At 40.2% G+C, this 144,179-nt stretch overlaps 1 protein-coding gene and 1 pseudogene across 1 annotated transcript; both read right to left on the bottom strand.

Moving 5' to 3' along the window:
* Nucleotides 1-51,787: 51,787 nt before the first annotated feature.
* Nucleotides 51,788-125,006, bottom strand: Ntan1 (N-terminal amidohydrolase 1). The gene is made up of 7 exons (XM_065225399.1): nt 124,618-125,006; nt 85,913-86,079; nt 85,709-85,838; nt 71,910-72,092; nt 52,665-52,873; nt 52,432-52,593; nt 51,788-52,334 (listed from the first exon to the last, which is right to left on the bottom strand). Exons 2-7 carry the CDS (start codon nt 86,033-86,035, stop codon nt 52,209-52,211), a joined length of 933 nt encoding a protein of 310 aa, XP_065081471.1. The 5' UTR covers nt 86,036-86,079; nt 124,618-125,006; the 3' UTR covers nt 51,788-52,208.
* LOC135704150 (uncharacterized) lies at nt 112,448-113,664 on the bottom strand (annotated as a pseudogene).
* Nucleotides 125,007-144,179: the final 19,173 nt, after the last annotated feature.

The following is a 144,179-nucleotide window of genomic DNA, read 5'->3' as shown; positions in this document are numbered from 1 at the left end:
CCACTGCTGTTGGAACCGTTTAGGTCTGAGTTCCACGAGCGTTTTGATAAATCCGCCGATGTCTGTGGTGTTTGAGCCAAGCGGAAAGCTTCTTCTCGACTATGCCCACTCTCCACAAGACGCTTGAAGCGTTTTTGACCCGCTCCACTTAACTTTCCCCTTTTTCCCCTTCTCTTCCTTTGATGGGGTTTTTGGTTGTTCCAGTAATCTTCCTTGGAACTGTTTCGGTGGTAGTAGTGTTGGTGGTGGTGATGATATCAACGTTACATTAATGCCGTCTTCGTAATCGTCGTCATCATCGTAGTCGTCATCATTACCGTCACCATTCCTTTCTGGAGTGTTTAAGATGGATGAAGAACAGGAAGGTACATCATCGACGGATTTGCTTTGCAGCTGTAACTCCTCTTACTCCCTTTCTCTATCAATTTCCATCTTCGATCCACTTATGATACCGAGAAAATTTATTAGATTTTAATAATTGTATACCTTGTTTCAAATATTTATATGATATTAATAGTTGTATTTTTATTAATAATACTAATAACTAAAAATTATACTAAAAAATTAGTTATGTACAAGAAAATAATTTGGAAAAAATATTGAATTATTAATATATTTTACGGCTTTCCACCTTGTATGTAATGTAAAGGAAGCCTGAATCCCCCAGTCTCCCCTAATTTCCACATTCTTTAGTGATGATAAACAATCAAACACTTGTGAGTATAGTTGCCTCGCTCACTCATCAAAGCAATTATCCATGAGAAGGACAACAAGTAAAATCAATTTCAATGTTGATATTGTATTACACTGCCACTATCACACACTTTTATTGTTGTTATGCAGCATGCGTATGCTGATAATTGAATAACATTTTGGCGAAAATGGCCCGTTTAGGTTGCAGACACGGTACACACTGCAATAAGTATGTGGGATTTAATATTATTATTATTTATAGTTATCACCACTCAATATTATTACAAACAACATTTCATATGTGACCGTAGATATGTCAACAGATTAACCTCGCTCTTGAATTCAGCATAAACTTGCATGCAAGGCGGGATTTTGCAATTCAATTGATTGCATACGCCGCATGTCATTATTATTATTTTCATATATACTCCGTGATTGATCGCAGATCACTTGGAGTTTAAAACTGCTTATTTCACTAAATATTTGCACCTCCTGACCTACTTACGTACAAATAATGATCCTTGGCACTAGAGTACTGTGTGCACTAATCACTCGCAAATAAATTCTCACTTAAACAGCGAAAATAAACTATCAATTTGTGAGCCGTATAGAACCGCACTTGTGTAGTAGGTCAACAGAGTTGCCAATCTTACAGAACATGTTTAATAGGAAAGCAACTAAGCTTGTGAATCATTATTGGATACCAATGCTTCACTTAACTCATGTTGAGCCTGCAAATACAAGGACCAGGACTCCAGAACCGTTTTAACATCCTATTACATCATAATTAAATCTCATGGAATATTATATTGTAACGCGCCAGCCCGTCGAGCTTCCTTTATTAAAGAAGGATGGCTTAAGCGCCACTCCTAAAGGAGACCATCCAACAGTTGGTAGCCTGCCCGGCTTTGAGACCTTCCTAGGGAGAGGATCAAGTTTCCCGAATTTCGGGTAGAAAGCCGACTGGCTGACTAACACGCGTTCGGTGTACTTCACGTAAGACACGCAAGACATCCCTAATTCATATAAGACTTACGCAAATCAAACTCCGACAAAGACTAGGAACACGTGAACGGAGGTTATCATCACCGGCCTAGCCCTAATCGTCCCCGTTTGTACTGAAACGCTTCCAATCCCAGAGTCGCCAGAAAATTAGTCAGATTCGGGCTGACTACCTAATAAACATCAAATACCAAAAACTACAAAACGAACGCGAAGTAACATGAAACGTCAAAAGACATCAACCAAACTATCTCTCATTGGTACACAACAGAAAACATTCAGTGTATTCTACTCTAATCTACCATAAAGCTCAAAGCACAGAAATTCAAACATATACAAAGACTTTATTTCTCGTAGCTTTGTTCCCCTTTTCATTGCCTAGGCCTAGTTGTTTGTCATCCTTTCCCCTTGCGTACTACCTATCTTTCCTAGCGTGTGAGTTTATTGTATCCGTCCCATGTATTCCTCCTGTGTGCACTCTGCGGTAACTCAGCTATCGATTGCTTCAATGGTCGTCTTCACATTTCTTTAATTGTTTATACTCCCGTTCATTGACGGTTTGCGGGATAACTATATTTGAGTGTGCCTCCAACGAGTCACATGGCCATGGACGACACAAACAAACATGCATGCATACTCACGACCTAGGTTTTACGTGGTGTCCTTTGGTGGGGAGACTGTCGGTGGTACCGAAGCTGCTTGGTGCACTACTCCGGCCCAGAAACTATCGCGGATGCGACAAGGGCTGATGATGTGTCTCCCTCACCGATTCGCGGGCTTACGCGACAGCGTGGTACAAACGCTCGTGTGTACGTTGGCTGAACGTACTCTCCTCGACGAAGGGCCTGCCTGCCCAGGGCGCTACTTGACGATGTACCCCGGGTATCTTTGCAACGGATAGGTGGGGTCAAAGAATGGTTCCAACGAAATGGTGGTGTGTCGGCAAACGACCTTTGCTGCCTCGAATCTATGGAAATAACGACGCATATTTCCGCTCTTAGTTTACGCACAATCTACAAACTTTGCACTTTACCTTTTGCTCTAAGTCACACGCTAACCACTAACCGCCAAATAGCTAATCTATCTTCGCTCACTACTGCTAACTAGGGGAAGGAAAATCTAGTTTAAGTTAACACCTTCTCGAGACCACATGTTACTATTCACCTTTTTAACACACACCACGGCACGGATCAAAAACTGACCACTCTTGCCTCTTCCACGTATCAGTACAAAGTGGACGAGTTAAGGCTAAGTGTGTCCTCAGATACCGCGCTTGATGACCTTTGTCCCCGGTAATCGCGATTTCAGACGAAGGCCAAAATCACGAAACCGATTCTCAAAATTGAGCATGCGACAATTCTTAAAGAAATAGTGACATCTCATTCCACCGAACGAATTTTAATCGTCCAGCCAAATTCCTCTCCCGAGTTCGGGAAAGTGCAAAGCCGAACAGGAAAGGTCAATGCGAATCGACGCGGTAATGTGAACAAGAAGCCACGCTCAACAGGCTATTGGGACATGTGCTTTGCGCTTGTAGCTAACGTATACGGGAACTCATTTGAACAGTTTTATGGCTAGTGTAACTCTTTTACCAATTCTAATAATGGGTGTTCCTTTGCGGTGAACACATTTAAGATTTATTTGGAAAAACGATGTTTCATATTTTATATGTTATTTATAACAGAATAAATAATTTATAGAAAACATAACTATGATTGTAGTTTGTAGATGTTCATTGATAATGTGCTAATCATGAAACGTACTTGCTACAATATCTGTGTTGTTTCATAGCCAAATTGTAACAACAATTAGCAATGTTCCTTGTTATAAACCTAAGCGAAAAAATGGTACCGAAAGGGTTCAAATTATGAGCGAAAATACGATGGATGCCGAATTTGCCGTCCTTAATATGTAAAGTTTGATTTTAGCCTGTTGCTCTTGCTGCCGAAACTTGTTCGGGGTTTTATGGAAGAAAGCGGAGGATAAAAGATTTTATATTTGTTGTCTAACATTCGTAAATGAGAATCTACCATTGGAGTACGAAGAGATTTAGAGATTATGTCAACACCAATTGGGCACTCGACGCTTTCGCCTGCTTCTAACTCTTCTAGTTAGACTTTACACTCTGATTTGTTAAATAATTCTTTCCAACATCAATTCGTTAGCTATTCAAGCGCTTTGATGAGATTTTTAAGTCATACTCTCTATTCTCAACAAAGGTCGTAAAAAGTGACTTTAGTGACTAAATTCATCATGTCCGACAAAGCAAAGTCGGCAAACAAAATGAAAGCAAATCGATATTAAAGTTTGCAGTTCATATCATAATGAAAACTCATTTTGATTTCAATTATCGCGACAGAAGTCTGATATCATATTGTGCTTTCTTGAAGTTTTGCTGTTACCGTCTTGTTTAAAATTTAATTTAAGTTCGTCTGTCGTTGAACTAACGATTCTTGTTTATTTGTTTTGTTTAACACATTTTAGGTCATTCATGACTTGCCCGGGGTGAAATTTGAGCTCAACTTTTTCAGCGTGAGAAGCATGGATACTAACCATTTACGCCACGCCCTTATTCAGTTCAACATTATAAATGCAAAATCAGTTATCAAATTGATTTCATTGAAAGTTTAGTTTAGAAAGTTTATAAAGATTAGTTTTCCGTTTGATTCAACAGTGTAAAATTTTGCTCTCATTTTTGTTGTGTTAACCGTTAAGTCAACCAAAATGAGATCAACTGGAGTATTCAAAATAAGTTACATCATAACAGAACATTTTGATTTCAATTTGATCTCCAGCTTTGCTCGGGTACCGAGTATGGCCGGGTTCTGTTTGGCGTCCAACAACGATGTCTTCTCGGTCGCGGATAACTGTGGCTTTGGTTAGAAGCATGGACTAATGAAATCTGTAGCTACAATTGCCGCTAACAAGCGCGAGTCATTGACAGCTCAACATCGCTTACTTTTAAGCAAATGCTAACCCGATGTGTTCACTCCTAATCATGTTGGCCAATGGTTTTTCATTATACAAAAGAAGTGCAGATAACAACGAAAACGACATAATGACATGCTGTTTGACAACAGGATCTCCGTTAGATTAAAAGAGATAACAGGTGGTACCCCAATAGAGTGTTACCGTGAGGTACACTCGAAAATTTCAAATGTAAGTGCGTCAAATCAAATTTTGAACCGTCTGTCACTTCGTTTGTGCTTCAACTTTGCACGTTGTGATTAGTCTCACTATATCAAAGGAGCTTGTAAAATCAATATCAAGCATTATATTTTGCTCCAATATCACACGCCCAAGGCTCCTGTATAAGAGCCACGGTTATATTTTCCTTCGCGAATCGTGGGCAAAGAACTCCGGCTGCTCCTTTGGTGGAGATTTATTTGAGTAAATTTTAAGTTAACACTCATTTCTTTTGCTTTTACTGGTCCTTTGACGACCCAGAGAATTTACGGTCCTGAAGAGGCCCAGAATTAGTCCAGCTCTTTGGATGCCCAGATATGTTCCGGTCCTTTAGAGACTCAGAGTATTTGCGGTCTTTTGAAAGCCCAGGTGACTTACGGTTTTGTGGAGGCCCAGAAATATTCTGGTCATTTGGAGGCCCTCATGCGTTCCTATCCATGGAATGCCCAGAGTGATTCAAGTCCTTAGACATGGAGAGTTTGGCCCATATTCATTTGGCCTTTTCATTTGACCGAATACCAAATTCACGCTCAGTGCATTATTCGGCCTTGTAGGTATTTGTAATGAAAATGTTTCAAAGTACTAGAAATTTTGTGAATGAATGAAGACTTTTTAATTTCTTTGTTAAAAGGAGCACAAAGAAAATCAAATGCTTATCGATATAATTTCAAATAGAAGGTAGGTTGGAACATTATTTTCACTTAAATAAATGTCACATACGTTACTGTGCTAAATAAATTATTTGCACAGCCAACTTCAAGCAGGACCTAACTCTTTCTGCTTAGGGAGGAAAACATATGGTGACGTCGGTGTCCTCGTTCCCATAATGCAGCTTTGTTGTGTAAATATGACGCACACCATAATTTAAAATCCATGCACAGAACGTGTCATCCAGCATTGTATAATTCACAAATGGAATAAAATACATTCAGTCATGGGGTTCGCTTTCGTCAAGATGGTCAACTGCAGCCATCCACTTGTGAAAATGAAAAATCTTTGGAACGATCTCCATCGATCGGTGCAACCATATCTAAACTACAATTACGACCGATGCTTGGATCTAATCTTAATTGGTGCCGGGATACGTCCGTTGGCTGGCGCCGAGCCTTGGAAGCGCAACTGCCTGATTCTGTACCGGTTGCTGGGATTCTACCAGTGCATCATAGCTATTGCCAAGTTTGGATTCAACATCCGGAACCAAGGCGACCCGGATGAACTTTTCTCGTCCTTCTCGATACTAGAGGCAGTGGTAACAATATACGCCAAAGTATTCATCCTTGTGCACTACGGTGAAGTTGTTCGGCAATCCAAGATTTTCATCAACAGCCACCATAGCCAATCGGGTGACCCCGCTTACGATGAAATGGTTCGGCGAGACTCGATGAGGATGCCCGGAAAAGTAACATTGACGATTTTTGTTCTGATTTGTTTTGATCAAATGATGATCGTGGTTCCGACCCATGCTCGTGATCATATATTTGGTATACCAGAGCAATTTCACGTGCTGGGTCCTTGGACAGCTTGTTTACTACAGCAATTGTTCGTTTTTATGTCACCCTTCATCTGGGGCTGTGGATCGTTCTGCAATTCACTTTCGGTCATACCTCTGCTCATGGGATTAAAAAGAGAACTTACAATTGTTGTTCATGGTTATGAAATGATCGAGAGGCAGTGGGAAGGTACTGGCGGTCAACAAAATATGGCGGGAACGTCCCGGGAATTGCATCGCAGTATTTTGGACAGGAAGCATTTAAAGCAGATCTTAGGAACCACCTTGGAACAGCATATGGAAGTGATGAGGTAAGTGATTCCGTTGGTTCTCTCTAATTGATGATAATTTCTTGCATTTGTATTTAGAAATATACATCTGATGCAGCCCCTCGTAAGCCACTCGTACGCCATTACCTACTACAGTATCATGTGTACCGCTTCGGTAATAGTGTTTCTGGTTATTCGAAATGGGCTAACATTGGTCTCGATAATGCTAACATTGACTGGTAGTGTCTTACTGTTGGAGTGCTATTTGTGGTGTCATGTGATAAGTTCGATTGAAGAAACCGTGAGTTTCCTTCGATATTGGTCTGACTTCTCAAGTGTCCCTTTTTTTTCTCTCATACTACAGATAGAGATGATTGCTGGTACTGTTGCTTCGCTAGGTTCCAAATTGCCACATTCGAAGGAAAATCATTCCGAGTACGTCGAGATGAGAACTTCGCTCATGATAATCCAACTCAATGCGTCCCAAAGCGAATGGTTCAGCTGTGGAGGGGTCTTTCCCGTCACCGTGGAATCGTTTGGAGATCTGTGCATGATTATATACCGGTTCACTACGTTCCTGTTGAATTTTGAATGAAATCGTCTTTGGTTTTGGATTTGCAGTTTTATGTAAAACTAAACGAAATATTCATCTCATGAGATAAATATTTCGTTTGATTTTCAATTAGGCCAGCCACAAGAAGAACACTAAGGACATAGAAGCAGTAGTCGTTCAGTTGATATGGAGTACTTCAATCGAATTCAATTCACCCAAGCCTTTGTTTACGCGGGTACATTTTTTCAATTTTATGTTTCTATGGTGAAGTTAGAAAATGTCTGTCGGCACCATTTTTTCTTTGGTTTTTTTCTGATTATTGAACACCAGTTGCATCCAGCGTGGTTTAAGTTGAGTATAGGAAAAACGAAAATAAGATCGCGTAAAAAAGAGTTACACAGCAAAAAAATAATTTTGATATCACGTCAAAGTGGATGCACTACAATCATGTTGAAAATATGGTGTAATATTACTTGCTAAAAAGGACAAAATTATCATTAATACAATGCATGAACTGACATTACGCTGCTTTTACTCCATTTGTTTATTTATGTGGTCATAAAAATTACATGAAATTTTCGACATGATTGTAGTGCATCCACTTTGATGTGATATCAAAATTATTTTTTTGCTGTGTAGGTGCAATTGAGTATTTTCACGTCAACTGATGGTCAGATGTTGAACAATGTATTGGTGTTGTTGCAGTAGGCTTAGAACAATAGCGCGTTAATTTTTAAGTATTTTTGTCGTACTAAACTGCAGTTGTGTTATTGTTTGAGATTATGCATAATCGTAGTGAATAGAAAATGTTCCTTGAAGCTTTTAATGTGTACAATAAATCAATGTTGCAATACAAATTGATATTTTTCAATCTAAGGCCTAAGATCTAAGGACCCTCCACAGTGTCATATGCAAATTGACTTAGCTCGATGAGATCGGAAAATGTTTGTGTGTGTGTGAATTGGGGTGGTTCATAATATTGATTTTGCTCCACCCAGTTCAATCGATTCCAAATCAGTTCCTGATCATTTCTTACGGTCACCGGGGAGTTCGACATCCGTTGTTTCTAGGAACCGAATACACCTCGGCATATTCACGGCTGTCATAAGATGGACGTTTTGTGTTAGTAGAAATAGTAAATTACACACCAAATTTAATTATCTCTTGATAGAGCTGGAATTAGGGCGTAACAGCTTTTGTAAACAATGACTTCTCTAGATGATTTCTCGAAACTCAAGGCACGCCCACGCAAACCAACATAGCCAACGGGAAGGGGAATTCTTCCCCTACCCGATGGCGACGTTGATTTGAGTGAGCGAGTCTTGGCTAATGGTGCGATAATTTATTAACTAGAGAAAGTTCTGAAGAGGATAGGTTGTTCCGGTAGACTACGGCATTGTGAAAATTGAATGGAAGTTGAAACACACGCTCCTTTACCTAACCCAATTTAAACTTCTATTCAACTTTGACACTACCGTACTCTAGCAGAACTATTTATTTATTTATTACACCATCTTCGACTTAGTCGTACAGACTGAATAACTTATAATTAAACTTAAACCTTATCTTTAATCCTATTACTAAACACATTTTTAGACAAATTCAAATCGAACTCATCGCTAACACCATTGAATGCTCGAAGACACGAGTCGAATGGATTATTATGGCCGTAGTTTGTCCTACACAGAAAAAAATTCTGAATTTTAATTATCGCGTAAAATCTCCCTTCGTTTAATTTTGTGGTACACTTGGCATAAACAGGGAAATCGTTTACAAGCTTGCATACAATATTGCTAATTTATGCGATATTGCGCTTAAATTTACACGAAATATCGCGTAAATTTAAGCCAAATCTAGCGTTATTTTTATGTGCGCTATATCTCGCAGAAATTTACATGAATTTTTCGAACGGTGTGGTTCGAGTTTAATCAGCTGGCATCGATCGACATAGGGAGGATGATTTTCTGGATCGTTCCAAGGAAGTTGACGAAGAGCGAATCTTATGAACCTTTTCTGCACACGTTCGATCGTCAGAGTCTGTGTTACGTAATACGGCGACCAAACTGGTGCAGCGTACTCTAGGATACTGCGCACCAACGAACAGTAGAGTGTTTTTAGAGCATATACATCGGTGAAGTCAGAAGCGTGTCGACGGATGAATCCTAATACCGAAAAAGCTTTGGCAGATATAATCCCTACATGATCGTTAAACCTCAGTTTTGAATCGATGGTGACTCCCAGATCGCAGATCGAATTTACCCGTTCAAGTGTCTCTGCGTCCATATAGTAATGATGGTGAGTTTGACCGATACAGCGAGTGAAAGATATTATCTTGCACTTCTTGCTGTTAACGCGCAACACGTTTATATCCTCCTGCAATGGTGCGATACACTTTGAGATCATCGGCAAAGGAAAGTTTGAAGGATGAAAGTAGTATGCACAGGTCATTAATAAAAATGTTGAAGATTAGAGGACCGAGAACGCTACCTTTTTTTTGTGATCAATTTATTTGTAAAGGCTCAAATACGGTAGCTTTGCGGAGCCAAATTAATTTAAATGTATTTTTTATAATTTGTTTTACAACTAAAGTTAGTAGAATGGCGGCCGAATACTCGCGGTTTACTCGAGATTAATAAATACATTTATTTAGAGGATTGGAAGGGGGCAAAGGGAAAAGGATATTGGTAAATCTTCTTTCTGCTTCATTCGACGGATGAGTGTCACTGCACTGTATTGGCGGGCATGTGCTGTGGATATCGAAGCATTGAAAGCACAGCTAAAATGATACAAGAGGGGACTTGGGTTGGGATAGTGATGAAAGAATGAAAGAATTAAAACACAAAACACTACTATTTACATACACAAATCAGCACTTTTTAAAAATACGTAAATTAATCTCATAACATCGAGATCACGGCAAGCCAGAACGTCTCTAATTGGTGTATAAGGTTGTTTCCTTCGGGCCCTGAGGGAATCAATTAGTTCGGATCTCGCCACATGATGTGAGGTACAGGACCAGACAACATGCTCGATGTCGTGATAGCCGTTTCCACAGGTACACAAACTGCTGTCTATAAGCCCTATGCGGTAGAGGTGTGTGTTTAACGAGTAGTGATTGGACATGTGCCTGGGTATTACCCGGATAAAATCGCGATCCACGTCCAATCTCTTGAACCAGGGTTTGATCGACACCTGTGGGAGGATCGAATGTAACCATCTTCCCAGTTCACCATCATTCTACTTTTGTTGCCAGTTGATGAGGACTTGCTGACGAGCAACTGTGAAAAATTCATTGTAGGCGATTTGTCGCTCGTAAATGTCACCTTCCATAGCGCCAGCCTTAGCCAGCGAGTCTGCTTTCTCATTGCCCGGATAGAGCAATGAGAAGGGACCCATACTAAGGTGATGATATGTGAGCTGTTTGATAAAGCACTCAGTGCACTCGAGTGCTTCATCGGCCTCATAGAACGCATAGCCTCCAGAGAACTTAGACTTTCCGAAAAAATGAAATAGTGATCAGGGGGACGTGAGGAGATCTGCTCTAACGCATACAATATAGCTGCTTGTTCTACAACGTATACCGAACATATTTTTTTAAGCTGATATGAGGCACTATGAAGATCATTGTATACACCAAAACCAGTGGACGTATTTATTGTGGACCCATCAGTGAAACATCTCTTCTCGGCATTGACGTGGCGGTATTTGTTCGCGAAGATGGATAGTACAATCAGGGGGCGATGGGGCTCTGGTATTCCTTGAATTTTCTCCCTGATTGAGAAATCGAATCTTACGGAATAACAACTGAAATCGTGGGATACTTCATTGGTATTGAACGGGGAGGGTCGAGAACGCTACCTTGCGGTACACCAGACATGATGTTGAATGAATGGGATCGTGCAGAGTTAACAACCACATAAGCATTTCGATTCGTTAAGTACGACAAAAGCCACTCTGTTATCCAATCGGGGAATCCTATGTGCCTCATTTTATCAGTGACTAGAATGTGCGGTACAGTATCGAACGCTTTAGTAAAATCAATATACACTGCGTCTACTTACCTTCTTTGTTCAATTTCACGAGACAGTTTGGTGACGTAACCCATCCGATTTGTTGTTGTAGACCGATGTTTCGTGAACCCGTGCTGGCTCTCCGAGATAATCGAGGATGAGGCATTATACAAGACCTTGTGGACCAACTTTTCCAAAACCTTGCTTATGCAGCAAAGTTTAGACACCCCACGATAATTATCCACGCGATTACAGCTGCCAGATTTATGGATTGGTACTATCGATGTCGTTTTCCACGCAGTTGGAAAAGTCCTGTCCTGCAGCGAACGGTTGAACAATCGAGCGATTGGAGATGTTAGTGTGGACGAACATTTTTTCAATAACAGTGGAGGAATGCCGTCTGTCCCAGGCCCTTTGTTCGTTTCTACATCTTCAAGAGATTTTTGAATTTCCTCTGAAGAAAACTGGAGAACAGGAAGCGTGATGTTATGTGTAGTAATATGGGCAAAGCTGTCATGTCGAAGTACAGGTGACACATTAGTGAACACACTCTCGAAGAACGTCGCAAACAGGTCAGCAGCTTCAGCGTTGGTGCAAGCATGAGTTCCGTCGTAATGAACGTTACATGGTATCCGGGTGGAAGATTTCTGTTTCCTAACAAAATCCCAGAAAGAAGCAGGGTTTTGTTTCACACAAGATTCAATTCCCGATACATAGTTTCTATAAGACGAGAAAAGAAGTTCCTTGTACGACGTTTCCACTTCGCGGAGGTTAACTTTGTCGCTATCAGTCCTTGTTAAGAAGAACCGTTTGCGTGATTTCCTGAGATTATTCCGGAGATGTCTCAGCTCGGTAGTCCACCATGGTTTACTGAAAACTGAGGTAATGGGTCGCCTTTTCCGAGGTACATGCTCGATAAAAACTTCGTACAGCTTTTCATACAAAACTGCAAGTGTTTCGTCCACTGTTTTGTTCTGCAGTAGAAGATTCCAGTCGATACCAGCAAACGCGTTGTTAAGGAGATCGTAGTCTTGGTCGTCTATTGCAGCCAGATCGTCGCTGCTCTCGTCGAGTAGTAAAATGAATGGCTCGTGATGATTGTCAACGGGTAACAGTGGAGTAGAGGGTGCGATGACGTCTAGATGCTCAGGTAGGTTCGTGTTCCGAAGAAACGTTTGAGGGAATGTAACCATTTATATCACCATGCAAATGCCAGCGCAAATTCGACAGGTTAAAGTCACCCAGTGATAGAATAATGTCACCTTTTGCATGAGCTGAATATAAGTCGGAGCATGAATTCGGCGGAAGGTAAATGGTGACGATGTAAAGCGAACGATGCCCCAACCTTACGCAAACTGTCACTTGTTCCAGTTGGTCACAGTTCGGCAAAGTGACAGGTTCACAAACGATGTTGTTTTTGACCGCGACGAGCACTCCTCCTCCACGCAAGTACTGACTGGTCAATTCCCTGCGGTTGCATCTGAATAAGGTGTAATCCGAAGAGATTTCAGCGCTGCCGATGTCTTCTCGTAGCCAAGTCTCTGTGAAAACTAGCACGTCATAATCACAGCCAGACAGTAGTAAGCGTAGCTGAACAATTTTGGTCCGTGAGCCTCTGACGTTCTGATAATAAATAGAGATGTACTGTTCAGACGGATTTGGTTTTTTATTTGATTCCAAGCAATGCAATTTGTTGATCGGGTTGACTCCGAAGGGTGTTAGTTTGGGTATAAATTTCCGTAATGCTTCCATCACTTGAGCCGGTCAAACTTGATGGAATGTTAGTGGCGTTGCTGTTTAGAAACGTTCCAACGCCATCCGCGAATGTAGAACCACGATGCGAGCTGGAAACGAATGGAAGTTCAGGGAAAGAAATTGTTCTGCAGTCTATGTACTCACCTGGAAGTGTAGGCTGGAAGACCTCTAATCTTACTTCAGGCACAGGAACGGGTCGGCTTTGATGGCAGGAACGTGATGTTGAGAAGACTCTGGAAACGACGACGTGCTCGACTGTGCCTAGAGGCTTCCAAAATGCTTTGCTGCATGCGCCCCGTTGTTATAAGTTCGATAGGAATAGCAGATGGCTTATCGGCTGGATTGGATGGTTGAATAACGCTGGCAATATTGTTTTCCACACGAAAACGTGGTGGTATGAAGCAACTGGAAGCAATAGACGATTCAGTATGTGCAGAGTTCGTAACGTGAGCATACTTGCCTGTGGTAGCTGGTTGAAAGACCACCTCTCCATACTCATACACAGGACCGGGATGACTGCAGGGCGCTGGCCGGAGAGACACGACTGTGATGGGGGGATAAGGGGCTTCCAAATGGCTTGGGTTGTTGCATCCCGGGATGGAACTGTTTATTTTAAATCCACTATGAGGGGCTGGCTGATTGATGATTGTTTTGTTCACGGCAGGTTCGGACGTGATGCAGCAGAACCGTTTTTTTGAACATGTTCAAACACATGGACAGTGACTCCTTCTGGCCAGTACCAAGGATACTATCAACCTATCTTCTTCAGAACTATCTCTAGTTAAGGGGTGGTGGTTGGTTCATGGCCTTCGGTACGAAAGTGACCCCGTTGATTTCGTACCACTCCACGACAACATTTGAATGCTGGCACGAAGCTAGATCCGGTCAGAAAATCGTAGGGCCCTCGTGTTGCTTCGTCAGAGGAAGCAGACGCTTCTGTAGGCAGTCCTTGAGGTAGATCTCCCCGTTTACAGTCCCGGTAGTCACGAACGGCGCACTCCGTTTGACACATGAGCAGATTGCTTGCCAAATCATGTATTTCTTGGCAAACATTGGAAGTTTCTGCTTCCTTACTTCCTCCGGAACATCAAACTTGTGCTGGGCGGTGAAGAACTGTAGCTGCTGCCGGAAGTCCGCCTTTACGTAAGTCTCATCATCCATGATGAGACAATGAGGCTTCGTCAGCATCTGGGTGTACAGTTTCCGAACTCGTGACTTTCCCACCGTATTTTGCCGTTCGTCACGATTTGGAGCCTTCAAAAGTTACAAAATAATGAAAGTCGATCAGGATCGTCGTGCTGCCGATTGAAGCTCTCTGTAATGGGGATCAAAAGTTACAAAATAATGTACCTTGTTAGATATACCGTAAAACGGGGCATCTTTGATAGTATAATGTAAAGATTAAATTTACTCGCTGCACTTTTTTCCAAATTAGAAACATTGGTTCCATATTGTAGCTTAAGGTATTTCCGTTGATATGGAATGTAGTTTTTATATAGTAGGTGCTACATATTTTGCAAACATATAAAAAAAAATAATTTTCGTGTTTTTCGCCTGTTTGAAAAAGCACTCAAACCATCACTTATGAAATTTATTTACGATATAGCCAACACAAATTCAATGTTGTATTATTATTGCTTATGATGTTTTCTGATTATATGCTCATTCAAAGTTTCATATATACATTCATCGAGCATTATCAAAACCTCAAATCAATAAAACTGAAGTCCGGTCACAAAACTAAAAACAATAGTGCACATGCTTTAGTTTCTGTTAAACATTTTATACTTATTATTTTATACTTTTTAAATATACTTTAAAAGACTATCAATGTTACCCCGTTTTACGGTACTTACTATAAGCATCGGTCATCTCCTTGGCCTGATCCCACACGGCAACAACATGTTCCAGTCAGCATGTCCAGCAATATATCATCGGAAGCCAACCGTAACGGACAACGCTTTTAACAGCTGAATCTGCAGCTCACTAGCTCCTCTGAAAAAAAAGATAAAGTTCACACCGCTCGCTGGAAATAACACTAGTTTACAGCATTTTTGAACTCGGTAAGGTGATGATCATTTCCAATGCAAAATCCTACGCTGAATTCAATGCCGTGGTCAGAAAAAATTAAAGTAGATCCATTTTTGAGGTATACAAAAATTTTGATTTTTTGAATTTTGGACAAAAGTATGATTACTAAAATGTCAATATCTTTGGAACTAGTGCACCAATTTTAAATCTTTTTTTTATGAAAGTTAAGCTAAATAAATTTGCTATCGTTCTTTAGAATACTATGTCTTAATTAAAAATTCAATTTTGAAGTCATTTAAAAATTTACAGCATTTTTTTTTTTATTTTTCCTGCGAATTTTCCATAAAAATCTTGTTTTAATCAACATTTTTAATGGGATAAAAAGATTCAAAAAATCATTCCATAATTTATTCTTAAAGTCCATTCAAAACCGGAGAAAATTAGCCTTTAATGGATGAAATCGGTTGGAAATTGTCGAAGTTATGAGCATTTTTGTAAAATACTTAAAAATGTTGCTGAAATACAACAGCTTTAGAGTTCCTTTTCTAGGTGTCGTTGTAAGCATCCAAATCGCGTGTAAAGTTTTCATGGGAGATTCTTTTCTCTACATATCAATTTGATTAAGGCATATCAGGATTTAAAACCGAGTTGATACAAAAGAAATTTATTTAGGTTTTATTAAAAATGAATGAGACTTTGTCTTCGATGTTTTGAACTTGTTTCTCGAATCAGAAACCAACAATAGTCACCCATCATTGCTTCATCCCAAAACCCTTGGTAACGACGTTCCATCATCTTTATTTGTTGGTGAAAACGTTCGCCGTGCTCATCACTCTCGTCACCAAGATTTTTCGGGAAAAAATCCATGTGAGAATGTAGGAAATGTATCTTCAAAGACATATTCACACCTGTGTTCAGTGAAATAAAAGGATTTGAAATACGTAATATAACAAACACAATATTTTTGATTTATACCTATTTTCTCATAATTTTTGAGCAATTCATCGACGGCTTCCTCATAATCTGGGCTTCTGAAATTTCCTAAAAAGGTTGTGACAACACGCTGGAACGATTTCCACGCTTCTTCCTCATCTGGTGTCAAAACTGTATTGAATGCGGAATCATTGAGCAGTTTTTTGATCTGTGGGCCAACAAATACACCTTCCTTTATCTTTGCGTCAGATAAATTTGGAAATACTGATTTCAAGTACTGGAATGCCGGCCCTTCTTTTTGCGACGCTTTGACGAAATTTTTGAATAGCCCAAGTTTTATATGTAGTGGTGGAAGTATTATGCGTTCTTTTACCACAAGCTCCTTACGAGCTCGACTGTCCCATTTACACAAAAAACACATATATTTTGTGTATCCCTGTTGCAATCCAGTCAACATGGCAACCACTTTAAGATCGGAACAAATTTTCCAATTGTGTTGATTGTAATTTATCAAATTGAGCAATAGAGCCATTGATTCATACGTTTCCTTCATATTAACGGCATGAGCTAATGGAATAGAAGGTTTCTCATTCCCTTGATGCAGTAAAATGGCTTTCAAGCTCAACTTGCTGCTATCGATGAATAAACGCCATTCAGCTGGATCATATGGCTCACCAAACTCTTCAAACAAGCCGTTTACGTCATGGCAAAAACATGCCTTGTCCTTTGTAGAATAATATTTGTCAAATTTCTTGTGACGATTCCTGTGACAAGAAATTTTGACCTCCTTGCTCAGCATGTTGTGTTCTTTCAAGCGTGATGCCAGCAATTCGGATTTCTCCTTCGATAAGTCGAGATCTCGCACCAAATAATTAAATTCGGATTGTGTAAACAGTTTTGGGTTTCTTTCCAATTCCACCTCGAAGTCTTCCTCGCATTCCTCCTTGAATTCCTCCTCACTTTTTGTAACGGTCGATTCAACAGAGGGCGCTCGTTTCCGCTTTGGATAAACAGGATACGGGACCGAACTTGAATGTGGAACAGGTTAATGTCGATCAGGAAAGAACAAAGCACTACCATGCTGTACATAAATTGTTTATATGAAAGTTATTCAAAAAATCAATTTACCTTGCGCCTGACATCCACCTAGCCAAGCACGTTTTGCACGAACTACATAATACTTTTGGAATCCACGGTTCGTCAAAGTCTCCAGGATCAATTTTAAAATAAAGCCTGTATGCAGTTTGCAACGAAGCAGTGAAATTGACCGATTTTGTAAATATATAGTTGCCACACGCGTAACAAAACTTTTGAGGATCATTTTTACACTTGAATTCACGTTTTGTCGTTTACATCGTTAAGCAATGTTAAAGAAAGAAAGCTGTCAAATTGAGTTGGTTGCGTTAGGTTCTCGCCGAGCGGTCTAACAAACACTAGCGTAAATTATATTGTTGAAAATATCCCATTTAATTTTGCGTGACAGCTGGTAGTGTTAGTGAAATGCACCGTATGCGTACACGTCCGCAGAAAGGCTTACTGGAAGTGGTGCATGAACCTAGGAGCGGGACAACGGCCAATCTTGGAACATTCAATTTCCATGATTTTACAAAAAATTTCATAACTTCGACAATTTCCAACCGATTTCATCCATTAAAGGCTCATTTTCTCCAGTTTTTAATGAACTTTAAGAATAAATTATGGAATGATTTTTTGAATCTTTTTATCCCATAAAAATTGTTGATTAAAACAAGATTTTTATTGAAAATTCGCAGGAAAAAAAAAATGCTGTAACTTTTTAAATGACTTCAAAATTGAATTTTTAATTAAGACATAATGTTCTAGTGAACGATAGCAAATTTATTTAGCTTCACTTTCATAAAAAAGATTTAAAATTGGTGCACTAGTTCCAAAGATATTGACATTTTAGTAATCGTACTTTTGTCCAAAATTCAAAAAATCAAAATTTTTGTATATCTCACAAATGGCTCTACTTTTATTTTTTCTGACCACGGCATTGAATTCAGCGTAGAATTTTGCATTAGAAACGTTGGTCAGCCACTAAAGTTCACACTTTTTATGTTGTTTTGTAAACTAGTGTAATAAGAAAATTATAAATTATTATTAAATTGTATTAAGATTTTAAATAATACTAAAAACAATCTATCTACCTGCGAAAAAGTTGACCAATGAGGGCCTCTGCTTTTAGCAAAATAACTGTTCCCAAGTTTTTTTTTCAGCCACCAGTGAATAAAATTTAGACACTTCTGTTGAAAGATGTTTTTTCTGGAAATGTCTAAATGGTATGCACTTTTTTGCTATAAATTTGAACCACTCTATGACAGCTCGAACAAGCTCCCAAAAATGGTTGAAAAATAGTCATTAATGCATAGAGACTCGTTTTTCCGTGTATTCCAAGAACATGGTTTTTATAAGCCCAAGGCTCCTGTATAAGAGCCACGGTTATATTTTCCTAAACGAATCTTGGGCAAAGGAACCAAGTTGCTCCTTTAGAATGGTGAAGATTTACTTGAAAAAAAAGAAAAATTAAGCTAACATTAATTTATTTTACTTAAACTGGTCCATATAAGTGACCCAGATAATTATTCCAGCTCTTTGGATGCCCAGATATTTTCCGGTTCTTTAGAGACTCAGAGTAATTGCGGTATTTTGAAAGCCCAGATGACTGGTGTAGGTCCCGAAAGATTCTGATCTTTTGGAGGCCCACAAATTATCTAGTCATTTGGAGGCCCTCATGCGGTCCTGTCCATCGCATGCCCAGAGTGATTCAAGTCCTTGGAGAGTTTGGCCCATATTAATTTAGCCTTTTCAAGCGAAACAGAAGTAGAGCTGCCCTGAACGGCCATTGCCCGAATACCAAATTCAAGCCCAGTGCATTATTCGGCCTTGTAGGTATTTGTATTAAATATGTTACAAAGTACAAGAACAATTTTGTGAATTAATGAAGACTTTTTAATTTCTTTGTTAAATGGAGGAAAAAGAAAATGAAATGCTCATTGCTATAATTTCAAATAGAATGTACGTTGGAATATTATTTTCATTTGAATAAATGTCACATACGTTACTGTGCTGAATAAATTATTTGCACAGCCAACTTCAAGCAGGACCTAACTCTTTCTGCTTAGGGAGGAAAACATATGGTGACGTCGGTGTCCTCGTTCCCATAATGCAACTTTGTTGTGTAAATATGACGCACACCATAATTTAAAAATCCATGCACAGAACGTGTCATCCAGCATTGTATAATTCACAAATGGAATAAAATACATTCAGTCATGGGGTTCACTTTCGTCAAGATGGTCAACTGCAGCCATCCACTTGTGAAAATGAAAAATTTTTGGAACGATCTCCGTCGATCGGTGCAACCATATCTAAACTACAATTACGACCGATGCTTGGATCTAATCTTAATTGGTGCCGGGATACGTCCGTTGGCTGGTGGCGAGCATTGGAAGCGCAACTGCCTGATTTTGTACCGGCTGCTAGGATTCTACCAGTTCATCATGGCTATTGCCAAGTTCGGACTCAACATCCGGAACCAAGGCGACCCGGATGAACTTTTCTCGTCCTTCTCGATACTAGTGGCAATGGCAACAATATACGCCAAAGTATTTATCCTTGTGCACTACGGTGAAGTTGTTCGGCAATCCAAGATTTTCATCAACAGCCACCATAGCCAATCGGGTAACCCCGCTTACGATTAAATGGTTCGGCGAGACTCGATGAGAATGCCCGGAAAAGTAACATTGACCATTTTTGTTCTTATTTGTTGTGATCAAGTGATGATCTCGATTCCAACCCATGCTCGGGATCATATATTTGGTATACCAGAGCAATTTCACGTGCTGGGTCCTTGGACAGCTTGTTTACTACAGCAATTGTTCGTTTTAATGTCAGCCTTCATCTGGGGCTGTGGATCGTTCTGCAATTCACTTTCGGTCATACCTCTGCTCATGGGATTAAAAAGAGAGCTTACAATTGTTGTTCGTGGTTATGAAATGATCGAGGGGCAGTGGGAAGGTACTGGCGGTCAACAAAATATGGCGGGAACGTCCCGGGAATTGCATCGCAGTATTTTTGACAGGAAGCATTTGAAGCAGATCTTAGGAACCTCCTTGGAACAACATATGGAAGTGATTAGGTAGGTGATTCCGTTGGTTCTCTCTAATTGATGATAATTTCTTGCATTTGAATTTAGAAATATACATCTGATGCAGCCCCTCGTAAGCCACTTGTACGCCATTACCTACTACAGTATCATGTGCACCGCTTCGTTAATAGTGTTTCTGGTTATTAGAAATGGGCTAACGTTGGTCTCGATAATGCTAACATTGACTGGTAGTGTCTTACTGTTGGAGTGCTATTTGTGGTGTCATGTGATAAGTTCGATTGAAGAAACCGTGAGTTTCCTTCGATATTGGTCTGATTTTTCACGTGTCCCATTTTTTTTCTCTCATACTACAGATAGAGATGATTGCTGGTACTGTTGCTTCGCTAGGTTCCAAATTGCCACATTCCATGGGAACTCATTCCGAGTACGTCGAGATGAGAACCTCGCTCATGATAATCCAACTCAATGCGTCCCAAAGCGAATGGTTCAGCTGTGGAGGGGTCTTTCCCGTCTCCGTGGAATCGTTTGGAGATCTGTGCATGATTATATACCGGTTCACTACGTTCCTGTTGAATTTTGAATGAAATCGTCTTTTGTTTTGGATTTGCAGTTTTATGTAAAACTAAACGAAATATTCATCTCATGAGATAAATATTCCGTTTTATTTTCAATAAGGCCAGCCACAAGAAGAACACTAAGGAAATAGAAGCAGTAGTCGTTCAGTTGCACCAAATATGGAGTACTTCAATCGAATTCAATTCAAATAACCCTTTGTTTACGCGGGTACATTTTTCCAATTTTATGTTTCTTTGGTGAAGTTAGAAAATGCATTATTGGACACCAGTTGCATGAAGCGTGGTTTAAGTTGAATATAGTAAAAAGAAAAATAAGACCGCGTAAAAAAGGGTTGGGTGCAATTGAGTATTTTCACGCCAATTGATGCTCAGATGTTGAACAATGTATTGGTGTTGTTGCAGTAGGCTTAGAAAAATAGCGCGTTAATTTTTACATATTTTTGTCGTACTAAACTGCAGTTGTGTTATTGTTTGAGATTATGCATAATCGTAGTGAATAGTAAATGTTGCTGGAAGCTTTTAATGTGAACAATAAATAAATGTTGCAATACAATTTGATATTTTTTAATCTAAGATCTAAGATCTAAGGACCCTCCACAGTGTCATATGCAAGTTGACTTAGCTCGATGAGATCGGAAAATGTTTGTGTGTTTGAATTTGGGTGGTTCATAATATTGATTTTCCTCCACCCAGTTCAATCGATTCCAAATCAGTTCCTGATCATTTCTTATGGTCACTGGGGGGTTCGACATCCGTTGTTTCTAGGAACCGAATACACCTCGGCATATTCACGGCTGTCATAAGATGAACGTTTGTGTTAGTAGAAATAGTAAATTACACACCAAATTTAATTATCTCTTGATAGAGCTGCAATTAGGGCGAAACAGCTTTTGTAAACAATGACTTCTCTAGATGATTTCTCGAAACTCAAGGCACGCCCACCCAAACCAACATAGCCAACAGGAAGGGGAAGTCTTCCCCTACCCGATGGACGTTGATTTGAGTGAGCGAGTCTTGGCTTTCTAGAAATCATCGAGAGAAGTCATTGTTTACAAAAGCTGTTTCGTCCTAATTCCAGCTCTATCTATTTTAGCAAAACTTTGTTGGTTTTGAACTTGATGAAAGATCTGCAAAATTAAGTTTTTCAGAGTTCGTTGGAAATTCTATACTAATGTCAACATGAAGCTTTAGTGCGATAATTTATTAACTAGAGAAAGTTCTGAAGACGATAGGTTGATAGTTCCGGTAGAGTACGGCATTGTGAAAATTGAATTGAAGTTGAAACACACACTCCTTTACCTAACCCAATTTAAACTTCTATTCAACTTTGACACTGCCGTTCCCTAGCAGAACTATCAAACTATCTTCTTCAGAACTATCTCTAGATAAGGGGTGGGGGTTGGTTCATGGCCTTGGGTACGAAAGTGGCTTAGTTCCACTCCAGGAAAACATTTGAATACTGGCACGAAGCTAGATCCGGTCAGAAAATCGTAGGGCCCTCGTGTTGCTTCATAAGAGGAAGCAGACGCTTCTGTAGACAGTCCTTGCGTTTACAGTCTCGGTAGTCACGAACTGCGCACTCCGTTCGGCACATGAGCAGATCGCTTGCCAAATCATGTATTTCTTGGCAAAAATTGAAAGTTTCTGCTTCCTTACTTCCTCCGGAACATCAAACTTGTGCTGGGCGGTGAAGAACAGTAGCTGCTGCCGGAAGTCCGCCTTGACGTAAGTCTCATCATCTTCAGGCTTCGTCAGCATCTGGGTGTACAGTTTCCGGACCCATGACTTTCCCACCGTATTTTGCCGTTCGTCACGGTTTGGAGCCTTCCCTTGGTCCCTCCCGGTCCTTGGCTCTCTAAGCGAAAGACTTGGACAGATTAAAATTTTTGGCCACATCCCTGACCGAAGTATTGGGATTCTGCTTCAGCGCTTTCACAACACGCTTGTGATCCTGATCACTAATACAACATCCATTCTGACCACATTTCTCCTTCCGTTCGATGCTCAGAGTTTCGTAGTAGCGTTTAATCACATGACTCACCGTTGACTGCACGATTCCGAGTTGCTTTCCGATGTCCCGATGAGAGAGTTGAGGATTTTCCAGGTGCTTGCGCAAAATCAATTCGCATAATACAGTGTAAACAATACACTCTTAACTATTTCTACCCAAATTTTCAAGAGAAAATACCCAATGGGTAATTTTCTACAGCGTTTTTACGTGATGAAATTTAATGTGGGACACCCTTTATTATAATAAAATAAAATCAAATTATTTTTAAATCATGGGGTTGGCCGAGTTGAAACGCCTCAGTCAAACGATCTGATTGACATTATGAAACAGATTGTTTGGGTGATCGTCGCCACTATCTTTACCTAATGGCGCCGTTAAAAACCTTTTTTTAGGTATAGATAGATATGTATGTGATATTACACCTGATTTGAATAAAGAGAGCTGCTAAATCTCGTTGAAGTAACAGTCTGTAACTGTTGGTTATAGGGATTGATCATCAGATTCATCAAATAGTGTGTTAAAAATCGAACGCAAGTGTATTCACCTTGTTCATTCTGCAGGAAGCCAAATTGCCGTAAGTTCTTAATTACTCAAACATTTCAATTAATCTCTTCCAAGACCTTTTGATGCTTTTCATACAACAGCTTGTTTTTCAAATTGTAACACGGAAAAGATTTGAAAATACTATTTGGGGAACAAATTAGTATGTGTAAACAGTACAGAGGATTTCTTTTTGCGATCTAATGATCAGTGCAACTCAAGCTACATGATTGATTTTAGTGGACAATATTTAGACTTACAGAAAAATGATAAAATTAAGTATAATTTCTGTACAATAAAACAGCAAAAAAGATTACCTTCCATTTAATTCCACTTAATTAAATTTGGTATCCATGACCGATACGTATTTCGACTATAATGTGGTTTTATTTAAGCATTCCGCTAACAACCCAATTTCATTACTTAATTTTAATTTCTGGACAAACTCTCCTCGATGCAAAATAATGAGCAAAGAAGATTATTTGAGCAAATTTTTAGAAAGCTCAGAAAATCAAATTTAAAAGTTCATTATTTACCAATTTGAAGTTGAAAAGCAAATTAAGTTTATAAAGAGGAAAAAAGAAGCTTTGGTTGCAGGAAAAGAAATAATGTCTTCATTCCTTTATTTAACGTCGGTCTCTGTTCCGCAATGTAATGCCAATCACCGACGGACGTCAATTGCCATCCATTGACAGCAACCGAATGTGCAGGAAGGCAGCTTCCACACCTGCGTAGGATATCGCACCCATTCAAACACACATGGGTTGGGATCAACGGCTTTACTTCCCTTCCGAAGGAAAACGTGACCAGAGATTTTATGCCTCAGAAAAATCCCACCGACCTCGGCTGGATTGAACCCAGACCCATTGAGGTGAGAAACAAGTCACACTTACCACTACACCACCGGTGCCAGCGAGAAAGAAATCGTCATGGACTGCACCCAGCCATTTACGCGGATCGTCATGTCGTATGATGTCGTTGTAGCTCATGGGAACATCTGAGGAAATCAAATCGCCAGAAGTTGATCTATAATTTACGAAAAAATCGAACAACTTACCAGGAAGCCTGCGCTCCCGTTCGCTACGCCTCGACACCGGGTTTCGTGTCTTTCTATTTGCAAAGGGATGGTGTTTGCTGGCTCTGCTGCAGAATCTTCAAAGTGGTCCTCGTTTTCGGTCGAGCAGCCAGCTGTCTCCTTGCTACCCGAGCAGTTTTCACTTCGCGCGCTTGCATGTCCCACAGCCGATAGCCAATCACGGCTCTTTGGAACCTACTTCTTCCGCTGCTGACTTGGGACCCACGCAAAGCATCTGCAATCGAACACACGCAGCTTGTCCAGATTAGGCTTCGAACCATACCATCTTTCAGCAGGTGAAATTCCAGCAGGCAGGGCGACTGTGGGGCTTCGGTTTAACAGGTACACGCACGCCAACGCTGCCTCGGACCAAAGATTTTTCGGCTCTCTCGAATCAATCAGCACAGCACGAATCTTCTCCTCCAAAGTCCTGTTGAATCTCTCAGCGACTTCGTTCTGCTGCGGCGTGTAAGCAACGGTTACTTCCGGCTGGATGCCTTTCTGCTTCTAGAACTGATTCTGGGCGTTAGAGCAGTATTCTCTTCCTTGGTCAACGGTCATCTTCGAAATCGACAGCCCGAATGCTGCCGTCACTGTGGCTTCATACTAACGGAACACCTCAAACACGCCAGATTTCTTCTTCAACAGGTAGATCATTGCAAAGTGGCTGTAGTCGTCGATGAACGAAACGGTGTACCTGGAACCATCCCAGGCCGGAGGGTCGATCGGGCCGCAGATATCGGAATGGATACGTTCCAAGGGCCGACTAGCACGACAACGCGTTCCGTTGAAGGGCCCCCGGCACTGCTTCCCTTGAACACAAACTTCACAAAAACCGACTGGAGTCGATTTCTTGATTCCATTCAGCATTCCTTCACGGATCATAACGTTCATCCCGTGCTGGCTAATATGCCCCAACCGCCTATGCCACAACTTACTTGGTTCCGCATCACAGACATTGGCACAAGCTTTTTCCAACGTCAGCACGATTTCGTACAAGCTGTCAATCATCTTGCCGGTTGCCAAAAGTTTTCTATCTCTCTTCAAGAGCGTCGTGTGGCCAGAGAACACAACATCAATACCGGCTGCTGTCAACTTCTTCACGGACATCAAATTCTCCCTCAGGTCCGGAACGAGAAGGATATCTTTCATGTGGAACAGGACATTTTTGTTGCTGGTCGCATCAATCGTCCCAATTGCCTTGGCAATCATCGCTTTGCCTTCTTTTGCCACCTTGATCTCGATAGGATTCACCAGTGCTTGAATAGAGGAAAATATTGATTTATCGCTTACCAAGTTATCACTGCAGCCAGAATCCAACTTGAACACCACTTTGTTGGGGATTTCATGTGTCAATTTTGCAGCGTCTGCCATGAACGTTATTGCGTTCCTCTTGACAGTTAGCTTCTCCATTTCCACGCTGGTTGTTATACCCGTTGCTACGTTGGTTGCTATGCCCGCTGCCACGCCCATTTCCGTTACTACGCCTGTTGCCACGTCCGTTGTTTGGTCCGTTGTTATGGCAATCTTTTGCCATGTGCCCACGAATGCCACATTTGTGACACTTTCCGTTGAATTGCTTTTGGCTGCTTCCAGAAAATGCAGCCGAATTATACCCGCCGGTGTTCTCTTGAAGATCCGTCCGTTTAGATTCCTCCGCCAGTAACCTCTGCTTCACCAGATCGAGGGTCAAATCTTCCTCGCTCACGTTCTCCAGTGCCGGTTCTAACGGGTCGAATGAATCTGACAGAGTCAGAAAAAGTTGAGACACCAGATCACCTTCCGCCAGGGTTGCACCGGCCGTTTTGAGCTTCCTGACCAGGCTATCGAACTCGACCAAATGACCTCGCATGTTACTTCCTTCCTTCATCCGGAGTCGTGCCAGTTGCTTCCGTATCAGTGTCTGGCTTGCCACGGACTTTTTCGCGTACGTAGCTTCGAGACTCTCCCATATCTCCTTGGTGGTCGTTTCTTCGCGCACGACTTCCAGGCAGTCGTCCGAAATGCAACTCACCAGTATCGCTTTTCCTTTCCGGTCCAATTCAACGAACTTCGCTTGCTCAGCTGCTATTATTAGAACACGTCTTGTTTGTACGGTTTACACGTGAGGAATGATGAAAAATTAGTCCTCAAACAAATTCGTTGCTAGGAAAAACACGTTGCTAGGCAGGGTGGTCTGAGCAACCAGAATAGCCGATTGTTACTTCGATAACAAAAATGAACCTGAGTTGCCTGTTAGCTTTCGCAACGATGCCCGAATAATGAAGCTTGAATGTTAAGGCGCAGTAGAACGATCGGCAACCAGTTGGGAGGATCAGTTCGGCCTCATTCACAAAAATCGAGAATAGCAATGGTCCCAAGTTGCTACCTTGCGGAACACCGGAGCTGTTTGTAAAATAGTCTGATTGCTCTGATCCGATTCTAACACAAAGTTCCCGATTGGTCAGATAGGACTTGAACCATAGCTAGCAGTATGGAGTGGTCAACCCGGTCGAATACAGCCTTAGATCAACGTCCACCTGCGCGCCAGCTTCCATACTCCGAAGACATAAAGAAATGAACGGAGCTAGATTTGTTGAAACTGATCTCTTGGGATAAAAACCGTGTTGGTCAGGAGAAATGTAATTTCTGCAGCTAGAGAATAATGCGTCGTTGATGATGATTTCGAAAACTTTAGAGCAGGCACTGAGTGATGTGATCTCTCGGTAATTTTCGACGTTTCTCTTGTCTCCTTTCTAGTAGATCGGGAACATGAATGACGATTTCCAACGCGTAGGGAACTCCCCCTGCTGTAATGAAATATTGAACAGCTTCGAAAGCGGTGTTGTAAGCTCTGAACAGCATCGCTTCAGGATGCTTGAGGGGATCCCGTCAGGGCCAGCAGCATTAGAAAATTTCAGCTTCTTGATGGCGGATTCGACGATCTCTACTGTAACCGAAAAATTGAAAGCATCACTGGGAGTGTCCCTCACTGCTTCAGCAACTTGGGACAACGAAGCCGTAGTGTCATTGAAAATGCTTTTGAATTTTCTGCCAGAAGATTACATTTCTTAAAGGAATTGCTGGCGATTCTATCACCCAGGTGAATTTCGACTGGTAGCCCCTCCTCGTTTCGTTTGGTATTCACGAATGACCAGAACTGCTTTGGATTAAGCCGTAAATTAGCCTGCACATTAGAGTGATGAAAAAATTTGAAATTTTCGCTCCACAATACTTAAACGATTCCAAATCTGATCCTGACTAACCTCTCAAAATTTGAACCCATTTGGTGAGAAACTGAGATGGCACAAACCATTTGAAGTTTGTATGGGCATTACTATGGTAAAACCAAGATTTTTGTTCATGTCTATCTAATAATTCACCATATCGGTTTGCTTCAAAAACTTTCAACTGTACTTGTAGGAAATTTTCTCAGCTACAACTTTGCTGAAGATCATTTTTTGATTAAATGCAAGGATCGAAAGTTATCAATTGTTCAATGCGCTGATGTCTTACGATCATGCTCAATCAACTGATCAGCAGGCAACATTGGTGTTTCTGGGGTGTTGAATAGGACACAAAAATCATGGCTACTATGTCACACTGCAAAATACAGTGTTGCCTACAGAGCAGCTGCTTGATCATGTCATAAGTTTACCAATCTCTTATATAATTAATAACTTTTTTCTGTCTCGTTTTACATAGATACGAATTTCAGCAAAGTTGTAGCTGAGAAAATTTTCTGTAAGAATTGCTATCGAACTGTCTCGCAGCTCAATATGGAAAAAGACTAGAAGGCAATGAACAAAAAGTTAAGATTTCCCATAGTAATTTACATGTAAACTTCAAATGGTTTGTGCGAAGTCTGTTTCTAACCAAATGAGTTGTAACTTTTGAAGGCTAATCAGGACCCGATTTGAAACCATTTAAGCACTGTGGAGCGAAAAAGTCAAATTTTGCATCAGTCTACTGCACATGCCTTGTGCAGCTCTTGTAAAGAATGCGGTTATATGTGCGATATAATCGTTTGGTAAATGGGTTACGAGTACGACAATATTGACGGAGGGCCTTCGATCTCAGACGCTTCAAATTTCGTAGTCGAGCATTCGACCATACGGGTTTGGGAGAGGGTCTCCTCAATGGGACAGAATCTGTTATTGCCCGGCCAACGACCTCAGCGAAGTAGTTTACAGCTTCATCAATAGATGAACACCAATCTGAACTGGCAAGCGAGTGACTCAGCGCGACGAAATCTGCTCTACGAAAGTCGAGCTTATGTACATCAACAGGGGGATTATCGTAGCGAACAGGAACAGATAGGTTGATGGAAACTTCCAACGCAGGATGATTGGTGTCGATGCCAATCAAAGGCTCTGGGGCTTCTAGGATAGAACATTCCAGTCCTGCAGCTTCGTTCGCCAGAACGAGATCAAGCAGCCGAGAGTTGCTATTCAGTATCGAGTTGATTTGCAGGTTGAAACCATCAAGGAGAGCACAGCAGGACGCGGGTATGTTCGAGTGAAGAACATCAATGCTAGGAAGATCGTTTGCAGGAACATTCCATGAGAGCCCAGACTGATTGTAGTCACCAAATACCAGAGCTAGGTCGTTTTGTTCTAGTCGAGAGAACACGGTACCAATCGAACTGATGTGGTTTGCAATGCTGCTCGAATCAGATATCCGGTCTGGAGGTAGATAAATAGCGCCAATACTTATTGATCTACGAGGCGTCGTTATTTTGACCCACAGCTGCTCTAGAGAAGTGCAAACTGGACCAGGATCGATGCAGGAGCTTAGGCGTTTGTCTATACGTAAGCGTCAGTGCCTATACGTAAGCGTACTACTACGCGGCTCTCAAACAAAGGAGTAACAAGTGTGACACATTAGAACTGCTAGACTAGATCTTTGGTTTTTTCATGCAGTGGTTCATCAAAGAGGGTAAACTTAGTAATCCCCATTGCCCGCCCATGACGACATTCTATCGTGGCATGAGCCAGCAATGCCGGTCATAAACCTACCGTCTCCAACACTCCACTATAAAGCATGAAATTAAGCCCGCCCACTAGCAGCAAGGTGCAACAACTAGCCAACGGGAGGGACTAATTTAACATAGCATAATGAACGTAGAATTATTCGTGATTGTGGTTTTCCGGATGACAGGTTTATTCGTTATAAGTCAGGAAACACAGTAGTGGGAAGTTAATCGATTATTTAATCATTGCCTGACGTTTCGGCCCATATTTATTTGGCCTTTTCGGCAGTGAACAGCCATTGACCGAATACCAAACTCACTTTCAGTGCATTATTCGATCTTGTAGGTATTTATATTAAAAATACTACAAACTACAAGAACAATTTTGTGGACAAGTGGATAAGGAGGACAAAGAAAATTAAACGCTTATTGATATAATTTAAAAAAGAACGTCCGTTAGAACATTATTTTCACTTAATTAAATGTCACATACGTTACTGTACTGAATAAATTATTCGCACAGCCAGCTTCAAGCAACACCTTAACTCTTTCTGCTTAGGGAGGAAAATGACGAAGGTGACGTCGGTGTCTTTGTTCCCATAATGCAACTTTGTTGAGTAAATATGATGCACACCATAATTAAAAAAATCCATGCACAGAACGTGTCATCCAGCACTGTATCATTCACCAATGGAGTAAATTACATTCAGTCATGGGGTTCGCTTTCGCCAAGATGGTCAACTGCAGCCATCCACTTGTGAAAATGAAAAACCTTTGGAACGATTTTCGTCGATCGGTGCAACCATATCTAAACTACGATTACGACCGATGCTTGGATCTAATAATAATTGGTGCCGGAATACGTCCGTTGGCTGGCGCCGAGACTTGGAAGCGCAACTGCCTGATTCTGTACCGGCTGCTGGGATTCTACCAGTTCATCGTGGCTATTGCCAAGTCCACACTCAACATCCGGAACCAAGGTGACCCGAATGAACTTTTCGCGTCCTTCACGATACTAGTGACAATGGCAACAATATACGCCAAAGTATTTATCCTTGTGCACTACGGTGAAGTTGTTCGGCAATCCAAGGCTTTCATCAACAGCCACCATAGCCAATCGGGTGACCCCGCTTACGATGAAATGGTTCGGCGAGACTCGATGAGGATGCCCGGAAAAGTAACATTGACCATTTTTGTTCTTATTTGTTGTGATCAAGTGATGATCTTGGTTCCAACCCACGCTCGGGATCATATATTTGGTATACCAGAGCAATTTCACGTGCTGGGTCCTTGGACAGCTTGTTTACTACAGCAATTGTTCGTTTTAATGTCAGCCTTCATCTGGGGCTGTGGATCGTTCTGCAATTCACTTGCGGTCATACCTCTGCTCATGGGATTAAAAAGAGAGCTTACAATTGTTGTTCGTGGTTATGAAATGATCGAGGGGCAATGGGAAGGTACTGGCGGTCAACAAAATATGGCGGGAACGTCCCGGGAATTGCATCACAGTATTTTGGACAGGAAGCATTTGAAGCAGATCTTAGGAACCACCTTGCAACAACATATGGAAGTGATGAGGTAGGTGATTCCGTTGGTTCTCTCTAATTGATGATAATTTCTTGCATTTGTATTTAGAAATATACATCTGATGCAGCCCCTCGTAAGCCACTTGTACGCCATTACCTACTACAGTATCATGTGCACCGCTTCGTTAATAGTGTTTCTGATTATTCGAAATGGGCTAACATTGGTCTCGATAATGCTAACAATGACTGGTAGTGTCTTACTGGTGGAGTGCTATTTGTGGTGTCATGTGATAAGTTCGATTGAAGAAACCGTGAGTTTCCTTCGATATTGGTCTGATTTTCACGTGTCCCATTTTTTTTCTCTCATACTACAGATAGAGATGATTGCTGGTACTGTTGCTTCGCTAGGTTCCAAATTGCCACATTCCATGGGAACTCATTCCGAGTACGTCGAGATGAGAACCTCGCTCATGATAATCCAACTCAATGCGTCCCAAAGCGAATGGTTCAGCTGTGGAGGGGTCTTTCCCGTCTCCGTGGAATCGTTTGGAGATCTGTGCATGATTATATACCGGTTCACTACATTTCTGTTGAATTTTGAATGAAATCGTCTTTTGTTTTGGATTTGCAGTTTCATTTAAAACTAAACGAAATATTCATCTCATGAGATAAATATTCCGTTTTATTTTCAATAAGGCCAGCCACAAGAAGAACACTAAGGAAATAGAAGCAGTAGTCGTTCAGTTGCACTAGATATGGAGTACTTCAATCGATTTTACTACACTCAACTCTTCTATGGTGAAGTTAGAAATGTCTGTCGGTACCATTTTTTTCTTCTGATTATTGGAAACTAGTTGCATCAAGCGTGGTTTAAGTTGAGAATAGGAAAAACGAAAATAAGATCGCGTAAAAAAGGGTTCGGTGCAATTGAGTATTTTCACACCAACTGATGGTCAGATGTTGAACAATGTATTGGTGTTGTTGCAGTAGGCTTAGAGCAATACCGCACTACTTTTTCACATTTTTGTCGTACAAATTTTCAGTTGTATAAACGTTTGAGATTATGCAGAATCGTAGTGAATAGTAAATGTTACTGGAAGCTTTTAATGCGTACAATAAATAAATGTTGCAATTCAATTTGAAAATTTTCAATTTATCACTCCGAATACGGTGGGTAAAAGCCCCGTAACGTGGGTAGATCACCTTTTCGAGGTACGTTACGGGATGTAAGATCTACCACCGACTTCTAATTCTGACTTCTTCATACTATGGGCACAGGATTTTTCAGTCATCAAAGGAACACATCTTAGTCCTTGTTACTTTTATACCTTGTTGATAGTGACAATACTCGGCTTTAAGAACCGAGGATTATCTTGAAAAAAGGAAACAATGAGTTGGGTAGTTCTGTTTCAGCTACATGATTCCTAATCTTTTACTCGTGTTCTCTAGTTTTAAGTAGTTAAGACTAGGATTCTGATGCATGGACATTATCGGTGTTATCGCTTGATTTTGTTTCAAAGGTATCCATTTTTGACTGACAAAGGGGCACGCCTTTGGAGGGTGTTCCAACACTCCGAAGGGTATACCGAAGGGGACCTTTCAATTAGAGTCGGATCCTTGCTATACAGGCAAGAATGACAACTGTTTCAAAACCCATTTTCGAGATCAAATTCTCTGCTTGAACGTCAAGCAATACTGTTCGGTTTTTGCTCGCTCTGTCGAGTTGTTCGAAAGTTTCTAGTTTGTTCCAAATGTAGGATCGTACACACGCCTGTGAACTGATTGCTGCCAACCTTTCGACCTGACGATGACACGAGCTGATAAAGGGGAAGGTGAGCTGTCAACGAGAGAGAGAGAACCAAGACTGGCTAATGGAGTTAGTAAGTGCTACTGGAAAAGCAAGTGGTGATAAATAAATGCGTTAAAAAAGTAAAAGTGATTGTGTTCTTTCTTTTCGGAAAAGGAATATTTTACAATCTGGTGACGAGAATAAAGTAAGGTAAGCGTAATTTAGGTTTGGCTGCTTGATTGTGGTTTTCTTAAAAAGAACAAGGTCAAAGTAAAAAGATGGCGAATTCTATGATGAACAGGCATTTCCACTCATCGGATGGAGAGCATTTGCCTGGATTTAAGAAGAGTAAATGAAGCTGTAGTACGTGAGCGTTTTACTATGCCGGTCGTGGAAGAATACTTAGCTCGGTTGGGCAAAGGCAGAGTTTGGAGCAAGCTGGATATACGGGAAGCGTTCCACCAGGTGGAGCTGGCAGAGGACTCAAGGGATGTTATAACTTTCATCACGAGCCGTGGCCTTTTCCGTTTTAAGCGGATGCCGTTTGGACTGGTGACAGCGCCTGAAATCTTCCAACGTGTTATGGAGGAACTATTGTCTGGATGTAACGGTACATTTTGGTATCTGGATGACGTGATTGTTGAAGGAGAAACACAAGAGACCCATGATATAAAGATATAAAGAAACAAATAAAATTATATGGCTTATTTTGTTTGGTTTATTCTGCTTCTTTGATTTAGGTTCTGGAAAGGTTGAAAACAAGAAAGGTTGAGTTAAACTGGAAATAATGTGAATTCAGTGTTACCGAACTCGAATTTTTGGGTCATCATATATCAACAAATGGTATCAGTCCTTCTCAAACTAAAATTGAAGCAGTTCTGTTGTTTCGAGAACCTTCGACCTAGGCAGAAGTATGAAGCTTTCTGGGTTTGAAATTATATGAACAAGTACATTCCAAATCTAGCAACTTTTGCAGAACCACTGCGGAAACTTACTCAAAAGTATACAAAATTCGAATGGGAGTCAACTCAAAATAAAGCTTTTGAGGCAGTCAAACAAGCAGTGCTGAGTTGCATCACGGTACTGACAGCCTTTAGATTGACAAAAGAGATTCCTAAGGTTAATAATCAAAACAACTGAGAACCCTCTCTCCGTAAAACTTCTCACCTGTATGATACAACAACCGTGAGATATCGTTTTTTGCTTATCTCGCTCATTCGCAATATCACTAATATCTATCATGTGGTACCATCATATCACGGAGGAAAAATAAAAAGACATATAAATTGACCGTCATCTCATTTCGAGCATGAATACGGTTATGACGGTCATTCCTCTTCCAAAATCACGAATTAGGCGATAGTTGTATCAAGGAAAAAGTCTTACCAGAAATTTTTATTGTGAGAATTCATATCTGCATGAACACGTACTACCTATAGTCAAGAATGCTTTTTCATGGATAGAGATTTTGCAGCTATTTATTTTTCCGGATACCGTGACGCTTGAGCTCGAATAATAAGGATGCTGACCGCATATCGTATCCACATTACCGAAGCCCAAGTATCAAGGGATCCGTAAAAAAAAAATCCTTGCGTAAATAGGAAGTCCCCTCTAATGAATTGTGAATTGTAGCTAGAGGTGTTATTGCTTAGTAATCAAACGTTGAACTGTTGAACAAATCATTGTATATCTTTAGGTTAAACACAATACAATATTTGCTTGGTTTACCACAGTTCAGGATTATTTCAGAAAAAAAAGTTGACAAGCATCAAATTCAAGGGTCATGCAATAACGTTAGCAGTTTTTCGGAATTTTTCAACTCGCCATCTCCCAATGTAAGACCTTGTAAAATCATACCAATTGCTTCTCCACTCTTATTAATATCCTACAGCATTCTGCATTTGATTTCTTCATCCTTAAATAAGATATGTCCCTCGCTAGTAAAGATATCGTTAGAAAATTGCAAGCACCCCATCCCTCTTTAATGATTACACAATTCAAGACCAACAATTGAAAAAGCCTCAACTCCATTTTCTAAACAAACCTTGTAAGGCCATTTTCTAGCGAAACAAAACCTACCTTCACAAACCTAAAACACAATTGGGAAGAGGAGAATTTCCCCTACATGTTAATTTTGTTCGTTTGCGTTGGCGGACTTCGATAAAATGGCTTTGCAAGTTGTTCAATTGCTGGTCTTGAATTATTGCACGGTGAATTATAAATACACATTTTCTTCACTTGAGGTTTCAACAATCAAAGCAACCATTGGAATCCATCAACAAAGAAATCTGCTAAAATTAATAGCGAATTCGTTTATTATTCAGTCCCAACCAAGATCGGGTATCAAGATTGGATGTGCTTATTTTCTGACAAACGTCAGTTTGTTCGTTTGCTTTTAAAACCCAGCTCAGGTTGAGGTTCGCACTGACAAAAAGTTCGGTTTCGCACTAATTTTGTCGAAGGTCCAGCTGTTGGTTCAATGATGGTCCTTGTAATTTTTCGGAGCAATTTAAAAATCTAAAAATTTTCGCTTCACTTTTCGCACGAAACGTAACCATGTTGAAAAGTTATTTGTTTTGACATTATTTAATTCTCGTGAGCTTGTCAATTGTGAGTTGTCAGTTTTGAGATTTATTAAGCATCGTACACAATGACGCGTACGTAAGACAGAATTAATATTGCCGATGGAACATAAAAAAGTGATAGTGGCAAGTTAAGAAATGGCATTTTTGAAGATAAAAGGATATTTTTCTACATTGCAACGTAACAGCATATTTATTTGTTACAAGGAAATGAAAATCCAACGTTTTCTTCAAAATGTTTCGTATGTTCTGAACTTAACAACTTTTAACAAGAACAGGAAAATGAGGAAGCATTATTCTCACTTCCCACTTATAAATGTTCAACAGAGATGATCAGTGATGATTTTGCTACTCTCTCCTTGTCATTAATTCTAACTGTCATGGATGGCTTTGATGAAGACGGTCTAGTGAGGTGAAGGTGTTTCCAAGTGATATACTAGTTGACCGTCATTTTTTATATGTGACGGTTATATGAGGATGACCGTCAAGGTACAATAACCGTTATGATAATGCACAGTACTGCAAACAAGCTCTTGCTACCGCAACAATGCTGGCGTTCTTTGATCCAAAAGATCGAACAGCTGTGATGGCAGATGCCAGTCTTTCGGGCTTAGGTGCCGGTTTAATACAGACGAATGTTCTGGGCGACTCACGGATCATTTGCCATGCATCAAAGTCATTGACGGACACGGAACGAAGATACTGTCAAACTGAAAAAGAAGCTTTAGCTCTTGTGTGGAGTGTTGAACGGTTTCGCATGTAGGCCATTTGATCTGATTACAGATTGCAAAGTCTTGCAATTCTTGTTCACTCCACGATCAAAGCCCTGCGCGCGTATTGAACGATGGGTGCTTAGGCTTCAAGCTTTTGATTATCAAGTAATCCATATCCCAGGCCATCCAAATATTGCAGATGCTCTTTCTCGATTAGTATCATCGAATCCTGTTCCATTCGATGTTGAGGACGAGTTGTTCATTCGAGAAGTAGCTGCTGTCTCGGCGGCATCTTTTGCATTAAAGTGGGAACAAGTAGACGAGGAATGCAGGAAGGATCTTGAGGTCATTGAAATTATCGAAATGCTCCGAAGCGACGACGAAGAAAGTTTGCCTGTACCATACAAAGTAATAGCGAATGAGCTTTGTATTGCGGGTCACGTTGTTTTAAGAGTGGATAGAATAATCATTCCCAAGAACCTAGGAGAGCAAGTATTGATGCTGGCACACGAAGGGCACCCTGGTATGCGAATGATGAAAAGCCACTTTGGTGGCCACAAATGGATCAACAGGTCGAGAAGTTTGTTAAGCAATGCAGAGGTTGCGTACTGGTTGCTGCTCCAAATCTTCCAGAACCATTGGTACGCAAAGAACTTCCTGATCAACCGTGGATCGACGTTGCAGCTTACTTTCTGGGACCTTTGCCGGAGGGGCAATATTTACTGGTTGTAGTTGATTAGTACAGTCATTTCATGGAGGTCTGCGAAATGGGCTCAATTACTGCTGCTGATACTATAAGTGAGTTAGCCATTATTTTTAAAAAAAAACAGCAAAAGGGTTTATCTTCCATTTAATTCCACTTAATTAATTTTGGTATCCATGACAGATACGTATTTCGACTACAATGTGCAGTCTTCATCAGTATCATTCCCACTAAAGAACTTATCAAAATCTAACCCCCTTAAGTACTCATCCCCTAGGTAAAAAAGTCAAGATCATAGGTATAAAAATGAAACTACAATGTGTTGAATCGGAACCTACCTAACTAATAAAAACCAAAGATTTAAGTAAGCTAAAGGAGAAAAATCTATACAAATCTCTTATAAGGAAAATCCCCAAAGGCTTAGTAGCCATCATAATGAAGTAATGAAATTGGGTTGTTAGCGGAATGCTAAATAAAACAGCAAAAGGGTTTATCTTCCATTTAATTCCACTTAATTAATTTTGGTATCCATGACAGATACGTATTTCGACTACAATGTGCAGTCTTCATCAGTATCATTCCCACTAAAGAACTTATCAAAATCTAACCCCCTTAAGTACTCATCCCCTAGGTAAAAAAGTCAAGATCATAGGTATAAAAATGAAACTACAATGTGTTGAATCGGAACCTACCTAATAAAAACCAAAGATTTAAGTAAGCTAAAGGAGAAAAATCTATACAAATCTCTAATATTAGAGATTAGAGGGGGGATTTTCCTTATTAGAGATTTGTATAGATTTTTCTCCTTTAGCTTGCTTAAATCTTTGGTTTTTATTAGTTAGGTAGGTTCCGATTCAACACATTGTAGTTTCATTTTTATACCTATGATCTTGACTTTTTTACCTAGGGGATGAGTACTTAAGGGGGTTAGATTTTGATAAGTTCTTTAGTGGGAATGATACTGATGAAGACTGCACATTGTAGTCGAAATACGTATCTGTCATGGATACCAAAATTAATTAAGTGGAATTAAATGGAAGATAAACCCTTTTGCTGTTTTATTTAGCATTCCGCTAACAACCCAATTTCATTACTTCATTATTTTTAGTCGATATGGTTTGCCAATGATATTACGAGTAGACAATTAAATGAGAAATGCCAAGAGTTCCGAAGATTTTGCCAAGAAAATGGCATCAATCTAGTAAACACTAAACCTTTCTGGCCAGCAATGAATGGCGAGGTGGAGCGCCAGAATAGATCTCTGCTGAAAAGACGCCCATTCGCTGACAGTTATTGGTGTGATGATTTGCTGTTGTTCTAATTGATCTAAATGAGATATAACCTTATCCCTCAGTTTGAACATCATATGCCTTCTTGAAGATCGGTTGACCTATTTTTAGCGTCAAATCTGCTTCATGGCCTACAATTGGTTTTGTTAAATTTCTTTCAAAAACATTTGGAAATTGTGGTTCTAGTTTACCTATATCATCATACGCTAAGCTATCCTCCACATTATTCACCAACAAGGAACTAGAAAACGTTTTTCTCCAACCAGGGTAAAAGGAATCCAGTTTTGCCCAAAAAGTGGAGTAAAATTGTGCTTGCTCTCTAAAACTATGAGCGTAACTTCGTGCTGCCATTTGTTTACTCACTCTTTAACCAAAACTTTCATTTTACCATAAATATCAAGTGGCGCTCCATTTACTACGACTAACTTGCTTTGGCATTCAGTCACGCCAATATGAGAAAACAGGTTCAAAAAAGTTGCTTTGCTGATTACGGAAACTGCTGCACCACAGTCAATTTCCATTCTGACTTTCACATTATCAATAATAGCCTGAACTATGCAAGGCTCACTAAAGTGGTTAATGGTGGAAATCATCATGCAAGGATACATTTCATCATCGTCACTATCACTGGGACTTTGAATACTCAAACGTATGAAGTTATAAGTTTCATCGGGAAGTTGCTATTTAAGTTTGAAGTTGTTGTTCAACCAAGTTTACCGATTGTCTTCTGTTTAACACACGACAATTTTGCTTGATATGACCCTTGCGCCTGCAGTGTTTGCATACAAGGTGAGCTTGATCATAGGTTCGATTATCTCTGTATTTATTCTGCGAAAAATTGTTGCCATTAGATCCACTGCGCTGATACCTGTCCCAGCTAGGGCTACTGCTTCGACTGCGACTTCTAAATCTAACCAAATGTCTTCCTCCTCTACTCTCACCTCTGCTGGGTTCTCCATATTCATCAGATCGCCTTCTACCCAAACGATGTTTGACAGAGAGTACTCTACCGCCATCGTCCCCCAAAAACCTTGCACGAAGATTTATCAATTCAGTACGAACCACCATCTTCTCTACTTCTTCTAAACTCAGCCCATCTTGCATCAAAAGCTTTTTCTTTAATTCCTCATCTCTCAATCCCTTCGGCTAACAACTTCACCCCCAAAATGTAATTTTCAGCAGATTCCTCAATGCCTTATATCTTATTATGAAATTTATAGCGGCACATCATATTGGGTTCTTCTTTGTCAAATTCTCTCGTAATTTAGTAATAATTTCATTATATTCAATATTATTCAAATTCTCCCCAGAAAAATCAATTTAAGTTCATCAAAGATCACGGGACCGCTAAGGGTTATGAAAAGACATCTTTTCATATCATCCTGAACCCTGTTAAGCTGGTACAATAGGTTCAGTTTCTCCATGTATGGAGAGAAACTCGAACCCTGAATATATTCTTCTATTGTTGCAATTAGAGACATCGTGAAGCTTAAAAAAATAGAAACACAAACAATAGTAAAATGGAACGATTTTCGTGACCTCTGGTATCATACTCGGATGTTCTAGCTGGCAGTTGCAATCGTCTGTATCAATCCGTTTGTTTGCTCCTACTGACTCCGTTTATTCTTGCTGACTCTGTTTAATATCGGTTCACTATTTTTTTATACTCTCTCTTTAGGTGGTATACTCACCTCTGTCGCAACTACAGAGAAATTCTAAGTTTGTGAATGATATAGCACTTTTATCTTCTCGTTCTTAGCACCGTCAGCATACAATGCTCATCATAGACTTCTCACCGATAGATAGATTACTCGTGTACTCTAAGATTTTCCAAAGTGGCTGTTTTTAAACACGTTATCCGATTTCTTTTGATGTTCTATTCAAAATGGTGAAATGATAATTATAGATTAGACACAAGACGGCGACCCATGCTTCCAAAATTGCACCTTCGGAATTACACAAAAAAAAATCACACATTTGGACTTATATGCTTAACAAATTTATGCAACGTTCTAAGCCACTTGTACAGTCCTTTTTCGCAGTTTCATTTATCACCATGTGGTCAACTTCTGCTTTTATTTTCAACCACAAAAGGTCTGGTTCAGCAACCTTTGTTTAAAGATCACAATCGCGCAGCGTACTGAACTTTATCTAGGCACCACGATTCAGGAGGAATTATAACTCTCTAAACGCAGCTTCGTTTGCCTTTTCCTATATCCACTATCTAGTTTTCACTAGCTCCACTAATTACCAACTTTTTCTTGGCGTCACTGTAATAAATTCTTATCTTACTGTATTAACACCCGTTTACACTTGAAGTTAAGAGTATACTGAACCACATTCGTTTATTAAGTTCCACTTTTATAGTCTTTCTACCACTCACTTATACAATGCATGTTCATTTCTTATATACTAATATAATGGGTCTTTATCATGACTCTTGTCGTGGTATCCGACATTAAGTCGAATGATCTTCAATATATAACAAATCCAGTGTTCACTCGGCTGTCGACAAAAGCAGGCCACTCTCGATGTGTGCTACGCGATCGTCTGTTTTCTCGGCAGCAACCATTGTGTGGTCCTCTTCATTGTTCTTCATCAGCAGTTCTTTCGGTCGATGCGTCGTCGACTTTGGAAAGCAACCGTTTTGTGATGAGTGTATGAGTGCTGACCACGTTTTGCGTCCATTGCTGCAATGGACGCGCTCTGACCCTCGTTGGCGTACAACAATTTGCCATACAATGAAACTACTGGAAGCGGCTCCAGTTCTGATGGAGGAGGCTTTTTGGATAGCGGAAGATAAAGTGTTTATTGTGTTGTACCTTTTGACTATAGTTTTAAGATTTATTGTATAGTGACCAAGAATCCTTGGCTCTGTTAAGTTAATTCGGTTGAGCCTTATCAAATAAATTAATAAACAAAAAAAAATATAACAAATCCGACAGCCGCGAAAAGTTAAACATGTATCAATACCACATCGATTTTACAGTCACATAGGGTTTAGTTCATAGATTAACATCGACTGCTGTTTACAAATGTAAGTACTTGAACAAAAAGAAATAAGTTAACTCAAATGCTTTTAACCGCATATATAAGAGATTTTGCGTATTGAGAGAATAATATATAGTATTTAATCGAGTACAATAAACTCAGGGGAAAACAATACCTACAAAAGATTAAAAGTTATTAATTGTCACATACCTCTACTTTTACTTATTTCCTAAACTATTCGTCTCCTTGTTAATCTGCTTAATACTATTGGTCTGTTTGCGTTTTCTTATTAAACTAAATAAAAAGATTTATTCTACAACTTTAAAGCTTCGCATCCTTGCTCTTTTGTTAATATATTTAATGTTATAAGGCTGTCTGAATTTTTTAATTAAAGTTCATTTGATGATTATGATATCTCATTAACCTAATTGAATGAATAATTGAAATATCTAATTTACCTAATCAATCATAACCAATGCTTTATTAAGTACCTGCACTTGTTGTGTGTGCACTTATGATTTTGATCTATATTTATTATATCTTAGTTCGACCCAGGTGACACCTTCAAGTGACTAAAATGCTTCACTTTGTAGTTAGTTTCCTAGCTGATTTTTAAATTATATTGAGCATATGCTTCAACTATGCTCACACGCTTCCACTATGTCGCACCACAGAAATACGTATGGGTATGTCACAATAGAAGCACGCCACAGTGGAAATCCCGAGCCTCAGTTCAAACCCTTATCCCAAATCAAAATGAAGCACATATATAGTTGCAATACCATGCACACAAATGGTGTTTAACATTGTTCCCTGAGTAATACTTGTGAAGCTTGTTACGCAAATATTTGGACACTTTCTGAAATATTTCAATATTACAATTCCCTTGCAAACGCAAATAAATCTATGTGCATAAAAATAAATAAAATAAGAGTGATTTGCGGCAAAACCCGCCAGTATCGCACCCTACGTCAGTGCCTATACGTAAGCGTACTACTACGCGGCTCTCAATCAAAGATGTAACAAGTGTGACATTAGAACTGCTAGGCTAGATCTTTGGTTTTTTCATGCAGTGGTTCATCAAAGAGGGTAAACTTAGTAATCCCTCTCGCCTGCCCATGGCGCTATTTTATCGCGGCATGAGCCAGTAACGCCTGCCATAAACCTACCATCTCCAACACTCCACTATAAAGCATGAAATTAAGCCCGCCCAGCAGCAGCAAGGTGCAACAACTAGCCAAAGGGAGGGACAAATTTAACATAGCATAATGAACGTAAAACTATTCGTGGTTGTGGTTTTCCGGATGACAGGTTTATTCGTTATAAGTCAGGAAACACAGTAGTGGGAAGTTAATCGATTATTTTCTCACTGCCTGACGTTTCAGCCCATATTTATTTGGCCTTTTCGGCACTGAACAGCCATTGACCGAATACCAAACTCACTTTCAGTGCATTATTCGGTTCTGTAGGTATTTGTATTAAAAATGTTACAAACTACAAGAACAATTTTGTGAATGACTGAAGACTATTTTAGTTATTTGTTATAAGGAGGACAAAGAAAATGAAATGCTTATTGATATAATTTAGAATAGAATGTCCGTTGGAACATTATTTTCACTTAAATAAATGTCACATACGTTACTGTGCTGAATAAATTATTCGCACTGCCAGCTTCAAGCAACACTTAACTCTTTCTGCTTAGGAAGGAAAACGACGAATGTGACGTCGGTGTTTTTGTTCCCATTATGCAACTTTGTTGTGTAAATATGACGCACACCATAATTAAAAAAATCCATGCACAGAACGTGTCATCCAGCACTGTATAATTCACCAATGGAGTAAATTACATTCAGTCATGGGGTTCGCTTTCGCCAAGATGGTCAACTGCAGCCATCCACTTGTGAAAATGAAAAACCTTTGGAACGATCTTCGTCGATCGGTGCAACCATATCTAAACTACAATTACGACCGATGCTTGGATCTAATCATAATTGGAGCCGGAATACGTCCGTTGGCTGGCGCCGAGCCTTGGAAGCGTAACTGCCTGATTCTGTACCGGCTGCTGGGATTCTACCAGTTCATCATGGCTATTGCCAGGTCCACACTCAACATCCGGAACCAAGGCGACCCGGATGAACTTTTCGCGTCCTTCACGATACTAGTGGGAATGGCAACAATATACGGCAAAGTATTCATCCTTGTGCACTACGGTGAAGTTGTTCGGCAATCCAAGATTTTCATCAACAGCCACTATAGCCAATCGGGTGACCCCGCTTACGATGAAGTAGTTCGGCGAGACTCGACGAAGATGCCCGGAAAAGTAACATTGACCATTTTTGTTCTTATTTGTTGTGATCAAGTGATGATCTCGATTCCGACCCATGCTCGGGATCATATATTTGGTATACCAGAGCAATTTCACGTGCTGGGTCCTTGGACAGCTTGTTTACTACAACAATTGTTCGTTTTAATGTCAGCCTTCATCTGGGGCTGTGGATCGTTCTGCAATTCACTTACGATCATACCTCTGCTCATGGGATTAAAAAGAGAGCTTACAATTGTTGTTCGTGGTTATGAAATGATCGAGGGGCAATGGGAAGGTACTGGCGGTCAACAAAATATGGCGGGAACGTCCCGGGAATTGCATCACAGTATTTTAGACAGGAAGCATTTGAAGCAGGTCTTAGGAACCACCTTGGAGCAACATATGGAAGTGATGAGGTAGGTGATTCCGTTGGTTCTCTCTAATTGATGATAATTTCTTGCATTTGTATTTAGAAATATACATCTGATGCAGCCCCTCGTAAGCCACTTGTACGCCATTACCTACTACAGTATCATGTGCACCACTTCGTTACTAGTGTTTCTGATTATTAGAAATGGTCTAACATTAATCTCGATAATGCTAACAATGACTGGTAGTGTCTTACTGTTGGAGTGCTATTTGTGGTGTCATATGATAAATTCGATTGAAGAAACCGTGAGTTTCCTTCAATATTGGTCTGACTTCTCAAGTGTCCCATTTTATTTCTCTCATACTACAGATAGAGATGATTGCTAGTACTGTTGCTTCGCTAGGTTCCAAATTGCCACATTCCATGGGAACTCATTCCGAGTACGTCGAGATGAGAACCTCGCTCATGATAATCCAACTCAATGCGTCCCAAAGCGAATGGTTCAGCTGTGGAGGGGTCTTTCCCGTCTCCGTGGAATCGTTTGGAGATCTGTGCATGATTATATACCGGTTCACTACGTTCCTATTGAGTTTTGAATGAAATCGTCTTTGGTTTTGGATTTGCAGTTTCATTTTAAACTAATCGAAATATTCATCTCATGAGATACATATTTCGTTTGATTTTCAATAAGGCCATCCACAAGAAGAACACTTAGGAAATAGAAGCAATAGTCGTTCAGTTGCACCAAATATGGAGTACTTCAATCGAATTCAATTCACCCAACCCTTTGTTTACGCGGGTACATTTTTCCAATTTTATGTTTCTATGGTGAAGTTAGAAAATGTCTGTCGGCACCATTTTTTCTTTGGTTTTTTTCTGATTATTGAACACCAGTTGCATCCAGCGTGGTTTAAGTTGAGTATAGGAAAAACGAAAATAAGATCGCGTAAAAAAGAGTTCGGTGCAATTGAGTATTTTCACGCCAACTGATGCTCAGATGTTGAACAATGTATTGGTGTTGTTGCAGTAGGCTTAGAACAATAGCGCGCTAATTTTTACTCATTTTTGTCGTACTAAACTGCAGTTGTTTTATTGTTTGAGATTATGCATAATCATAGTGAATAGTTAATGTTGCTGGAAGATTTTAATGTGTACAATAAATAAATGTTGCAATTCAATTTGAAAACTTTCAATTTAACACTCCAAATACGGTGAGTAAAAGCCCCGTTACGTGGGTAGATCACCTTTTCGGGGTACGTTACGGGATGTAAGATCTATCCCCGAATGCTAATCCTGACATCTTCAAACTATGGGCCCAGGTTTTTTTTTTCAATAATCAAAGCAACACATCTTAGTCCTTGTTACTTCTTATGCCTTGTTGATAGTGACAAGACTCGGCTTTGTCCACCGAGGATGATCTTGAAACAAGGAAACAATGAGTTAGGTAGTTCTGTTTTAGCTACGTGATTCCTAATCTTTTACTCGCTGTTCTCTAGTTTGAAGTGGTTAAGACTAGGATTCTGATGCATGGACATTATCGGTGTTATCGCTTGATTTTGTTGCAAAGGAATCCATTTTTGACTGACAAAGGGGCACGCCTTTGGAGGGTGTTCCAACACTCCGAAGGGTATACAGAGGGGTACCTTTCAATTAGAGTCGGATCCTTGCTATAAAGGCAAGAATGGCAACTGTATCAAAACCGAATACTTCATAATTTCTCAATAGTGATGGAGTAATACGACATGCACTAAACTAAGGACACGGGATATACATCAATAGATCAAATTACTGGTAACAGTATTTTTTTGTCCCGAACAGAGGAAAACAAAAACGGGTGGTAAAAAAATTTACGCCGACTACGAAGACTGTGAAAAACATGTAAAGGCAAGTTTGCAATGACACCACTTAGCCATTTCTTGGTTAATTTAAAAAAATTAAAGAGTTGTGTCCTAGACACGGCCGCAGTATGACGTAGAACTACGCAAAATTGATGTTTGTCATGCATTTTTGATTATTATACTTTATCTTAAATTTTTAAAGTATTTCAATGTTTCAGTTATGGTTCAAAACTCGCGACAATTCATGTTAACATAATTAGACCACGCGTTTCGTATTGGGGGCTGTTCATTAACTACGTAGACAATTTTTTTGGGATTCTTGCACAAACCCCCCCCCCCCCTTCATGTAGTTAATGAACAGCCCCTTAATTGAACGGGACCCAAGTCACCTTTAACCATTGACTTGCTCCTGCTTACTGCAGGACCAAGCGCCACGCCGTTCGAAGCGGTAATGAGCAGAAGCGCGACAGAGTCCGCATCGTGCTCTCTTGCCGTGCGGATCTATTTGCTTTTTGCTGAAGGAAGTGTTACTACTACCTAAAGCTACAACAAATTTAAACAGCACTTTTCAGTGCTCAACCTGTAAAAATTTTCTACCTTGTTCAACTCCTCTTATTCCTCTTCGATCCTTGTTTGGACCCTACCCGAGGTAATCCTTCTTGGATATCGATTTGGAAATTTCCTCTTCGATCCTTCAGATTCTTATAGTAATCTGCTTGGAAGTCGATTTGGATAAAAATTTACTGCCGCCATGGCGCCCAAACGCAAAAGAAAGGGGCAAACTCTTGACCCCCCTTCTGAAGAAATTAATTTGAGTAATCAATTTGATTTGCTCACGGATGATGAGAATGATCCATCATCCAAGAAAAATTCTAGTAAACTTTCCCGGCTTAATGCCAAGAAGGAAAAGATTCCCCCTATTGTGATAACCACTTCCGATTTCCATACTCTTCGCATGGAACTTTTGAAGTTCGTGAATGTTAAGTTTTCTCTACAAATTGGATGTCGGGGTGAATGCCGTTTATTGGCTGAAACCTTGGATGGATTTAAATGTCTTCTCAAGTATCTTACTGAGAAGAAGCACAAATTTTTTACTTACGACACCAAAACTGAACGTGTGTTCAAGGTTGTCATGAAAGGACTGCCCAGTGGTGAATCCCTGGATCAGATCAAAGATGAACTGGCAAAATTACTTGGAGTTGTGCCGCTCCAAGTAATCAAAATGAAAATGAAATCCCGTCCTGGCGATTCGCGCAACGGGATTTCTAATGATTTTTATTTAGTTCACTTCAAGTCTAGTGAACTAAACAACCTTAAGGCCTTAGAAAAAGCTAGCCTTATGCTCCATGTCCGAGTGAAGTGGGAACACTTCAGGAAGACTGGAGGAAATTTCCAAAACCTCACTCAGTGCCGTAAGTGCCAGGGATGGGGTCACGGAACTAAAAATTGCTACATGCCAGCTAAATGCATGAATTGTGGTGATTCCTCTCACGCAAATGACGACTGTCCTGTGAAGGAAGATCCTAAGAAATTTAAATGTTCAAATTGTGGTGAAAACCACAAATCCAATTTTTGGGAATGTAAGACTCGCAAAGCGATCCTACAATCTCGTTCTAACCGACAGGTAAGAAACGCTCCACGGTACAAATTCCTCTGCTGTTAACAACGGTCAGCGAGGAACAAATTCTACATTCGTACCCGCAGGTACAAATATCACCCCTGCTTCAATTTTTTCATCTGTACCTACTCTCCTCGCTGCTAACAATGTTCAGCGAGTTAATGGAGCTACCTATGCTGCTATTGCAGCGGGTAGAAATCAAAATACTAACCAAAGTAATTCTAACGGAAATTTTGACAATTTTGACTTAGGAAGCATTACTGCCCCTAAAATGGAATTTTTACAGAAATCATTAATTGACATGATTTCTGATATGCTTAAATCTAACTCCATGTTTGATGCTATTCAAACTGGAGTAAAATTTGCAAATTGTCATGACTTTAAAATTCAGTAATGGATTTTAAAGCATTAAATATTGTAAATTGGAATGCTCGATCTCTTAAAGATAATGAGGACGAGCTATTTAACTTTTTGAGAGTTCATAACGTGCATATCCCCGTTTTAACTTAAACGTTCCTTAAACCTGACCATTAAGTTAAAAGGGAGGTTAATTATTTCCTTTATAGTAATGATCGTCTTGATGGAGCCAGTGGTAGCGTTGCCATCATTTTTCATAGACGAATCAAACATAAAATTCTTTCTTAATTTGAAACCAAAGTTTTTGAAAATTTGGGAGTTTCTGTTGAAACAAAATTTGGACAACTTACGTTTATAGCTGCCTATTTGCCATTCCAATGCGTAGGCCAGAAAAAGAATTTTCTCAAGGGTGACCTCCAGAAACTTACTTATAGGTCTAAATTCTTCATTATTGGTGATTTTAATGCAAAACACCGCTCATGGAATAATGCTCAAAGCAATTCCAATGGTAATATTCTGTTTGATGATTGTTCTGCAGGTTATTACACTATTCAATATCCAAACAGCCCAACATGCTTTTCTTCTGCAAGAAATCCCTCCACTATTGATTTGGTCTTAACTGATTCATGTCAACTTTGTAGCCAACTGGTTACCCATGCTGACTTCGGTTCTGATCACCTTCCAGTAACTTTTGACTTATCCCAAGAAATAATTTCTAATCCCAACAGCTCTACTTTCAATTACCATAGAGCTGATTGGGAGCAGTATCGAACATTTATGGAATATAACTTTGATCCAAACATTCCTTTGCAAACCAAAGATGAAATTAATTATGCTCTTGAATCTATGACTACTTCTATAGTTGCAGCAAGAGCTGCCTCAGTACCAAAATGCGAGGTTAAATTCGATTCAATTATAATAGACGACGATCTTCAGCTCTTGATCCGTCTTAAAAATGTCCGTAGGAGACAATATCAAAGAACACGCGATCCTGCCATGAAGGTTATCTGGCGGGATTTGCAAAAACAAATTAAAAAGCGATTCTCTGCCCTGAGGAACAAAACTTTTGAAAATAATATTTCTAAATTAGACCCGAGTTCCAAACCCTTTTGGAAACTCACAAAAATTTTATAAAAACCTCAAAAGCCTATTCCAGCGCTTAAAGAAGGTGGTAAAATTTTGATCACAAATTTGGAAAAAGCTCAGAAACTTGCTAAGCAATTCGAGAGTTCCCATAATTTCAGTTTGGGTCTTACTAGTCCTATTGAGAATCAGGTTGCTCGGGATTTTCTGAATATTTTCTCTCGGGAAAATATTTTTGATGTTTCCTGGGGGACTGATTTGGACGAAGTAAGGTCTATAACTAAAAAGTTTCAAAATATGAAAGCTCCAGGTGATGATGGAATTTTCTATATCCTCATCAAAAAACTCCCAGAGAGTTCCTTGTCTTTCTTGGTAAAATTATTTAACAGATGTTTCCATTTGGCATACTTTCCTGATAAATGGAAAAATGCAAAAGTTGTTCCAATTTTGAAGCCGGATAAAAATCCAGCTGAAGCTTCTAGCTACCGCCCAATAAGTTTGCTTTCTTCAATAAGTAAACTTTTTGAAAAGATAATTTTGAATAGAATGATGCTTCACATCAATACGAACTCAATTTTTGCAGATGAGCAGTTTGGATTTCGCCATGGGCATTCAACTACTCATCAACTCTTAAGAGTTACCAATTTAATTCGTTCAAACAAATCTGAAGGCCACTCAACTGGAGTTGCTCTTCTAGACATAGAAAAAGCATTCGACAGTGTTTGGCATGAAGGTTTGATTGCTAAATTGAAAAAGTTTAATTTTCCACTTTATATTATAAAATTAGTTCAAAATTATTTAACTGACAGAACTCTGCAGGTAAATTATCAAAATTCCAAATCTAATCGACTACCTGTTAGAGCAGGAGTTCCTCAGGGTAGCATTCTTGGGCCTATATTGTATAACATTTTCACTTCGGACCTCCCTGATTTGCCTCAGGGTTGCCACAAATCTTTGTTCGCTGATGACACAGGCATTTCCGCTAAAGGAAGAAGTCTTCGTGTTATTTGCAGCAGACTGCAGAAAAGTTTAGATATTTTCTCTTCTTATTTACAAAAATGGAAGATTTCTCCCAACGCTTCCAAAACTCAACTTATAATATTTCCACCAGTGATGGCATAATCCTCACTCAAATGATTTTGTTTCGCTCTCAAGGGCTCCCAATATCACGCATGATATTGGAATAAAATATCAAGCATGATATTGTTTTTACAAGCTCCTTTGATATTGCGTAATGTAAAATTGCAGCCACGAGTTGACTTACCACAAAAATGATTCCTTTGCACATCGTTTTCTTAGAAAGAGAAAGCATACTTTGCTATCTTTCTTTACGCTTCACAGATGGCAGACACGAAGCTACTGTTGCCAGCAGTGATGGAAGTTTCGTTTCGTGTTCGGATGTACAGCAAAAATCTTGAAGCTCAAACTCAACACAGTTTGGTGAGAATTGTAGCTGGAGAGTTTTGTTAGCATGATATCATAGCAACCGAATCACAGCTTGTAATATCATGGGCTGTTGTTTGCGTGTTGAGTTTTTGGTTTACGATACTCAAATGAGATTATGCACATTGGTGAGATAAGATCTTTTGATATTTTCACAACACTGATTTCCACATAAGCCTAGAGCTTCGTTTTTGAAACCTAGTAGTAGTCACATAGTCACTATGAACGGAGTTCCAATTTCCTGGTCAAACCAAGTGAAATATCTTGGATTAATACTTGACCAAAAATTAACTTTTAAAGATCACATTGAGGGCATTCAAGCCAAATGTAACAAATATATTAAATGTTTGTATCATCTTATAAACAGGAAATCCAAACTTTGCCTGACGAATAAACTTTTAATATATAAACAAGTTTTTAGACCGGCCATGCTTTATGCTGTGCCAATATGGTCTAGTTGTTGCACTACCAGGAAAAAAGCACTTCACAGGATTCAGAACAAAGTTCTGAAAATGATTTTGAGGTTGCCTCCCTGGTACAGTACTACCGAGGTACATAGAATTTCGAATGTTGAGACTTTAGAACAAATGTCCAACAAAATAATTAATAATTTCAGGCAAAAATCGTTGCAATCCTCAATTGTAACGATTAATTCTCTTTATGCTTAGATAAGATTTAGTTTTAGTTTTTAGTTTTAAGATATCAATTGTTATACTGACATGCAGGTTAAAAAACCTGTTTAAAATACTTAATTGCCAAGACATGAACAATGTAAAAACACTTAGATATATATCATAACAATTAAGGCTGGTACGTTACTGCAGTAACTGGAGCACCTAGGTTAAAAATGAAATGTAATTTATTATGAATTTAGAACAAATAAAGAGTAAAAAAAAAAAAGAAAGCTGGCAAAAGTGCTGAAGATGCCGAAAACAACAGTTTGTCGAGTGCTCAAAACCTACAAGGAAAGCCTGAGTGTGGAAAGGAATCAGCGGACTTACGAAAAACTGGAACCAGGGATCTTTAGCTGCGCAGCAAAGCCAACCCCGGTCTTTCGATCCGAGATGTGGCCAGAAGGTACAACGCCAACTTTCAAACGGTGCGGAATATCCTTGCCAGGGAAGAATACAAGTTGTGCAAAGCCAGTAAACATCCGAACCGGCACATGAAGCAGAATTCCGTGGCCAAAAAGCGTGCAAGGCTCTTGTACGACCGTGTTTTGACGAAACGCAAGGGCTGCACTTTGATCGATGACGAAGCATACGTCAAACTCGATTTTAAGCAGTTTCCCGGTCAAAAGTTTTACATTGCGACTGGACGTGGGGATGTGCCGGGAAGATTCAAGTTCACGTTTGCCGACAAAGTCACGAAGAAGGCCATGATTTGGCAAGCGATATGCAATTGTGGCCTGAAAACGGAACCATTCGTCACATCCTCGACGATGACATCCCAAGTTTACATCGAAGAATGCCTGAAAAAGCGTATATGTATTGCCGTTCATCCGCAAGCATAGGGGCAAAGCCATCTGATATGCTGTCAAAAAGGATCAATTTTGTCCCCAAGCTAAGGAATCCTCCGAATTGCCCGGAATTTCGACCAATCGAAAAATACTGGGCAATTTCAAAGCAGCGACTTCGACGAAGCGGCGGGGCAGTCAATGACATCCAGCAAATGCGTGCAAAATGGAAGAAAAGCGCTGATTTCGTGTCCGTTTCCACTGAGCGGGCGCTGATGGGCGCCATCAAGGGGATGGTTCGAGATTTAGTTCGAACTGGAGAAATGTAACCATCTGTATAAAAGTACTGTAAAGCAATCATTAATGGACTCTTTAAACATATTGAATCACGAATTATAGGTCTTGTTGTGCGTACCAATTTACTTTAAGTCAGCCTTTATAACCATTAGTGCAATGCATGAGCTATTTATAAACAGCTGCTAGGATTTCTTTCAAACAGAATCGCCATCAGCGCATTTTTGTTGAACTTTAAATTTTATTTTATTGTTTTCATTCAAGTTTCCGTATAACTTACTCATTTCTAACGGCAAGAGAACCAAATGCTGTACATTATGTTCATCTAATTCGAATCCATTCTCGCGGGTCTGAAATCAAATTTCGCTATAATTTTCCTGTAGCCGGTTTTTCGTTTTACTTAGCTGTTCCTAGCTCAACTCAACAACGTCTCTACAACCGCGCTCCAAAGCAATTAAAATTAAGAAAAAAAGCTCGTTTGGCAACATCCAGGAGATGAACAACATAAATCAATAGTCATGCTCGGAAGCAATCGTAGAATATCAATAATCAAACGTGTCTGCCGGTCGGTATACTAGGATTAAATAAAGATTATGAGGCTGCAGTGAGAGAAACAATAGCTATATAGGGAACATCTTTTTTTTTTTTCCTAGAACCGCACCGGAGTCCAACAGCCGGTCGACTCATCCCGTCTAAAGTAGTGCGGATTATTATTCCGGAACACCGTCACCGCTGGAAATTGGTTATCTTGGATGTATCTAAGTGTGGCACGGACCTAAAAAAAAAATGAAAATCAATCAGTACGTTTCATACCGAATAGCAGTATGCTTAAGGCCTCTAGGTTCCTGTCTCCGCTACGAGCTTAAACTTACTTGCATAGCAAAGTGGGGTGGTTCCACCTCGGGACTAGTGGATAGATGCTGTAGAATGAATTCGTCGCTTTGCGACAACCAGAGGTCCACCCCGCGCAGTGGGTCGTAGTTGAATGGACCGATCCGGAGCATTCCGACGGTGGAATCATAGATATCGAGCACCTAAAACGATCCGCCAGTTAGGTTTTGGATTTTACTAAATTTGTCAACGATGGTTAATGAGTGGTGGTTACCTGATGGCCACCGGTAAAGTGTCGCGCCATGCGCAGCTGAATATCGGGGCCCTTGTCCGGGAAGGTGGCCGGGAAGATTTCTCCCGTTTTGACGTTCACCCCGATGCCGTAGATGATGGGCCAGTTCAGGTCTCCCCGCAGGATGGTATTCAGTTCGCCGACGCAGGCCTGCGTCAGATCGATCTCCAGTGGGTGTTTGTGGAAGGACTCTGCAAGGGAGTGAAGGATGATAGAAAAGCAGTGTTAGTTTGCAGTCTCGTTGTTTTGATTTGCTTCATGAATGATTTTTGTATGACGCTAGTTGACGAAGCTTAGCACAAAAAATAAGCACTCATGGACTTCATTTACCCGAACCCGTCATTTATTCTACGTCATGTGCGAAAGTATGGATTGTTTAGTTATTTTCCGTGTTTGAATTATTAATTTTGCCAATCGTCTAACGTTAATTTATCCCTGAACATCAAACTGCAACTGAGGATTCTCATTCCTCAAAAATCATTTAAAGCACCATTCAAAACGAGCAACAAGTCCGGGCATTCCCTCTCCTCACTACCGACCCGGGGAGAGTATCGTTGATTGGAGTCAATTTTTTGATTTAATTATTTTCTAATTGACCTTCACCGGAGCAACTGGCGGACCACTTCTCGTCAGCGCGTACGACACTCTCGCACAGCAGCTGACTGATGAAGATTGAATTAAGTGCCCTAGCTGCTTTTAATGGACCACTTTGGACCGCCGTCGTCGATTGTCCGCATCCATTTCCATACAGTAGGGTAGGTGTTCCAGTAATAGTTGCGTATGGGGTTTATGTCAGAATGATGGTGGAAAGCTATATGCATTTAATTTTCATAGTAAACTCTTCTAAAATGAAGTAGATTTGCTTACTTGAAACATGAAATTTCCATTATATGTAGACTCTTTTGCGCCTTTAGCTGCGGTAGTTATTCTACAATAGTGGAGTCCATTAGAAACCAACGCGTTCCACTATTATAGGCACCAAAGTTACCAACTGTCACAACGGTCGAGTTTTCAACAAATGTAAAAAAAATAATCACAATGTAATAATTTCCGAGCTAAATAGCTATACCTTTAACGTACAGAACTGATATGCATATCGTTTATTTATTTTTTAATAAATAAATTGTCTTAGTTCCTCCACTTCTGGCTCACCCACCCTAGGCACCAAGTGATGTATTACACGGTTTGATTGTATCTGCTCATTTGAAAGAGAAAGAACTGCCATGTAAGCAAGATAAAATTCAATTGAGGACATTATTTTCCATTGCATTAAACAAAGTGTCGTTCGGGTGCGTTAGCGAACCATCATGATTCATGGGGAGGGAGTCATTTCACACCGACTTCTTCGTGGTTGTATTTTGTTTGTTCTTGCAACCCGGCGGTCTAATGGAATTAATGGATCTGAAAGCGGAATCATATGTGGCTGGACATCGCCTATCAAATGAGCCAGCAGCTCGAGCGGTTGGTAGATTAATGGACATTTATGGGTCTTGTTTCTCGACGAGCCGATGGGTGGTGGTGTGATTATGCGGTTTGACTAATTTGTAGTCAACTTGTTGGGGTGGGTGCCTGACGATGCAACATTTGGGATGAGTTGAAAGGAGAAGCGCTGACGGGTGGTTTAATTGGGTTAAGTCAATTGAAGAATCGTTTCTCTTTCCGGAATTAACGATGTAATTTATCATGAATGAATGAAAGAGAATTTGAATTTCATGGTTGGTGCATTCAATTACTTAAGTCAACTTTATTTGATATGAAGCATTTCCAGCTCAATACGGCAAAATAAAACCACTTTTGTACCGACTCTTTCAGGTTTGAATAAATCTTTGCACATATGTTCGTTTTACCCAATGGTTACATTGTCCATTGAAAATGTGTTGATATTCCTGTTTTTTTTTTTTATAAGCATTATGTAAAAATATAGTTTTATTTTTCAATTTAAGGACGGTTAAATTGATCAAAATCATGTCTGAGAAGTTGTAGGTAATATTATCGTACATCGGAAATAAAACAAAGATGTAATTTTGGAAATATTTTTCCTAAAACTGTAAAATTTGGATCTATTTTAAAATTTGATAAACTCAAAAAAATCATAATTGAGAACACTTTTTAAGCATTAAACCATCAACTTTGCCAAATAGGGTATATGTCCCTAACCTCGGTCTAATATGAAGGCTTCAATTACATGTTATGCCGTATCTTATGTAATGATTGAGCTGCCGTCAATATTTCACTGTGAACATGTAAGCTTAGATATTCTTATCATTTGGCTATTGATTAGGCACGACTGAAAATTGCTTAATCTCACCATTTTAACATGAAAACCTTCCAGGTACGTGGATGTAATGTTGGTCTACTGTACTCAAATTGGGTTTTTAAATGGATGCAACTTCGTCCTATCGAAGATGAACCTCGATCTACAAAGGATCGGCATGTGGAATTGCGCTTCTTTTTCACGCTTTATCATTCATATGTAACCACATTGTTGACATCACTTTCACTTCTCGCGTAAAAACTAATAAGGATAAATGATATAGTGTTTTTTAAGTGCTTTTGTAAACAATGGCTTTAGACGTCGATTTCTCGCAATTGCAAACCCACCCCTCCAAATTACAAATGCTAGCTGATACAGGAAACATTCCTATGCGTGCTGGTGTCATTCATTTTCATGAGTGAGCTTTCATTCGCGAGAAATCGACAACTAAAGCCATTGTTTACAAATGCAATTACACCCCTTCGAAATGTTGGCACTGAAATCACGAGCAAAATAGATCATCTCACGACCACACATATAACGAACTGTAGAGTCAAGTGATAGCAAGCCGAACAATGCATTAGCTCCTAAGTAACATTGACAGATTCTCTTAGTAGATTTTTTATTTGCATTCCCACGGCCATGTATAGATACTTCCAGCTATTTCCAACACATAGTTCGATAAAAGAAGCCATTATATAGCATTTAATACGGCAAACTCGGCAAGAAATGGATTTGTAGCCTAGTTATTAACGAAAGAGAAAGTGAACGAGGAGAATCGATCAATGTTACTTAGGACCTAATGCATTGTTCGGCTAGATAGTTTTTTGAAGGGCCTATACGGTAAATGAATATGACTCATATTTGAATCCCGATCACTCAAATTCGCAAAAACGTAAGTCACTCATAGAATGAGTAAATGTTTACACAAATATGATTAAACGTCACCCATATATGATTAAATGTCACTCAAATATGAGTGACAATTAATCATATTTGATAAAAATTTACTCATTCTACACGGTAAGAAAAAAGTACCCAACGGCCAGTTCACTTTTAACTACTTTTGACTAGCTTGTCTCCGTTTCTCCTTCTAATGTTGTCAAAAACAGAGGAGCAAAACCACCCAACATATAATCATATTTACCTACTGTTGGGTAAAACTAACTTACTTTTGGTTAAAAAACCAGTGGAAAATTCCATACAAACTGCACACAAGTAAATGAAAATTACTTTGACCCGCTTTACCTACCTTTGGGTTCCTGCACTATAGCTCCGAGATGAGTGAAAAGAACTTAATTTTTGGTACTTTTTTCTAACCGTGTACGATTGATTTACGCTTTTGCGAGTTTGAGTGAACGGTACTCAAATATGAGTCAGGCTCATTTGCCCTGAAGTTTGTTTTGACGGGAGGATTTACTGTATACGCTATTTCAAAACTACCTAAATTTGAGTAGAATCCACCCAGATCGGTCAAAACTGAAGCTACCCAAAAATGGGTAAACGTACCTGCAACAGAAACTGGGTAACGGTAACTCAGATGTTGACATTTGATAAAAGGGTAAACTTTACCCATTTTAATAGAAATTAGATGATATGACCGCTGCAGTAGCTCTATCAAACATAACCTCACCCGACTAGTTCCTCTAGCCTGTTATTAATTGTTGGGGTCGTATTGTCGGAAAAATATAAACTACGGAATACGACAAGGAAAAACCCACAACAAAACGAAACCGTTACAAATGCTAACCATTTATTGAGATTTTATATTAAATGAGATCTTAAAATTAGGAACTGCAACAAACATTTTTCATCGAGAAAGGCGTCACAGAATATCTTCTCGAATATCTCGATAACCTAGAACTAGGAGAATGTTCAAAGTCCAGAAATCAGATTTATATATTTTGAGCATTAAAACTTTCACTGGCAGCGCAACAATCTCCCTTTCATACCTGCGCCATTTTTAACTTTGGAAAAATTTCGATTAGAACTATTTACCCAGAATCTGGGTGGATTCTACTCATGAGAACAAAACTAGTTTACCAGGATTTTGAAAACTCATTACTGGATACAAGAATAGGTGCCATCTACCCAGTCACTGGGTAGATTCAGAATAGCGTGTATGCAATGACCTGATTCAGAATAGCGTGTACGACTTCTTCTCAGACGTTAATGAACCATTGAATCAAGGCTTTTTTACGCACAGATGGCGCTGTTCCATTGGTAGTAAGTATTGAAAATCCCCACATAGAATCTTAGAAAGAGGTAATAATACGCTTTTGATACATATTAAGGTCAGAACAAATTGAAGACAACCTAAATAAATGATTCATTTACTTTTTCGTTCCCTTTTTTCCTGGAAATTATTGTTGAACAAGGTACAATTACATAGTAAAGGTTTTTTCCCATACATTTTGACGTAGGATTATGTCTTTCGGCAACATATTAGGGGTGCAATTTCAAAAATCCAAAATCGACCGCGTTACGAAAGTTGTCAGGTTTTGAGGTTAACTCTGTCTATAGCGGATGCCAATCGATTGGAAATTTTTCAACGAATCTTCTAAAATAAACACTTTATCAATTTTTAATAGGTCACTATTGAAAATTACACAAATGTCCAACTGTTGCAATGGTGATCAAAATTATCTCCGAGTGGCTGCAAAAAGCGTTTTCACTAGCACAGATTTCAAAGTCGAATTCCATCCGGTCTCGCCGAACGGTGTTTATTCAATCACCGCGTGTGGTGAGTGTTGGTTTCCGGCAAGGTTGCAAATACTCATTTCAGCTAAAATAATGTTTTTCGGAATAATAAAACAAAAAGATGGTATGATGACATGTTTTACTTGTAACTTACAGGAAAAGGTTACAAAGTATTCGTTTGAAACATAAAACCTGTAAATTTTGCTTTCTATGGGTCACAATCAGCGATTTGCTGATCGCTGAGTGAGTGAGTGGGTGTGTGAAAAATCGCTGATTGTGACTCTCATGATGTGACTCTCAAACACATTCTTTGCAACGTCTTCTTGTATCTTACCAATTCAAAATATGATCATAGCATCTAATTATTTCATAATTAAAATAAAAACATTGTTTTAGCTGAAATGAGTATTTGCAACCTTGGTGTTCGGTCGTCATCATCATCAGCAGCAGTAGTGCTTTCAGCGCGTGGCGTTGTACATTGTTCTCCAGTTAACAACGAAAGGCTCCCCACAAGCAGCTACTATAGCTATCAAGGCTGCCTAAAAGAGCCCCAGATTCGCCGAAGAAGGAGGAAGAAGCCACACTGCTACTGATTGGATTCAGCTGCTCGTCGTGAACTGCTGTGGGCCTTCTATGTCAAACGCGTCACCCTCGTTTTAATGACCGAATACTACATAACCTTGTCAATAAACCAGAAATACTTCGAATTTAGGTAGATTTTTCTTCAGGACGCTACAAAAAAAGGAAAAAAAATAGCAAGAAATTCCTCCCATCCATTTGCGCTTTTTTATTATCTATTGAATAAACCAAAAATTCCGTGCGTTTTGTGCACGAAAATGCGTAATTTTGTCAACAGAAAATGAGGCGTTCCCGTGATGGGAAATAGTGGTTTCCTTAAAACAGTCGCTGCATATTGATACCGAGCACGTTATCCTAGGTCAAATTTACGGTCTTGTCTTGGATACAGCCTCTTACTTTTTTTCTCTTTGTGCAGCTGAAAATCAATGTCAGCAGTGTTGGGAAAATATCACAAAATCAAATCTCACCAATGCCCAAGATCACGCTTAATTTTCGTAGACAAAAATCAACAAGCAAACAAAGAGACGAACCAGCCTAAGGCTGAAAGTCTCTATAATAAAATAAAAAAAAAAAACAAGTAAACAACTGCAGTTGAGTTTGCAAGCTGTGATATCGCAGCTCGGAATATCAAACCAACAAAACTCACCAGGTGCAAATCTCAACAAACTGTGGTGAGATTGAGTTTAATGATTTTTTCTTTTACAGCCGAATGCAACCGAAACTTCCATAACGGCTTGCAGCAGTCTATTGGTGTCTGCATCGGTGTATATTAAAAAGAGATAGCAAACTATGCTTTCTCTTTCTAAGAAAACGATGTGCAATCATTTTTGTGTCGAGTCTACTCTCAGCTTGATTTTTGCATGCTGTGAATAGTCTCGCAATATCAAAGGAGCTTGTAAAATCAATATCAAGCATGATATTTTGTTCCAATATCACGCGTGATCAGGGTGTCACAATATCAGCTTCAATCGACCAAATCGATGCGACGAAGAGACTGCTGGCTTTCTTTGTCTGTTAAAGTCGAACAACTTCGCAGCATTCTAGAACCTCAGTCGGTGTGCACAAACAAATATTCAATCGCTTGTCTCTCTTTCTACCGTCGCTCCATTGGTCTTCCTTTCAAGCTTCGGTGAAACGGATGAGCGAAAGAGCGCTCGACTTTGATAGTTTTCTCTTTCATGAAACACATCAACAGAGGTTTCATGACGCATATGACGGAAAATGAAATTACATATTTAAAGCATTTCTCACGTGATAACACTTGAAGATTACACGTAATATGCTTAATTTATCTTCCATCCACATATTCATCTAAAAAAATTTACGAAAACGGGACATAACGCATTTTAAACAAATTAAAAGAGCGGTGATAGAGTGTTCGTGAAAGGGGATTGAAAGCCATAATGAGGTTTCGTTTAACTAGAAAATCGACGTTACTTACATTGAAAGCGATGAGCAAAGCAACGACGAGAAGATCAACAACCACAGCCAGCGTTTCCTTCTAAGCGTGCTTCTTTTTCATTATCATTTCTTGCTAAAAGTCTAGCTAGGCGTTATAGAAATGAAGCATTGAACACGTTTGTATGAGAGAAACAAAACTCGAGTTCATTTTAGAGCTTCGAAAATGTAGAGCCCTGCGCGTGATATTGAGAGCGTATGAGAGCGGTAAAATACCATTTGATTGAAGATTTTGCCAACACTGAATGTCAGTCACCATTTCGGATTCCATGATGGCGTACCCGCCATGAACATGGCTGCTTCCGAACATCGAATACCCATCTAAACCTATGCAACATGGTTATACATATGTATACGGAATGTGCTCAACGAGTCGAAGCTACAAATCTGCCTTTCCATCCGCATAATGAAAAATTAATACATCAAAGTTGTTTCTAAATGCATACAGCATATATGTACTTCTCTGCCTTGAACTTCATGAAATCAGCTTTCTCCTCCGAAATCCAGCAAGTTGCTGCCATCTCAATAGCATATGAATCCAGTGCCTTACCGAAATTAGCAATCTGGCCGCACTGTTATTTTTCTTCCAAGGGTGACGAAAAAATTCCGACCGAGCTGTATAAAATGAATAAAACACACCGAAACAATAACTTCTGCAGACAGTGATCGTGAGAACCTCTTTGAAAGGTACACTCCCGATGATAAGTTTGGGGTCATTCCTTAAAAAAAATGTGATTGATTTTAGCTCATATGTCTGCCGTTTTACGACCGATTTTTCGATATTTATAGGTTATTTGAAAGGTATTTACTTAAATTTAGTTCGTAGACAGCTGTTTAATATATTTTACAATTTTTGTATAGTAAAAATTTTCTTGAAGTTACAATTTATTCCAAAACTCATACTGAATATTCACGATTGATTTTCTTAGAATTGGTTTTTCATGATTTTGAAACCCATTGAGATACGTTTGTGAAAATTAGGGTGAACAATTTAGAATATGCTTTAAATCAATAAAATAGTTATTCAAATTATCGATCAGTACCAACTGCAAATCACATCAAACTGTGGTGAGATTGAGTTTAATGATTTTTGCTTTACACCCAAATGCAACCGAAACTTCCATAACGGCTTGCAGCAGTCCCTTCGCGTCTGCCATCGGTTAAGATTAAAAAGAGATAGCAAACTACGCTTTCTCTTTCTAAGAAACCGATGTGCAACGGAATCATTTTTGTGTCGAGTCAACTCTTAGCTTGATTTTTGCACGTTGTGGATAGTCTCGCAATATCAAAGGAGCTTGTAAAATCAATATCAAGCATGATATTTTGTTCCAATATCACGCGTTATATTGCGAGTACATGAGAGCGAAAAAATACCAATTGATTTCTGATTTTGCCAACACTGCCCCACCGTATGGTTTGTCGTTGTTGTAAGTTTACTTTGAATTTAAGTATAAATAAATGGGAAAATAAAATGAGCCACATAGCAGCGAAGAGAGATCAATTCACTGCATTTTAAATTCTGAAATATCACTTTTATGGCGGTAAGCTCCAACTAGGAGTAACTTTTAATACCGACCCTCGGGTGAAGGTCAAAACGACGAACGGCATAAGATCGAAGGACAAAATGTTGAAGGACAAATGGTCGTAAGGAGTAAGAGAAATCATTTTAATTTGTCGAACCTCTTAAAGGAATTCCTTTATGAAGAGAGCTTTGAGTGGGTTGGATTATTTCCTTTAAATTCCGTTATAATTGCTTTTCTTTTGACAGATACGCGTATTTCTTCTACTGCTTGCAGACTTCATCAGTGCCAAGTACTGTAGTGGTAAAAAGTGGTGTTGAGTACTTGGCACTGATGAAGTCTGCAAGTAGTAGACGAAATACGCGTATCTGTCGAAAGATAAGCAATTATATCGGAATTTAAAGGAAATAATTCAACCCACTCAAAGCTCTTCAGTAAGAGAAAGAAAGATCGACTGGATAAAAGGTCGAATGGATAAGAAGTCGAATTGAGCAGTTCCAAGCAAAATAGCGAACCTAATTTTTTTTTGAACGGCCTTCTCCGATATGTATGCAGATTTGCGGTATTGTTTGCTACGGACAATGATTCTCATTTTTGTAAAAAAATTGCCATTTTAGATCTTGTTAAATTTTCGAAATGACGTCCTTGAAATTTTTCAAAAAATTGTAGCGTGTAAAAGGTATTTCTGATCTAAATGACGTCTGAGACAAAGTTGTGGATAACAATTATGTTGTTCGGGGAAAATAAAGAAAACGTGTTTTGCTTATATTTTTAAGTTAAAAAATATAATCTAGATTTCTTAAAATTCCTTGCCCAATTTGATTTTTTTTTTATCAAAAAAGCTTATGAAAAATTTAAACTTTTGAAATGTATAAATCCATGCACATTTGAAAGTTAACAAAAAACCTAGAAGAAAAACTTTTGGTGAAATTTTCGAACTTTTTTTTTTACAGAAAATTGTTTAAATATCTCAAAAATTGTTTTCTAGGAATAAATTATATCCAAAAACGTTTTAACTAAAAGATCAAAAAATTGACCTAATATCTTGATCTACTTTTTTTGCAAATTTTAAAGTGTCGATAATTTTAGTCGATCCAAAAGTTTGCATTTTTGACGAACTAACTAAAAAAAATACATAAATTTGGCAAGGACATTTTGAGATATTTAGATATAACACTTTTTTTTTTAATTTACTCGAAATTACTAAACTAACCTTTTTGTATATTTTTCACAAAAAAACATTATATTCATCTAGGGGAAACGCACCAGTATTTACGGTGTTGCTGTTTCGGCCACCCTTTGGCGATATTTCACGTTGTTTACAATTTTGAGATGTTCAGTTGCGTTCAGTTTGTAAGCACAAATCATATTCATCGGTGTACATAAACATTTCGACAATTTATGCAAAGTTTCGAACAAATTGAAGAAGGTCGAGTTTTCCGATTCGTCATTTTGCGTGGAATGGAAAATTTTTGATTACATTTTCAAAGGGACGGAAGCCTTTGGTAAACAAAGATTACAAATTTCTTTAAATCATGAGCAGTTCTTTGGACTAGAAATTCGGAACAAAAATTTTCTAAACAATTTTTTGTCAATTTTTGTTTTTTTGTTTGTTTATTAATTTATTTGATAAGGCTCAACCGAATTAACTTTACAGAGCCGAGGATTCTTGGTCACTATACAATACATCTTAAAACTATAGTCAAAAGGTACAACACAATAAACACTTTATCTTCCGCTATCCAAAAAGCCTCCTCCATCAGAACTGGAGCCGCTTCCAGTGGTTTCATTGTATGGCAAATTGTTGTACGCCAACGAGGGTCAGAGCGCGTCCATTGCAGCAATGGACGCAAAACGTGGTCAGCACTCACACACTCATCACGAAACGGTTGCTTTCCAAAGTCGACGACGCATCGACCGAAAGAACTGCTGATGAAGAACAATGAGGAGGACCACACAATGGTTGCTGCCGAGAAAACAGACGATCGCGCGGCACACATCGAGAGTGGCCTGCTTTTGTCGACAGCCGAGTGAACACTGGAAAATTTTGTCAATTTTTGGTTTTATCAATTTTTGTCCACCTCAACTTTTTGCCCATTTCGACCTTTTGTCCATTCAACCTTCTAACCCTTCTATGTTAAATTTGACCTTTTGTTCATTTCCTTTTGTAAAAACTGTACTCGAAAAAAAAATGCAACATACAGAAATGATCACCAAAAATTAATTTTAAGTCGGATATTTTTGAAACACATATTAGCTATGTTTTTGCCAAGTTGGTTTATTCAACCTCTTTTCCTAGGCTAAATTCCCGCACCTTGGACTTAACGCTAGCCATCAAATCCTGTACAACACTTGCGCCATGTTTCTTACACACTTTCATCCACTCTTTCTTCAAATTCTTGTCGTTTTTGAAGACCTTCGAAATTATCCGGAGGTTATCCCCATAATCACCCAGAATTTTTCTATCGGGTGAAGTTCTGGCGAGTTTGGCGGATTTGCATCCTGCGGCACAAAAACAACATCGTGGCTTCGTACCACTCCATTACCGGTTTTGCGTAAGTGCACGATGCCAGATCTGGCCAATACAGAGTGTCACCTTCGTGGGACAGGAGGAAGGACAGCAAACGGTCATTATATACGGCTTGCTGAATTTGCCACACCCACAGATCACCTGCCACACTAAGTACTTCTTGGCGAATTTATCGACCTTCTTCTTCCGGAACTTCTCCGGAACATCCAGGTGGGACTTGCCGACGAAAAACTCCAGTCCGGGGATCTGCTTGGCGTTCGCTTTAATGTACGTCTCATCTTCCATTTCGATGCATTTCAGCTGCACCAACCAGTCGCGGTACATCTTCTTGGCGCAGGATTTGGCCACCGTAGTATGTTTATCGGTTCGGTTAGTTGCCTGTCTGCTGGACGAATCAGACGGAATAATTGACTTTCTTGGCCACGTCCCGAATCGAAAGGTTCGGATTGCGCTCACCTTTCTTGCGTTAACGGGGTCGGCCGACTTCGCTTTTCTTCCGCTGCCAGCTCGCCACTGGGTTGTCTGGGTCTCTTTGAACGATATTACAACACGGGACCCGGTCAAATTGTCGATTCCAAACTGTGTCGCGATCCACCTCTGGCCTGGATTTTCCACGACCGCTCCCTTAATTTGTTGTCGGAGCACTTCTTGCTTGGAAGCCATCTCGATCACCACTTGACAGATTGAGGCAAGATTTTGCACATGTAAACATTACAATCTAAACTAGATTTACTCAAAATTTCATCAATGTTTACCCATTAGACTGATGCAAAATTTGAAATTTCTGCTCCACAGAGCTCAAACGGCTCCAAATATGGCCCTGATTAGCCTCCCAAAATTTAAACTCATTTAGTGAGACACTGACTTGGCACAAACCATTTGAAGTTTCTATGGAGAAAGCATAATTTCGGTTCATATCCATCTCAAAATTCACCAGTTTATTCTACTTTAGAAAATGATAGCTGAGCTTGTTGCAACTTTGTTGAAACCCACTTTTCGATCAAATGCACGGAACAAAAGTTATTAATGAGTCAAATCACTGATGTCTTAAGATTATGCTCATTCAACTGTTCAGCAGGCAAAATTGGTGTTTATGATGCGTAGAATAGAGGACAAAAATCATGGCTACTGTGTCACACTGCAGAATACAGTGTTGCCTAAAATACAGTTGCTTAATCTTGCCATAAGCTTATCAATCTTTTAATCAATTAATAACTATTTAATTTGACGTTTGACTGAAAAACGATTTTCTGCAGAGTTATTATAATAGCTGATAAAACTTCCCATAAGAATAGTAATAGAATTTTTTAACAGTACAATATGTAAACAGGCCAGAAGACAATGAACAAAAAGTTTGGTTTTCCCATAGTAATTTCCATATAAACTTCAAATGGTTTGTGCCAAGTCAATTTCTTATCAAAGAAGTTTAAACTTTCGGAGGCTTATCAGGACCCGATTTGAAACCGTTTGAACACTGTGGAGCGAAAATTTCAAATTTTGCATCAGTCTATTACCCATGCAATACAAAGTTATGCACAAAAGAAAGTATCGACCCTTTGACGTTTTGCTTTTTAAGTTCAATTTGACCTTTTGATCATTCAAGCTTTTGCCCCTTCGACCTTTTTGTCCTTCGACCTTTTGTATTTCGTTTGGGATTTAATCTGAGGATAATACCGCTTGGAGCGTACCACCATTAGTGAATCAAAGATTCGGAAGAATAAAACATCGGAAATGGCAAGTTCCGTAGACCCCCGGCAATCTGACTTTTTTGACGTAGGACTACGTCTTTGATTTCTATATGGGGTTACACTTTGTGAAAACCGAAAATGGAACATGTAACAAATTAAGAAAGATTTTGAACGTTAATAACTCAACTGCTCATAGTCCAATTTCAATAATTTTATCACCAATCGATCATAAATATGGCTACGCATCGTTAAAAATGCTTTCGAATGTTGATTTTCAACAAGAAACTATTGAAAAACTGGTAAATGTCCAGTATTGTCCAAAAGCGTCGAATTAACTAACAAATCCACCAATTACCTACATGCATATGCTGCTTCCCCAGCACAGTCGTCAGAGAGTAGTAAGTAGACGAAACAAGTCGAAGTGGTATTCGCCTCCGATTCTCGGGCGCGTGCGAATATGGAGGATGGAATTGCGTAATATTTTGCACACTCATCGCCATATTCAGAACCAAACGCAAATTCTTCAAGATAACCACCATCCGTCGTCTGGCTCGTCGTGGCGGTGTCTGATGTATCTCCGGTCTGATTTACGAGGTGTACTGAAGGTGTTCCTGAAAAGTGAGATCCGTGATGCTGTCACCTACACTAAACACGCCAAGCGTAAGCGGCCATGGATGTCATCTACATTTTTGAAGTGACAGAGACGCACTCTGTTTGGTTTCGAAGGTTAAATCATCTTTGGCAACAAAACGGCTCTTTTCAGGGTCACCAAGCTTATTACACTAAAGAGTAGGAATAGAATTCATCTGCCTGTTTGTCCATATTCAGAACCAACGATCGCACAAAATACTCATGTAATCAAACTGGAAGCAGGGGTACAAATTATTTTGATCAACCTTGATCAACTTTGAATCACCACGGCTGGATATTTTCGATGGAAGAAGCAACAATCTAGCATCTAATTCGACGAAGACGGCAGGAAACATTAACTCAAATTTTGTGAAGCCGAGTTATTTACGAAAGAGAGTTGTCGATGAAGAGAATTGATCAATGTAGATAGGACCTATTGAAAAGTGACGCGAGATTTTTTTTCCGTACTGAGCTCCAATGCTACCGACGCCAGGGAGGCAGCTCCCAGAGATGTTAATTCCGCTAACCACCGGCGCCGATATCTATCACGGCGAATGAAAACGACCCAAATTTGAGTTTAGTTATCTCAGAAATAAGAAATAAAGTGCAGGAACTCAGCGATGTGTAAATTTGCCTCATGTTTTCCCAGGTTTTTCCAGGATTTACCAGGGAAAAATTCCCGAATTTGAGAAAAGTAAAGACTGGATTCACTCAGTCTATTGGTACTACTCCGAGACTGAATAAAATTTTCGTCAATTTCCTCATTTTCTGGCAGATTTTTTAGGTTTTCCACAGGAAACCATGAGACAAATTTACTCATCGCTGAGTTCCTACACTTTTGGCGATTATGAGTGAACTAAACTCAAATTTGGTTCGTTCTCATTCGCCGTGTACGCTTAAAGAAAATAGCCAGTGTCGCTACTTGATAGCAAACTACTCATAATGGGAGGAGTCTTTGTAGCTTTTATACCACTTGGTTGCACATCATTCTGCTTTAACCTGAAAAGATATAAAGCAGCGCTGCTGTCTGGTATCATCTCATTTTCGCTTCGGACGGCGTGGTCAGCAATAGCAGCAGTAGTAAGGTGGTGGATAGTCCACTCTGCTATAACCCACAAGCAACAATTGACTGGTCGTGGCAAAGGAGGTGCCAATAGTCATCACAAATTCTTCGAGATAACCACCATCCGTCGTCTGGCTCGCCGTGGCGGTGTCTGGCGTATCTCCGGTCTGATCTACGAGGTGTGCTGAAGGTGTTCCTTGAAAATGAGGTCCGTGATGCTGTCACCTACACTAAACACGCCAAACGTAAGTGGCCATGGATGTCCTCTTCAATAAAACGGCCCTTTTCAGGGCCATCAAACTTACATCAGTAAAGAGTTGGAATAGAATTTATCTGTGCTTGTTTGTCCATATTCAGAACCACAAACCCCCAAAGACCACGCAAACTTGGAAGCAGAGGTGCAAGTGATTTTGATTGATTCTCGTTATCAACTTTCTCTTTGAAAAAGATTACTACAAATTTGGTATTAGATATTTGATCAATTAAAAGAACTTAATGCTCTTCATATTTATTCCGTCCACTAGCGGTCCTACGTCAAGCTTCCTTTCGTGCCCTTATGCACAGACCCTTCTACTTTTTTTTTAATCGAAACACTTTTTAATGTGATCCCCACTTATCTGTACCAACAATCAATACGAAACTAACGATTGTTGAGAAGCTCATAGGGTTACTAGAAATGACAAGCAAAAAGTAGAAACGGGACTCCTTCTTTCTAACATAATCAGTTCTTTGGCAGATAAAAGCCGTTGATCGCTCCAGTCGACGATTTGTCCATTCGACCTTCTGTCCCTTCAAATGTAATTCGACCTTATGTCCATTCAACGTTTTGTCTATTTAAACAGTTGTCTCTTTTAATTTCATTCGACATTTTGGCCATTCGACCTCTAGTCAATTCGACCTATGGTCCATTGACCTTTTGTCCCTTTGCCTTTTATCAGCATGTTCTTTATGGCCGTTACAAATGCACAGTGGGCCAAGACTGAAATCTAGTAGTACATAATGAATGACTGCAAATCGAAGCATTTCCGGGACTTGGTCAACAGAGTTTCTTATTAAAATAAGGATCATATGTAAATTGGTATAAAAATATAATCCGGAACTCATCAGCATAAATGGTGCAAACATCAAATGTTCCACTCTGACATAGTCTTCAACCGAGTTGAAACACCTCTTCTGATGGTGCTTAAATTACGGTTAAAATAATAACTTTGTTCTACAAAGTGCTGAGATCAGATTTAGGTTATTATGGGGCAATTTTGAAAAAAAAAACTTCAAGGAACAGTCCTATGGGGTTGTACGCAATGGTGACGTAGGACTACGTGATTTTACTTAATAATTGTTATTTGTTAACTGCAACAGAAGCTTGAGTTTTTTATAGGAATAGGAATTTGATCGGGGTTCTCTTTGTTTATACTCTTTAGTATGACTATGATTGCCCTGAAAGAACTTTTTGATATGAATTTTAGTTGGCACATTTTACTCTTGTAGAAAATCTTGGTGACCCTGGAAAGGGTCGATGGTAGTACCATAGAGGTAGCTCTTAGACTAGAAGGTCCCGAAGAAACATGCTCAACTTTTTGGCTCAGCTCCGGTACTCTCTTCGGTCCCAAGCAAATCGATGCACCCCTCGAAACATAGGAAAATCCACGAACCCTTCATTTTGTTTGTTCAACTTTCAAAGCAAATCAAAACAAACATTGTGTAGTACTATAATTTCGACTAGAATGGGTTACGTTAATCGTTTTGCTTGGGAACAATAGCCTAGTCAAGTAGTGAGCCAATTTGAAATCGATAGTCTCGTATTGATTGTTGGTAGTATAGACTTAAAGCCTTTGGAAGATGATGATGACGTGTAGGCAGCTGGATCAGCAAATCGGACCGGACAACCCCATATTCTTCGGTTCAATTATTGGGCACTCGCAAGAGTCTCGGCCCGTCTGCTGATGGACAGGGGTTGAACTGGTGTCTGCGACAGGTTGGTCGCAGAATATCAGTGTCCACCCAGCTAAAGCTCCTCCCCTTTTAAGTTTTTCTCGTTAAACTCCTTCTCTCAAAAAATGGTAAATCTTAGCCTTTAGCAGAAAGAAGCTTAACAATTTTTTCGAGGAATTTATGATCATGTCTCACGTCATAGTTCAGATAAATTAGTACTTTTATTTATTTTCTCTACTGCGCTAAATCAAACGATTTTTTTAAGATTGATCGTTAATCGAGTAATTGGAGTTTTAGGCATCCCTAGAAAATAGTGCAATTTCATGTTTTTTGGTAGTCCTTGGAAAATGTCGAACAGCACAACTGCAACCAGCAAGTTTAACCCAAGAACCGAAAGCGGTGCGATGCTAGTTTTCATTGCAATGACGACGACTTAATTCAGGGGCTTAGAAGCAGAGGGGTGAAAGTCAATTCTCTTCATCAATTTCCTCTTTTGATAACCGCACCATTTCTGCTATGCTCTTCTATCATACAGAACAACAAACGTATCAATGAATGTGTTTGCCGTCAAGTTATTAACGATGCAGAGAATCGATCAAAATCACTTGCACCCCTTCTGCTTCCAAGTTTGGTTATAAGATTACTACTCTGGAGGGCATTTTATGTGGTTCTGCATATGGCGATGAGTGTGTAAAATGTTACGCAATTGCATCCTCCCTATTCGCACGCGCCCGAAGATCGCCAACGATTTTCTGATGACTGTGTTGGGTAAGCAGCATTTGCATGTACGTAATTGGTGGATTTGTTAGTTATTTCAACGCTTTTGCATAATGATTGATATTTACCATTTTTTCTATTTTTTTTGTTGAAAATCAACAGTTGAAACCATTACTATCGAAATAGCAATATTTCTGATCGAGTGGCGATAAAATTATTGAACTTGGTCCAGGAACAGCTGAGTTATTAACGTTCAAAATCTTTCATAATTTCATTACATGTTCCTTTTTGGGTTTTCACAAAGTGTACCCCCATATAGAAATCAAAGACGTAGTCCTACGCCAAAAAATAGATAGTGTGGGAATTATAGCGTAGCAGCTTTTGTAAACAATGACTTCTTTCGATGATTTCTAGAAAGTCAAGGCTTGACTTTCTAGAAATCATCTGGTCACCGCAAATCAACGAAGACTTCCCCTACCCGACTGTTATGTTGGTTTGCGTGAGCGTGCCATGAATTCCTAGAAATCATCGAGAGAAGTCATTGTTTGCAGAAGCTGTTACGCCCTAATTACAGCTCTATCTAGAAGTAAATTGCGGAGAAAACAAATTAAACTAGATTGTATGCTGTTATATGTTAGCCTTGTTGTAAGCCAAATTTGTCGAAGAAACCAAGTCTCTAGACTGTTTCGTTCAAAAGATTCAATGCAGAACCACTTGAAAATTAAGCCATTGAACTGAAATTGTTCATCCACGAAGTAGACCTGCGCAACTATGACGACATCATCCCGAGAAGTTATTAATTTTATCCAGCTCGATTGCTGATCCGGCCCACTGTGCAGTGCTGGGAAGAAATTAAATTCGATGATCGCAGTTTGATATGTTACTGTACCGCTTCGCGAAATATTGAGTCTAAAATCCGCTGAATTTCTACCGATATGATTACCCGGCAGTATATGCCTTATTTCAGTGGACGACCTTGATTCTGGCCATTCTTCTGCACCGTATTGATCGAACTAAGCCATTAAATCAAGCCACCTTCCATCATCATCCTTCAAGCATTGACGCCTCTATCCATCTCCAGTAGTAGGCAGCCGGGACCCGTTTGCAGATAGGATAAATGCTCAAATTCTGCAATTCGATAATCTTGTTTATCCTTCTCTACCCCCAAAAACTGACCACCACCCGGATTGTCGATGACGATGGCGATGTTCCCTCATCGAGGTGGGTAGTAGTAAGGAGAATGTGAGTTTTCCGTAAGCACTTTCCCCGAGCATGGGAAGACTAATGGGTCTTGGTGTTATCTAATCCTGCTTCATCAATTTGGATTAATTTTCCTTTTTCGGTTGTTTTCGAAATGCTACACGATGGCCGAAAGGTGAGTGAGTGTGAGCCCCGGGCTAGAGGAGGGGGTGATGATCATTAAAATTTGACCGCACTCATGCCGGGGATGCTTCCAGGAATATCTAGAGGATACGGATGCAATATGATTTTTGATTTTACCGGCGAAAGGCGCCTTGCAACAAGGGGAATGGATTACCTCGTTTTTTTCTCTCTCTCGCTCAATGTCTCATAAAAGAGTGCTCGTATCTAACCCCATTTCCCTATCCATAAATCTTCGGAAGCGGAGTCCGGTTTGGATTGTGCCCGGTACGTAGGTACCTTCATGTGAGTGTTTGCAAAAAGGTGGACACCGACAAAGCATAATAGCGCACACACCTTGGAGTTATGAATATTTTGCAAATTAGAAATAGTCACTTTTCTTCAATATCGATGACTTGTGCGCCGGTGAGCCACTGCCGTCGTCGGGGTAGAGATTCGTTTATGGTGCCGACCGATGCGATGACGATGGTCATCGTTTGAATGGGTTGAATCGGTGATGGGTGAGCAGGGGGAGGGGGGGATCTCGTTGAATGGTTGTGCTCCGGGGATTGAAATCATAAATGATTATCAATAAAGCTCGGTGCAAAAGCCTTGAATTGCATTGCCAAGAGGTGTCTTCAGATAGGTGTCGACACTTTAGGGGTTGTTGTTTTGATGTGGAATATACGGGAAAAGTGTTTGTGGCGATGAATGATTTAGTTATAAGACTAAATTCAATCTTGTGGTAATCGGCAGGTAATTGTTTATAATACTCTTCAAAGCAGCAATATACTTACGCATAATGTTGCTGAACAGATCCTCCGCATAGCCTTGGGTATCCTTGAATCCGCCTATCAGCTGGAGCTCGATTCGGCCCTCCGGGTAACCGAATGCCAGTTCTTGAACGCGGGCAACCATCGTTGAAACGGCTTCATCGGTACCATTGCCATCGAGGTGAGCCAGCGCCACTGCTCCGGAACCTGGAATGGAAGTGGAGGGAATTTGAGTGTTAACGGAATTAGAACAAGAATTGTATTTTGGATCAGATTAGCTCAGCTATTTTTCAGATCTTTAAAATCTTTCAGTCCTTATAACGTTCTTTGACAGTAGTTAGATTTTCGAGTAAACTTTGCATAGCCAAGTTATCATTTGCATTATACATGATTAAAGTCTTAAATCTAGAATTAAATACTCTTGGTCGTCTCGAGGTTAGAGGAGATTGACATTTTTTTTATGGGGAGAGGTAGAAAGAGATTTGAAATATGATTTCACTTTTCCTAAAACATGAACTTAATCCTGTTTAAATTGATATCAGCGGTGACATTATTCAATTCTTACAGAAGCAAAAATTTTACACAATACAAATTTAAAAATTAATCACAAGGTTAATCAAACTAAAATCTAAGGTCAATAATCTTCAAGAAAACATGTATGAGTTTCATAAACTCTAGGTCGCGTCTAGCCAAAATATGCTATAGTTTATCTAGTTTATAGAGTATTTCTGATGACAGCTTATCAGTAAATGAGTCAAATTTGGAACAATACGTTTGTTATTCGCCCGAATACGAAACGTGTCCCACTCAACCAATTTAGCATGGAGATTTTCAGTCGTACTAGGGGTTTTCGAAACGACTTTAAAATTTCTGTAATTTCTGTGGAATTGATGGAACTGCACTGCACTGTTATCTGATCTTCCACAAGCTTCTCGGAACCTCGCTTGCAATTCTCCTGAAGCTCTTGGTACTCAGGCTTGATAAAACTCCTCAAACTCACATGAGGTTCGCAAATACTCTGGTCCAGTTAGTTTAGCCCTCACCTAAAGAAGTGGTGGTAGGTAAAAGGAAGACATAAACAAACGTCCTTTGAAAGGCTCCGGATGACTTTCGTTTTCGCAACACGAAACTCAGAGTTCAACCAGAGTGAGAGTATGAGTGTGAGAATAAAAACATGTAAATGAATAACAACGTACCTGACTCTCATTTTATCTTCCAAAAACTGTGAGCCTCAGTTGAATGATTTGTGTTGAAGGTTTCTACTCCTTAGAATAATGCTAAGCTCGGCTTGTTCCAGTGAGGCTCTACCAAGCTTGTTGGTATTGCCCTGAACTACATGGAATTGTTCTAGGAATCTCTAAGCTTCATTTGAAATATCTGAACTTTTTTGAAGTTCTCAAAAAATTTCTGAAGTTTTCTAGATATGCCTTTATCTGGACTTTTGACTTTGAATTTTGACTGCCTAAAAATTTGGCATCTTGTAAAAATTTCACGCGATTTTCCTAACATTATGTCCCGATTACCTCCCTTAGCTCAAGTCGGTAAAGGTGCAGCTACAAAGCAAGACCATGCTGGAGGTGGCTGGGTTCGATTCCCGATCAAGTCTAGGAATTTTTCGGGTTGGAAAATTTGTCAACTTCCCTGGGATTTGAGTATGATTGTACTTGCCACACAATTATACTAATACAGAAATGGTACATGAATCGAAAGCTCTCAATTAATTACTGTGAAAGCTGTGCAATTAGCTTAGAATTCGAATAAGAAGAAGAATTTGTTCCAATTACTATAGTTCTCGAAACTACCCGTAAGCTTACGGAACGTCCATGAAAATCTACTGAAGTTATTAGCTTATACCTGAGGTTCTCGGATATTGCCTAAAGTTTTATGGATTTCAAAGAAGTTTCCGAAGGCTTTCTGAAGTTCTCCCTACTTCTGTAAAGCTCTCGAAGTTTTTCATTAATTTCTTATCTTCCCTGCAGGTCTTTGGACGTTCCTAAACTTTCGGAATTTCTATAAGGTTTATGAAATCAATGTGAGTTGATTAATGCAGCTCTTAGATTACGAATTATATTCTCGAACATGTCCTAAAGCTCATGGAACTGCCCTTGAATGATCAAAACTTATTCTGCAACATCTTAAAACTTTCTGATGCTTAACTTATATTCCAGATGTTATTGAAACTGCCCGACAGATATCTGAACTTCTTTAATGTTCTCTAGACTTCCCAGAATTTCAAAGTTTATGTCAGTGTTGATAAAATATCAAAAGATCAAATCTCGTAAATGGGCATAATCTCATTTGAGTATCGTAAACAAAAATCAACAAGCAGATAACAGCGGATGATATTAAAAGCTGTGATACGGTTGCTCTGTCATCATGCTAACAAAACTCACCAGCTACGATTCTCACCAAACTGGTGAGTTTGAGTTTCAAAATTTTTGATGTACACCCGAACACGAACCGAAACTTCCATCACTGCCGGCAGCAGTAGCTTCGTGTCTGCCATCTGTGAAGAGCAAAGAGAGATAGCAAACTATGCTTTCTCTTTCTAAGAATACGATGTGCAGCGGAATCATTGTTGTGGTAAGTCAACTCGTAGCTACAATATTACATGTTCTTAATAGTCTCGCAATATCAAAGGAGCTTATAAAATCAATATCATGCTTGATATTTTATTCCAATATCTCGCGTGATATTGGGAGCCCTTGAGAGCGAAACAAAATCATTTGAGTGAAGATTATGCCATCACTGGTTTATGTTAAAAGTTCCCACAATTCTACTTAAGTTATTGAATGGAAAATTATGGGCACTTTCATAAGATACGTCACAAATTTATAGGGAGCGAGAGGGCTCAAAGAAACGTGACAATTTGTGACACATGGGGGAGGGGGACTAAGCTCAAATGTGATATCACATTTGAGCAGTTCCACGCCAACTGACGAATCGGAAAAATCCGACCTTCTCCGATTTGCATAACACTTTCCATAATTGTATGCTATGGGCAATCATGCACATTTTTACAAAAATTCGGCCATTTTTTGAAATCGTAATTTTTTAAAAATGGCGACTTTGTAATTTTTCAATGAATTGTAGCACGAAAACGTCATTTCTAATCGGAATGACGTCTGAGACAAAGTTATAGAGAAAAATGAAGTAGTTTTGGAAAAAAAATATACATGGTATTTGTTTTTAGTAATTTTGAGTAAAAATTCAGAAAAAAATGTTAAAAACTCAAATGTCTCAAGAAGTACATCTTATTATTATTATTTAGCTTTATTAAGGAGGCTTTCAGCCTTGGGCTGGTTCGCCTCCAGAAGTACACCTTCATTTTTTTAAGAAAGTCCATAAAAATGCAAATTTTTGAAGTATATAAAACTTTATATTGAAAAAAAAATCGTTGAACAAGAACAGATATTTGAATTTTTTTGCAAGTAATCTAGTACAGGAAACAATATTTGAGACATTTCTAATCGTTATCTATGCAAAAACTAAATAAAAAACTTGTTAAAAAGGAGTTTAAAAATTTAAACAAAATTTGATGTTCTACGGTTTTTGTCAATTTTCAGGTATCCATGGTTTAGTGTTCACTCGGCTGTCGACAAAAGCAGGCCACTCGTCTGTTTTCTCGGCAGCAGCCATTGTGTGGTCCTCCTCATTGTTCTTTTTCAGCAGTTCTTTCGGTCGATGCGTCGTCGACTTTGGACACTTGCTGCAATGGAAGCGCTCTGCCCCTCAATGGCGTAACTGCCATACAATGAAACCACTGGAAGCGGCTCCAGTTCTGAAGGAGGAGCCTTTTTCGATAGCGGAAGATAAAGTGTTTATTGTGTTGCACCTTTTGACTATAGTTTTAAGATGTATTGTATAGTGACCAAGAATCCTCGGGTCTGTTAAGTTAATTCGTTTGAGCCGTATCAAATAAATTAATAAACAATAAGGTATCCATGGTTTGGAATATTCTAAAGTTTAATTCTAATGACATTTATTTAGAAAATAAATTATAAATATTGAAAATAATTCAGTTTTAACACTTTTTTTAACTGTTTCTCAAAATTATTAATTACAAATTACCGTGCAAAATTTTCCGAGGATTACTTTACTTTTCTTAACAACTTTACTCAGAAGTAATTTCAATCAAAACTGATGTTTTCGTGCTACAATTTATTGAAAAATGTCAATGACGCCATACTGAAAAAAAAAGATCTAAAATGGCCAAATTTGTGCAAGAATGCGAATGATTGATCATTACACATAATTATGTGAAGTTTCATGCAAATCGGAGAAAGTCGAGTCTTAATTTTATTTTGTTTACCCTATTTGGCCTGGAATTGGTCAATTGTTAGTCTTATAAAAATATAGAGGAAGGAGGGCATAGTGAGACTCCTGTGCTTTAGCCTCGGATTTCTTATGAATCGAAACAAATTAATTGGTCATTAATCATTGCAATGCTGATATTGAACCTGCTCCCAATTTATTATTTTTCGAAAAATTAGAGATTTGGGACAGGAGTGCAAGATGCTCATAATTCCCCTCTTAATCCTATAATGAAAAATTGAGCTTCTTAAACGAAATCGGAAAATGCAATATTTCTTATTCAGGAACACAAACATTTTCCAACCTGTTTCAAAACATTCATTATTCATGAGTTATTGAGTATGATGATCTTGAATATTACCCAATGGTTGAAAGCCTCTTTAATGAAGAAAACTAACTAGCTAACTTAAAGTTTTAGATTATTTTTCTGGTGATTTTGGACGAGTATTTCAAATCAGAGTAGAATATTTTGATGTTAGTAAACCTGCTTTACGAAATATCAAATTTGGACAGGGTCAAGAATCAATGCATCAACGACATCTCATGATGTCTTTGGTTTGAATCTCATCCCTGGACAAGTCACAAAGCACTACAACCTTGGTTAAAGTGGCTACAGACAAATCTCCATACCTCGATGTGCTATATCTCATTTCCTTTAAATGAAATTTAACTCATGGTGCTAACTGATTAATATACGTTTTATGTAGGATAGAATACCAACAAATCTCGAATAAAAATTAATCGGTTTTGTTCCACGTTTTTTCCGGAATTTTGGAAATTTTCCTGATTGTGAGATGTACATATTATATAAAACCAATTGAAATTCAGCCGAATCTGTGGGTTAAATGTAACATTAAAAAGTCAGCTATATGTTTCCTGGATATTGAATCTATTACCGCGTTCGGCCTTCAAATTTTGTATATGTTTTTAACAACTTTGAAAAGTCGCTCAGAACTCTTCACAATATGTTGTTGGGCTGTTTAAAAAAATTACTTTAGATTCCTATGAGTTGTCTAATTTTATTATAATCTCTGAAGGTCGTCATAAAACTTCTCAGCTATACGATAAATTCTCTAAAAACTCTTCTGAGAACACCTTTGGAAATGTCCGCTCCAAATTCAATTTCCTTCATATTTTTCGCGGATTCTGAAACCCTTTTCACAATGGTTGTGGAATTTTCAATAGAACTTCTTACCCAGGGTGTCGACTCAATGAAGAAAACAAAATTCCCTGATAGTGCCTGATTTTCCAGTAATTAAAAAAAAAATCCATGTGCAGTGCCTACCAGATTTTGGCAACATTAACACATGGACCTCTAACCCATGAAGAGTGGTCCAGTACCATTTCAAATTGAATAATATATAGAATGAAAAAAAAAGAAGACAGAAATCGCATGTTTCCAAAAACGGGACGGCGCCGCATTTTTTTATAAATTCACTCATTTTAAACGTGGTAAACGCCAAGTAATCAGTTCAAGCAGTAATCGGGATGTTACTTTGATTGATAGCGATGTGTGAAGGAAACTGCACCTATCTCGATATAAATCTACAAAACAGGCTTGCTTAATCGCTAAAGTTTTCAAACAACACAGTTCGAAAAAGTAGTGTAAATTTGTGTCACTATGATGCACATAAACATATCATACAAATTCACATTACAGATCGTGTAAATTTATGAGTCATTTCATGAAATATTCTAAATTTTGTATGCAACCATCCATCTTTGTAACCAATATTTCTTGCAACTTGCTAGTAAACAGGAAGTTTACATGCTTCAATTTTAGCATGCATGTATATTTACATCACCATTAACTGAGAACTTAACCCAAGGGGCATAAATCCATCCAGTTCTCTTACATCTTTATCATCTCAACGGAGACGAACCAGTCCAGGGCTGAAAGTCTCCTTAAAAAAGTTATAACAAAAAAAAAACTTCTCGGAATCTTGGGAATTTTCCCGGTTTAGCGATATACTTTTGAATTAAACATACAAATTGAGTGCGATTGAGCCGAAGAGATCGCTTAATTAAATGGTGCGTTTAAAAAAACAGCAGCATCTTTCCTATATCTTGTAAGCGTAATTTGGTTCTGCAACACGTTCAAAGTCTTCACAATTTGTATAAGAACATTCTCTCTAAAATTTACAGGATTTTATTAGATTATTCTCAAGCATTTTCTCTAGAATAATTTCTTTTCACAGTGTTCTTTTCAGAATTATTCTAAAATAAATTTGAACGTATCTCTAGGGGTTGAAACATACCGAAATTCTTGTAATTCATCCTTAGATTCTCTTTCAGTTTAAGACTCTTTCAAAGCATTCACTGAAACCTCATCTTTAATTACCTTTATTACCGACCAACAATTGAAAAGGTTTATCAGCTTTTGTGAGCAAAACTTGTAAACCCCTCTATCATCTATTCTTAGCAAAACTGCCCGAAAAGGCAGGGGAATTCTTCCGTCTAGAATTGCCTTCAAATTTTGCTCCGAATCATGTTGGAGTCCTCCTCTAAATTCTTTCGGAAATTACTTGAAATTCTTCTTAAAATTCTCTGGAAATGCACATGAAATTATCATTGGAATTTCCTTAAAGATCTTCGCAATTCCTTTGGAATTGTACCCTCTAAATCCGATTCGCGCAATTGTCATGGAATTTTACAGAGTGCTATTTATTTATTTTACTTTGAACTCACTCAATTGGGAGCTGTAGTTAAAACTCTCTTAGTGATTTTCCAAATGAAATATTCTCTGAAATACCTTGGTGTTACCACTAGAATTAATTATAAAATCTGCTCAAATTTGTTTTCGATAAAATAATCTAAAATGCTGTTAAAAGTTACTGTATCCTGAAAATCTAGTCCAGTCCAAGGGTCTTGACATCCTTTTTTTTCGAAGCGAGGACAATCTTTAGTTTACTCAATTTGTAATCGAAATTACCGGGATTTTTCCGGTTTTTTTTCCAGGTGACTTCAAATTCCCGGGTTTTTTTCATCGGTTCCTGGTTCACTGGTCACCCTGCATCTTACATTTGAAGCACTTGTATTTAACCCCATTATTCTGGATACTACGCTTAGCCAAACGCTAATTCAACCGCAGATTCCTCAGATGGGAAATCATAAAAACAGCGCGCTCACCGCCAAAATTGTTGTTGTTGGTTTTTTTTTTTTCAAGGAGACTTTCAGCTCCATCCTCTAAATCATGTAAGTTAATCCCATCTCAATTGCAATAGCAGCGATACCACAATACTAAAACTTCACTGAGTAGCTAATTTTACGATCTAACCAGGTTTACAAAAAAGACCTAGAATACTCAATAAAGCCACTCTATGCTGTAAAGGCCACAGCTGGGAAATAGCACGGCCATTCTGAAACAATGAGAAAACAAAATTTCAAACTGATTCAGATGAATTTAGGCAAACAACAGTATGTAATCGGTGAAGTGAAAATATTTGAAAGCTTTCCTCGGTACAAGCAACAGTTATATTAATAAATAAGCTATTAATTGCGATTCTCAGAACACTGGCACTGTAATCGTTTTCTCATCAAATGATAGTGAAAATCGCATGACAATTTTCATTTAAAATAACAATTACCAGCCTTGGTCAAGCCATTGCTTGTAAGCGTTTCTTTGAATCATCATTCAATCATTAAAGTGTAATCAATAAAAAATTCATCCAAGCATGACCAAAATTATAAATTCTTATTTAGTTGATTCTCTGAGCTCATCAGGCGTTCATAACACAATAAGGAACAAGACCTACAAGTAGTCAGAAAAATATCATCCTCTTCTCTAAACTCTTTACCATCTTTCATTTATTTAAAGGCGCTTCAGCCTTACTGTGCGGCCGGAACTCTCGCCAGATTGGCGAAGCAAGTGGATGACAGGCCAGCGGGCGTTGCTGGACGGTGGGATGGCAGGCGTCGTCCTTCGTTGGCACGATCGGCCGACCGTGGCAAGGCCATCTTGGTCAAGCCGAGAAGGGAAAACTCCTTTAGGATTATGCCCTACGTTTGGTCAGATAACAGTGTTTGGCCCTTGACAATTGGCACGGAAACTGTTTCCAAGTTTACGAGCCGGCCATGTTCTGACGGATAACCTTTTTAAGGTCCAACATTTATTCTGAACTCGAACAATAACTTTCGAGTTCAAGTTGAAACTCTATTAGCGTTCTTCTCTAAACTCTCTTGGACATTTTCTCTCTTGAATTCATTCTGAAATCTACTCAAAATTCCTGTGGAAGTTCTTCAAAATCCTGAAAATTTATTCCAGTCCAGAATCTATTTTTTTCCAGATTTTTTATCGAAATTCACGGGCTTTTCGCATTGATTTTAAAATTTCTGGCTTTTTCGCAGTTACCCTCGATTTTTAAGTTCCCTGGTCACCCTGTAGTTTCTTTCTTTCTAAAATGGAAATCAGCTTATATCGATGAATTTAGATCAACTCTTCATGTATAGTTGCCTGAAAAATAAGCACAAATCCGGTTCAGAAAGTAAGAGGAGTGAAGTTTCCCAGGAAAATAGATATGGGCAAATGTTGCGTAGCATAATTAATGAACATTCGGAACATTCCTGAAATTCTCGGAATATGCCATAGTTCTTCGGTACTCCTTAAAACTTGCTGAAGTTTTCCCAAAGGTAATAGGACTATTCTAAAGTTCTCTAATCATTTTTGAAGTACTCGGACTTCCCAGGATGTAATGTATTCTTCCTGAATATCTTTAATCTTCTTTGACGATCTCTGGACTTTCTCGAAGATTTCGGAACATTTTAAAATTTCTCGCAATTTTTTGAAGCTCTCTGATCTCACACTTAAAAATGATTACCGACTGCGGTAATTTTTACCGAGCTCTCAACAGCTGAACTGTTCAGTATTAATCAGGCATTTTAATTCATTAGTTAGAAAGTTTCAAAATAAGAAAAACTTCACAACAAAGGCATTTAAGCAAGGCTGACTTTTGAAGCACACCATCCGTGCCGGGCTCAACCACAATTTGAACGTGGAAAGCTACGACAACAAATGCCCTCCAGCGCGCGTTTGTAGCGATACGATTGTAGTAGATTAACCACTTCCTTCTATTGTGTTTGTTTATGTATATGTCATTCATTGTTATTGTTTACGTTAGGTATAGTTTGTTTTATAATTGAAATTAATTGTACTGTTTTTAAAAGCTAAACAGTTCAATTATGAGTTAATTGTTTGTACTACCTCCGAGCAGGCAGGGTGCCTCTCGAAAAAGTCTCTGATCTTTCTTACGCACTTCCATCCACTATTTCTTCAAATCATTGTCGTTTTTGAAGATCTTCTTTGTTTTCCGGAGCTTACCCTTCATAATCGCCCAGAATTTTTCTATTAGACGAAGTTCTGGTGAGCTTGGCGGATTTACCTCCTTTGGCACAAAAACATCATCGTTGGCTTCGTCCCACTCCATCATCGGTTCCTCGTAATTTCACGATGCCAGATCCGGCCAAAACAGAGTGTCACCTTCGTGGGACCGGAGGAAGGAAAGCAGGACGCTTCTGGAGGCATTCTTTTTTATATATTTGACCATTGATGGTGTCGGTCGTTATGTATGGCTTGCTGAATTTGCCGCACCACACTAAGTTTCAGAAGAAGAAGGTCGACAAATTTGCCAAGAAGGCTTGGCAAATTAGTCGACCTTCTTCTTCTGGAATTTCTCCGGCGTGAGACTTTCCGACGAAAAACTCCAGGCCGGGAATCTGCTTGGCGTTCGCTTAAATGTACGTCTCGTCGTCCATAACAATGCATTTTGGCTGCACTGCGCGGGATTTGGCCACCGTATTCTATTTATCGGTTCGGTTAGGCACCTTCCTTACCTTGAAGACATGAAGTCCGGCCCGATTCATTATCTGCTGGATGAACCAGACGGTAGAATTGACCTTCTTGGCCACGTCCCGAATCGAAAAGTTCGGATTGCGCTTGAAGTAATCCTTCACCTTCCTTGCGTTCACGGGGTCTGTCTTCTTCGCTATTCTTCCACTGCCAGCTCGTCACTGGGTCGTCTGGGTCTCCTTGAACGATTTTACCACACGACACACGGTCGAATCGTCGATTCCAAACTGTTCTGCCTGGATTTTCCACGTCCGCTGCCATAATTCTTTGTCGAAGCACTTCTTGCTTGCAGGGATGCCAGATGATTTTTTTCAAAAGTCTGTATGAGTGTCAAAAAATATGTCTGTATTTATCTGTACACTACAAAAAATCGCCGCATTGCTGATTGCATATTTTCCACATGTATTTTGGCTATAAAATTGCTCGCCACATACTAAACTGAATCAATAAGTATTTTTGTATTTAAAAAAGTGTGTTCATGTGATTCTTTTTAAATTTTTATTCCTGGTACAAAAAATATGAAGTCAAAACTTAAAATGCATTTTGATGTTTAAAATCAATAGATTTAACAAGATAAATATCCCATTCAAGGTCTATGTACCAAACCGGAATAAAGTGAAAACGTTAAAAAGTAACATGTGGGTAAGGCTGGAAAAAGGTAAAATCTTTTATTTAAAATAAAAATAAATGAGAAAGGATCAGAACTTACCGAACAGATATTATTATTTAGTCTTATCATACATGTTGCTTTAAAATATTCGAAAAGCTGTTCATAATCATGACACGTACCATAATCATAACAAGATGCACATACTCGAAAATAATTTTGTTTATTTTTTGTTAAATTTCAGGAAACAATTGGTAAAAATCTGAACAAAACCTGTATTAAGTTTTATGTATCTGTAGTCTGTATTTGGCCTGTACGTGACTTCAAAAATCTGTATAAATACAGACATAAATATCTGTATATCTGGCACCGCTGCTTGCTTGGGAGCCATCTCGATAACCACTTGACAGATTGTGGCAAGATTTCGCACATGTAAACATTACACTCTAAACTATTTTGACTCAAAATTTTATCAATTTTCACCCATGCAATAAAAAGTTCTACACAAAAGAAAGTGTTGCATTTTTTCGAGTACAATTAGCATTAGGTTTTCAGCACACATACCGAGCCCTCGCGCAGAACCAGGAACCCACGAACATCCCAAGCATCACAGAAATCATCTATAAAGCCGCTAGCACCAGTATACCCAAAACTGGCTGTGTCCTCTGGCGGAAGGAACTCCGCTGGTGGAACGACGAAACCAAAAGGGCATTAAAAGCCAGGCTAAAAGCACTGTGGAAGCTCAAACGCACCTCCCCAAACGATCCAGCAAGAGAAAAGGTCCTCGCGAACAACGCCGAACAATCGTCAGCGGAGCTATGGAGTCGTATTAACGCCCTTAGCGGCAAGCGGCGATCATATCCGCTCCAGATTCGAACAGACACCTTCACCATCACTGATCCAACCGTCGTAGCAGACGAACTGGGCAAATACTTCGCCAAACTATCCGGCATCTCGGAGTACAGCAAAAGCTTCCGACAGCGAGTCCACCCCTCTCTGTCCTCTGTGTCTAGCTTTGGAATTCCTCCAGACCACGACGACCTACCGATCAACAGCCCACTCTCCTGGGAAGAACTCGTGTTCGCTCTCAGTCGGAGCAACGGGAACTCGGCCGGACCGGACGAAATCGGCTACCCGCTGCTAAAGCACCTTCCACCCGAAGGCAAAAGAAAACTTCTCGACCTTTACAACCAACTCTGGACCGCTGAAGAATACTCGGAAAACTGGAGAGAAAGCCTCGTTATACCGTTACCGAAAACCAATGTCGGGACCAAGGACATCACTGGGTTCCGTCCCATTGCACTGACCTGCTGCATGGCCAAAGTCCTGGAACGGATGGTCAACAGGAGGCTGAAGCAATATCTTGAAGCCAAGGGGCTGCTTGACCATCGGCAGCACGCCTTCAGGCAAGGGTTTGGTACCTTCACCTACTTCGCCACTCTTGGAGAAGTTCTGATGGAGGCAAAGGACCAGGAGGTATTGAAGAAGCTTGCTGATTGGGGCCTGAAAGGACACATTCTTCACTTCGTCCGAAACTTTCTGACCGACCGATCTTTTCGGGTTTCGGTCGAAAACGTGCAATCTGGAAGTTTCAGTGAGGATACCGGAGTGCCACAGGGTTCGGTGATCAACTACCCAAGAACGTTTACATCTTCGTCTACGCGGATGACTTCCTCATTGTAACGGTGGGCTTTACGCCGGACAGTTGTCGAAACTCTCGGGGCGCACTACCAAGTTTATGAAGTTAGGTACACCGACGGCTCTCTCTCCAGGAGCGGAGTGGGAGCGGCTTGTGAGTAGATCGCTCCCGACCCAATGCATGGTGCTCTCAGCTGAGGCAGCGGGCATTCTCCACGCGGTTAAGTTACCGGCCAACCGGCCGATATTAGCCGTAACTGACTCACACAGCATGATATTGGCCTTAACAACAGAAATACCGAAGCATCCGTGGATCCAAGGAACGGTAAAGCACGCGCCGCCCAACACAGTTTATTCAATCTTCCATTGGAATATTCTTCTACTTGCCCCAGGAATTTTCTTCCACCTTACCGCGTTTGTAATTTTCAGATTCCTCCCAGAAAGTTGTACCACCATCTCTCGCTTTAAAGGCTCTTCCGTCTTATCGCGCCAGTTTTTCTAAACTCCCCCTGAATATTTCCCTTGAAGATTATACCGATTTCCACCGGAAATTTATTTTTCAGGAATTGTTTGCCCCAACTCCTAGAAGTTTCTTTTTGGACCGAAAACCATCTGGTTTCCGCCAGATGACGTTTCTAACTTTCTTCTCAAGTTTCTTCCCAACTACCTCAGGAAGTTTCTTCGAGCGTCCCCAGGAAGTTTCTACCGCAACTTCTACCGGAAGTATCTATCGAATTCTCTCAGAAGATTCTTTAGTCTTCCACTGGAAGTTTCTCCATCAGCTACTTCCGGAGGTTTTTTTTCTGCTTCTATTGAAAGGATTGTCCAAGCTTCTGCTAGCTTTCCCTGGAAATGGCTATCCCTGGAATTTTCTTCCGATTTCCGAAACCTTTCCGGCTTCCTCTGGATGTGTCATCTGAGTTTTCCCTAAAGTTTCTTTAAATTTTCCGCAGAAGTTTATCAGCATTTTTCCAAGAAGTACACCGGATGTTTACCAGATTTTTTTTGGAACTTTCTTCAAATTTCCTCCAAAATAGCTTTTTTATTCTATGTATGGATTTCTTCAGAAGCTAATTCAAACATTTAATTAAAATAGTAAATATCGATAAATACCGATTTTTGTAAACCTTCGATGCCGATAAGCTGTTAATCATTTCACGAATTTGGTTGGTTTTGGTTCTAAAGTATTCAGAAGCGGGTTCGTATTTCGGGGTTGCGTATCGAATAATCGGTTTGTTAACATGTTTAGACTATTTCGGAGCCCAAGGAAATTGAACGCCGAATTGAATCACCTAAACTAGGATTTTAAGCAGAAATTTTCAAACTATGATAAAGGAATTGTTTCAAAACGGGCTATGACGTTTTAATACCCGACAGAAGACAAACAGAAAACAACCTGAAACTGTGATTGTGTGTTACCTGAATGCCGCACCACCACAATGACGCAGGTCGTGGCATCGTCCGATCCTATGATATTTACATTTTTGTCATGTGGAGCAACGGCAGCCATTTCCCGCTGGCAGACGTACAGCAAACCGGGTGCACCAACCTGTATGCGTAAATGAAAAGAAAGATCTGATTGAAATCATTTGTTCAACTGAAATCGAACAAGTTTCCACGTACCGTTTTCGTAGGAATTGACAGGAACTGTGTGGCCGTTTCCCGGTAAACCGGATGTTGTACAAAGAGCGAGTGTGTATCCATGGGGCACTCGTCCTGTAGGACACCGTTCAGCACTAGCACCATTGTGGACGTGTTTGTTTTCCGTGGTTTGGGAGATTTCGGTATATCTGAAAATCAAAACATCAAAGATTTTGGGTGAGTTACACGCATAGGTAGGATTGATTGATCGTGTCGTCCATTCATGTACTCGCGACGCCGCCGTCGTCGTTGTTGTCGTCATCCGTACATGACACATGGGCAGCGCAGCATGGATGGGCTCGGCACTCAACAGCCGGAGAAGGATACAATAGTAACAAATATTATTTATTCACTGCGCCTTGCGTCGAGGCTTTAGGCCCGGCATTAATGGTTTTCTTAGATGTGATGGCTGATTAAATTATGAAGATATTGGACGTTGGAACAGCGATGGCTTCAAAGCTTAAGGCATTCGAGAGCGTTGCCTTCGTGCGTTATTGTCGCCATCGTTAGATATGCTGTCGTACCTATTTATTCCTTGATTGTGATTGCGAGTGAAAGAGATGGGCGATTTCAAAGTGCACACTCGGAACGATACCAGATTAGTTCGCTTGAATTCCTAGATGTACAATGCATGATTAATGGTCTTGCAAGTGAAGTTTTGTGTAGCTTACGTCGAAGGCTTGTCAGAGGGTTTCGAATGTTGGTGGAAATAGTTGATTAGAGAAGATGAGATAATCAGTTTGGCGCTTCACGTTCGATTATTGCGGTCGAACTACAGCACTTAAGTGGGACATAAACTAGCACTGTTTTCAACAAACAGGTATCAATCACACATCTAATTAACATTGTCTCCCCACGAGTCTACATTGATGTGTTTTGTGTCAGTGTTTGTGCAAGTAAATTAATTCCGTCCCCAGTGCTCAATTTAGCGCAATCTTTCCCAGACGAAGTCATTAGGTTTACCTACTTTATGAGTCCATTTTTCACATGCAGTTCAGCATCTTGGATGTCTTGAATAATTATGGCAATGCTATTGTCTCGTGGATGGAAGTGACGACAATCGGAACGAGACGCCCCCCGGTTGTTGGTAGGTGAGAGATGTGAAGTCAATTAAATTTGCATCTTGATCAGCATGTCATTCGTTTTGTCTCCGGGTGCCACACTTCTAGCCTCCCCTCCTCGTATGGTGACACTGGCAGTTATTGTTTTCGAAGTTACGACCTTGCGGGTAGGTACAATCATGTACAAATTGATGGTTATGGTCACAGGATTGAGTGTGATTGCCTCGTTCAATTGTAGGGAGTTATTTATTGACGGAATGAGAATCGACGATAATCCTGTCAGTAGGATGAATTCACTGGAGCTATGTTTCTACTTACCTAGCTTAGCCTTATCCAATTTATTCCAAGAACATGTTCGAAGCCACCCCCCGGGGAGTATCATAAATTTCTCGATTTTTTCCTGAGGTTAATGGAACTTCTCTGGAATTCTCGGAACTTCCATAAAATTCTCTTCAAAACTACTATCAAGGTCTCCTCAGAACTACTCTGAAGTTCCCCTCAGAACTACTCTGAAATCCTCCACAGAGCTACTCCGAAGTTCTCCTCAGAACTACTTTGAGCTTCTCCTTAGACTAACTCTGAAACTCTCCACAGGAATACTCTGAAGTTCTGCTCAGAACTACAATCAAGTTCTCCTCAGAACTACTCTGAAGTTCTCCTAAAAACTACTGTAGATCATCGATGAAGTTTTCAACTTTTTCTTGAAATGTATGAATATGTCTGAATATTCTCTTGAAGATCTTTAAACTTTCCCGATAGTCGGGACTTCCCTAAGTATTTCCTGACTCCCCAGAAGTTCTTTGAACTTCTCAATAATGTAGAGTTCTCGGAACTTCCCTAAAATTCTCTTCAGAACTACTATGAAGGTCTCCTCAGAACTTCTCTGAAGTTCCCCTCAGAACTACTCTGAAACCCTCCACAGAACTACTCCGAAGTTCTCCTTAGAACTACTTTGAACTTCTCTTCAGACGTACTCTGAAACTCTCCACAGAAGTACTCTGAAGTTCTGCTCAGAACTACTCTGAAAGTTTCCTCAGAATTACTTTGAACTTCTCCTTAGAACTACTTTGAAATTCTCCTTAGAATTACTTTGAACTTCTCCTCAGAACTACTATCAAGTTCTCCTCAGAACTACTCTGAAGTTCTCCTAAAAACTACTGTAGATCATCGATGAAGTTTTCAACATTTTCTTGAAATGTAATGAGTAATGTGTTGTCTGAATATTCTCTTGAAGATCTTTAAACTTTCCCGATAGTCGGGGTTGGGACTTCCCTAAGTATATCCTGACTCCCCAGAAGTTCTTTGAACTTCTCAATAATGTAGAGTTCTCTGGACTTCCCTAAAATTCACAAAACTTTCCTTAAGCTCCCGCAGTTGGCCTGAAATTTATAACTCTTCTCCGAAGCTCTCGATCATTCCTCACGGTCCAATTTGTTTGAAGTTAATGCAAATTCAGAGACGATCAGTGAACTTCGGAGAATTTCTAAGCCCCTTGGATATTTTTACAAGAATTCAGATTGTTTAATTATTTAGAAGACCTTCTACTGATCAACTATTCAATCAGATAATCCCTCACATATAGTGTTTTTTCAAAGGGATAACTGTCGGACACTTCGCCAATGGCGATGGATGTATGGAAAATATGATTTTTGTAAAGTGACAATTTACGTTTGGTTTTCGTCAAACGTCACTGACCAAAGCTACCGACGCCAGGGAGGCAGCTCCCACACCACCTGGACCCTACTCATGAACCGGGGACCAACGGCTTTACTGAACCCAGATCTGCTGGGGTGAGAGGTAATCTCGCGTATCACTACACCACCGGCGCCGCTACCACAAATTTGTACTGAAAGAGTTAAATTCTTGTTACAAATTGGCAGTGTTGACCGATTTTCAGTGAGACTACAAAATTATTTCCCACTTGGATCCCATTTAAATATTACCTAACGTGAAAAATGTAATTTTTATAAAACACTTCCTCCCCCTATAACATATCTTAACAATTTTCACTTACCCTCCCACTCCTTGTCATAATCTGCAACAGGGCCTGTAAAAATTGTATTTCCTTTTTTTTTATCAACGTTACGTAACAACCCATTTTAACACCCCATAACAACTTGTCACAAATTTCGATGCCCCCCCCCCTCTATCTACTATTTCGAATTAAATGATGACCAGCAAATTTCAATAAGCAATTTCCCGGTTTAGTCATTTTTTCCGGAATTTTGGTACTGTTCCAGGTTTGTTTCCTCCAGGAACTACTTCGGCTTAATCGCTCATTTTGGGCCTATCGGGTGTTCACGATGGCCTGCTTACTTGGCTCTACTCCTACCTGACTGGTCGAAACATGTCTGTCAAGATTGGAGACTCCTTCCCCGTGACATCCGGCGTTCCCCAAGATAGCCATCTTGGGCCAATTCTGTTTCTGAAAACATGAATGACGTCAATACCATCCTGAAGTGTCTTACACTATCGTATGCGAACGACCTGAAACTCTACTTCGTGATAAAAGAACCTAGTGATGCCATTTTTTTTTTCAAGCAACAATTGGAAGTCTTCGCTGAGTGGTGTCGTATTAATCGCATGTGACTGAATGTCTCGAAATGCTCTGTAATTTCCTTTGGCCGCAAGCGTTCGCTTCTTCACCATGACTACACCCTGCAGGGCATAACTATGAAACGTGAATCGGCTATCAAGGATCTGGGAATACTGATCGACTTCAAGCTCAGCTTCAAGGATCATGTTGCATACGTAGTATCCAAAGCTTCCTCACAACTCGGGTTCATATTCCGCTTAGCCTAAAAGCATTATACTGTTCGTTGGTGCAACCTATTTTGGAGTATTTGACGGTCGTGTGGTCTCCGAACTACCAAAATGAAACCATGCGTATTGAAGGTATTCAACGGAAGCTCATCCGGTATGCTTTAAGGCATTTTCGCTGGAATGACCCTAGAAATCTGCCTAGCTATGAAAGCCGTTGTATGCTTATCAACTTAGAGCTTTTGGATGCGAGACGTAACGTAGCAATGGTGAGCTTCGTCGGTGATCTTCTTCAGGGAAACATTGACTATTCTACCGTATGCGTGATAATGTTTGCACCATCGTACATATAAGGTTCCTGTTTCACCTGTGCATGCAATGGCTTGGTTTTCTTTGCATGCACGTAACCCATAGCTCATACCGTAGTAGGCTGTGTATAAAAGAAAATGATTTACTCAGTTTGACAGTTGCACCATGACGAAGTGGCAGCGTATTCGTGATTTTTCCCACGCGCAAATGTCGCAAAAAGACATTTCAATCGCCGTGGGAGTGTCCCGGTGGACCGTCAAAAGGGTTTTAGACCGAGAAAAGAAAGGACAACCTTCCACGAAGGTGGCTACAGCTCGTCCGAGGTCAGCTCGGGTTCCGAGGGTTATCGGGTGAATCCAGTGCGTTTAATAAGGAAAATGGCAAAGGAACACGCGATCAGTGACTTTAAGGCACGGAAGATCGTAAAGGAAGATTGCGGGGCATCCGGGAGCTGCGAGTCGAACGATGCAAGAAAATCTTGAACTTCCTTAAGCGACAAAATCCGGTAATCCTGTTCACCAACGAGAGCATGTTTACTGTCGATCCCGTATCAAATTCCTGAACCGACCGGTATATTAGTTCTCTTCCGGTAAAAGACGTGGCCGACGAGCACAAGAACGTGTATCTGACCAAGCATCCTGCTAGCGTTATGGTGTTTGGATTGGTGGCTTCCTAAAGCAAAAAAAAATGGACCCGGTGTTCATTCCAGAAGGCGACAAGGTCAACACGGAGGTCTACATCGGGATTTTAAGTAAGTATGTTCTTCCGTGGATCAAATAACCTGTTGACTATAATATAAATAAATAAATAAATAAATGTGGATGGGAGAATTCTGTGGTCTTCAGAATTACTTGAAAGGACCCAAAACTTTCCTAAAGTTTAAAGTTTAAAAACCTGACTTGGATTTATTTTGTAGTTGCTCACAATCTTCTCAACAAATTATTAAAGTTCTTTGATCTTTACCCGATATCCTACAGTTTCCTCAATTTTTCTAAAGATGATGGATCTTTTCTAAAGTTTTAAAAATTTGCTGGAGATCTCAGAACAATTTTAACATTGATGTAATTTTACTAATGTTAACGGTACTGCATTGAGGTTCTCTGTCCTTTCCTGAAGTTACTACAATAGTCTATTATCGCCGATATGTGCTTGTACTGCAACCACTCAGTATCAGTCGATGTGAACAAACACAGCTCATTTTTGTTGTACATCTTACATGCTGAAATATGTCCAGTACAGTCAGGCATGGAAAATCATTTACAATCATTTCATACATTCATTTACATTCATTTGCCTCTAACTTTTTTCATCAACAGTATTCCGCAAAATGATGTATAGAGCTGTTGTAGGTTTTGTTATTAACTATAACTTTTGCTCATATTTCAAATCTGTATCTCTTATGCATCACGAACTAGAGCGGGCAGAACTTGTTACTGTTTTTCAGTGAATGTAAAATACATTCACTGAAAAACAGTAGTGGCACCTGTTCACTCTGGTTCGTCATGCATCATAGATACGGATTTGAGTTGTTAACAAAAGTTGTAGCTAATAACAAAACCTAAAAAAGTTCTATACATCATTTTACGGAAAGCTGTTGATGAAAAAAGTTAGAGGCAAATGAATGTAAATGAATGCATGAAATGAATGCAAATGATTTTTCATGCCTGAGTACAGTATTAATATAATATTTGAGCTTTAATTAATATAGTCCTATGATTTCCAATAAATTTCTCCAGATTTTTCTGAAGTTCATGAAATTGTTCCTAAATTATCGACACTAATTCACTTCTAACTGCTAACTTCTCTAGACTGCCCTGAATTACACAGTAGTTCCCACAATTTTCCTCAAGTTTTGAATATTTTATTAATGCTCTAGGCGCTTGTCCTTAAATTACTAATTTTCCCTGCACTTATGTGGTTATTCTTAAAATTATCTATGACTACCTGATTTTTTACAAATTTGTTTAATGTTCTGGCATATTTTATGATATAAATTTATAATTCCCTGACGCTTCTGAAGTTTCCGGATCAATCATAGAATTTTCTCAGATCCCATAATTCCACGGAGCTCCAAATTTCCTTAAGTTAATGGGATTGTTCTGCAGCTATCTGATCGTCTTCGGAGTACTCGGAACATGAAGCTATCTACTATCTTCTCTGTAAATGTATTGAAGATATCTGTGCTTGCTAAAAGTTCTCGCATATTTTTTAATTGATGGAATTTCGTTGATGTTCTCTAATCAACTAAGCTAATTTTTTTTCAATTTGTTTAAGTTCCTCAAATTGCCATGATATAACGCTTTTAAAATACTCACAAATTTCCAGCCGATCATCCAATGTTTTTTTGGGCTGCAGAAATTTTCTTGGAGTTTGTTGAAGTTTCTGGAAATTCCTCGAAATTTCTCGAAACTTCTTTAATATTTCTCCCTTTATTATTATTTGAACTGCCCTTTGATTCTCTGATCCGTTGTGATGTTTTATTTTTATTATTATAGTTATTATAGTTACTTTAATGTTCTTGGGTCATTCGTGACTTGTCCGGGTGAGATTTGAACTCGTGACTTAACATTAGAGGAATGGATGCTAACCACTACGCCGGGGTCGCCCCTCTGTCGTGATGTTCTCGGAGCTTCCCTGAAGCTCTCAATCCTATAGAAGATCTCGGTCCTGCTCTGAAATAAATGACAGGTTCACAAACACCTTCAACCTTTCCTGAAATTCTCTAAAATTCTCGGAACATCTTAAGGGTTCTCGATTTTTTTCAGCACGCCATAGAACTATCATGAATTTTTCTAAACTTACGTTTATAGATCTCTAAACTAACTGCTCCAATAGTCTGGACTAAAGTTAAGGCAATACTTATGGGGAAGTGCACCGCTCAAAAAAAAAAATTCGTTTTGATTGTTATAAAAATATTGGAAAAGATATCAAAAATATAAAATAATTACACTTTTTCTAATTTTTAAACACAAACATTTTTTTACGGGAACCCAATCCCATTCTACCCAGGATCAAAAGTCTCCCCAGAGTCCACAAACCGGGAAATGAAATGCGAGAGATCGTGTCTGCAGTTGGTTCCCCCACCCGCAAACTAGCAAAGTGGCTAGTCACAGAGTTCCAGAGTATGCCGAATCAGTTCCAGAGTAAAGCAGTTAGTAACACCCAGGAGTTCGCCCAGCAACTACAATCAGGAGATATCAACGAGGACGAGATTTTGGTATCTTTCGACGCCACAGCTCTTTTTCCCAACGTACCGGTCAAGGAAGCGATCAACCATTTAGAGGACTGGCTATTAACACAACGAGAGGATGCAGCATGGAGAAACAAGGTTCGGACGTACCTTAAGCTGACCCGCCTTTGTATGGAAGAGAACTACTTCTCTTTCCGAGGTAACTTCTACAAGCAGACGAAAGGAGCCCCAATGGGAAACCCCCTATCCTCCTTCTTGTGTGAACTTTTCATGGCCAACTTGAAGGCAATCCTGAAGGAGAAAGGACTATTACCAAACCGTTGGTGGAGGTTTGTTATCTTCAACGTAGTTAAACGGAAAGCTCTTCCACAAATTTTTGATGAGATCAACCGAATTCACAAGGATATCAAATTCACTCACGAGGTAGAAAAATACGGGAAACTCGATCTTCTAGTCATCAGGGAATCGTCATCATCTCCCTCGCTTGAATACGAAATTTACAGGAAACCAACAAGCACCAACAGAGATATCCCCTATACTTCCAACCATTCGTTGCAGCAGAAATTGGTCGCCTTTCACCACATGATTCATCGAATGCAGACTCTTCCACTCAGCGATACAGGAAAGGTTAAGGAATTACAGTACATCTTCGAAACAGCAAGACCCAACGGATACAAGGAGACCACAATCCAGGCAATCATCGAAAAAAAAAGCGAGAATTCTACAAAGGAGATTATTTACAACCCTCACCGCAGCACCCGAACCATTGAAACGAGTGTCCGTTCCATTTGATCAAGATATTACTTGTAAGCTAAGACCACAGTTAAAACAATTCGGATTAGATTTAGTTTTCATCAGTAGACATAACCAGTTGAAATCATTGTTAGGATCCACTAAAGACCCAGTTAATGTTTAAGGTAAAGCAGGTGTAAAATAAAATAAGCTGTAATCATTGTAACGAAGTATACGGAGGACAAACCAAGAGAGCTTTAGCAACTAGATTTAACGAACATATATAACATAAGGCCAAAAAGCAAAAGGAAAAGGCCTAACATATGATTTCAAATCAAAGGTTGCAGAACACATCTTCACAGAGGACCACCAACTATCGACGGATGACATCACGATTTTACGAACCGTATCTACACCATGGAAATTGGATGTTGCAGAGAGCCTCGAGATAAACAAACAACGTAATTCAACTTTACTCAACAGGGATCAAGGAAACGGACTCACATGGCTTTTCAAGTTACTACCTAGGACACATAAACGAGTAAGCAGCGGAGTACCTGTTCCTACAGGAAATTAAATTTAAGTTTACCTAGTTTCTAAGTGAAAATGTACCTGTGTTAATATATATTCGGTAAATGCGATGTATTTCTTCAGTCGAGTATTAGTACAAGACACTGAAGAAGTCTGCACATTGTAGACGAAATACGCGTATCTGTCAAGGATAAGCAAATAAGGTAGTGGAATTAAATGGAAATTACTAATCCTTCTCTCTCTCATTATACAGGTATTCCACTAAGAAGCCCACATTCATTAGGATTTTTTGTAACTCATCATGGTTGTTGGACTCAAAAAACCATAAAAGATCGACGTTTCGGATTTGCTGCGGGTCCTTTTTTATGATGAGATAAAAATAATATTTTTACGTGTCAGGAATCTTAGAAAAAATCTGATTTTCTTGGATTTTTGATATTTTTTCCCAATTTTTTTAGAAAAATAGCGTGGTGGGACACCATATGCCGCTTGAAATTCCCCGCTAAGAATTTGTTTTGCTCATAAGTGCACTTGGCGTCGGGATCAGCATTGCACCGAAAAACTGATCCTCCCTCCGTCGGTACTTTCTTCACTACACTCAACACTGGCTCTTTTAGCGGCTTACGTTTTGCCATCATCACACACGTACGAACACAGTTGAAGATAAAACAACTTACAAAGGCACAACTGCTTCAGCGAACAGGTAGACTCACGCTGACTCAATTTGTCTCTATCAGCACACTCTGACTCAGAGCCAGTGATGCCACATTTTTCGATTTTCAATCTGTATTTTCATCGCAAAAAATCTTTTTAATCTGTATCTGACTGACAAAAATCTGTAAACAAATCTGTAAAATTTCTTTATTATGGTCTTAGTGCAGCTTTACGTAAATCTCCATTGAGTTAGTTCATAGTTCAGAAGGACTTTGTTCAAAGTTTAGAATCTTGAAAAATTACTAATGGTTGCTTTCTAAAGAATTTGTCTATTTGAAAAATCCCCAAATCATACAAAATTTTTGTAAAGTGATGTGTATCTTTTCTATAGATTGAAAATATAAAACATTAAGTTCCAGTTGTGAGAGGCGAATCTGTTTCCGGCTGAAGATTTTATTAATGAAGTAACTATCACAATCTCTAGAATTTTATTTTTTGTATGTCTGCAATCGTGACAACCTTGATCTGGACATTTGTTTTTTTTTTCAACTCCGTAATTTTTCAATAAGTTTTAACACATAACTTTTACTGAATGTTTATTTGAATTGTATGCAATATTCCAAGGTGTGTTCAACTCTGCACACCTTAATTCGTGCCGAGTTATTAGTTGTATCAAAAGCTGTGCCAAGCGCTCTGCCGAACGTACCTATCAAGTACAATTAAAGTATGCTTATCAAGGTGTTTGGCAACCCTGAAAGTTATGACTTTTGTAATTTTGTTTACATTCTCAATTTCTCTGATGGATCATGGTAGACATTCACCTCAATTCTCATTAGATCGTTAGCGGGTCGGAAGGTGGAAGAGGAACTGCAAACCATCAAACCAAGCATAGTTCAATCCCACGCTTGGAGCAACATCGTCAAACCAGTTTTAAATCATCTGATCGACTCAGTGTCCTCAAAGATATAACCCAAGTCTATCGTATCGCTGATTATGATGCCTTCCCCTGAATAACTGTCATACGTTGAAAATAGGATTGTCAGCCACCGCAGACTGCAACGGAAGCGCTTTATCAGGCGCCTTAGATCTGTATAGAACTAGAGAAGATTCCGCCCAATCCAGTCAGTTCCACACATATGACAAACGTGGGCGATTCGTTGCATATAGCATTACAGATACACCTTTCAATATTCTATGGACACCGCTTTAAAGTCCTGTGGTTGTCCTATCAAAGACCACACCAATTAAGACTAATGACTAACAAGAATATCCAAGGAAAAACGCAGGAGAAAATGTGAAAATTTTCGTCCCGAAGATACTCGGCAAGACCGGGAGCCAAAACTGGCCGCCCCTAGGATAAGTTTGTTTTCTTGTTTATTGTTCATTATGCATAACAACATTGTTGATGTACCACAACTCTCGCAGAAGATATTGCTCTGATCCTTCGTTGTACGCTTCGAGATTGGATACACACGACAGTATCAAATGTTATGTTCAAAAATAAGAAGTGTGTTCTGGAATAAAGCCTCCAGTGGGACAGCATGTGGGCTAGAATGTGAGCAGCATTGGGAAAAAGGTCACGATGTTTCACGAAGTTCATCATGGAAAAAGTTCGTGAGTCCTTGTGCGTTTTGTAATCTTTTCCAATAGTGAATATGAAGATTCATCAAACTATAGATGCCCGATGCACATCGTTCCACAATTAAATTCGATCTTCGCAGAATGCATGGCACTCTTATTTCCATACGAATAACAGCATAGTGTAGGTGTTCTGCCATCCCTGTTGTATAGTTGGGATCCATTTGCTTGATATTGATAAAATTGTTGGTGTGGCCGTTCGAATTTATCATCAAAGGCAACCATCGGGAATTTTTCACAATGATTTCGTCCTCAATCGAAAACGAAGTCTCTAGAGGAAACCCGTTTCAACCGTCTTGACTGCCGTATCGAAAAGACGTTCTGGGCCGGCCATGGTATACATAGATGAACTCGACTGAAGTGCGACCCCGATAGAAGCTGTTCTAGATGAATACACGATCCGCTGTGATTTTTGCTGTGATTCGGAAGAGACGGACTTAGTTTTTCTAGGTTTGAAGAGATTCACGATTCAGACAACTCTTACAGATTTTTTCGAATGATCTCCAACACCAGAGGGTATCCGTTTTTCGTTTACAACTTCTAGATTGAATCCTTGTATCACCATAAATGACATTCTCTCACTAGTTCCGTTTGTGAGTAAACAAAGTATTGACCCGAGTAGTAAACCTTAGAAACGATTGGCAAAATGTCAACTCTCCACAGTGGTGCCGTTTTATATTATATTGTTTGTCAATCCTTGTCAAAGTGTGCCTTAATGTGCCGAACAATGGATCATGCTGTGTTTCGGCGCAGTGTGCAGATTTGATTTCCCCTTGCAATATTCATTATTTCTGAAATTTTGTTAATCAAATATCAATATACCCAGTTGACTCTTCGACAAATAGAAAGGGAAACTACTATTTCTTCCAACGAGAAATCAAAGTATCTGAACATCAGAAGTCCATTCAAAAGATTCCAAGTCCATTCGAAGCTAAAATAATGATAATTTATTTAGTGAAAAAGACGATTTGTGTCTGATGCTCAGATTGAATTCAAGCTGTTCAAATGAAAGAAAAGATTATTATTCGGAATTAAAAAATATAAAACATTGTATAACATATTTTCCCCTTATTTGAAAAATATGAAAAATCTGTAAATTTTTTTTGAAAAATCTGTAATCTGTATATACAGATATCTGTATCAAAATATTGACAAAAATCTGTATGATTACAGATAAATCTGTATATGTGGCATCACTGCTCAGAGCTCGAGTTAGATTCATAGTGAATCAGAACGACTAAGCTCAATGACGGAGGGAGAGAGAGTCTGGTTAGATGAACACATTCTCAGCATTTGTCTGTTCTCCCGCTGAGTTGAGTCGGAATATTTGTGTTATTGCCTCTGTCCTATTCGTAGTGAGAGCCTGGTAGAAAAATGAACATTGTGAGTTGTATCTCTCAAATACTGATACTGAGTTTTCATTGATGCGAAAATTTGCAACATTGCCCTTATGATCTCTGAAATTTTCTATAACATTTCTGAGGTACTTAGAACTTCTTAAAAGTTTCCACAATTTTCCTCAATTTTTCTATATGTCTGAACTCGGCACCGGTGAAGATCGGTGTAATTCTAAGGTTTTTGAAACTTTAAGGTTCTTGAAATTTTCAGCAAGTTCCCCATATTTTCGTGATGTTAACTTCTCTTATGTTCCCGCTGTCTGCTTATGAAGCTTCACTGAGCTTCTATAAAGTTCCTACAATTGTTGTAAAGATGACGGGACTTTACTGCAGATCTCAAATCTTTCGTAAAGTTAGTTACTATCTTGTTATTATTTCCCTTATTTGTCTCACTACGGATATCTTTTAATATCTTTGACTTGTACATGGAATACGAAACTTCAATAAATTGAATATATTGAGATCTTAGACCTACTAAAATTAAGTAAGTGTTAAACTTCAACCTTAAATGGATTTCATTGTAAACCTGCTTTTATAAAACTGATTTCATGTCTTTGTAACGTTTCCGTTGATTACTGTTGTTGTTGTTGTTTTACCAAAAAATAGCATATTTTTAACACATTTAAAGAAGAGTTTTCTTATTATAAACCTGTAAAATATCCGATGATGTTTTGGAAAACTCAGGTAATTTTATTAAGCCAAACGAGTAGAAGCCCTATCTACAGACGATTAAACTTCAAAAACCTCTGTAAAAGTACAACACCTTCGAATTGTTCGAAAATTAGAACAATATGTGGTCATCGATTGGACTTTCAGATCCTGAAATATGTTCACGCTAAAAAAGATGAAAATAGTGACTGATTACAAGAAAAAGAGAGTTTAGTGACTTGGTCATAAAAAAGGAGACTTTTTAGTGACTGGCTTGAAAACAGTTACCTAGTCACTAAAAAGTGACTAGCTACCTGTCTCTAGTGTCTTATATTTCTTCACATATAAATCCGAAATATTTTAGCGGTGTATGAGAATTAAAAAATAAACACAAGAAAACTTTAAAGTCATTCAACTTTGTTTATTATACGCCGACGGTACAAGTGGTTTGATTAACTCCTCTGCTACAATAAACATACGATGTATGAGACAGCTACCACTGATCGAATCCAGTAAAGATTACCAATCAACTGTGACGTGAAGGCAAATATGCCATAAATTACTTTAATCAATCCGTAATTAGCATTTACACCCTCCGGCTGTCAGCGTAAATCGATGACGATACAAGCGGTAGCGACATCAGATTGATGATTATGACGGTGACGTTCTTGACGTGTAAATCTTCTGATCCACCGTCCCCCCATTGCCCAACATCACAATAAATCCCGCCTAAGGTCACCGGAATCGGATTTCTCCCAGGTCAAGTGAAATGGGACTCCGGCCTGTGCGATTCGATTCAGGACAGGTATGATCTCCCCCTGTGTCGACAGATGCCAACACGCACCCACATTCGCATGCACTTGGGGCTGGTCCACTTCGCTAATGTGTTCCTGCGTGGAATTTTGCAAAAGGTTCATCCTCCCGTAATTTCGCCATAATTCACCGCGATGCATTTTTTTCCCTCCATCATGCAACCGAAGTTTCTCTTCGAGGTGGATGCGCCACAAGCGAACGAAGAAAAACATACATCCAATCCATCATCCCACACGAGGAAGCGAACCGACCATTCCCCTCGGCTCTTGGGGTCTCGGTCTCAGTCTGGCTAGGGTTTGGTGCAATAAAAAATAATTGTTCAACTATAAATTAAAATCCTATTGCTATCGATGATGGAGGAAAAGACGGACGGAGGAGACGACATCTCGTAGTGTGTACGGTATGACGAAAATAGCTGAGAAAAGAAGACAGATTAAGGGGACTATAAAAATGGGCAGCGACAAAACGAAGACTGCGTTGCGGTAGGACCGGGTTCGGGGCTGCTAGGCAATAATGCGAAAATTTAGCGCGACCATAAAACATTTATTTCAATTAAAATCTATCCACCCACCGTTTGATGATGGGGTTTCGATTTCCAATCGAACGATGGAATTATGATGAAGATGATGAGGAGTCTATTTCTTCATGTTTGTCTGGGGAGGGGGAATGTGAGCCGCTGTTGCTGTTGCAAGCAGTATCTATTTAGGATGATTATTTTTAGACTAAGGTGATAATATCCGGTAAGTTATTCCGCGGATTCCAACCCACAATTTCCAACTTCGCACAAGTTCTCCTCTTCACTTACCAGCTTAAACGAACGAGCCCGCTATGATGGGGCACACACAAAGGAGTCTGAAAAGTGGGACATCGCAGCAGAATAGATCACCGCGAGAATCAGTAAAGATGAAAAATTATCATATGTTTCAGCAGTTTACATTGTACTGTAGTACAGCCGACAACGCAGGCGAGCTCAGCTATGTACTTAACTGCTTTGAAGAGCCTATATTGATGAAGTGCATCAGGCAAGGCTTCTTACGGAACGCAGCGTCCAAGCCCGATAGACAGATTTTTCAATTTAAATAATAATGATCGCTCAGGTTTGTTTATCGATAAATCTTCCGCTGCACGTACCTCGTCTCACGCTCCGTGAAGCTTAATCTTACTCCACAGTTCATGCGAATATGAGGGAGGCAGAGGAGAATCGAGATGATGTATTATTTGCTTACGATTACCCACCAATCATTTGAATATCATGGCCGATTGGGGAAGCAGCGAAGAAGGAAGAATACAATCGATAAGCAATCGATAGTTTGTATCACCTGCTCGGCAGTGCTGCCAGAGTTTCAAACGGTACTCCAGTAAGATTTTCCATAACAATCTGGCATCATCCCCCATCAGTGTATTTCAATTGTAATCAGAGGCAGTCGGGATGGCGCATCGTGTCATTTGATTTATGAACTCAAACCATTCGTCTTACTTTAGTTAGGTGCGTGATGCTGGTGAGAAGCGGACACTAGGACTAGGATTCAGAGTGTAGGAATTTCAGTTTTTTCTCAACGTGAACCCGTGGAGAGCTTCTGGGAAGAAGCGGTTCGATTCCTCGCAACCGTATTCATCGTGTACGAATTGCCTCCGGCGACCCATGCCGATTAGATTAATAGCACTTTGAAGCGTCACCGGACCGCACTATCGTTGACTATGCTGTGAAATGCTTGCCGGTTCGATGCTGCACATGATGCGGTATGGTCCTGCAGAGTTGGTAATAGTGGGGTGCCTTTTGTATTGGTGTTGCTAAATATCACCTGAAGCGTCCAATTTGGCACATTGTTGCTATTACGTTGCTTTCTTTGATGTGCACGTGAATGATAATGGCATTTTTGTCTATGCCCGGTTTAATGTCTAGTTTAGGGCAATCATAATACCCACTTATTTTAATTGACTGGCTAAAAAGCATTTAAAGAACATGTCACACATGCTTACAGGTGATTAATGATTATAGATTACTTCTAGATGTGTAGGCAGCAATGTACTTAAATTATTCTAAATAATATTTACTAAAGGGTGTATTCGATAATAACGGCACACATATGTAACTTTTAACTTTATACTTGACATTTTCTGTACACATATAATTTGTATGAAGGTCTGAGAGGTCCTGTACAGTCACGTGTTGTCTCAAATTTGAAATCAGCGGTTATGCACGGAAATTCATTCGTCGTTGCTGCTATTGACTCATGAAACCCAACCAATCTTTTTGCAAAATACTATACATCGGAATAAAGGGTGTCCACGATGAAATTGCCACACATAAAATTGATTCGCAAAATTCGAGTTTTCATCCGATTGCCATCAAATTTTCAGGGATTGAGAAATAACTATTAAACTTCATTTTACCATTTTACTCGTATTTTATTTACAGTCCATACGCAAATGCCCGCACCTTGGCCTTAACCCCGGCCATAAGATTCTGCACAACCTGTGAATCAACCGTTTTTTGCATGTAAACCCATACTTTCTTCAGTTCCTCGACTGTCTTCACTACCTTAGGTCGTTTAAGAAGGTGCTGCTTCATAATGGCCCAGTACTTCTCGATGGGGCGGAGCTCCGGAGTGTTGGGAGGGTTGAACATTTTCGGCACGAAATTGACCTTATTGTCCGCATACCACTTCAGCACGTCCTTGGAGTAGTGGCATGAGGCCAAATCCGGCCAGAAGATTGTTGGGACGTTGTGGGCCTTCAGGAGAGGAAGCAGCCGCTTCTGGCACTCTTTTATGTACACCTGTCCGTTCATCGTGTCCTGGGTCACGAAAGGTGCACTCCGCTTCCCGCACGTGCAGATGGCTTGCCAAACCAGGAATTTCTTCGCAAATTTGGACATCTTCTGAGTGCGGACATGCTCCGGAACGCTGAACTTATCCTTGGCCGTGAAAAACAGGTTGCCGGGGATCTGTTTGAAGTCGGCCTTCACATATGTTTCGTCGTCCATGATGCAGCATTCAACTTTCGTCAGCATGTTGAGGTACAACTTCCTGGCACGGGTTTTGGCGGACTTGTTCTGCTTCTCGTCGCGATTAGGGGCCTTTTGTACCTTGAACGTTCGAAGCTCAGCCTTAGTTTTGGCCTTCTGGACAAAACTTCGGCTTAGGTGCAGCTTCTTAGCCACATCCCTAACGGAGGCGTTCGGATTTCGGTTGAAGGCCCCAACTACTCGGTTGTGATTTTTGGTGTTGTACGGAATACTTTTTCCTTCACTTCTGGGCTTCCGATCGGTGGTCAACCGTTCCTCGAACCGCTTAATCACTCGCGACACCGTGGAATTCGCGATTCCCAACGTTTTAGCGATGGAACGATGCGAGAGATCCTTGTTCTCGTGATGAATGCGCAAGATTTTATCACGCACGAGCTGTTCTTTCGACTCCATTTCCACGAGTTTTGATCACAGGACTTTAAAACTTGCAGGATGTAAATAATGCACTATGAACTAAATCCACCCAAATTTTCATTAAATTCTACCCAACGGTTAAAAAGTTAGAGCAATTTCATAGTGTGGCAATTTCATCGTGGACACCCTTTATTGTACAGTTAGTTAGAAATTAAACTTCCAAATGTCGGCTCATTTTGACTTAAACATCTAAACCCTTTAAAACAAATGAAAAATGGGTCGTTTTACGCGAAACAGAAACAATATTTTCTATGACACTTTTAAGATTCATCATCTGTTACTAAATTGAACAAGGTATTGAAAAAAATTATGCAAAGATAAGCTAAATGAAGTTTTTCACAAATGTACACAATTTTTAAGAAAACATTTTTTTTTCTTGATTAAAACCCAATTCAAAGCTCGTATTTGAATCATGAAATATAATTATTCAGTACTCTCTAAAGAATCTTCTCTGAAAATTTAAAGCTATCTGGTATAATGGTTAAAAGTTAACAGCTATTTATGTGTGTCCCTGTTTTTATTGAATACCCGTTTTAATAAAATAAAGAAGACGTTCTCTGGCGTCTAGATTTCATTATTTTTATTTTTAATTTACTTAATATTGCTTTTATTTTCAATAAAGGCCACACGGGAAAAAATCCGATTTAATTTTCATGAATAAAAACTACAGGGGCCAGCCCTATGGGGCTGTACGCAATGATGACGTAGGACTACGAATAAATTTTATTTGTCAACTGCAGCAGGAGTTTGTGTTTTGTGCAGGAATATGAATTAGAGCGCTTGACATGGCCCACAGCGACTCACGAAGAGCTACTGATTCCGATCAATAGCCTTGCGACTTTTTCCTCCTTCTATGCATGGCCATGTGGGCTGTAGCTCGCTGCTTACAGGCAGCCCTTTCGTTGTGTACTTGAGAACAGGGTTCAACGCCACGCGCCGAAAGCACTGCTGCTGCTGATTCCGACGACTGGACACCCCCACACATGGTGATTGGAACTGAATCCGATTAGCGGTTGAGAGCAGCCTTGATAGATAGCTGCTTGCGGGGAGCCTTCCGTTGTTTTGTGTACATCACTCACCACGCGGTGATTGAATAAACACCGTTTGGTGAGACCGGATGGAATTCAACTTTGAAATCTGTGTTAGGGAAATCGCTTTTTGCAGGCAATCGGTGATGATTTTAATTATCATAGCAACAATAGCACATTCGTGCAATTTTCAATAGTGACATTTGAAAAATGATAAAGTATTTAATTTTACAGATGCGTAGAAATATTTTTAATCGATTGGTGATAAAATTATTGAAATGGGTCCAAGGGCAGCCTTGTTATTAACGTTCAAAATCTTTCATAATTTGTTACAAGTTCATTTTTTGGTTTTCACAAAGTGTACCCCCATATAGAAATCACAGACGTAGTCCTACGTCAAAAATCAAGAAACCAAAAAACTTGCCATTCCATGAAATCATAACAATGATTCTTGATTTCGTTTTGGAAATTCATAATTTCATAATGCAGTGGAATCATGACCGCTTCAAGCGTTACCTGGAAAACCGTGTTCACCGTACTGCATAGGTATCTCTTATACGTTTTTTGCCATGCATCTTAAACAATTACTGATAGTCTAGTGGTCAACGTATGGGTTTAATGACCGTAAGGTTCTTGGTTCGAATCCAGTCTGTTGCTTTATTTTATTTTTCCATATGTTTTGGTTTAAAAACTAAAAGTTAAACTCATGAATTTAGTTCATAACTTTAACTCCGATGGTTCATGATTTCGGGAATCTTAGGTACGTTACGCATCTGACGGGGGAAGGATCTGACGGGGGAAGAACTGGTAGCAGCACTGACAAGGAGCGAGTCGATTGCTATCCTCAGGGCGTCTTGCCTCCAGGCGAGAAGTAGGATGCAAGGAGCTCGTACGACTGCATCTCGGGAGGAACGCCGTGTCGCTCTTCGAGCGGCTAAGGCGGCCCTCAATAAAGAGATCGCCAGACGCAAGCGCGCGTGCTTTGACAGCTTATGCCAAAGCGCCAACACGAACCCATGGGGGGATGCCTACAAAGTGGTCATGGCAAAGACTCGCGGCGTGACGGCACCCCCGGAGAGATCACCAGCGGTACTGGCTCCGATCGTTGGGTTCCTGTTCCCGCGTAGGGACGTAGACTCCTGGCCGCGGATCCCAGGCGCGGATCAGGGATAAGTGTCTAGAGTGACGAACAGTGAACTTGGCGGTATTGCCAAGTCGCTGGTGGTGGGCAAGGCCTTCCAGATGGGATCCCGGTTGTGGCTCTGAGGGCAGCCGTTGCAGAAAATCTAGACATGTTCCGTTTTTTTCAGACCTGTCTGGACGTAGGCATCTTCTCAGATGCGTGGAAGCGGCAGAAGCTGGTGCTGCTCCCGAAGCCAGGAAAACCCCTTGGGCACCCGTCAGCATACAGGCCCATTTGTTTGCTGGACACCACTGGGAAACTGCTTGAGAGGGTCATCCTGAACAGGTTGTCGGCCTACACCGAAGGTGTAGACGGCCTGTCAAGCAGCCAGTATGAGTTCCGTAAGGGCAGATCCACGGTGGATGCCATCCGCGACGTCATCCAGACGGCAGAGGTGGTCCATCGAAAACGAAGGGGCATTCGTTACTGCGCAGTTCTAACATTAGATGTGAAGAACGCGTTGAACAGCGCGTGCTGGGGGGGGGGGGGGGGGGGGCGATAGCCCGCTCGCTACACCAGCTCCAAATTCCCGGAGGGCTGTATAATATTCTGGAAAGCTACTTCCAGAATCGTGTGTTGACGTACGACACAGAAGATGGCGAACAATGCGTTAGAGTCACCGCAGGAGTGCCACAAGGCTCCATCCTGGGCCCGGTGTTATGGAACGTCATGTACGATGGACTGTTGAGGATAAAATTCCCGGTAGGCGTAAAAATTGTAGGTTTTGCCGACGATGTCACGCTGGTAGTCTGCGGGGAATCCCTCGAGGAGGTAGAGCTGACAGCGGCTCACTGCGTCAGGCTTGTGGAGGAATGGATGAGAACCAGAAAACTGGAGCTCGCCCATCACAAGACGGAAGTGGTCGTAGTCAACAATCGCATGTCAGTACAGCATGCGACGTTGACAGTCGGCGGAAGCACAATTAGGTCTGTGCGCTCTCTGAAACTTTTGGGGGTTATGCTCGATGATAAGCTCAGCTTCGGCTGCCACGTCGAGTACACCTGCAAGAGATGGCTGTGGGGGAATTATCCCGTATGATGTCAAACAGCTCGGCAGTGAATGCCAGTAAGCGCAGGGGTCGTAGTATCTATCCTCAGATACGGCGGCCCTGCGTGGGCTGCGGTACTGGATATTGACTGCCACAGGCAGAAATTAGAGAGTACACACAGGCTAATGTGCTTAAGGGTGGCCAGTGCATACCGCACTATCTCGAGAGAGGCCGTCTGTGTCATAGCAGGGATGATGCTAATCAGCCTTATAATTAAGGAGGATGTGGTATGTGCTGTGCTATGTGCTATGACGCGAGGACCGTTCGAGGGTTGCGCAACAACGCGCGAGTTGTGTCGACCGCGAGATGGCAATCGGTGTGGGAAAACACCACAAAGGGGAGGTGCAAAAAAGGCGTTTGTTCAGAATTTCAAAATAAGCATTTTGGCCAAGTTTGGCTCAAATCGGTGACATCGACCACAACTTTTTCAAATTCTGTACCCACTTGAGCTGGAATGACACATATATAATAAAATTATGGTAATGCAAACAGTTGAGCTACCTGTAGTTTAAGTGAACTGTGTGTAAATACCACGATATTAGGCTTTGATCTCCACTTCAGCTTGGTGAATTTTACTTTAAAATAAAATTGCCTACTACCTACTATGATGTCAAGAATTACATTGTTAGTCTGATCAAGCTCAGGGTAATATTAGAATTATTTAGAACTATCAAAATCTTTAAGACATATTATGGTACTGCATCAAAAAGTAATGACTACATCGACTATTAGTTTAAAAAATCCAACCCATCAAAGTTGCTTGATTCTTTGCTTTTCATTCTTTAAAAAAAAAACAGTTTAAAAATTAATTCTAAAAATATTTTCTGCAGTATTTTACCAACGATTTAACTCAATTTTTGAAAGGTTGCGTAATGGATATTTCAACTTTTTGGGCACACTGTGCCAATACTTTTCTTAACTTTTGGACGATTTAAGCAATGCAAACAAGTTATTTGTTTCATTTAATTTATTTAAACATGTAATTCATAAACATTCTGGTACTTTGAATAAATTCCAGATGATCATATTGACTGATTTTTACGGGATATTGGCACATCACTTTGATTTCAATAGCATTATGTTAAAAACAGGATTTTTAGAGCCTTCCAGATTTTTCCAGATTTTATATTTTAACTGGTCCAGATTTTAATAAAAATGACCTGGCAACGCTTGTAACCGGCCAGCCTAACGAGTTTCCCGGGATTTAAGTAAGGTGGCTTATGCGCCACTCCTTTCGGAGACCACCTACCAGTTGACGGTTTGCCCGGCCGTTGAGACCCTCAGGGAAGGGTCTAATTACTCCCGAAAGTGGGAAGGGAAACGAGCTGGCTAGCGCAAAGTCTCGGCAAAGGCCTCATTGGTTATACGACCTGAAAGTCGTGGAAAAGGAAAGTCTACGTGATAGCAAAAGAATCCCGCTGATAACGGAAACTAAACCCACCAACTTCTCATCACTGGGAGACTTAGACGACCACCCTTCCAACAGTACAAGACTCGAGAGTGGTCTTGGTTGATGTCGGGGCAACCTCCCCAGTAAAACGAATAAAGTAAAGAAGAGAATTACGACGCAATTAACAGGTATCCTCTCTTTCTGTGACTTTCTTATCGGTTCGAACTCATCAAGGCGTATTTGGGTTTCAAATTACCTTCTCCTGCATTTATTTCTCCTGCATTACCATTATCGACTAACACATTTGGAAGGAGCAAAACAGTTTAATTTTTCATTTTAGAGTACTCATATATTGTTCTTCTCTCTATTGCCTAGGCCTACGTACTACGGGCTTTCCCTTTCTCTCTACCTAACATTCTTCTTTGTTCATTTTGGGGGTGTGGTGCGTGCGTGCGATGTGTTCATCCTACAGTGTGTGTGTGCTCAGGGTGACATTCGGCGCAAGCGCGATTCGAATGAATGCCACTAGAATTCTGCGGTCGTAACCACGCTACCTACTCGTAGTCATTCGGTAGCGGGAAGAACTGAGCCATGCGCATGGTCGGAATCACAACGGTCACTACTACGCAAGTAAGTGCACCGCTGATCGAAGTCGCGTCGATGGCTGATGATGAAGCTGATGTCGATGCCTCGTGGTTTGTGATCGAGGTTTGACCATTGTGGCATCGGGGGTGAACTTCGCCGTTGCAGATGGACTTCCACCAGATTGTGTCTCCACGTTGATTGGCACACGAAAGGGCGAACGGATGTCTTGCCAACCTGCCTAGGGCGTGATATTGGCAAACGCAACCATCTTCCGGTCACCGTACGTCCGGGAACTCCGTAGCCAGCAGGTGGGGTCAGAAGCGATCGGTACTACAGATGTGATGTGCTGGTTGCGCAAGACTGCCACAAATCTATAGATACACATGATGCCGTTTGGCAGCGGAATAAGCACACGCACAAAGAACACAATTTGATCGCACTGTTACCAGCAACGCACAAACTTGTTCGAGAAGCCTATTAACTGCTAAAGGGAAAGCCTAAGTTAGTCACAGAAAGGTAACACATGTCAATTTAAATCACCTCCAATTACACATCACGGCGCGAACTAAAACTGATCACTCCTGCCTCTTCCACAAGCCAGAACGAAGTGATCGAACCAAGTCCCAAATCCTCACATAAGGTGCGAGATTCAAATCATCTCCACTATCAGTTTGCGTCATTTCCCGAGAGAAATGACGAAGCTCTAGATTCGTTTATTATCACGAAACGTGACAGGATAAGGGGAAGTGGGGTATCCTTTATCGAGCAACTTTGCATTATCCATTCTCTCGTTTCCCTCCCAAATTCGAAGAGAGACAAAGGCTACGACCGGGTCAAGGAAATCTGAATACGTTTTGCTTGGGTCAACGGTCAGAAGCAAGCGCGCAATTTTTGGTGATTTCTCGATGAACATTTCAAATGGTCCTATCTGCTTTGATCGATTCTCTTCATCTACTTTCTCTTTTCATAACCACTGCTATGCAAACAGATTTCGCGCTAATTCTACTACATAGTTTGGTAAATGAGGTTCTTATCTAGCGTCCAAAACGTCAAATACAACAGGGAAAGGTATAACAGCTGAGTTATTAACGAAAGAGAAAGTCGATGAAGAGAATCGATCAAAGCAGATAGGACCATTTGAAATGTTCATCGAGATTTTTCCTATCGTTCTACTTTCTAGGCGGCGGATTACATGTGCGCTATAGGCTTAGGTAGGGAACTCATTATTTACATTTTACGTGGTCGTGTTGCTTCTGAACCGGGAGAATGAAGTGAACTCTATATGAGTGATCGCGCTTTAGGCTGGTTCATAAATATATATTTGAATAGTAATTAATTATTTAACAAGAAACAAATATCTCACAATTAACGTCCTTCATGTTCGTTACACGCTTTACTGTATTACTTACCTCAAAATAATATTTTGTGCTGTCGAAAAAAGTTGTGCTTTTTCGTATTGTTTCGTATTTTTTTGAGGGATGGCGCGTAGAATTGTAATGATGAAGAACTGTTCAATATAAATATCGCCGTTGTTCAACATAAATATAAATATGTTCGATGACACACACATCGAGGAAGAGAAAGAAGATCAAGAGGAAAATTATGATATGGAAAACCAAGAGGACGAATGTGTTGATCGGAAAATGCAACTGATAGCGCCTATTCGTGAGTGATACTCTAAAGGAGACTAAAATGAAGGAACAACTTCTTTATATTCCCTTTCAACTGTCCTCAGCAATCTTTTGAAAATATCTACACCTTCAGAAATTGCTTGAAATTTTTCTGCAAATTCCATTAGAACCGTCCTTTGAATTACATTTGAATTATCCTCAGTATTTTCATGCAATTATCTTCAAAATTCACTCGGAGATTTCCTCAGATGTTTTAAGAAATTGGGTTGTTTGATTTCAAAAAATATGCTGAATTTTTATGCATCATCTGAAAAAGCTACGTTTTTTTGAGCACAACAAAAAATTTTTTTCGATGCCATAGACTTTCATCTCGATTTTTAAATCAAGGTTTAAAGCAAACTATGTTGAAACTAAATTTATAAGTTGACAGCTCCCTCCCATACTAAGTCCCAACGAAGGGTGCTAAGCTGGTGATGTTTGCTGATGTAATCACACTTATTGAAATAGTTTCAGTAAACCAAAATTGATAAAGTTTTGGACTTTTGTTCCCTTTTTTAATAAAGATTAAGAATATGTTTTTACCTTAATACCCCTAAATAACCCATTTAACCAGTTTAGGCAAAATCATTAATCAATTGATATTTTACCGCTCTCATACGCTCTCAAAATCACGTGTGATATTGGAACAAAATATCATGCTTGATATTGATTTTACAAGCTCCTTTGATATTGCGAGACTATTCACAACGTGTGTAGAAATCAAGATGAGAGTTGACTCGAAACAAAAATGCTTCCGTTGCACATCGTTTTCTTAGAAAGAGAAAGTATACCTTGCTATCTCTATTTAGTCTTCACTGATGACAGACACGAGGTGACTGCTGCCAGTCGTGATTGAAGTTTTGGTTGCGTTCGGTTGTAAAGCAAAAAATCATGAAACTCAACCTCACCACAGTTTGTTGATATTTGCAGCTGGTGAGTTTTGTTAGCTTGATATTCCGAGCTGCGATATCACAGCTTGCAGAATCAACCGCAGTTGTATGCTTGTAGATTTTTGTCTACGAAAATCAAGCGTGATCTCGAGCATTGGTGAGATCTATTTTTTTGATATTTTCCCAACACTGTATTGTGTCTTTCACGAATATTTAGATTACAGAGACGAAATTGAGGGAGCTCGTAGATAGTTCAAATGTCAAAAGCTACCACCTTTCCCTATTTACGTCATGTGTCTTGATCATTAAAATTTTGTAAATAAAAGAAACGTCAGTTATCATCGATGTTCAACTAAAAACGTAACTATTTCATAAATACTATTGCGTAAAATGGCATCTATTATTTCCGTTGTGAAAGATCAGAGAGCGTCAGTGAATACCATATATCATGTTTTATATGGATATTTTTTCCTTGGATTGTCCAAATCGAGGCTAGCAACAATTTATCACAAACACAAGTCCACAATCACAAATTGGATCATGCGATACGAGGAGGACGGATTCTATTCTCGCCGAAGTTACGAAAGGGATGCTGTGAAATTCTCTCCCGAAAAACGACAATGGTTGATAAACCTGTATCTACAAAATCCTACGCTTTATCTACATGAATCTAGAAAGCGGTTCCAGCAGGAGTTCAAGACGACAATATATATTTCATCCATTTGGCGCATCATACATAACGCTGGTTTGACCTGGAAATGTTTGGAAAGTCGTGCAATTCAAATCAAGGAAACTGATGTAATCCGTTTTTACAACGAAATTTCGTGCATTCAGTGGGACTACCACAACCTCGTCTTTTTAGACGAGGTTAGTTTCGATAACAGATCCATGTTACGCTCCAGGGGCTACGGAGTTCGAGGCCACCGCTTAGTGTTTCGAGGAGAATTTGTGCGGAAGCCTAGGGAATCCTTGCTTTGTTTCATTGGGCAAAACGGAATGCTTGAAGCCTTCTCTACCAACGGAACATTCAACCGACTAAACTTTTTTGAATGCTGCCGACGATTTGCTCTGGAAACGGGCCATGTTCAGTGCTATCCGGGTAGACATTCCATATGGATATTGGATGGAGCGAAAATTCACTGCAGTGCGAAAATCATAGAATATCTTCGATCAATTGGAATATTCCCTATCTTTCTACCTGCGTATTGCCCCTTCTATAACCCTATTGAAGTCGTTTTCGGATTATGCAAGCGACAAACTCAAGCTATCTATCAGGAATGTGTAAAGAAAGGAATTAAACCAGTAGTAGCTGAAGTGATGGCTACCTTTAGAAATTATAACATGTCTAACTTATTCAGGAAGTGTGGTTACCTGAGAGGAGGAAAATTTGATCCTTCGGTTGCAGATGTGTCTGATTTCAAGAATATTGAAACAAACGAATGAAACATAATCAATGCAGAAAAGTTCTAATTTCTTTGATGTTTCGTATTTGAAAACCAATAAAATAGAAAATATAGTAAAACAATGTATTTGTCTTTATTCATTAAAACAAGTTATCTCAACTCATTTGCAAGTTGGCTTATTCGTGGTCTACATCCTCCATGTCAACTACCTGTCCAGCAATATGTCGACTGAACTCTCCTTCGGAAACTTCCATTGAAGTTTCCATCGCACTTATGAATGAATCACTCATGCGTCCACGCTGCTCCAATGCTTCGATGCGATGCTTCACGAATGAAAGTTGTAGCTGCATATTCTTGGCTACCACCTCAAGTGAGGAAAACGCTTCCTTCAGCGCTGTGATCTCTTCACAAAACGACGCATTTACATTGTGAGCTACAGCCAACCCACACTTTCAATTTTCGGACCGTCCTGTGTTCTGAAAAGATGTTGCAGATGATTTGGAGGAACTGAATTAATCATGTTCTCACGCGTATGAGCTGGCGAAGCAAGTATGGCTGATGCTCACATTGTCCATGCCATTTTGTGTCCATCCCAAAGATGACCATGTCGTTGACGCAAATCCTTAGATAAATTGACGACCACTTGGGTTGAGGCTGCTCCTGCCTTATCGCGCTCAGATGGGTCAATCAAATGTTGCTTCACTGAATTGAAAATCTTACGGGAACTTACGGACAGTGAATAAACATGCAACAGCAGCTGAATTTCTTTTCCTTTCCAGTTCTGAAGCAACGTGGTGGTCAGTTTGTCCAGCGAAGTGTACTTACGATTTTGCTTCTCGTAAAAAAATGGCAAACATCACCAAATCTTCTTCTTCCGGAGAATCCTTATCCATCCATGCTGGCACCGTGCTTCCGTCGTCTTGCTGATTAAAAATTACTTCTCGAAGTAGATGTGGTCTGCATAGCTCCCATAATTTCATCTTAAAGTCATTGAGCGACTTTCCATCTACATTCCAGTGCGCAATATGAGCTCCGGAGGACTGACCTTTAAATTCACGCAGAAACACCAGCAGTCGACAGTTGAACAACGCTGGAGATTTGTTTCCTTTCGGCTGAGTTACGTGCTCAGGTGCATCAGGCTGCTCATGGCTTGGATCACTGTCGGGGTCGCTCCAGTCATAGTCGAGAACCTGAACGTCTTCGAATAACGGGTCATCGAGTTGATCCGCCATCGGGTCTTCGTTCTCATTGCCATCCTCCTTGTCTACATCCTCACCATCATCGTTACGGGATGCCCTTCTGGAAGCCATTCGTTCCTTTTGCAGAAGGTTCCTACAAAGATGATATTATTACATCGGTTGAATTTTAGTTTGCAAATCACAAATCTTACCAATTTTGTTGTAAAACAGTTAAAACAGTTTAAAATAAATCACTTAAAAGCTAACTTTTCGAGCGGCTTCAAAATTTCACGAAAAACAAACAACAACAAACTTTTTTTCATTTTTTTTTCACTCGATTTCCATTCTGTCAACAATGTTCAAGATGTACGTAGAAAGGTGAAAGAAGTGAGAGCGAAATCGATAGCGAAATATCGTAACGACGAAATTGATATCGGTCGAGTCTAAATGAAGAAAATTTTCGCAATATTTAACATCAGATATTCTAATTTTCAGTAAAGTTTACAAATATTAAAAAAAAAATAGAAATGAAAGCTGTTAGAGTGAGAATAAATTTAATATTGCACCATCCGGATATCCGAATAGGAAACGATTTATATATTGACCCTATGGCTCAATTTGTAAATTTACGATTTATATTCTTCAATTTCCCAGCAACTCAAACATTGCATTTATAATTTGTAATCCAAAATCGCATTTTTGTTTAAACTAAGGTGTCAACGTTTTGTGAAATTCCTAGCTGCATCAAACATTTTGCAAATTGGGGATGCTGCCTGAGTTTAATCATGCACATTCTATCAAACGGCACATCAACAACTCCCACACATAAAAACATGATCGCAACAACGTTGGAATTCGAAGAACAAGCTTACCAACGTACCCCCAGCTTTGTTATTTCCATCCAACCTGAGACGCCTAGCACAAATCACCAAGCAAAGTAGACAGCAACAACGGCTACAACAAGACATGCCTACCTCTACCAATCCAGAATCCAACGACAAGATTATTGTTGCAGCAGCAGCAGCAGCAGCCAAAGTATAATCACACAGTGGGTTGCCCTGCTCAGAGTCTCGACGCTTCCCTTCAGGTCGCACACTCCAATTTGTCGTAATCACGTCGCTACGGAACGGCTCTTCAGATCCACTCCGGGCTCGGCTCCGGCTGCCAGAATGCAAGTTTACAATTTGCTCAAATTACCACAAATTTGCATTTGGAAGCGTTAATGTCAGCTTTGAGCTTTGATATGAGGGAATGGTACACAAGGATCGAGGTTGAAAGCCATGCAAACAATAATGTGTGCTCAATCGACTCCTCTCGTGAACAAACGATGTACAAGTGCGCGATTTGACGTGCCAGTTTTAATCAGCCCACCAAAGTGGGTATTGTTACTGGTTGACATTTCAGGAACACCTTGAAATTCGAAAGGGACGCACGGCGAGAAGGGATTGCATTTGAATTATTCGTTTCTGCACCGAATCCACTTGGTATGATTTCTAATTTCAAAGTAAGGAGAATCCCTTCTTGCCTAACTTTCCCATATCTTCGCCCAGATCTACATCGTGAACATTAATTAGCTGCTCCCGCATTGATCGAGCACCTCGGATCTTCCCATTTGCCATACCGAGTATAAGCCTAATCGAAAGAGAAATGGCAAAAATCTAAACGAATTCAACTGACTCCTATCGGCTGCCATCCCCCCTCCTCACCGTTTTTCCTCAGCAAAGAGAAAAGGAACACATTTTTCAACGCCGCCGCCGCGCCAGCCCAGAAGTGATATATCTGTGCTGTGGCCGACCGAATCACGATCCCGGAAGAACACAGCAGCAGCAGCAACCCTAACGACTACAATCGAGCTGTGCGCGGTCGGATGTTGCAACTAGACCAAAGAGGAGTATATACCTAAAGTAGCAACTCGGTAACCACCGCCACGACCCATCCCTGCCTTCTGGGTTCAAGTATTCAAGTAGTCGCGGAGTAGGCTATGGAGGAAGATCTAATCTCGAGAAGCGCAACGAAACTGGGAATTAAATATGTAACTTGGTTGCGCTCGATCTCGACTCCTCGCGCGGAGCTCTTCTGGGAGGCTGGCAGGCTTGTGATGAAGCTAATGGTTTCGAATCCATTCGGTTATTTTTTCTTTTAGTGAACGTTTGTTGCAAATCGTTGCGAATTAGAAAATCGAGCCTGTGAATAATGGTGCGGGAATTTTCAACGAGGGAATGATGTGGCCAAGTTAGTTTGTTAGATGAAGAAATTTTGGGCGCTGGATGTCCAATTCAGAGTTGTCTATGGAGACTTACAGTATAAGTTTCTGGCAACACGCTCCTTGATTTATAGTTGCTTAAAATTCAATCTCATGCTATAGATATAGGAAAGCCTCATCTCCCATTGGAATATGTAATCAAATGAGTTCATAGTAATGGACTTTCAACAGAGTCACATGTACCTTATTTGCTCTGAATTGTTTACCGTTTTACCCCTGTACAGTAATTTCCCAGATGACACAGGGATTCATCAAAACCTGGTTATTGTTATTCCGTGAGTAACCAGCTCAAAAACAGCAATTTCAAGAAACCTAAATCGACCGCTTTACGAAAAGAAGTCAGGTTTTGACCACTCTGTCAATAGCGGATGGATTTCAAACGTAAACAAGCCAATCGATTGGAAATATTTCTACGAATCTGCTAAAATGACCACTTGATCAATTTTCTATAGGTCAGAATTCAAAAATTACACAAATGTCCAACTGTTGCAATGGTGATCAAACTATCACCGATTGCCTGCAAAAAGCGTTTTTCCTAACACAGATTTCAAAATCGAATTCCATTCGGTCTCGCCGAACGGTGCTAATTCAATCACGGTATATGGTTGTGTCCGGTCGGTCGTCATCAGAAGCAGTTAATAACGAAAGGCTGCCTGCAAGCAGCAAGCTACAGCCCACATGAGCGTCCATTCACCGAAGAAGGAAGAAAAAGCCGCACCGCTACTGATCGGATTCAGTAGCTCGTCGTGATCCGCTGTTGGCCATCTAAGCCAAGCGCGTCATTCTCGTTCCAAACAACAAACAGCTCGCCAGCCTCATCTGTGTTGAACACCCTAATAGCGCAGCATTACTCAACCATAACGACACAATGGTCCTTTTCAGAACCATCATAAATTTGTTCTCGCGAAAGGAAAATTTTAGCAAGAAATTCCTCCAATAAATGTTTGCGTATTTTTATTATCTATTGAATAAATCAAAAATTCCATGCGTTTTGTGCATGAAAATGCGTAATTTTGTCATCAGAAAACGAGACGTTTCCGTGATGGGAAATGTTGATTTCCCTAACATAGTCGCCCAACGTCAGACCTACGGGCGTGTCTTGGATACAACCTCAAGCAGTTCAATTAACTACAGGGAATAGCTGGGAACTTTTAACCAGTTCTGGTAAATTCAAGGGTGTATTGAGAATTTTAGAAAAGTTTAGAGAACTTTAGAGCAATTCCGGTCAGTTCAAGCACGTATCTAAAATGTCAGGAAAACAGCTTAGACGTTCAGGGAAGTTTAAAGATCTTGAAGAATAAGTTCTGATAAATTAAGTGCAGTATGAAAAAATAAATAAATGAGATCTTCAGTGGAAATCTTAAAACTGCATTCACTATTTTGATTTAACTTCTGGAAAATAATGGGAACTTTAAAAAAGTACCGGGATTCTTTGGGAAAGTCCACAGAAATCTAAGGAAATTTAGAAAAAAAAAAAAAAATTGCAGACCTTCAAAGAAAGCCGTAGAATTCCAGTGAAGTTTAGGAAATTCAAGAAAAACTTTGAGATCTTCAGGTATGTTCCAAAATCTTCGGGGAAGTTGTAAAAACTCCAGAGAAGTTCAATGACCATCAGAATTACGCAGAAACATTTTAATTGAAGTTCCGTAAACTTTAGGGAAGATTTTTTTTATCTAGTTCGTTTATTTGGAAGACTCAATTGTGTTAGCTTTACGCAGCCGATAATTTATTGTTCATTATTTTTAACAAAATTCACTTCTATGTCTAGAAGCGGCACAACTCCGTCCTACTCGCGGCTTACCCGAGGTTAGAGGGATACATTGTCGAATGATAGGATCAGGGAGGTGCTTGGGGTGGTGTTTCGTTGTCTCATCAGAGCGATGTCGCCAGTATGAACGGTAGTGCGGTTCTAGAGTCGTCTGGAGCTCAACCTGCTATGATTACGTTAGGGAAGATTTCGGTTTTTCCTTGATTTGTTTTCCGTCGATCTTGTTTTCCGTGCTGAGTACCAGTGCTACCGACGCCAGGGAGGCAGCTCCCACACCTGGACCCAACCTATCGACCCATCAACTCATGAACCGGGGACCAACGGCTTTACTTCCCTACCGAAGGAAGACGTGATCAGAGATGTTATGCCTCAGAACATCCCGGCGGCGCCGACTGGAATTGAACCAGGCCTGCTGGGGGTGAGAGGCAATCACGCTTACCACTACACCACCGGCGCCGCTGCGTTAGGGAAGATCATTGTAGTTGTTTTTTTTTTCAGAGATATAGAAACAAGTTTTGAGATAATGCCAGTATTCAGGAAGTCCAGGGAACTTCAGAGAAGCTTAGAAAACGTAAAACAAATTTCAAATATTTCACAGAAGTTCAGAGAACTCCAAACAAAAACATATTCAAAAACTTCATGAGAACCGTACACATTATAGATAAATTCCGAGAACATCAGGAAAAATCAAATAACCTCAAAACAGTTCAGTCTAAAGATCGTAAGATCTGTTGTGAATTTTTGATAGTTTCAGGGAAGTTTTAAATATTTCAAGATGTTCCAAAAATTCTACAAAAATTTCTGAAACCCCACGAACATCAAGAAAAATGAGGAAACTTCCGAGAAGATCAAAGAACATCAAGGCAGTCCCTTTAATTTCAGGCAAACTGTTAGAAATTTTAAGATATACTGAAGTTTTCATGGTTGTCTTGATAACTTCAGGAAAGCCAAATGAACTTTCCTGTAAAAAGCGCTAGAGAATTGTAAGAAAATTTAGAGATCTTTATGAATGGTACGCGAACTTCAAAGAAATTTTTAAAACTTCAGGAAATTAAAGGATCTTAAATGCTGCTTTTTTGCCTTGTTGATAGTGACAAGACTCGGCTTTGTCCACCGAGGATGATCTTGAAACAAGGAAAAAATGAGTTAGTTAGTCTTCATCTATGTGATTCCTAATCTTCTATTCGTTGTTCCATAGTTGGAAGTGGTTAAGACTAGGGTTCGGATGCGTGTTCATTATCGGTGTCATTGTTTAATTTTGTTGCTAAGAAATCCAATTTTGACTGATAAAGGGCGTGACTTTGGAAGGTGTTCCAACACTCCAAAGAGTATAAATAGCGGGACCTTTCAATTAGAGTTGGATCCTTGCGATAAATGCAAGAATGACAACTGTAAAACAATCGAATACTTCATCATTTCTCAATAGTGTTGGAGTAATACGACATGCACTAAACTAAGGACACGAGCTATACTACAATAGATCAAATTACTGGTCTTAGTAGTGTTAGATCCCAAACAGAGGAAAAAAAAGGCTGCTTTCTGAATATCTGGAAAATTGCAGTATCTCTACAGGAAGTCTGAAAACTTATGGAAAGTTTCCGGAACTTAAGGAAAACTTCAAGAACTTTAAGATTTTGACGTAGGACTACGTCTGTGATTTCTATATGGGGGTACACTTTGTGAAAACCGAAAACGGAACATGTAACACAATTATGAAAGATTTTGAACATTAATAACTCAGCTGCCCCTGGACCAATTTCAATCATTTTTATCACCAATCGATCAGAAATATGTCTACGCATCAAAAGCAAAGCTTTTGACTGGTCATTTTAAACAAGAAACTATTGAAAAAGTGGTAATCTGGTAATGTAGTCACTGTTTTTAAGAAATAAACGTTTTTCCTAAACCCAGTCGTCATAATCGAGTACTACTTGGTTGCACATCATTTAGCTTTAACCTGAAAAGATATAAAAGAGCGCTGCTGTCTAGCCTCAACTCATTTTCCCTTCGGACGGCGTGGTGAGCAGACAGCAGAAGCAGCAATAGCAGCAGTAGGAAGGTGGTGACAGGTTAGGTAGTCCGTTATTCTGCCTAACAAGCAACAATGGTTGGTCGTGGCAAAGGAGGAAAAGGTCCTCGTTAATTGCCCTTTACTTTGAAGGATTGACATTGGCAAACCACGCAAAGGGAGAGTGTCGCCTCTTGATAGCAAACTACTCATGATGGGAGGAGCTTAAGTAGTTTACCGGTGGGTGCAAAAATAAAGGCAATCCAAATTTCATTTTGTGATTGTTTCCCAAATACAGACAGCATATTCAAACACCATCGTGATTATGCATTGTAGTATTTTCTGTATATTCCAATTTGTACAGTGTTTACACGCCGCGTTGGACAGAGTCAATATTTGAATTGAATCAAGTGTTTATTGAGAAATTCTGTAAAAACCTTCAAAATGTGTCAACACATGGCTGCAAAATAGCTCCGCGATTATCTAAAGCGCGTGAGAGACCTGGAGGCAGGGAAACCTGCGGAACAGACGTGGACCGTTATTGAACGCGTTCAATTGTATCGAGCGAATGCGGCCAAAGGTAATCCTAATTTTAGGATTTATTCAATAACCGCCCAATTTAAAAAATTTGAATAATGAATTGTTAATTTTGGAGTTAAGTTTCTAAACCATTTATTTTATTTTTAAAATATTAGTGAATGGAGCATCAAAAACAATTTTGTAGTTCTACGTCAACAATGCGGTCGTGCTTTAGACACAACCCTTAACTTTTTTCTAAATGTTCTCTAGAATGTCTCTTGGGTAATTTGTACTCAATATGCTCGCCAACATCTTATTTCGGGATTCTCATGTGAATTTTGTATGCATAAAATAAGTGGTTGTATCCAAGACACGACCGTAGATTTGACGTAGGATTACGTGCTCGGTAGCAATATTCGGCCTGGAGAAAACCGTTCCATAATTCGGAGTGTTTTTGTTTAATTGACAAGGTCATGTGGTATTCGGTCATTGCGAGAATTTGTATGTACCACTTCAAAACGGTTACGCATTTGAACACAAACGTTTGGTTGCGGAGCAAATTATCAAAGAGCTTTGGAGGTGGCAGCAAGGCGAGCAAACGTTCAATGAAAATTAACTCTTAAACAACAATACATTATAGTGGTCTTGAAAAGAACCGTTTTGTCGTGATGGTTGAATAATACTGAGCTATTAGGGTGTTCAACACGGATGAGGCTGGCGAGGTGTATGTTGTTTGGAACGAGGTTGATGCGCTTGGCATAGTTGGCCCACAGCGGCTCACGACGAGCTACTGAATCCGATCAGTAGCGGTGCGGCTTCTTCCTCGTTCTTCGGTGAATCGAGGGCTCTTGTGGGCAGCCTTGATAGCAAGCTGTTGCGGGGAGCTTTCGTTGTTAACTGGCAACGCCACGCGCCATAAGCACTGCTGCTGCTGCTGATGGTGACCGACCGGATACCACCACACACGATGATTGAATTAGCACCGTTCGGTGAGACCGGATGGAATTCGATTTTGAAATCTGTGTTAGGAAACGCGCTTTTTGCAAGCTTTCGGTGATAATATTGATCACCATTGCAACAGTTGGACATTTGTGTAATTTTCAGTAGTGACCTATTGAAAATTGATAAAGTGTTCATTTTAGCAGAATTGTAGAAAAAAGTTCAATCGATTGGCTTGTATAGAGTTATAATCCATCCGCTATTGACTGAGTTATAAGTGGTTAAAAGCTGACCACTTTTCGTAACGTGGTCGATTCTGGTTTCTTGAAATTGCACCCCCAATATGTTGCCGAAAGATGTTGTACTACGTAAAAAAAATCATGAAAATGTCTCACATTGGACAGACCCCAAGGAGTTTCCGTGTAAATCCGGAACCGTTAATCTGACTTGACCAACAAGTGTGAATTATAGAACTGTGATAATTTCTCAATTATTTACAGGGTGTTTAGTTTGACTCGGTGAAACATTAAGAAATATAGAGGCAAATGAACAAATCAATTAATGAAAGCAAAGTAATTTTGGACGCAAAGGCTAACACGAATTCGGCTATTTTTGTGTTAGCACATCAGTCTCTTCATGATTCTCGCGACATCATTTAATTTTTTCGCGATTATCGCTACTGAAAGATCAAATCCGCCTCTAATCTACAAAAATCTCGAAATCCACGAAATTCGCGAAACCTACGCCTGTTGCAAATCGAATTGAAAAAAAAACTTTTGAATCTTATGAAGGAAGATTTAAAAAAATGTTCGTTTTGTAACCAGTAAAATGAGCACCCCATCGGGCTGGTATGAGCGCCCTAGTTAACTACCGGTAAGAATATTTTGTTTTCATGAAGATTTAAAAAGGGTCATCAATGAAAAGGTTTAAAAGAAACAACGATTTCTGTAGAATAATTTAAATTTAGGAAATAGGGTTAACTACCCCATTTCCGGCCAATTAAGCACAACCCGCACATAGTCTTTCTTAATGTAGCGTAGTTTAGCATCAAACGGAATGTTATTATTACTGATGGCTTCTAAATTTATTTACCTTTCCGTACGTACCGTAAGATTTGATAAAGATAAACAAATTGTTGAGATATTGTTAAAAGTCTAACACTGCTTCTTGACGCCAAACTCTGCCTACGGATTCTAAACTCGGCCTAACGCATTGAAACGCCAATGAATTTACTTCGGCCTATCGGAAGAAGTTGAAAATTGATTCGGTTGGAGCGCTTCATTTGTTTTTGAGAATATTGGGTGCAAACATTCATATCACACGTTCTTATTGACAAACGCATAATTTACCTTTTAACGCCGAAATCATGGATTTATTTGATGTTTTCTGCTTGATAGGCCCAAAATAGGCGCTTAGGCCGAAGTAGTTCTCTACCCTTTTTCTATATTTTTTCAGTCTTGTGAATTAATTATTTTTTTTTCCAATGCAGCTGCTTTGTAAAGAGAACAATGCAACATTTAAGAATTTAAGTGGAAAATGTTTGAAATATCAATGGTGATCATATTGCCCTGAATGGAGTTAAGTAATATTTATGTTAAGAAAAACTATAATTTTCATTGAAAACTAGAAACACATTGTGTCATATAAAAAGCCAATGACCATTTAGATAGCTACTGAAGGAATATTGTCGATAAGCTATAAAATACTACTGATAGACCTTAGTTTCGGATTCAGAAATCTTACAACATTTTCGACATTTGGAGCTAGTCTAACATCTTTCGAATATTCGCACTAGAGAAAAATAATTTTTTTAGCCAAAAATTAAATTGAATGTTCAAGTAGGCTTCAAGCGTTTAGCATGCAACAGATTTTATTTTTTGTAAAATAAAGGCGAACTAAAAGTAAATTGGTACGCCCTCGCGCGCCGCTAGCACGCCTGGGAATCGAAAATCTTTGACAGTGATTTGTTTACACTTATATAGAGAACATCTGGTGCAAGTTTGATCAAAGAAGTCGATCGCTTTCAGAAATAACGTCAAATGCAACTCGAAAGAAGAAAAATATTGTACACAAACACCTGAAAAATCCGGAGTGGTCTAGTCCAAGCTGGCTGAAGTGCTGAAGATTCCGAAAACAACAGTTTGTCGAGTGTTCAAAACCTACAAGGAAACCTTGAGTGTGTAAGAAATCAGCGGACCTACGAAAAAACTGGAACCAGAGATCGTCAGCTGCGCAACAAGATGTTGAGGTTCGTTAAAGCCAACCCCGGTCTTTCGATCCGAGATGTGGCCAGAGGTACAACGCCAACATACAAACAGTGCGGAACATCCTTGCCAGAGAAGGATACAAGTCGTACAAAGCCAGTAAACATCCGAACCGGCACATGAAGCAGAATTCCGTGGCCAAAAAGCGTGCAAGGCTCTTGTTCGAACGTGTTTTGACGAAGCACAAGGGCTGCACTTTGATCGATGACGAAACATACGTCGAACTCGATTTTAACCAGCTTCCCGGTCAAAAGTTTTACATCGCAACTGGACGTGGGGGTGTGCCGGGAAGATTCAAGTTCGCGACAAGTTCGCGAAGAAGGTCATGATTTGGCAAGCGATTTGCATCCTCGACGATGACATCCCAAGTTTACATCGAAGAATGCCTGAAAAAACGTTTATTGCCGTTCATCCACAAGCATAGAGGCAAAGTCATCTTTTGGCCCAATTTGGCAAGCTGCCACTACTCCAAGGTGGTTTTGGAGTGGTATGCTGCCAACTTGATCAATTTTGTCACCAAGCTAATGAATCCTCCGAATTGCCCGGAACTTTGACCAATCGAAAAACACTTAAAAATTTCAAAGAAGTGACTTCGAAGAAGTGGCGGGGCAGTCAAGGACATCCAGCAAATGTGGGCCAAATGGAAGAAATGCGCTGATTTCGTGTCCGTTTCCACTGTGTGGGCGCTGATGGGCTCCATTAAGAGAAAGGTTCGAGAATTCGTTCGAACTGGAGAAATGTAACCATCTAATGCTGTAACTTTGAAGTTTTAATAAAAGTACTGTAAAGCAACCATTTATTGACTTTTTAAACTTATTGAATTAAGAATCACTGGTAATTTTGTGCATACCAATTTACTTTTAGTTGATTTTAACCAGGAGGCCACATTGCCCGATTGGCGAAATTGCCATACTGGAGGGAAGCATCAATTCAAAAAACCCAATTTCAGTTGCTCCAATCAATCCTCTTCTGTCACCGGAAATGCTTCGTGTAATTGCAACATTCAAAGCACGGTAAAATCTCAGCTGGGAATTATCACTCATTATATACCTACATGTGGCAATTGAAAAAGGTAGACATACACAAATACAATATTTCCTCCCCATAGTCATAGTCCATCATTCGTCCCGCTGTTTACATAGTTCTCGGAATCATCGCCGGACGAACGGACAGCAGCAGTTAATTTTATTACATTCGCACGCTTTGGCAAGCCCAACCTTCTGCGTCGTCTGCTGGATGTGACGTGTTATCAAACGTTAATTATCATTTGCCCCGACTGGTACCGTAGTACACGGCGGACGAAGGACGGCGTGCGAGTTTCTTCAAACTTTCAAACGTGCGGATACTTCTTACTCCCGTTTAGTTTAGTTACTTACTTGCTTGTTCTTGTTACGTTGTTTTTACTTCGTTGTTTTCTCTCTGTTTTTGTCTACTCTCCGGTTGTTGTATTCTTTATTTCTTGTTTGTTATTCAAACAAAACTGATATGACGACAACGAACGGAGCTATGTACTTTTGTCGGGAGTGAATTAATCGTCTTTCCACCGCGTTACTGTATACATCTGACGTTCTTTCCGAATATGTGTATTCACATTAACGAATGGCACCACTCGAACTTTATCAATGCTACCTTTTTTTCACGGGGGCTCGGGTATTTTTAAATAAACGTTCATTAATAATTCTTCTTCATTCACTACATTAATCACAACACAAAATCGTCGGCTGGCAATTTCACTCTTTGTTTTAGCAATAATTGATTCAGCGGATCATTCGACGGTTCGGCATTAATAGTATTCAAGCACTTTTACTTTTGTCACTGTTTTTTTCCCTGTTCTAACAATCACACTTTACAACACAACCGAAGAACGTCGATGACACAAACGGAAACGATGTGAACCGGACGATGGCCGAATCGAGACTAGTGACCAACCGTGCGCCAATGACTCGTGAGCGCTGCCGAGGAGGATCAACATTGCTCGCTGGGTGGATGGATGGGTGGATGCGGATGGGCTCGCTCTCACTCACGCTCTCGTGTGTTGGCTCTTGCTCCGTTGATGGCCGGGTTTGTTGTTGCACCGATCAATGACGATGATTACGGTGTGGTGTGCTTTGCTTCTCCGATGGTTGATTGGAAATGAATGATTAAGCTTTGTTGCTGATGATATGGTCCGATGGAAGGGAGCTTGTACTTGTATGGGGCTTCAGTGGAGTGGGAGCTGCAATGGGAGAGATCATTGAAGAATTTTAGATTTTAAGGAATCATTGCATGAAGTGTCAATAGAAAAGGGAGCAGGCACTCCTTAGTGTACGGTAAATGGCTTATACATTACAGAGAGGTGCCGTTGTTTGCGGATGGAGTTTTAGCTGGTTTTTGGTAATAAAGGCTAAAAGGAATACCGGCTAAAACTCCATCCACAAACAACGGTTCCTCTCTGTAATTATTCGTTGAGTATATTAACAATGGATCACGCATCAGAGCGAAGGAATAATTTGGAACGATTTTCAATTCGATGCATTTTGCTAGTTTGTAATTACAAGCTTCAAATATAGAATTCTTCTGAATTTGTATGATATTTTCTAACCGCTTTCGGTACCATTTTAAGTGAATGGTTTCAATTTAATCGCAACACAATTTGATTTTACATGACATATTCAACTTTCACCATAAACACTAAAATTTTACATGTACTAAACGTAAAATTTCTTAGGCATGCAGCGTTTATGGAGAATGCATCGCAGCGGCCATGATAGAAGCCATCCCAACTAACAATTTTCGCAATGTAAACGCTTTACTCATTTCATTTATACAGCCTCAAGCTGTACTCAAATGTTATACGATATGAGGAAACTTTTACTCAACCTCTTTACAAGCAAATCAAACTTAGTCAGTTACTAATGGCTCTTGGGACCGGTTGGGACAAGCTCTTATTGCTTATCCATTTAGAAGCGTAAATGCTTGATTTCATGCTTGAATCGAAAGTACCTGATGATGTTCAACTTCGACGTCAAACGGTTTCTGGGCAAATGCTTCCTCGCAATACCGGTGATGAGATCCGACTTGAGCTTGGTTTTTGGTGACATGATTTTCTTTTTTGGTTCAGCTTGCTACGGCAATCAAATGGAAACTAATAAATGGTGTGGTCTTTCCCCGCTCAAATATCCCCCTATTGAATTCTAGAAACTTCGAAACCAATGTTATCAAGTGATTTGCAACAAAGTAGGTGATTTGTATTTATCGATTTCAATGATAGTTTGATTTGCTGGTGGACATACTGCAAGTATTGAAATTCTGAACTTTTCTTTCCACAGTCGAATAACTTTTTAACGGTTAGCAATAAGGTTAAAATGTATTGAGCAAAGTTTTTGCTTATAAATATTGCTTTTCCCATATTTTTGCTGCATTTGATTGATAATAGCGCTATGCTGGATACCCACTTTTGATGATTGAATGCAGTGATGTACAACAAAAAACACATCATTTTAGAGAATTTAAAAAAATTGTAACTAACCAATTGGGCACAGAACATGCCGTAGAATTTTTTTCTCTTATAGTTTTGACCCTTGGTAATCTGCGAAAAATATAAAAGAGTGAGATTTCTCTGAAATTTAAAGAAATTAAAAGTATTTATTGGAGATGGACTTTTTTCAAAAATCTCGTCGGGGCGACCTCTAAACAACATTTCCCAGAGTTGCCGCCAGAAAAGTTTGTTTGTAACACCCTTAGCTATCATTTGGAGGTTGAGCCCCCAGATTTCCAGACATAGTGCAATTTTGGGATACCCTAATATGCAGCTTTTTTCAGCTACTTTACAGCACAATGCTGGAAAAATTGGCTTATAATGCTGAAAATGCTAGTTGGGATGTACATCAAAACCTGGGACGGGACTTGACAATCGGGTAGCGATTTCGAGGCAATTTGCTGTTAAATCTGAGCTTGTTTCTGATTGGTCGATTTGACAGTAGCAATTGTGGAATAAAAAGGACAGAGGGGTCGCTACAATCTGGCAGGCAGTGATGCCGGCATCAATGTTGACTTTAATGGCGTTGTTAATTGTTTATTTTCAGCGAAAGGAAAGTTGAAAAATTGAGTGCACTGCGTGTTTTAAGCGATGGATATTGTTGTTTGTTCATGGTTGTTTTTATTGTGTTGAGCAAAAATTATGTACAAGCTGCTAGACTGCGGTAGAAACTCCGAATAAAATCCAAATGAAAATAGAAAAAAATATTTTACATTCCTGGCATCATTGGTTAACTCCGTCAAACACCACGCACAATTTTTCGAAGGGCATTCTTCAAAAACATTAAGCAGAGTGAGATTTTCAAGTCCCGTCCCGGATCAAAACAAATGTACTCTTAATTTATTTCGGTATTACCGAAATAGCTACGCACTGGAAGTCGTAACAAATTCTAAAAGGGTTATGATAAGTACCCTGCTTCTTGAATTTTATCTACAACACTAATTTCATGCGATTTTTTTTTTTTCAAATACGATGCAAACCACTTGGAAAGCAACGAGATGCAATGTACCCCACAAGTTGCGATAAACTCACAAAAGTGTGATCCGGCCACCGGAAGAATGAAAAAGCCTCATCGTCCTCGTTTGGGAACAGCAGCTTTTCGTGAGATCTGTCCTTACGCAAAAATCGGATGGGTTTCTGATCAGTAAGTTACTGTTCCAGCGCTTGGAACGTGGAATTTTCCAGGAGGATCTGCGCTTCCTAATCTCGATCGTGGTGGTCCTGCAGAACTAGCGGGGCTTATTTAAAAACATAAATTTGCATTTTATCCACTCCAAGCGGGTCACAGTGATGTGGAAATATGCATTCAAGGAGAGTGTGCTTTGAGTTATTGGCATCTATATTATTTTATAATCTAGTTTAGTGTATGGAAATAAATCTATAGTATAAAAAAATAACGATGAATTAATTCATAATTATCCGAAGAAAAACGACTTCCGAAAATATTATCCATAACCTCCTCATATGTGAACAAATTACATGACATTGAATTTTACATAGTGACAAAACGCAATATGTAATTTTAAGGAACGAACGTAAAAATAAGTTATTTATCATGAAACCTTTTAGTTACACGTAGTTAAACAGAAAATTGCACGTTTCGTTCATACTGTGTAGGTAGGGAAGTGTTTACTCTAAGCTTGCAAATGCTGATTTCACATAAAATAAAATAAATCAGAATTAGGGTAAATGTCGGCTACGGCACTTGTTCACTGCTTTCGGCAACCAAAATTTAAACGTTAATTTTACAATTTTTTCCCATCAAAACACTGAATTGTGAATGTATCCACAAGATTTCTTAGTCTTTCAGCTTCCATCTGACTCCATTTTTATAACTGACTAGCTGAGTGTGCCCGGTCTTGCTCGGGATTCAATATTAGCTTGAGTTTATGCGCCGATTTAAAAAAAGCATGCTTTATTGTACGTATCCCCCCCCCTATTATCTAAGGGGCTACCCCCTATGATTATCTCCTTATACCCCCACACTCGCCCCCACATGCCTAATTTGGTTCCATTTGCTTGATTAGTTCTCGAGTTATGCAGAAATTTCTGTTTCATTTGTATAGGAGCTCCCCCTTACAGAAAGGGGAGGGGTCTCGAACCATCATAAGAACCTTCTACGGCCCGAAAACCCCTGTATACAAATTTTCACGCCAATCGGTTCAGTAGTTTCCGAGTCTATAAGGGTCAGACAGACAGACAGACAGACAGACAGACAGACAGACAGACAGACAGACAGACAGACAGACAGACAGACAGACAGACAGACAGACAGACAGACAGACAGACAGACAGACAGACAGACAGACAGACAGACAGACAGACAGACAGACAGACAGACAGACAGACAGACAGACAGACAGACAGACAGACAGACAGACAGACAGACAGACAGACAGACAGACAGACAGACAGACAGACAGACAGACAGACAGACAGACAGACAGACAGACAGACAGACAGACAGACAGACAGACAGACAGACAGACAGACAGACAGACAGACAGACAGACAGACAGACAGACAGACAGACAGACAGACAGACAGACAGACAGACAGACAGACAGACAGACAGACAGACAGACAGACAGACAGACAGACAGACAGACAGACAGACAGACAGACAGACAGACAGACAGACAGACAGACAGACAGACAGACAGACAGACAGACAGACAGACAGACAGACAGACAGACAGACAGACAGACAGACAGACAGACAGACAGACAGACAGACAGACAGACAGACAGACAGACAGACAGACAGACAGACAGACAGACAGACAGACAGACAGACAGACAGACAGACAGACAGACAGACAGACAGACAGACAGACAGACAGACAGACAGACAGACAGACAGACAGACAGACAGACAGACAGACAGACAGACAGACAGACAGACAGACAGACAGACAGACAGACAGACAGACAGACAGACAGACAGACAGACAGACAGACAGACAGACAGACAGACAGACAGACAGACAGACAGACAGACAGACAGACAGACAGACAGACAGACAGACAGACAGACAGACAGACAGACAGACAGACAGACAGACAGACAGACAGACAGACAGACAGACAGACAGACAGACAGACAGACAGACAGACAGACAGACAGACAGACAGACAGACAGACAGACAGACAGACAGACAGACAGACAGACAGACAGACAGACAGACAGACAGACAGACAGACAGACAGACAGACAGACAGACAGACAGACAGACAGACAGACAGACAGACAGACAGACAGACAGACAGACAGACAGACAGACAGACAGACAGACAGACAGACAGACAGACAGACAGACAGACAGACAGACAGACAGACAGACAGACAGACAGACAGACAGACAGACAGACAGACAGACAGACAGACAGACAGACAGACAGACAGACAGACAGACAGACAGACAGACAGACAGACAGACAGACAGACAGACAGACAGACAGACAGACAGACAGACAGACAGACAGACAGACAGACAGACAGACAGACAGACAGACAGACAGACAGACAGACAGACAGACAGACAGACAGACAGACAGACAGACAGACAGACAGACAGACAGACAGACAGACAGACAGACAGACAGACAGACAGACAGACAGACAGACAGACAGACAGACAGACAGACAGACAGACAGACAGACAGACAGACAGACAGACAGACAGACAGACAGACAGACAGACAGACAGACAGACAGACAGACAGACAGACAGACAGACAGACAGACAGACAGACAGACAGACAGACAGACAGACAGACAGACAGACAGACAGACAGACAGACAGACAGACAGACAGACAGACAGACAGACAGACAGACAGACAGACAGACAGACAGACAGACAGACAGACAGACAGACAGACAGACAGACAGACAGACAGACAGACAGACAGACAGACAGACAGACAGACAGACAGACAGACAGACAGACAGACAGACAGACAGACAGACAGACAGACAGACAGACAGACAGACAGACAGACAGACAGACAGACAGACAGACAGACAGACAGACAGACAGACAGACAGACAGACAGACAGACAGACAGACAGACAGACAGACAGACAGACAGACAGACAGACAGACAGACAGACAGACAGACAGACAGACAGACAGACAGACAGACAGACAGACAGACAGACAGACAGACAGACAGACAGACAGACAGACAGACAGACAGACAGACAGACAGACAGACAGACAGACAGACAGACAGACAGACAGACAGACAGACAGACAGACAGACAGACAGACAGACAGACAGACAGACAGACAGACAGACAGACAGACAGACAGACAGACAGACAGACAGACAGACAGACAGACAGACAGACAGACAGACAGACAGACAGACAGACAGACAGACAGACAGACAGACAGACAGACAGACAGACAGACAGACAGACAGACAGACAGACAGACAGACAGACAGACAGACAGACAGACAGACAGACAGACAGACAGACAGACAGACAGACAGACAGACAGACAGACAGACAGACAGACAGACAGACAGACAGACAGACAGACAGACAGACAGACAGACAGACAGACAGACAGACAGACAGACAGACAGACAGACAGACAGACAGACAGACAGACAGACAGACAGACAGACAGACAGACAGACAGACAGACAGACAGACAGACAGACAGACAGACAGACAGACAGACAGACAGACAGACAGACAGACAGACAGACAGACAGACAGACAGACAGACAGACAGACAGACAGACAGACAGACAGACAGACAGACAGACAGACAGACAGACAGACAGACAGACAGACAGACAGACAGACAGACAGACAGACAGACAGACAGACAGACAGACAGACAGACAGACAGACAGACAGACAGACAGACAGACAGACAGACAGACAGACAGACAGACAGACAGACAGACAGACAGACAGACAGACAGACAGACAGACAGACAGACAGACAGACAGACAGACAGACAGACAGACAGACAGACAGACAGACAGACAGACAGACAGACAGACAGACAGACAGACAGACAGACAGACAGACAGACAGACAGACAGACAGACAGACAGACAGACAGACAGACAGACAGACAGACAGACAGACAGACAGACAGACAGACAGACAGACAGACAGACAGACAGACAGACAGACAGACAGACAGACAGACAGACAGACAGACAGACAGACAGACAGACAGACAGACAGACAGACAGACAGACAGACAGACAGACAGACAGACAGACAGACAGACAGACAGACAGACAGACAGACAGACAGACAGACAGACAGACAGACAGACAGACAGACAGACAGACAGACAGACAGACAGACAGACAGACAGACAGACAGACAGACAGACAGACAGACAGACAGACAGAATGCCCTACAAAATGCGGCTGATTTAGAGTTGCCGATAATAGAACAGCTGGTTAACATGCAGCTCAAATGGAAAGAAATGCCGAAGAAAAAGAGGCTGCCGACAATAGTCACATTCATCTGAGAAGTTTGTAAAAACGCTTTCGAACAGTTTTGAACAATTCTGTCGAATGGAGAAGCAAAAAGCTGATAAATGTAAACAAACACGTCATATGTGTGCGTGACGCTGAGCAAATGCTAATAGCGCGGAAACGGCTTACATTAAGGATAGTACGTTAATTCCCCTACATTGTTTTATGATGATAATTTGTATTTGAAATCTAGAAGAGGTGGTATAAAACCTGTCAATTTCGCTTTCAGAGAGTCACACAAAGTGAATTTATAGTGCGCGTTGGCCAGATTTGGATTTTTCAGATATAATCCTAAATAGGACCTAGATTATTTAATAGTCTAGTAACCTCAAGTCCGTGCTCTGTCACAATGTTTCATTGTGATTAATCAACATTCAAAGGGGTTAAATATCAAATTTGGGGTGAATTTGAAAGAAATGGAACTTGGAGTGCAGAGCGCACTGCTCACTGGACGATCCTGAAGCCTGGCCAAGCATGCTTGTCATACACAGTTGTACACACCAACTGCTCATTTGTTAATAACTTTTAACATAGCTGTTGAAATTTGATTTTCTTAGAAGTAATCTATCAATCTATCTAAGGAGCAAAGCTTGCTATAGATATGCAAAAAGTAGATAAATCTTAACATTTGAATCAACACCAATGCGTTTTTACTCTTAAAGTCCGAGGTGTGCAGCGAGCATTTCGCACTTCATTTTTACAACGCAAAAACAAATACAGTTTAAAAACAGCAAAAAACAAATTTAATTTTACATCCAAGAGGATGCACTTCACTCATGTCGAACATCTCATGTAATTTTTATGGCCACAAAAATAAACAAAAGCAGTAAAAACAGTGTAATGTCAGTTCATGCACTGTATTAATGATAATTTTGTCCATTTTACACCATATTTTAGACACGATTGAAGTGCATCCACTTTGATGTGAAATCAAAATTATTTTTTTACTGTGTACACGGGAAAAAATCCGATTACATTTTCATGAATTTAAAATCATGAAATCAAAAAACTTGCAATCCCATGAAATCATAACAATGATTCATGATTCCGTTATGAAAATTCATGATTTCATAGTACTTATTGTCTAGTGGTCAAAGTATGGGTTTAATGGTAGTAAGGTTCGTGGTTCGAATCCAGTCTGTTGCTTTATTTTATTTTTATAATTTGTTTTGGTTTAAAAACTAAAAGTTAAACTCATGAATTTAGTTCATAATTTTAACTAAGATAATTCATGATTTCGGGAATCTTGGGTGCGGTACGCAAATATTGCTCATGATGTCATGAATATTATTCATGGTGTATTTTCATAACATGAAAATACGCTATTTTTATGAAATCATGAGTCATTTTTCTCATTTCGGAATTTGGTTTGTTCCCGTGTACTCCATCGTAGCACACACCTAATATTGATCAAAAATTCATATAGTTTCAGCATTATCGACATTATAATCATCATAATATGTATGTAAGCTCGTATGTAACTCACTCAATTTTCGCAGAGTTGGATGGACCAATTTGAGTGGAACAAGTTCCAGAAGATGTGTTGCAGATCCTATAGATCGCTATTGATTCTTTTTCCCGATCGGATTTTGGTTCCGAAGATATGAACAAAAATGTGAATTCCAGATTCCACTGGGGAATTCGCAAAAGATTGATATTTATATTGATTTTCCTCAACTTATAGATTACCTGATCATTTGATAAAGTTCGTTATGGGGTTTCCTCTCGGGTTCCCCTTGATTTTTCTCGATTTTTTTCCACATTTTTACGACTCTTGTGAAGGTAAAAAACGGCAAAAATGACTGCTTCGTTCAGCGCTAAAACTGCATCCGGGGGTGAGAGTTCTCGAATAAAAATAATGAATAGGATGGAAACACACTGTTTGTTTCATTCACATTTTCAGTGAAAGCGACTATAAACTGTCAAGTTATAGGCCCGCCAACGTGAGTTGACGTCAAATCGTATCGAAAATGTTCGTTATGGATACAACATTCTGGGACGCATTGAAGTTAGCACTGTGGAAGCCCCTTCCTCTCCCGCCACAGTCGAGTTAATCCAGTCATCGTCCTGCAGTCGTCCTGGACCTGTGTGTGGGCTTGGAGAAGTGGTCTTCCAACCCGCAACTCAAGGCAAGTATGTTCGTGTCATCACCAGTTCCGCTCCTGATTCGTTTGTTGCTTCCAGCGCCTCACCGCCTCAAGAGCAACAACCGGCTGGTTCGACTGAAACACGACGATTGACTAACGGAGTAATCCATGATGAACTAAGGACCCCGCGACGCATGTTAGATAGCATTTTGGAGGCCTCTTCACAGCCCGACACAGTCCCGTCTCTTGCTGCCAGCGATCATCTTAGTCGTCGCGGTCCTGTTGTCGAGTCTGCAGTTGAGGTCCTCCAGCCTGCTCTTCCAGGCAAGTACGTTCAATATCATATGCTTTCACTACCTGATCGACATTCCGTTTCCAGTGTGTGTCTCGTCGAGGACACTATTGGCTACAATACACCGACACTTAGTCCTCCACGACTTTTCTACGCTTCCTCTTCACACCATTATCCAACGCAACCAAGATCACCGCCATCGAACCCGGGACGCCTGACACAAAGCAGTACGGAAGCCCCTGATCCACCTAGCTCAGTCGCGCCTCCAGCCATCATCGAAAACCTGTCGCAGTTCTCTCGTTCCTGCCATCCAAGTCGTCCCGGCCCTGAGTCTAGCGCTGGCGATGGGGTCTTCCAAGCTGCCTATCATGACAAGTATCCTATTAGTAACGGCAATCCCCGCTCTGACGAATATTCAATCCCTAGGGCTGCGCCTCTAGCAAGTAATGCTGCACCTGCTTCTTCGAATGTCCTGATGTACTACCAAAATGTTGGTGGGATCAACAGCTCTCTCCGAGTACCAATTGGCCTTCAGCGACGGTTCCTATGATGTTTACGCACTTTCCGAAACTTGGCTCAATGGACATACCTCAACGAATCAGTTGTTTGGCGAATCATATTCCGTTTATCGACAAGACCGGTCGACCGGAGGTGTTTTGCTGGCTGTTCGCTCGAGTTTTAAATCCCGTACGCTCGACCCTCCTGATGGCTCGGCGGTTGAGCAAATATGGATCGCAATTGCCACTGTCGATGCAACACTCTACCTATGCGTTGTGTATATTCCCCCTGATCGAGTAAACGATGAATCTTTGATCGAAAAGCATATCGATTCGCTTAACTGGGTGGTTTCGCAGTTAGGACCAAGAGACAACGTTATCATCCTAGGCGATTTCAACTTGAGCTCGATCTCTTGGCAGCGTAGTCCACATGGTTCCCTGTACCCGATTACATCACGATCCTCGATTAGCTTGGCATCACGGAAGCTGCTTGATGCGTATAGCACCGCTGGACTCAGACAAATGAGTGGAATTGCAAATGAAAACAATCGTACGCTTGATCTGTGCTTCGTCAGTGAGGAACTTTGCGAGCACAGCACAGTTATGCAAGCTCCATCACCGCTCGTTAAAATCTGCAGGCATCATCCTCCTGTACTGATGAAATTCAAGATAAGTCCACAGCAACGCTTCCAAGATACCTCTGAAAGCATCGCTTATGATTTCAGAAAGGCTGACTTCAACAGCATGAACGAGTTCCTCGCAAATGTCGATTGGGACGAGGTGCTTCAAAATTGTGATGCCAACCTCGCTGCGTCGACCATATCTGGTATCCTGTGGTATGCCATCGATCAGTTCGTTCCCGTGAAGTCTAGACACGAACCGGCTAAGCCAGCCTGGTCAAATGCTGACCTCAAGCATCTTAGGACTGTGAAGCGGGCAGCTCTCAGACGACATAGCAAGTATCGCACGGACTCCACGAGAATGAGATATATGGCGGCGAGCACTGAATACAACCAACTTAATAATCGTTTGTGCAACGCATATCAGGACCATTTGCAAAGGCGCTTCAAGACAAATCCCAGAAGTTTTTGACGTTACGTCCATGACCAACGGATGGAATCCGGACTGCCCTCTACGATGACCAACGGATTGTTCGAAGCTGATTCCACCACTGACATCGCCGACCTGTTCCGTTCTCAATTCAGCAATGTTTTCACTAATGAACACATCGACCCGCAGGATGTAGCCGTCGCCACCAGAAATGTTCCTCAACTTTCGGCCTCTGGGCTACAGTTCGTGATCACGAACGATATGGTTATATCAGCCGGAAAGGATTTAAAATCCTCCACGGGATGTGGTCCGGATAGGATTCCATCGCTTGTCCTCAAATGCTGCGCGGATACACTTGCAACACCACTAGCAAGAGTATTCAACCTATCTTTGGCTACTGGTGTATTCCCAAACTGCTGGAAGCAGTCGTATGTTTTCCCAGTTTTCAAGAAAGGCTGCAAGCGGATTGTTTCGAACTATCGGGGCATAGCTGCGTTGAGCGCCACTTCTAAGCTGTTTGAGGTGATCGTTCTGCATAAGCTGGTTCAGAACTACGCACACTACATTTCGATTGATCAGCACGGATTTATGCCTAACCGTTCGACGACAACTAATTTGACTTGTTTCACTTCGTTCGTGATCCGCCAAATAGAAAATGGTCAACAAGTAGACGCTATTTACACAGACTTATCCGCGGCGTTTGATAAAATGAATCATCAAATCGCAGTTGCTAAATTCGACAAGCTGGGAATGAACAGTAACTTGCTTTCCTGGCTTCGATCCTACCTAACCGGTCGAAGTATGTCCGTCAAAATTGGAGACCACGTTTCGCCCTCCTTTCCGGTTTGGTCCGGTGTTCCCCAAGGAAGTCACTTGGGGCCGTTTCTATTCTTGCTGTATATGAACGATGTCAATTTCATCTTGAAATGCCTAAAACTCTCGTATGCCGATGACCTGAAGCTTTACTACACGATTAAGCAACCACAAAACGCGTTTTTTCTGCAAGAACAACTGGAAGCCTTCGCTGAATGGTGTCATATTAATCGAATGTCGCTGAACGTGTCCAAATGTTCGGTTATTTCATTTGGCCGCAAGCAATCACTCTTCCATTTTAGCTATGCTTTGGGAGGCGTGAATCTACAACGTGATTCGACAGTCAAGGACCTGGGGATTCTGGTTGATACAAAATTAACCTTCAAGGATCACGTCGCGTACGTTGTGTCTAAAGCCTCATCGGAAGTAGGATTTTTATTTCGCTTTGCAAAAAAGTTCAAGGACGTTTACTGCCTAAAAGCTTTATATTGCTCAATTGTGCGCCCTATCTTGGAGTATTCGTCTATCGTCTGGTCTCCTTATTACCAGAATGAAACTCAACGCATCGAAGCTGTTCAGCGAAAATTCGTCCGGTTCGCTCTACGTCATCTTAGGTGGAGAGATCCATTCAACCTGCCCTGTTATGAAAGCCGTTGTCTACTTATAAATCTGGAATTACTAGAAGAAAGACGCAACGTGGCAAAAGCGTGCTTTGTTGGGGATCTTCTGCAAGGCAACATTGACAGTCCTACGCTTCTTAGTTTCTTGGACATCAACACACGTCGTCGCAATCTTCGGTCGCACTCGTTTATCACCATCCCTCCGGCAAGAACTAATTATGGCTTTCACGAACCTTTGCGAAGCATGTCCCGTGTATTCAACCGGTGTTATTATGTGTACGATTTCAACGTGTCACGAGAAACAAACAAGCGTAGTTTTAAACAAGTTTTATGTTAATTTATGTTATTCGTTAGTTTTGTATTTAGTTGTAGAACAGGTGTCATTGGGGTAAACATTTTACCTGTTGACTGATAAACAATAAACAATAACATTGCAGCACATAGGCAGGACTTTAAATATGACCGTCTATAACAGTGACAGCTCGTTCGTGTGGTGGATTTGAAAACGCGCGAATTTCTAATGCTTGATGCATAATGCATCGCACGTGTAATTTCATTAAAGATGTGAAACAGTGTAACCAAATCAATTTTAAGATTTTCCCTTGATTAAAAAAGTCTGGGAATATCTGGGGAAAAACTTAAAAGTCTGTAAATGTCTGTAACGAAAAAAATGTCTGTGAAAATAAAAATAAAAGTCTGTAAATTCACAGATATGTCTGTAATTCTGGCATCTCTGGTCTAGAGTATCGCACGAGCTGACGAGTGCAACGGGAAGGACAGTAGGTATATAGACTAGAGGGTTAGACCCTAGATAAGCCAACTTAACGGTTGGCACAGCCTATACATTGAACAATTACAAAAAACTGTCAATTTCGCTTTCAGAGAGTCACACAGAGTGAATTTATGATCGCTCGATGGCTTAGTGGTGACCGTTTTTGCTGCACCGTTGTAATGCATGAGTCATTGACTGCTCAACATCACTTGTTTGTAAACAAAGTGGCACCGGTTTAGCAACACCGCAAAAACGAAAACGGTATTAGTTGATAAAGTCGCATTATTTGCTTATCAAGCTTTAACATAACAAATAACCTCCGGATGTATTTTACCCTTCCACAAATACAAAAGTCGATGACCGTAACCACGTGGCTAGCTCTAACATTGATTTTGAAAGTACTGATTGATCGGAGACACTGGTAATGGATTGATAAGGTCTGTATCCACATTGACTGCGAAAAAGCTTTCGCAGTACGAGGCTTTCTCATGCAGCTTGTTGCACAACGGAGCTTTGCGAAAGGTATGGAGAGCGAATCAGATCAGTCAACTCGAACGTGAAGTCTGTGCTGTTAATTCGAACGTGAAGTCTTTAACTCGAACGTGAAGTCTGTGGTGTTATACGCCAGTGAAACATGGTGTGTATCAGCGGAGAACACTCAGAAGCTGCAGGTGTTTATCAACCGATGCCTGGTGGCCCCACAATTGGATCTCAATTTCCGACTTCATCGTTTGTGCCATCAGAAGCCGATAGAGACAGAACGGAAGTGGAGGTGGGTCGGCCACACACTATGACGGAGCGGAAACGAAATCTGCAAGCAAGCACTGGACTGGAATCCAGCAGGACATCGCAGCAGAGGCAGACCCAGAGGCTCCTGGCGGCGGAGCCTAAACAGTGAAATTAGGAACGTTGACCGAAATTTGACTTGAGCACAGGTCTAGGTCAAAGCTATAGTAATCGCCCAGGCTGGAAATCTTTCACAAATGCCCTTTGCACCCCAGGAGGTGCGCAGGATCGTTAAGTAAGTAAGTAAGGTTTTGGAGTGGTACGAAGCAAATCAAGTGAATATTGTACCAAAACCGCAATCGGATACTTCTCAAATTTTCAGGGATTAAATAACTTTATATTAGCTATGTTTTGGCATAATTTATTTATTGAATTTCCTTCATTAAGCTGAATGCTCGTACATTTCTCTTAACACTGCTCATGAGATCTTGGGCGAGGCTTTGCCCATCTTCCTTACTCAATTTCTCCCAGTTTTTCTTCAAAGCTTCATCGGTTTTGAATGTTTTTCCGCTTCTTCATTATCGCCCAAAACTTTTCGATCGGACGAAGTTGTGGTGTATTTGACAGGTTCGCCTCCTTCGGGACCACATTAACGCCCTTCGCTTCGTACCAATCCATTACAGGCTTGGCGTAATGGCATGAAGCGAGATCCGGCCAGAACAGCGTGGGACCACGGTGAGAGCGGAGGAAGGGCATCAAGCGCTTCTGCAAGCATTCCTCTCGATAAATCTGCCCGTTTATGGTGCCGGTTGTAACGAACGGCTTGCTGTACCGTCCGCACTCGCAGATCGCCTGCCACAACAGGTACTTCTTCGCGAATTTGTCCATCTTTCTCTTCCGGAACTTTTCCGGAACCTCCATGCGGGACGTACCGACAAAAAACTCGAGGCCGGGGATTTGTTTGGTGTCCGCCTTGATGTATGTCTCGTCGTCCATGACGAGACAGCCTGGCTTGACCAGCGACTCACGGTACAGCTTCCGCGCACGCAATTTGGCCACCGTGTTTTGCTTGTCAGTCCGGTTTGGCGCTCAGCCCGCTTCATGGTCTGCTGGACGAACCACTTTGACGAATTGACCTTTTTGGCCACGTCTTGGCTGGAAAGGTTCGGGTTATTCTTAAAGTACTGCCTTATCTTCCGCGCCTTCTCTGGGTATTCCGTTTTCGGTTTTCGGCCGCTTCCAGCGCGCCGCTCGATGGTTTTCGTCTCCTGGAACATCTTCACAACGCGGGACACGGTGGAATGGTGGATTCCAAGCCTTTTGCCGATCCATCTGTGCGACTGACCAGGATTGTCGATCACCGCGCCCAAGATTTGTTGGCGTAGCTCTTCTTGTTTCGAATGCATCTTGAAAACTACTTGACAGATCGCGATAAAATTTTGCACACATATACATAACACTCTAAACTAGTATTACCCAAAATTTCATTAATTTTTAACCGCGCGATAAAAATTTACACCCAAAACAAAGTGTCGTATTTTTTCCGAGTCCAGTTTACTATGTTTTGACTTCGTGAATTTTTAAATCATATCCCATGAATCTGAAATAAACAATTATAATTAAAATATAATGCGAAATGTGTCTTTTACTTAAGTTTTATTGTGTCCGGATTATTAACCTTAACACGAGTATCCTTCATTTGATGCTTTGTGAAAGATTATTCTGAATCTGGTTAGTGCAGAATAGTAACAACAAATTGTACGGTCATCAATACTCACGTAGATGAAAGTTTCAGTGATCCTCTGGACTTAACCGCAAAATGCTAGGTTTATCATAAAAATCATACATTTCTTGCGTTCAAATCACCGGCCATCGAGGTTCTCTGCACATAACCTGGACACACTCTGGATTTACAATTACTGAAATTCAACTATCTCTTGAGAGCTTGAGGTCTTCTGAATAGCATATTTTTGACTAGATTTTTATGAAAGTTCAGAGTCAGATTATTGAACATAGAAAACTGGAAGTGCCATGACTGAACATATTCAATAAATGGGCTTAGTTCCTTTGATTATAGAGCCCCGTCTTATTAATAATTCTGAACATGTTATCCTCAAGTCCTTTCCAATCGTTCTCCTGCAATGTTCAACCATGACCATGTCCTTTCTCGAAGATTCGTTTATATTATATGATATTATTTTCATTACAATAATGCTAAAAATTCTTAGTCTTTTGTATTTGGTAACCATCACTTCTTTCTTCTTCTTCGCATTTCAAGCTTATTGCATATCGCATATTTGCTTATTGCGTGCTCTCAACTTAGTGTTCTAGATGCACTTCCACAGTTATTTTTGAGAGCTTTCGATGCCTATACCATTTTTGCATTGGTTTAATTGTGTGGCAAGTTCAATCATACTTCTACGCCCAGGGAAGTCGAGAAATTTTCCAATCCGAAAAATTCCTAGACCGGACCGGGCATCGAACCCAGCCACCACCAGCATGGTCTTGCTTTGTAAGCATCAACGTTATTCAATTAAAATCCTGAATTGATGATATGTCCATCTAGTACCAAGCAAAACACCACATCGTTGGATTAGTTCATCAAGAACCTTATTAAGTCAAATTCTTCACACACTCACGTACCAGCGCCAAAGACACGGAATTGCTCCGGCCACCAAAACCACGCAGAACTTAATTGGTTAATTGCTATGATTTTATTGCACTCGTCGTCCTCTCTGCTGGCAATCGCTGAAAACGTGTATCGAAAGGGAAACAATCATTTGAAGTATGCGCATTCCCCGAATTGGCCTGTGTTTGTGCGATACGGGATCAGTTGTGGTGGCCTCCATCAACCATACATGAACCGGAGAATCACGTTGCAGCCGGGTTGTTTGCTTCTCATATTTATAATTTTATGATTTCACGTATAAAAATAATAATGATAATAAAAAATGATCCCAACAAGTTGCTGTACGTTCCTTGGAAATCGGCACCGCCGCCGTCGTCGTCAACCGTACCTTCGAGTGCAGCGAGTGCGCGCGCGAAAGTTGAGGATCTTTCCGCGATGAAGATACTGATGATGATCTGCGAGAAGGTTTTTATATTTTCTCTGGCTCATCTCGTAGCTCTGCAATGCAAACGGAGATGAACGAAAAAAAAAACACGACGGCAAAAGGGCCTCTTGTGTTGCAATGAAATATCATTTACTTTGCGCATTATTATCATCATCTTGGCTTTTTCCCTTTCCCGGGTGTGTTTCCATTTTGCGATTTTTTCCACTTTGGGTTAGGTCGTTCTCACTTCTTTTATGCGCCCGGGTCGTAATCGTTGTTCGTTGCGAACTTCGTGAGATCTGTGTTTGTTGGAGGGAATCGTGGGTGAGTTTTCACGGAGATTGGTCACAATTGCGCACCATGGACGCTTTAAACACACGAGGCGTTTTGACCATTCGCTACGCAATTGTATCACTGTTCCACTGCTGAATCTCACCGTTGCTCAGGAGCCTCGTACTAGTACCCATAAAATCCTGCCTCATCATAAAGGTGAGAAGATCCACCACGGAGCGATGTTATTCTTTCACTTGGCTACGCGTAAAAATGTGCATTTTCCTCTCCAACTGCAGGACCCCGTGATAAAGATGTGCAAGCTCAGCAGAATCACATCTTCAAACAAATGCTCCAATGAGATCATCATGAGCGGCAACCCGCAAGCTAATTATGTGAAACGTACCTACCTACTACCCTGAGAGCGAAAAACAATTTGCTCATGTTGCACCGATTTCTTTTTATGTCGACCGGCTTGATACCTTCGGCTCATCTTCGCCGTATGCCACCGGCCGGGTTAGTGCATAAACATGCCGGGGGTCGTTCCGCTCCGGCTGGGAGATGTGCTTTCCGGATCAACAATAGCTTCTTCTCGCGCCGTTGTGGACCAGCAGTGCCTGCAGTTGAAACGATTCAATCTAAAGCGGAAGCGTCGTGAGAAAACGATTTGTCTAGGGTAGATTCGCACGATTTCCCACCATCGGGGATTCGGGGACGATCTGCAGACAATCCGTTGGTCTGTGGTTCTTTGGGTTTGATGGCAAATAGATGTCGCTATTTGTTGGCTGTCGGTGGGGCAAATTTGAATCGATAAATACGATTTAGGAATGGCCATTTGTCCAGTCACAAGAAACCGATGGGCTTCAGGTCTGAGACTGGACGGGTGGGGTTTGTCCTTTTCATTGTAGACGGTTTGAAAATCATGTGCTTTTGTCTTGGTCCATTTGTTTTATCTGGCGCAGCAAGCAGGTTGGCTTTTGTGGAGGGAGTAGTTTTTTCACAGCTGGAATCATTTATGCGTGAAGGACAAGCATTTTTTACTATGGTTATCAAATAACTTTTTTTTTTATAAATAAATGAAGTCTGTTCCAGTAATATTTAGCGGCTTCTTTTTAATTACTGTAGCGTCTCTTGTTGTCGTAGCAAGAAACTGTGGAAAGATTGTTTATTCAGAGGTGAAAATTTCATCAGGATTCATACAAACGTTTAAAAGTTATCATAGATGAAACGCGAATGACAGATGTGATCAAATTTTGCACATTCACGTTGAAAATCCAGCGTGGTCAGGAGGAGTGATTGCAAAGGTTGTCAAATTTCCAAAATCGACTGTAAATCCGTGCTTAAACGTTATCGGAAAACACTTACGTTGGATCGCGCAAAACAAAACAAACGTAGAAGTGGAACATATCTAGACCAACAATTGAAATAGGTGGAACAGCCAAACGTAAACAATGGATTTAAACGCAAAATTATCGAGAATCAAAACACTCCCGCGTAAACTAACAAAGCCATTCGATAAAGGACGTTTGCTCTATCAGATGATGGTGTTAGATTGATTGGATGTGATTTAATTCTCGAGGACTTAGCGTTTAAAGCCATTGTTTACGTTTGGTTTGTCTAGATATGACCGGAAATTAAGAGCAAAGATCATTAGGGCAGTCCAAAAGAATCCTGGGATCTCCGGACGTGATTTGGCGATAAAGTTCAGTGCGGCGCACAG

Source organism: Ochlerotatus camptorhynchus, unplaced genomic scaffold (genome assembly GCF_037179485.1).
Source record: "Ochlerotatus camptorhynchus isolate MF236.1 unplaced genomic scaffold, CSIRO-AGI_Acam_v1.1 ptg000021l, whole genome shotgun sequence".
Classification (NCBI taxonomy): Eukaryota; Metazoa; Arthropoda; class Insecta; order Diptera; family Culicidae; genus Ochlerotatus; species Ochlerotatus camptorhynchus.
The sequence above is the reverse complement of the archived record's forward strand: the minus strand, read 5'-3'. Positions and strand labels throughout refer to the sequence as shown.

Excerpts from the sequence above, each read along its gene's own strand:
- Ntan1 (XM_065225399.1), bottom strand. The coding sequence starts at position 86,035 with ATGGTGCTAGTGCTGAACGGTGTCCTACAGGACGAGTGCCCCATGGAT. Across the intron at positions 72,093-85,708 it reads TGTGGTGGTGCGGCATTCAG|GTTCCGGAGCAGTGGCGCTG; the intron begins GTAACACACAAT and ends CTTCCATTCCAG. Across the intron at positions 52,335-52,431 it reads CACCCCACTTTGCTATGCAA|GTCCGTGCCACACTTAGATA; the intron begins GTAAGTTTAAGC and ends TTTTTTTTTTAG.